Source organism: Peromyscus californicus, unplaced genomic scaffold, assembly GCF_007827085.1.
Source record: "Peromyscus californicus insignis strain IS unplaced genomic scaffold, ASM782708v3 Scaffold_2__1_contigs__length_46816999, whole genome shotgun sequence".
Classification (NCBI taxonomy): domain Eukaryota; kingdom Metazoa; phylum Chordata; class Mammalia; order Rodentia; family Cricetidae; genus Peromyscus; species Peromyscus californicus.
The window spans coordinates 355,239-497,667 of record NW_026294540.1 but is presented as its reverse complement, the minus strand read 5'-3'; the positions used below and the strand labels follow the sequence as shown (position 1 = coordinate 497,667).

Sequence of the window (142,429 nt, the reverse complement as noted above, 5' to 3'; positions counted from 1 at the left end):
GGTCCTTCCTTAGCAGGTGTCCCAGGACCTGCCCTTTCCCATACCTTCCTGCCTGAAGGGTTTTCCTGGATGTGTGTTTGTTTTGAAATAGTATCTCATGTGGCCCAGTTTATTTTGAACTCACTGTCCTTAAGGATGATCTTGAACTCCTGATCTCACTGCCTCCATTTTCCAAGGGCTGAGATTACAGGTATGTGCCCAACATTTGGTTTTGTATGTGCCAGGAATCAAATCCAGAGCTTCACTCAAGCGAGACAAGCACTGTGTCAACTGAGTTACACTGTCAGGTCCTGAAAGTCCTTTTTTTTTTTTTTTTTAGTTTTTCGAGACAGGGTTTCTCTGTGTAGCTTTGGTGCCTGTCCTGATCTCGCTCTGTATACCAGGCTGGCCTCGAACTCACAGAGATCTGCCTGGCTCTGCCTCCCAAGTGCTGGGATTAAAGGTGTGCACCACCACCGCCCAGCCTGAAAGTCCTTCTTAAGTCAAGACTTGCTCATCCTTTTTTATTTTATTTACTTACTTACTTATTTACCTACTTATTTTCAGGTTTCTCTGTGTAGCCCTGGCTGTCCTAGAACTCACTCTGTAGACCAGGCTGGCCTAGAACTCAGAGATCTGCCTGCTGCTGCCTCTTGAGTGCTGGAATTAAAGGCCTACACCACCACACCTGGCTTATTTTTTTAAGATTTACTTTTGCAGTGAGCCCACCCCCCTGACACTGCCTGGAGTGCCAGGACCCAGAGGCTGGATGGCCCAGAGACCTAGGATAGAACCAAACATGATTAGAGAAAAAAATGTCAACACTATGGTGCCTAACGATATTCAATATTCTGCTATACTCATAGACTGGTGACTACCCCAGTCGTCATTGGAGAGCCTTCATCCAGTAACTGATGGAAACAGATGCAGAGACCCACAGCCAAGCCTTGGTCTGAGCTCAAGGAATCCTGCTGAAGAGAGGGAGGATTGTACGAGCCAGGGAGGTCAAGGACATCACAAGAAAACCCACAGAAATAACTACCCTGGGACCACAGGGGCTCACAGAGTCTGGACCAACAGCCAGGGAGCCTGCAGAGGACCGACCTAGGCCCTCTAACATAACGTGTGACAGTTGTGTAGCTTGGTCTACCTGTGGGACTCCTAACAGAGGGAGCAGTGGCTGTCCCTACCATTTGACTGGCTCTTGGGAATGTATTCCTCATACTGAGTTGTCTTGCCCAGCCTTAATACAAGGGGAGGAGTTTAGTTCTACCTTAACTTGATATGCCATGCGTTGTTGACACCCATGGGAGGCCTGCCGCTTTCTGTTTCTCAGAAACAGAGGAGTGGATTGGGAGGGGAGTGGAGAGGAGGTGGAGGGAGGTAATGAGAAAAGAGGGAGGGGAAGCTGCAGTTGGGATGTAAAATACATGAATACATTTAATTAATTTTAAAAAAGATTTATTTTTGCCCAGCCTGGTGATGCATACCTTTAATCCCAGCATTCAGAAGGCTGAGTGAGACAGGTCGATCTGGGTTTGAGGCCAGCCTGAGTTTCAGGACAGCCAGGACTACACAGAGAAACTTTCTCTCTCTATGTAAACAAAGATTTTTATTTTCTATTATGTGTATATGTGCATGCTGTATGTGGGTAAGTGCACATCAGTACAGGTGCCCTCAGAGTCCAGAAGAAGACATCAGAACCCCTGGAGCTGAAGTTGCAGGCAACTGTGAACTTTCTGACATGGATGCTAGGAACCAAACTCTGGTCCTTTGCAAGAGCAGTGTGTGCTTTTAATTGCTAAGCTGTCTCTCCAGCACCTTGCCCTTCTTGGGAAGAAGAGAGAGCTCTCTGGGAGGATGTAACTGGTGTGTTGTCTCCATGGTCTTTACTGACCATCCATCCTAGGCCTGTGTGGAATGCAATGCAGGAAACAGGCAGTAGAGAAGGGTCAGGTGTGCTGGTCACTTATTGTGTGAGCCCATGTAAGCCTCATAAACTCTCTGTGCTCTGTAGCCTTCCTTGTACGTAGGCAAAGCAAAGACACAAATAACACATGAAAGCATCATTCCAGGGCCTTAGACACATCTAGGTTCTCAAGACCCTCACACCTGACCCTCCAGCCCCTTGCATCTGTCCTTCAACCCCTTAAATTTTTCCTTATGGCACTAGCTAAGGTAGGCTTAGGTAGAGGAGGAAGTTTGCTGTGGAAACAGCAGGACTCGGCCTGTATTGGCTTCACAATGGCAGGGACCCTACCTACAGAAATCACACTCTGATGAACCAACCTTTGCCAGGTACTGGGAAGGCGTGTATGTGCGTGGGGTGGCATGTTAACTCAGAAAGACAAGTAATCCACTGAGATGAAGGCCATGAGATTGACAATGGAATCCCTAGAACTCAGGAGCTGGGAGTGAGACCATGGACACATGCGCAGAGATGGACTCACCCCTGCCCACCAGCTGTTCTGGGAATGGAGAAACCTGTTTATCCACCTCATAACCCGTTACCATGGCAACTATCCCAGCCATAACAGGGCTGGTGTTGGGGAGGCAGACACACATACACACACACACACACACACACACACACACACACACACACACACACAAATAACAAACCTTTTTTTTTTTTTTTTTTTTTTTTTTTTTTTTTGGTTTTTCGAGACAGGGTTTCTCTGTGTAGCTTTGCGCCTGTCCTGGAACTCACTTGGTAGTCCAGGCTGGCCTCGAACTCACAGAGATCCGCCTGGCTCTGCCTCCCGGGTGCTGGGATTAAAGGCGTGCGCCACCACCGCCCGGCAACAAACCTTTTTAAAATACTAGAATAAACAAAAAAAAAATCTGGGGACCATAAACAAAAGAGTCTCAGAAGTTGTAGACATCTGTGACAGGGTTCCCTTTTTGAATTTTTATTATTATTATTATTATTATTATTATTATTATTTTATGTGTGTGTGTGTCATCCTAGCACTCTGGGAGGTAGATATCAGGAACAAGTAGCAACCAGCTAGTAGCAAGTTTGAGGCTGGTCCAGGCTATATGAGACCTAAAGAAAACAAACAAAAAACTTCCTCTGGGTGAGCATCCACAACCCAGTCTGCAAAGGACTGTGGGTCAAGTGACAGAGGAGAGCCAGGCCTACAGGGAAGTCACTATGCAGTGAGCAGGCCCACTGATGGTTCTGGTCGAGTGTGTCCTAGGGAACCCACCACATCTGTCTAGTTTAAAATGTTTCTAGTATCTCAGACAGAACCCTGTACTTTTATGTAATGAGCCGCCTTCCTCCTTATGGCCTAGGCACTCTGCAATCCCTACAAATACGTAGATTCTGGACATGTCTGGTGAAACAGATGTACCAAGTTTGCCCTTTTATGTCTGACTTACTTCACTTAAATTTGGAAGTAGAGATGAGTGGGGTTTCAATTGGAAGAGTGGACCTCCAGACAGGTAGAACAGACCTTTGCATAGGTAGGATCAGACCATGATAGGTGGGGCCATGAGGCCATTGTGGTCCTGGCACTCACAGCTTCAAGCTTAGGAACTACTCATTAGTAAAATTTCAGGTTCCAGGCATTTGGTTTGCTGTCTTTGCATCCATAAGCTCCTAGAAACTACATGTCATGAGCTCCCAAAGACTGAAGTCTGTATAAAACCCTGAAGGGGATAGAAGGTATTCCTGGAATTCTGCAGACCACAGTGGCCACTCTTCCCTCCTAGTTTCTGAGCCAGAATTAGGTCAAATACTCCTTTTCTAAGCAATCACCATGGAGGGACACACTGGCCATAATGTGACAGTTAAGTACAGTGCAGAATGGAAATCAGGGAGCCCAAGCAGGGCAGAAAGACGATAGTGGGATAGGACTGGGGAGGGGATCAGAGCAGGGAAAGATGTCCCAGGAAAGGTGAGGCACCACTGTTCCCTGTTCCCAAGGAACTGGTCTTCCAGTGTCCACCTGCGGCTGCTAAGGTCAGAAGGTGACCCTGACCAAACTCACCCACACCGATGGGAAGCAAGCAGGCATCAGACAGCAGCCAGGCTGGGTGGGAGGCTTGGGAAATACTGAGGGTTGGTAGCCACCCTCGGGGAGAAATCAGCTGCTCCTCACCAGTGTGTCCTTCACTCATGTGCTAATCTCTACCTAGGAACAAAAAGAGAAACAGATGTAGGGAGCTGCTTGAAGCAGATCAAGACATTATCAAAAAGAGATAACAAAGGCTCATCCTAACAAAGGGTGCTTATTTCATTCTAGGGATGTTTCAGAACCTTAGAGAGAACTGCATGGAGTTCCCACCTCCTGTGAACAGCCTTGTGAGATAGGAGCTGGGGGCGGCCACCTAGTGCCCAATTATAGACAACAACAGAAGAGAAGGGCAGGAGACACAATGTAGGAGGCACAGGATCAGGTGCCCGCGTCCCACAGGAGACACAGCCCTGAGCATGGTCTTGGACACTGGTGCCCAGCCCTCCTCATTACCCTTCCTGTTTCTGGTGGAGCTATATCATCCCTTCAAGGCCCAGTAGGCTAGTCTGCTCAGGACATGGCGGTCATCCCGACCCTCCCAACCAGTCCACCCACCAGTGAGGATTCCAAGTGGCTTCCATCAGTGCCACGGAGCTCAGCCTAACTCCAGATCCACACAGAATAAAAAGGACTGGTGGTCCAGCTTAGTGCCACCATGCATGAGATGGTTTGTACATCAGTAGCTAGCAACTGGACCACTTCTCAGCTAGCCCTCTCCAGCTTCTCCTTGGGCCACTGCTCTGTAATCTCTCATTCCCTCTCTTTCTCTCTTCTCCCCTCTCATCCATTTACTTCCATTCACTCATCAAGGCACAGTTCAGGGCTAGAAGTGGACAGTATATAGTATGAAACCCTGCTTTCACCTGACAGACTTCTAACCACAGTCTAGTCAGAAGAACATACTGGACAAAAAAAAACAGGACATCTTGCAAAATGCCTAAGTAACACCCCTCAAATGATTAGGTTCCTTAAGGCAGCTGGCTTTTTTTTTTTTTTTAAGATTTATTTATTATATATACAATGTTCTGTCTCCATGTATCCCTGCAGGCCAGAAGAGGGCACCAGATCTCATATCAGATGGTTGTGAGCCACCATGTGGTTGCTGGGAATTCAACTCAGGACCTCTGGAAGAGCAGTCAGTGCTCTTAATGGCTGAGCCATCTCTCCAGCCCATGGCAGCTGTCTTAACGAAACATGCAAGAAAACACCATGACCAAAAAGCTAGTTGGGAAGGAAACTATTTGGCTTACACTTCCAGATCATAGTCCATCATTGGAGGAAGTCAGAACAGGAACTTAAACAGGGCTGGAACCTGGAGACATCAGCTGATACAGAGGTCATGGAGGGATGCTGCTTACTGGCTTGCTTTCCCTGGCTTGCTCAGCCTGCTTCTTATAGAACCCAGGACGACCAGCCCAGGAAAGGCACCACCTACCATGGGCTGGGACCTCCCCCACTGATCACTAATTGAGAAAAATACCTTATAGCTGGATCTCATGGAAACATTTCCTCAACTGAGGCTTCTTCCTCTCTGATGGCCCTCCAAAGGAGATATGACTTTGTTAAAGTAGGTGTGGCCTTGTTGGAGGAAGTGTGTCACTGTAGAGGTGGGTTTTGAGGTCTCTTTTGCTCAAGCTTTGCTCAGTGTAACACTCAGTCCACTTCCTGTTGCCTTCTGATCAAGATGTAGCCAGCACCATGTTTGCCTGCACACCGCCATGCTCCCCACCATGATGATAATGGACCAAACCTCTTAACTGTAAGCTGCCACCTCAATTAAATGTTTACCTTTACAAGAGTTACTGTGGTTATGGTATCTTTTCACAGCAATAGAAACCCCCTAATTAAGATAGTGGTACACATCTGTAATTGTACTAGTGTTTAAAGTCATCCTCAGCTACATGAATTGGTGACTTGGTGATATATTGTGTACCCCAATAAAGCTTACCTGAGAGTCAGAGGACAGAGCCAGCCACTAAATTAGACATAGAGGTCAGGCAGTGGTGGCACACACCTTTAATCCTATCACTCAAGAGGCAGAGATCAGTCTGGATCTCTGTGAGTTCAAGGCCACACTGGACTATATGAGAGAAACAGAGCCAGGCAGTGACTTTAATCCCAGGAAGTAATATGGCATGGCAGAGAAAGGTATATAAGGTGTGAGGAAACAGGAATTCACTCTCTTTTAGAAGAGGTAAGAACTAGTGGCTGGCTGTTCTGCCTCTCTGATCTTTCAGCATTTACTCCAATATCAGGCTCTGGGCTTTTTATTTTAAAAAAATTTTAGAAATTTGTGCTACAATCCCCTTCTAATATCCTAACACCCAGGAAGCACTGTGAGCTCTCTCTCTCTGGTAGTCCCTAGGTACCCTGACAGCTGACCCTGTGTAACACATGTGTGGTGTTACCAGGTTCCATGCTCCTCATTTATGTATTCTGCACAGACTGAGCCCCATGGGCTTAGTCTCATTAAGGTTTTGTTTCATATGGCCACCCAGGTCCCAGAACGTTAAACCGAGGCAGGAAGGACCCCAACAGGCCCCAAACCTAGGGCCCTGATTCAAGGTCCTATGGCTGTAATTTGATTCCAGCATGCCCAAGAGGAGCCAGAAAATTTACTCCTGCAGTTTGCAGGGCTGAGCTGACCAGACAGACACTTTCAGGGCCTTGTTACCATCTAATGGGGATTTATTGACAGCTAGGGTGCTCTGCAGGTGGCCTGGCAGCTGGCTGCCCAGGGCTTTGCTCAAATTGATCTCTCTGGCCCCAGAAGGGCTTTGAGATGCTGGGGCTGGCACAAGACCAGCTGCCTATCACTAGCCTCCAGCTGGCACCTAGGATGAAGTAAGTGTCCAGTCCTGACCTTTCCCTCCAGGATGACCTCTGCATACATACTACCGGTGAAACAGTGGCCAAGGAGAGTGTGAAGGGAGTCATGGAAACTGCTCACCTGATGAGTGTTCCCCAAAGGCTGAGCAGGGTCACTCTTGCCCAGTGGGTGGAGCAGAAACAGCCTAGCAGTGGTTACCAAAGCAGCATGCGCTTGTTAATGCTTAATGGGGTCATAAGACAGCAGTGGGGCTGCCCCACTGACCCAAAGGCTCTTAAAGCTCCCCTGGGATCCTGGGCAAAAGGACAAGGTCTGGCTATATCTGTTTCCCTGCTTCCTGAGAAGAGGAATCTGGCCTGCTAGCTCCTCTGACATAGAGTCTGAAGCTGGCAGGTTGAAAGGGAATTGGGAATGCTGACTTGGCACTTTCTGTGTCCAAGCTGGCCAAGCCTGGATGATTGCTATTTTTTTTTTTTTAAGAAATGTTGTCATAAGAAAGACGAAACAAAGGAAGAATAAAAGGGGGATATAAAAGAGTACTGTCACTGTGTAGCCCTGGCTAGCTTCTAGCTCTCAGCAGTACTTCTGCCTCAGCTACAGATTTAGGACCACAGGCATGTACCAACACACCAAATTCAGCAATTTTCTTTAAAATGCATCTCAAGGTGCCAGGTAAGGGGGGCTGGATAAGCCAGGAGCCCTTAAATCTTATCTACTGAAATCCTTAAAATGTGGCCTCATTGGGAAAATCTCCGGCATTATTATGCAAGAGCTCCATAGGTGTGGTGGCACACACCTTTAATCCCAGCACTCAGGAGACCGAGGCAGTGGATCTACATAGTAAGTTCCCAAACGGCTAGGACTAGAGAGACCCTATCTCAAAACAAACAAAAAAGTATCCAAGTATTCGTAGATCAGCCAGGGTTAGGACAGGCCAGGGACCAGGGTCCAGTGCCTTTATCAGAGGAGATGGCCGGAGGCATACCAAAACCTTGAAGAGCAGGAGAGATAAGGCCACAAGCCCCGGAGCAATGAGGAAGTAAGAGGAGGGAGGATGATTTAGGAGTCATCCAAGGCCTGCAGCTTTCCTGGAGTTTGAAATCCTTTCATGATAAAATGTTATGGGAGGAGAAAGAATCATTTAAAATGCAAAACTCTATTTCCCCACCACCACCCACCCCTACTTGCTGACATCTGACTAGCAGTTGAAGGGGCATTGGCCAGGGGCCTGTGGTGGGCACCTGTCCCCAGCATTAGACATCCATCTACTGTTCATGCTCCCCAATCTCAATCCACCCAGTCCCAGGCCCAAGAGCCACAGGTCCGATTCCATTCTCAGCATAAAGGCTGAGGCAGGAACTCCTCTTTGCTTAGCTTTAACAGAAGGACCTATTTGTCTCCCATATGCCTGGGGCCCTTACCTGTGGGTCTTTGCTTAAGATAGGTGATCAAGCCGGGCGGTGGTGGCGCACGCCTTTAATCCCAGCACTCGGGAGGCAGAGCCAGGCGGATCTCTGTGAGTTCGAGGCCAGCCTGGACTACCAAGTGAGTTCCAGGAAAGGCGCAAAGCTACACAGAGAAACCCTGTCTCGAAAAACCAAAAAAAAAAAAAAAAAAAGATAGGTGATCAAGCCCTAAATGGTGCTATATTCCTGCAATTTAAGTGATAACTTGAGAGGTGAAGTAAGGAGCATCAGGGATTCAAGGTCATCTTCACCCCTGAGAAAGTTTAAGGCCAGCCTGAGATACATGAAATTTTGTCTCAAAAAACAAAAACAAGCCAGGCATTGTGGTGCATGCCTTTAGTCCCAGCATTCCTAAGGCAGAGAGGCAGGCAGGCGGATCTCTTGGAGTTCAAGGCCAGGCTGGTCTACAAAGCAAGTTCCAGGACAAAAGCAATATGTGCATGAGCACTCACATGGGCACACACACACCCCAAAACAAAACAAAATAAAACATGGGGGCTAGAGAGGTGGTTCAGGAGTTAAGAGCACTGTCTACTCTTCCAGAGGACCTGGGTTCAATTTTCAGCACCCACAATCCCCTGTAACTCTAGTCCCAGGGGATCTGACAGCTTCTTCTGGCCTCCACAGGCAATAGGCACACATATGGTACACAGACATATACAGACAGGCAAAACACCCACACATGCACATAGAATAAAATAAGTAAAAAAATCAAAACCTGCCTAGAGCAGGGCCAGATACACACTAGGTTCACAGTCCACATTTACTGTATGAAGGAGTGACTGTGGTGGACAAGTGGCCCTTCAGAGCCACAAAAGATTGTCATTTCCCAGAAGGTGTGCACACCACTCCCATTTCAACTTTGTTTACCCAAGAGTGTGTCAGCACCCTCCCCCATGGACTACCATTATGGGCCCTTCATGAGTCAGTAAAGCTGAAGGTGGTTAAGAACCATCCTACCCGGCACCAAGTCCTTTCCTTTCTCTCAGGCCTGCAGTCTGCAGTGACCCCATGATCTGGAAAGAAAGATGCTTCTCTGTAAGTGCAGTGGCTGCCCGGATGATTCCACATACCTGGTGTTCTGTGTGTGTGTGTGTGTGTGTGTGTGTGTGTGTGTGTGTGTGTGTGTGTGCCTGTGCACAAGCATGGTAAACCCTGTGCTGTGTGTACGCATGTGTGCCTGCGTGGCGCACGCACGTGTGTGTGTGTGTGTGTGTGTGTGTGTGTGTGTGTGTGTGTGTGTGTGTAAGCAAATGTCCATGCATATTCATCTGTGAGTACATGTGGGAAGTCTGTGTACATATGTGAACTGTGTGCATGTTCACATATGTATGCAGGGTGTGCACATGTGTTAACTTGTGGGTGCATGTGTGAGCCTCATCCTATGTGTTCACAGCTCAAGGACATCTCAGGAGGCTGTGCATGGCTGGATATGGCGTTAGGATTTCTAGTGGCCCAGCCTCCCCTCTCCCCGACTGTGGGAGAGTGGGAGTGGCAGGCACTGAGCTGGGTTTGGTCAAGGCAGTCACACTTCTCAGAGAGGACACTGCTGTCAGCTGCCTAAACCCTGCTAGCTCAAGGCACAGGAGAAGCAGGCCCCAGGCAGTCTGGCAGTTCTTTCTATAGGACTGGGGGAGGGGCACAGCAGGAGCCACAGAGGTCAGCAGGCAGTCTTGACCTTGGGCCATTTGGCTGAGCAGACCACACACGTCTTCATTCCATGAATATGTAAATATGCAACCAGCATTGGGAGGAGAAAGTCCCTGCTCTCTGGAAGCTTGTGTCCTCGTAAAAAGACAGAGATCCAGAAACTGGAGATGAGCTCATCAAGGGTGAGGCTGGCACCAAGCGGGAAGAGCCTTGTGGATGACCTTCAGTCATATTTTGCAGCCAGAATGTAGGGTTCCCTCCCCATATGGCACCTCTGTCTGTTCTCCAAGGCTCATTGACAGGCTCCATTGCTTTCCCCACACTCCCCCCTCCCTATGCAAACAAGCCTTCATTAAACTCTTAAAATTATCAACACTGAGGTGACCATCTGCTTCCTGCAAGGCTTGTGACTGACTCAGAATCTGTGTGACCAGATATTTCCAGAGGGGAGCTGCATGACCTCCTGGCTGATCCAGGGTGTTATAACCTCAGCCAAGACTCCTGTGTGTCTCTGGGGAAGGGAATACTATGTGGAGAGGGCTCTGAGTGCCAAGGGGAGCGTGTGGCAGAATCAAGACCTCCAGCCTGCACCAACTTGCTAATCAGTGAATGCACCAGATTGGAGTGGACCTCTGATCCCAGCCATGGCTTCCAACCAGCTGATAGAGTAACTGTGACCACTGGGCTATGCTATACCTCAGTATACCCACTAAAGCTGAGAGGTAACAGACCTGAGTCTTCCTGGTGTTGGATGATCCGTTATAGGTGCACTCATGGAAATAGATGCAGAGCCCAGTGGGAAGGGACCACACATGTCTTTTTCTTTTCTTTTTTCTTTCTTTCTTTCTTTCTTTTTTTTTTTTTGTTTGTTTGTTTTTCGAGACAGGGTTTCTCTGTGTAGCTTTGTGCCTTTCCTGGATCTCACTCTGTAGACCAGGCTGGCCTTGAATTCACAGAGATCCACCTGGCTCTGCCTCCTGAGTGCTGAGATTAAAGGCGTGCGCTACCACTGCCCGGCTGGGACCACACATCTCAGAAGTCCCAGGAACAGACATCCTACCCTCACACTGCCTCATCCTCACCTATGGCCATGCTGTCCTAGGTGACAGTGACTCCAGGTGTTCTGTTACCCCAGTATCCAAACTCCTGCAGGGTCATTAGTCACAATGGAAGCCTGGGGCTCAGGGGGAAAACATGACTGGCCAGTTCTCCTTACTCACATTTGGGTTCCTCCCTGCCCTTGCTTGCAGGAGCAGTTCCCTGAGCTATCCATCCACCACTCTGACTCCATATACCCATCACTCCCACACCTCATATAGCTGGTTCTTTGCTTGGTCCAGGCCTTGGCCTCAATCCTCTGCTAAGCTGACCCAAGCTGGCACCCCAGTCCCCAGAAAGCAGTCTGTAGGTACTCATGTGGAATAAATTGTGTTCTTCAAAAACATGTTGGAGGGCTGGGGGCATCGTTCGGTTGGGAGAGTGTTTGCCTAGCATGGTTTCCTATCTCCAGCGGCACATAAGCTAGGTCTGGTGGTACCTACCTATAATCCCATTACTTGAGAGGCAGAGGCCTGAAGATCAAAAGTTCGAGTTCATTCTCATATATAGTATGACTTCAACTAGGCTATAAGAAAGCTTGCCTTAAAAAACAAATTTTTTAAATGTGTTGGAGTCTTTAGCTTCTGCTCCTTGGAATATGATCTTTCTTTCTTTCTTTCTTTTTTTGGGGGAGGGTTTTCGAGACAGGGTTTCTCTATTGTAGCCTTTTCTGGATCTCACTCTGTAGACCAGGCTGGCCTCGAACTCAAAGATCCGCCTGCCTCTGCCTCCTGAGTGCTGGGATTAAAGGCATGCGCCACCACTGCCCGGCTGTGATCTTTCTTTTCAAATGTAGTTAAGATGTGAACACTGGACAAAGGTTGGCCCTACATCTAGGGGAGGTGTCCTTACAGGGAGAGGAGAAGCAGAGACACACCAGGAAACTCAAATGAGGACAAGACATAGGCTATGTGGAAAGCTATGTGACAGAGTTCCTAGCAGGAAGATCCCAAGTTGGGGCAACAGGAGGGAGTGCTTGTGGACTGCTTGGGTCAGGCTTCTGGCCCTAAGGGCAAGGACAGACTTGTCCCTGTGGTTTTAATGGGCCTCCTTCAGGGCCCTGTCAGGCAGCCCAGGGCACTTACGCAGGAGTTTTCTCTAGGATTCAGGGCAGGCACTGGGCTACAGTGGGCAGAGGACACCTGCTGGGCTCTAGCAAGCCTGTAGCACTGGAGGTGACTGTAACACAGGCAGCAGGGCAGAGAGAAGGACGATGATTGAACACTCGCTGCAACTCCAGAAGAAGGATCACGGGGACCCAGGACTAGATCCAGGATGACAAACCATTCGTGCCCACAGACACCCATCACATCCTTTCAGTGAGTTTGTTTCTGTTTTCATCCACTGCTTCCAGGAAGGCAGCAGAGCTCACAAGCCTGGCCCTGATCCCAGAGAATCAGAAAATGCACAAAACTCATGGCCACACTGAGTGGGTACACTTTGTTGGTATGAAGTGCTCAAGAGGGAGTTGAGGTTAGAGGAAGCTCCATGGGACCCAGGAGCTATGGATGGGGCAGCAAGTGTCTCCATGAGGAGGGGACACCATTGTCTTTAAGTCCCAAGTGGTGAGAAGCAGAGGGTGGATCCTCTTCCTATGGGCAGCCAGAGCCATTGTGGGTTTAGCTGGAGGCCCATCACAAGGAACAAAATGAGTCCTTGTGCATATCACCAGTGCTATTACTACCCTGCTCAAGGGTAGCTCTTGGTATGGGCCTGATGAGCAAGATGCAAAGCTATGGCCCTGGCTCAGCCCTCACAGCCCCTGTCCCAAGGAGCTACACTGAGGGGGGTATCTAGTCTCTTGAAGATCCTAGCAGGCCACTTTGATTGTCCCCAGCCATCACCTGGTTCTGTGCACACCCTGGGCCTGTGGGTTCCTCCCTAGGTATTCAAGGAGGTGTCCTGGGTTCCTAGGGAGTCCTAGGTGTCCTATCGGGGTTACTCCTGAAGAACAGGGCCCTGGTTGCCAAGGGAGCCAGTGTTGGTTATACGGCACGCTCCTGGCTGGCCTCAAACCTGTCTCCACCACGGGCGGCGGCCAGCCACGAGCAGCAGCGCCGTTTAACCAACAGCCAGATCTAGACTTCCTAGAGCTTATCTTGACCAAGGAACATCCAAGTCCAGAGACAAGACCCCAGGGCAGCAGGAAAAATGGGGACAAACATTTAAACTCTGGCCAGAGAGCAGCTAGCAGCCGTCATCCAGGAGAGCATATCACTTTAAAGGACAAGCAGGTCCTCTTGAGGGACAGTGAGCCTTTCACCACAACAGCCCCCACCACTGTGCCTCAGCCTTCATAGAACAGGCTTACGAGATCTGCCTGCTATCAGGTGGGAGCCACTGGGTAGATGGGAAAGTCAGCTCCTGCTGCATCAAGGTGAACTCAGAGTAGGTGCTGGGAGGAGGCCTTTTCCACGTGATACCAATCCCAGGATGTTCAGTTTTCACTGGAATTGAGAGCAAGCACTAACATCTGGGATCACTTCCTGGTTAAGCATGCTATTGATCACCTGGGCTAACGTATGGGATGGTGAGAGACCTAATAATGATGATGGTTCTCTAGAGAAGCAGAACCAATAGGCTGAATGATATTATAAAGGAGGTTTACTGAATTGATTTACACAGTTGGAGGCTGGGTAGCCCAGTAGTGAATATCTGCATACTAGAGAGTTGGAGGACTCAGTAGCTGCTCAGTCCAAAAAGCTGAGAGTCTCAGAACAAGGGAGACTAATGATGTGGCCTCAGTCCAAAGCTGAAGGCCTACAAGCTCCCTAGAGGGCCAATGGTGTGCGAATGTGTTGAAAAGATGAAGTTGGAGTTTGATGTCCACAGGCCGTGGCAGCAGCAATAAATGTACCCGTTCAGGAATAATGGGGCTTACACACCCTGGCTGGCTTTTTCCTCTTCTACTTTTATTCCATCCTAGTCCCCAGCCCAGTGGATAGAACTGCTCGTAATCAGGGTTTTTCTGCATCAATTGCTTTTCCACATGTCCATCTCTCAGTCCTGTCCAGTTGTGACCATCAAGATTACTCATTACAACCATGATTATTGTATCAGTGACGGTGACAGAATAATGAGTGGTAGAATAGTGGTGAAGATGGAAGGGTAGTGGTGGTACTGATGAAGATGATGATGGTGATGATGATGGAGGAGAGGATGAAGATGATGATGGTGATGATGATGGAGGAGAGGATGAAGATGATGATGGTGATGATGATAGAGGAGGAGAGGATGAAGATGATGATGGTAGTAAGGTGATGAAGATGACTTCAGTAATGATGACTAAGAGACTGAAAACATAAGGTAGAGAAAGGTGGGTCTTCAAAGAGCATTACTAGGAAAACTGGATGTCTACATGCAGAAGGATGGGCTCTGTATGCTTGTCTATCATTGCATATGGAAATCAACTCAGTGTGGATTAAAGACCTAATGGTAAGATCTAAAACTGTAAAACCACCAGAAGAAAACACAGAGAAAAACCTTCTGGACACTGGGCTGGCCATTGGTTTTTTTTTTTTTTCATACATCCCCATAAACACAGACAATGAAAGCAAATTTAGAACTAAAAATCATTTCCATGGCAAAGGAAATGGCCAATAGAGGCAACACATGAAAGGAGAGGAAATATTTACAAACCACAGATGGAGAACTAATGTCCAAAATATAGATGGAACTCAAACAACTCAATAGCAGGAAAACAAATACCCTAATTGAACACTGAGCAAAGTATTTAAGTCAACATTTCCTAAAAGAAAACATAAAAACATGCTATGGTGGCACATGCTTATAATCCCAGCAGTCCTAGAAAGAAGGGTGGCCGAAAGTTCAAAGCCAGCCTGGTCTATGCAGCAAGTTTCAGGTCCGACAAAGTTACATGGTAATGTGCTATCTAAGAACAAACATTTTTTTAAAAAGTACCAAGAAAAGGGAAGACAGGGAGAAAGAAAAAAGGAAGATCAAGGGGATTTGTATATAGTGGTGGGTGTGGCCTGGTGCATATATGTACCATCCTGCCTTTGGCCTATTGAGATGGATTATCTGAGAGATGGCCACATGAGCTGCTGCTTTATGTAGAGCAAGCAACTGAGGTAGGACAGGAGCAAGAGAGACCCAAGAGTTCTAGGGCCCTGACCCAGGGGTGAGAAATGATCCTGAGGCTGATGTATGACCTGGGATGGGAGATGATCTCAAGAGAGTGGAAGGATCCAGCCCAGTTGACAAGGGCAGGGAGGGCCATTTATCCCGTTAGCTGAACTATGGAAAGTCTTGCCACAAAGGCCCTAAGCAGGAGGCACAGGAGGCCTGCTGTATGAACCTTGGCAGTGAACCAACAGCCGTGAGGGTTCTTTTTTTTATTTTTTTATTCATTTTACATACCAACCACAGATCCCCTACTTATCCCTCCTCCCGCTGCCCTGCCCCTCGCCTTCCCCTCTGACCCACTCACCCCCTCCTCTAAAAGGGTAAGTCTTCCCATGGGGGCACAGCAAAGCCTGGTACATTCAGTTGAGGCACAACCCAGCCCCTCCTCCACCCTGCATCAAGGTTGAGCAAGATGTTTGATCATAGCTAATGGGCTTCAGAAAGCCAGCTCATGCACCAGGGATAGATCCTGATCACATTACCAGGGGCTCCCAAACAAACCCAGCTACACAACTGTCTCCCATATGCAGAGGGTCTAGTCTGGTCACATGCAGGGTCCACCACTATCGGTCTAAAGTTCCTGAGTTCCTATGAGCTTGGTTCAGTTGTCTCTGAAGACTTTCCCATCACGATCTTGACTCCTTTTGCTCATATAGTCCCTCTTCCCTCTCTTTGACTGGGCTCCCAGGGCTTAGCCTGGTGCTTGGTTGTGGATCTCTGCATCTGCTTCCATCAGTTACTGGATGAAGGCTCTATGATGACAGGGTATTCACCAATCTGATCACTGGGGTAAGCCAGTTCAGGTACTCTCTCCACTATTGCTAGTAGTCTAATCTGGGGTTGTCCTTGTGGGTTCCTGGGAATTTCCCTAACACCAGGTTACCTTACCCCATAATGTCTCTGTCTATCAAGATATCTCTTTCATTGCTCCCCCACTCCATCCCTCTCCAAGCTTGACCATTCTGTTCCCTCATGTTCTTATCCCCCATCCCCTTCCTTCTATTGCCCCCCATCCTCAGTTTACTCATGGAGATCTCCTCTGTTCTCCCTTCCCAAAGTGATCCCATGCGTACCTCTTAGGGTCCTCCGTGTTTCCTAGCTTCTCTGGAGTTGTGAGTTGTAGTCTGGTTATCCTTTGTTTTACATCTAGTGTCCACTTATGAGTGAGTACATACCACGTTTGTTTTTCTGAGTCTGGGTTACTTCACTCAGGATGATATTTTCTAGTTCCATCTATCTGTCTGCAAATTTCATGATGTCATTGTTTTTTACAGTTGAACAATACTCCATTGTGTATATGTATCACATTTTCTTTAGTCATTCTTCGGTTGAGGGGCATCTAGGTTATTTCCAGGTTCTGGCTATCACGAATAATGCTGTTATGAACAAATAGTTGAGTGAGTGTCCTTATGGTATGATTAAGCATCCCTTGGGTATATGCCCAAGAGTGGTATCCTTGGGTCTTGAGGTAGATTGACTGCTGGAAGGGTTCTTAAGGTCCATCTGGTGTCCTTAGGTGGAAGTGACATGATCAGATACCAAGACAGAAGAATGCTCTCTGTGATGGAGGCTGGCAAGCAGACAAGAGGAGTTGCAGGAAATCTCCATGGAGGGAAGAATGAATGAGTGTGACCACTCTGTGTGCGTGGCAAAATGAGAAACTGGACCAAGGTGGGGTGGGGTGCAGCCCCCGAGAGAGCAGCTCAGGCCAGTGACTCACCTGGAGATTCTCACCCAAGTCTGTGCCTGGGTGAGTTGGAAGATGTTAACATGAGCTGTTACAAATTCAGGGAGTGGAGACAATAGGACAGACAGCTGCTTACAGTCCTGCAGGTCATCTACTACACAAGAAGTCTCATCCCAGGGAAACTGGGCAGGAAGTCTACATATATTCCACTAAGATCTGCCTGGAGAGAGGAGAGCTTTTCTCTGACTTTTCCCTTAATCTTTAAAAAAGACTTACTTTTACTTATGTATATGCATGTGTGTATGCCACACAAATGCCTGCAGAGTCCAGAAGAGAACTTTGTCAGATGTCCTGGAACTGAGTTACAGGCAGTTGTGACTTGGGTGCTGGGAATTGAATTTAATTCCTCTGGATGAGCAGGAAACTCACTGGGTCATTTCTCTAGCTCCTTTCCCCTTAATTTACAGCAACTGACAGTATAGGGGGCAGATGCTCTGACCCAGGACCACCTCGGAGGGGTCTGGGGGCAGCCCATGCAAACATATTACATCAGCAAGGAAAGCTCTGCTGTCTTCTATAACAGGCAGCGCCCCCCCCCCCCCCCCCCCCCCATCTAGCCACTTGCATCAAAAGGTCACTCCTCACATTCCATGTCTTCTGTGGTCACCAGGGCTCTGAGCCATATCATCTTTGTCCCTGGAACCAAGCCATGGCTTGTCTCTTGTCAGAAGGAAGCAAGGACATGCTGTGAGTAGTTCTCAGCCATGGGGCCTGGTTGGTGGCTTATATACCATCAAATCTTCTTCTCTCAGCTACATCTATTGCCCCAGGGAGGGACAATCAATGTTAGGGAACAGTGGCATGGTCTCCCACACACAGCTGAGAGCACACACAGCAACAGAGAAAGAGAAGCAGCAGGATCGGAGCAGCTTGTCATAAAGCCTCAGCCACAGTTTACATCACAGCTATGCATGCACTAGAGAGAGCTGGAATCCTATTGTTTCAGGCATTCAAAACCAGGAAAGACTGAAGGATCTCAACGGTGGCTTACTGCTCTGGGTTTTAGTCACCAGCACTTGGTAGCTATTGTAATCCCCAGCTTCCAGGAGCAGTGAATATGAACATCAGCAGCAGGCAGTTTCTGCTAAAATTTTATCTCCTGAATAAGCCTGGAAATTGGGACCTTTAGTTCCTAAATCCAGTAGCTGATGATACAACACTTGGGCCTAGACTTTGGCCACTCTTGGCAGCTCCCTGGAACTCTTGTGAACACCTCTAGTTTCTCATAACCCTAACCCTGAGTTTCTTACCTCCAATACTGCACAGTTTTTTCTTTTTCTGTCTCCAACACCTCTGCTCCTGTCATTTCTTCTGGAACTCACAGAGATCAGACTGCCCCGGCCAACAGATGCTGGGATTAAAGGCATGGTGGTGTACATCTTTAATCCCAGCATGGGGCACAGAGGCAGAAGTATCTCTGTGAGTTGAGGCCAGCTCAGTTTATGTAGTAGCATCTTCCAGCACAGCCAGGACTACATAGAGACCCTGTCTCAACAAAGCAAAGCAAACAGAGTGTATGTACCACCATATCTGGTCCACCACACTCAACTTCATACAGTGCTAGGGAGCAAGTTCAGGGGCTTGTGAATGCCCACTAAGCACTCTATTAATTGACCTAGTTCCCTAGCCCCCAGTTTTCTTATTGTTTCTAATGTGTTAAATTGTCTAATGTGTTAAATTGTATTTGTATGGTTTTGTTGTTGTTGTTGTTGTTTGTTTTTGGTGAGGAACATGCTTTCTTCTGGCTCCTGGCCACTTTTATTTTGTGTCATACTGTAGTGTGGTGTCCCTATTCTGTCTGTCTGTCTTACAAAGCTACCTCCTTGGAGTAGTGGAACAGCACTCACCCCCATTGATTCCCTAAAGCTCCCAGCTCCAGAGAGTCCTCAGATTCATCCTAGCCGGTGTCCCACAACCACTTCCTGGCATTCCCTTCCATTGCTGAGGCTCTGAGGTGTCCATAAACTTCAGAGGTGTAGCTATAAGATACCCAGTCCTTTGGAATGGTGCCTGCAGATTGCAGCATCCAGTCTGCTGTAGACCCAAAGGAGTGGATGAGGAGCCATCCTTCACTGGGGAAGGAGAGGAGTTTGAAACAGAGTTCTATGTTGCCTAGCCTGGTCTCAAACTCTCAATTCTGCTTTATCACCCTAAGTTCTGGGAGTCCAGGTATATGCCAGGCTTATCCTTACAGAATCCTGTTTATTTTTATTTAATTCTTTAAAACTTTGGTGCTGAATTAAACTAAGTGCCTTGTGTGTGTGTTAGGCAAGTGCTCGATAACTGAGTTATCCTCCCAGGCCTTGCTTTTGGAAGACAATTATCTTCCTGTGCAGAGGAGGTTGGCCTTAAATCTTCCTCCCTCAGTCTCCCAAGAGCTAGGATTAAAAGTATATGTTAATACTCCTAACTGAGATTAGGATGGCCAGTCACTGCCTAGACCCAGGTGGCCGCCCAGCCTTCCTTTTAGTTCCCTTCTCTATCCACAGCTGCGGAAGAGTCACCCAAGGCAATGAAAAAATAACACAAAGTGGGACATAAACTCGGTTCTCATAGTTCCAGAGGCCCAAGTGTCTAGGGCTGGTCCCTGGAGTCACTCTCTGTGCCTTTCAGATGGCATCTCCCTTTGACCTCACATGGCCATGGGTATCTATGTTTTATTCTCTTCCTATAAAGTCACCAGCCCCACAGAATTACCGACTCTAGGGACCTTGTTTTATCTTGCTACCTTTTTAAATATGGCTTCTAATCAGGCAACTCTGTGTTCAGTGCTCAGGCCTGCAAGCTGACATCCTTCAACTTAAGGCCGCCTAAAAAGAAGTATCACCACCGCCAGCCTTGCACCTGCTCCCGTCACAGACAGCCCTGGGCTTCAGCTTTCATGGAGGTGGTGCTAACATTTCTCAAGGTTTCATGGACTGTGATCTGCTTAGGGTCAGCGCTTGGGGTGGCCCCGGCTTGTCACCCCCAGTCCGAATGCACTGGCTTCTCTGATACTCGTATAACTCTGAAGCTCCGTGGAGGCTCTTTCCAGGTCTCCTACAAAACTTCCTGTTACCAAGGTTTCTGTTTATAATCATCTGAATTATGGCTTTCAGAGAACGCCCCACCCCACCCTAGGAACCTTGATGGAAACCTCCTCATAGCAGGGGAGACTACCAATATGTATGCATCCTCAATCTTAGACCATCACAAGGTCCTCCCAAGTGGGTCTGGGAGTCAGGAGACATGAGAGAGATAGACTCTAGGCCATACTGGCCCTGAAGATGCAGGAGAATCAGAAATGTGTACCTCTTGAAGCCAGAGAAGAGGGCAGACCCCAGCCATACTTCAGAACTCTGGCCTGGCACTGTAAGGTTTGATTTATGCCCACTCCCACTCTGCTCTGGGTGCTTTATGGGAAGAGTGTGTACATCTACTGCTTCCTTAGAGATCTTCCTGCCCACAAGTGGTCTTCTAACCATGAGCCTGTTTCTTCCCACACCCCTGAGTTTCTGGCTCCCAGTACCTTCATTATACCTGGGATCCTTTGTTCTCATGGACCAAGGGTTCATTACACAGCAGTAACACTCTGGGCAGCAAGGATTTTGAGTTGAGAAAGCCTAGAAGAGAAAGAAACCCCAAAGCCATCCAGTGTCTGAATCCAGCCCTACTTGAAACCCAGGCAGATATCAAACTCTCAGTAATCATTTTTGGTTTTCTGTCAATTTTTTTTTCCAAGACAGGGTTTTCTGTGTAGCCCTGGCTGTCCTTGAACTCACTCTGTAGACCATGCTGAAGATCTGCCTGCCTCTGCCTCCTGAGTGCTGGAATTAAATGTGTGAGCCCCCAGGACTGGCCGGTTTTCTGTCATTTTTAAGTAATTCAGACCATTTTCCCCAGTCTGTCCTCATTCCTACAAGCTACGTACACAAGCCATACTCGCAGTTCAGGCTCTGGAAGCTTCACGGGGCTGCCTGCAGACAGTCTTGTTTTGTTTGTCATTCATGCACGCTCTGACATCTCCCACCTCTGCATCCAGAACTGGGCTCTTTCACAGAGCCAAGAGGTGTGGCACACATATTTATGAAGGTCTGCCCTCTGCTCTTAGTGAGCTTGGGTCTGGTGACAAGGGGAGGCAGTACTACTGGGAGAAGGGCCATGTGAATGATCTGGGAACTGACACCTGTTAGCCCATTAGAGGACTGAGGCAGGAACCACTTGAGCATCAGGATGGATAGGTACTGGGTTGTCCCTGCAAGTGGCTGCCTCTACTGGTATCCATTGGCAATAGCTAGTGGCTCAAGACAACATAGTATGCATCTGTCCTTACCTCTACCTACGGCAAAAGGAGGCCTACATGCTCCTAGCCCAGAAGTCAGATGTAGACATTGGGTCCTTGATGTGATTGTGATCAGATATAGCCACATGGGCCTCTTTGGGCTATAAAACTAACTGTTCCATTCCTCTTTCAGCTTTGCTGAGTACACACAAATTGTTCAGGTGCCTAACACTGATCTATGGCCACCAGGAATGTCTTTCCTGTTCAACCAGGCCAGTAGTCAGCCTCTGAGCAGCAGTGGTACTTTTGTGGGACTAGATGAAGAGGGAAGGCTTCATGCCAAGGAGCCACAAACCTGAACCTGGAAGGACATGCCTGGGTCCAGAAGAATCAGGTGGAAAAGCAGATCCTCTGCCTGAACAGGAGCCCACAAGCAGGGCCAATAAGGATGGCTGGACTGAGTTCTCCAAGAGGCTAGTTTCAAAGACAGGACAAATGACTAGCAGTCTGGAACTGACACACTGGAATCGTGTCCAGTACTGGACACGATTTGTAACATCACAACTTTGCAGGGGCCAAGCTGCCACCACCAGAGCACACGGCCTCCAGGAGTGCTGTCCCGTGTAAGGCTAAAAGCATAGGCTTAGCCGAGCTAAGCCCTCCCCTCCACTCTGTGTTCTTTGGGGGTGGGTGGGTGGGAGGAAGACTGTGGAATGGGCTTGCTCTATCTATCAATTAAAGCTCAGTCCCTCCAGGCAGCCTACAACCCTGTGAGCAAGAAAACAACAGCTGAAAGGCGGGTGTGGTAGCACATGCCTCTAATTCCAGCACTTAAGCTGAGGCAGGAGGATTGCCAAGAGTTTTAGGTCAGCCTGGGTTACACAGTTAGACCCCGTCTCAAAAACAAACAAACAAACAAACAAACAAACAAACAAACAACATCTGAGCTGGGTGTGGTAGCTCACTCCCATATTCCCAGCTCTACTTAGTATAGCCTGGCCTGTATAGTGCAGTGAGTTCTAGGCTACCCTGTCCCAAACAATGCAAAGTAACATCAACAGCTCGAGTGTCAACTCTCAGCCTCCAGGTTGTGTATTAGGCAGCATCAAGGGAGAACTGACTACATTTTCTGGTTGGGGAGAGTGGGACCTCTGAGTTGGCCATAGTGTTGACTGTCCATAGAAGCAAGCTACATGGAGCTGAGGAGGTGAACTGATGCTTGAGGGGTAATTGATACTGATCCATATTGATTGGCTTTTCAGAGTCCAGCACAAGAAGAGTGGGGCTCAAAAGCAAAGTCCACAGATGACTGATAAACTCAGCTGACGAACAGCCTGGAAACAACCAGTACCCACACTACCTATGTGTGGGAGGGAGGAAGGACACTGCCATAGGCAGTGGTGGCCAGGTACAGGCCTGGGCTGGGGCAGTGGTCAAGCACAGTCCTGCAGTCCTGGGCTGATAGAATAGGCAAGAGCCTGGGCTATTGTGGGTGAAGCCGGGTAGAAAGGCAAGGAGAATTAGGATTATGGGGATTTGGGTGAAAAAATGAGCCCCTTACTTCAGAGTCTGTTCAAAGCCTCTTGCCAGCTGAGAATCAAGAATTCTAATACAAAAAAGAAAGATCCCCAGGCGGTGGTGGTGCACGCCTTTAATCCCAGCACTCAGGAGGCAGAAGCAGGCGGATCTCTGTGAGTTCGAGGCCAGCCTGGTCTACACAGTGAGTTCCAGGAAAAGTACAAAACTACAGAGAAACTCTGTCTCAAAAAACCAAAAAAAAAAAAAAAAAAGAGAGAGAGAGAGAGAGAGAGAGATAAAGACAGAGAGATAAGCCGGGCGGTGGTGGTGCACGCCTTTAATCCCAGCACTCGGGAGGCAGAGCCAGGCGGATCTCTGTGAGTTCGAGGCCAGCCTGGGCTACCAAGTGAGTTCCAAAGCTACAAAGAGAAACCCTGTCTCGAAAAACCAAAAAAAAAAAAAGATAGAGAGATAGATTAGATTAGATAGATAGATAGATAGATAGATAGATAGATAGATAGATAGATAGATAGATAGATGCATTCTAGCACAATTATTTACCATGAGAGTTGTTGACATACTCAAACAGGCTTAAGGCCTGGGTGTACATGACCTTGAAGTACAACTTTATTCCTTTTCCAGATATTTTCTGGGAATCCCACAAACAACACTAAACCTTTGTTTACAGTAAAAGCATCTACCTTTCTCTGCAACCCTATGATTTATGCTTTTTCCTTAGAAGCTATGATTCTCAAACAATAGACATCAGGAAGCGGCTTCTGATCTCATTGAAGTGCTGAGACAGGATCTCTCTACGCGGAACAGGCTGGCCTTGAACTCAAAGATCTGTCCTACCTCTGGAGTGATGGGCTATTAAAGGCAGGCACCACCACACCCGGCCTTCAGGCAATCCTTCGGGAAGTGATTTCAAAAGTCACCTGAGACTCTCCCTTGAGAAACCACTAGGGTAGCCTTCGTCTTCCCACAAGCACCAAGTTTTCTACTAATTACCATGTTTAAATCTACATATAACTTGGGGCTGGAGAAATGACTAAGCAGTTAAGAGGGCTTACTGCTTTTGCAGAGGACTTGAGTTAGGTTTCCAGCACTTATGTGTTGGCTCAAAACCATCCGTAACTCCAGTTCCAGGGGTCCAATCTCCCCAGGCACTAGGCACATGTAGGCAAAACATGTGTACACGTAAAATTTAAAAATTTGTAAAAAATCAATGTGAAATTTTATCATGGGGTGGGTAATGTAGCCCAGGGTGGCCTTAATAGCCTTGAATTTATAATCTTCCTGCCTACAACTCCTCAATGCTGAGATTATAGACGTGTGTTAAGATGCCGAATTTATGTAGTGGTAGGGATGGAAGCTGGGGCCTGGTGCAACCTAGCCAAGAATTCTACCAACTGTGTCACATCCCCATTCCTTAAACTTTCTTTTTTCTTTTTAAAAAAGATGTATTATTTTATTTTATGTATATGAGTGTTTTGCCTGGATCTATGTATGTGCACCACATGTGTGCCTGGTGCCCTTGGAGGTCAGAAAAGGGTGTCCAGATCCTCTGGAACTGAAGTTACAGACATTCGTGAGTTACTACATTGATGCTGGGTGCAGAACCTAGGTCCTCTGCAAGAACAAGTATTCTTATAATTGCTGAGCCATCTCCCCAGCCCTGCTAAACTTTCTTTTTAATAAACTCCAACTGTGCTTCATTCTAGCTGGTCCCAAAATTACTTTCTGCAACAAAGTCAAGAATCTGGCTTTACCTTAGTGGAGGTCTCTAAAGGGAAAGAGAACTGCCCAAGCTGCTGATGGCAGTGCTAAGCTGTGTCTCCAGAAATATTGTTGCTGACAAGAAATGAGTCAGAGCTAAGACTAAGAGAGGATGAGGACAAGGACTTGAGGGAGTGTCAGGTAGCTACTTAGCCAGGCATCACCTGACTTGGTCCTCTGAAGATGGAACCTTTCCTATGGATGATCAGCTTTGGGCCCCAACTACCATTTCCCTAATAAGTTTAAGAAATGGAAAATGCATACCATATTTGTCTTTAAATCAAAGAAAACCAAGCTACAATCCACAGAACTACAGAGGTTAGGTATAGAGTAAGGGACTAGGGAGGACAGATAGATTTCCTTAGAAAAGGGGATAGTTATGCATAGATGGGGAAGGAGGCTGGAATTCGGGGATCAAGCAGGGAGGAGGAAGAGAGAAGGGGACAGGGAAGGGAATATGGGGAGAGATAGCTAAAATTAAGGGCCATTTGAGGGGTAGTATGAAAACAATACAGCAGAAGCTTCCTAAAATATATAATATATGAAGGCAACCTAAGGGAAATCTCCAAATAATGGGGGAGACAGAGTCCCAACTGGCCTGTCTTGTCACCAAATGAAGCAAATCCAGCCAGCCCTACAGAAAGCACTAGAAGGAAAAATCCAACCTAAGGAAATTAAACACACCCATGAAAACTCAGGCAATAGATAATCCCACACCAACAAATACAAAAGAAGGGAAAAACAACACTATCACCAAAAAATAACATGAATTAACAATCACTGGTCATTAATATCCATCAATACCAACAGTCTCAACTCACCTATAAAAAGACACAAGCTAACCGAATGGATGCGAAAACAGGATTCATCCTTCTGCTGCATACAAGAAACACATCTAAATTTCAAAGACAGACACTACCTCAGAGTAAAAGGCTGGAAAAAGGCTTTCCAATCAAATGGACTTAAGAAACAAGCTGGTGTAACTATCTTGATATCTAATAAAATAGACTTCAAACTAAAATCAATCGAAAGGGGCAGCGTTGCAGAGAGGCTGTGGCCTTCTCAGGAGCCAGATGATGTGCACCTGAGGTCCTGCCCAGGGGACCCTGTGTCTTCTTCCTGTCAGGGCTTCCACTGCTCAGAGGCAGGCATGGCTCAATGTCACTTCTCACTCAATGCCCAAGCCAAGCTGTGGCACCACCTGTTTCTTCATGCCAACAGTTTCCACTTATGAAAGAGTCACAAAGGTTCCCCAGAACAAGGTTTTTTGGGTAATTAATGTATGAATTAGTGTCCTGCTCCATGTGCACCAGGACACTCCCCCTGGGGACGTTGTTTCTGGCTGAACGAGGAAACCCACCATTTTGTCTAGCTTTGAACTTCCTAGCTGCCCATTCTCTATGTCTCCGGCAAGCAGCAGTCCCCAGGTCCTTGAACTAGCAAGGAGAGACAGGTCCCCAAGGGAAGCATGCTTGAGGCCAGAGGGCTTTGATTTTCAGCAGAAAGCCACCTAATTTAGCTTGGAGAACAGGGTGGGACTTCTGGATTTGAGGGCTTGCAAGTGGAGGACGACGACTTAGTTTGCCGGAGCCTGCTGTGGGTACAGAGACCCATCACCTCCCACGTGGAGGGCGGAAGAGGTGGCGCTGACCAACACAAAGTCGCTGCAGGTGGCCAGGCAGTCCTTGCAAGTGTGTGCTTGTTGACGAGTAGGCGTGGACAACAGGGCGGGGCATGAAAGGGCGGGATCTGACCTGGACTCGGCTCACCACACAGGTGAACAGGACCGGCAGGGAAAGGCGGGGCTTAAGGGACAGAGAGAGCTTGGACTAGAGAGGTGGAGCCGGGCGGAAAGGGGCGTGGTCTGACTGGGAGGGGCGGGATTCTGAAAAGACGTGCACAGATGGGTGTGGCCGGTTGCAGGGGTGGGGCAAAGGGGAAGCACCTCCTCCTCGGGGCGGGGCTTAGTGTGAAAGAGCAAGGGGTAGCTGAGCGCAGAGCCGCAGAGTCCGGAAGGGCGGGGTCAGGGCGGGGCCAGGGTGGGGCGGAGTCGGCGGGTCAGCCTCCCCCCAACTGCAACCGCTTCCTCTGGCACTCCGGCCCGGCGGAAGTGCGTCAGTTGTTATCCGCTCCGGTCGCTGCCACTACTGTTTCTGCCTCACGATCTCGGTGCTCCGAAGCTCTGCCACCCGCCGCCCTCACCCGCCCACCGCCGCTGCCCGCCGGTCGCCATGGGTTGCGTCTCTAGGGGTCCGGTCTAGGGCCGCTGAACGCCGGCTGCCCTCCGATGCGCCGGGCCCGGACCCGGGGTACCAGCCCGCGCGGCGCCCGGCGCTGAGCGCCCGCGCCCGGCATGCCCGCCCCGGCCCCGAGCCCGCCCCGGCCCCGAGCCCGCGCGGCGCCTTCCCACCCCGGCGGCGCGGCGTAGCAGGCGGCGCGGGGCGCCAAGGTCACAGCCGCGGCGCCGCCATGGAGGCCAAGGTCCGGCCGAGCCGGCGCTCGCGCGCGCAGCGAGACCGCGGCCGGCGTCGGGAAGCCGCCCGCGACGCCCGCGCGCAGAGCCCGTCGTCGGGTGACGAGCCGGAGCCCAGTCCTGGCAAGGAGAACGCGGGACTCCGCGGCGCGCCGCCTCAGCGCCCTACGCCCCTGCGCGCCGCGCGCCCCCCGCGGCGTCGTCGCCGCGAGTCCAGTTCGCAGGAGGAGGAGGTTATAGACGGCTTCGCTATAGCCAGCTTCAGCACCCTGGAGGCCCTGGAGGTAGGTGGGCGCGAAGGCCGGACCGGGGACCAAGGAAACCTACCCGCACGCCGCCTGCCAGGAAGAGGACCCGGAATGAGGGGTGTGTGGGAGGACTTAAACCACGCCGCCCAAGCCTGCTTTGCAGCGGTTGTTACTTGTTGCCAAGTTATCGCTGTTTCCAGGACCAGCTGGGGAATTGGGGGCAGTTTTGGGCCCTGGGAGGCGACGATGATAAGGTGGACACTTGGGATTCTTCCTGTTCAGTGCTCTTTTAAGGGTTGTTTGGAGGGGATAGGGAGTCAACTGGCAAACCCTTCTTAGTGATGACTGATGATTATTGCATGACTAGAGGTAATAGGTTTACTAAAAATACTACCTGTCTGACTGAGTTATTATGTACATTATTTGCTGAGCACATTAGCCTTTCTATCTGAACTCATGTTAGTAGAGAAGGAAGTGAGGCACTGTAAGAGAAATGGCCAGCCTGTGAGTGGGTGGGTGAGTGGGTAGCCACTGTGTCTCTGGAACTCAAGTAGCTGGAAATGCTGGTCAGGTCTTCAGGACACCAGCAGAACCTTCAAAGGCCGTATTGGCCCCTAGGAATGCAGAGATCTCCATCTAGGTGAGCACCTCGGGAACCACATCTCATCTGCTAGCCTGTGGTCCGAAGCATCACTCTGTAGCTCTTCTCACTTTTGCCCTGACTGATTCCCCAGTCTTTCAGGCAAAGCTTTGGGAAAGGGGAGTTTGTCATTGCAGGTCTCTAAAGGGAGTTCCCACCAAGTTCATATCCTAATTCTGAGGTCTACGGGGTCTGTCGAGAGCTGAGGGTCAGACAGTGAGTGACGGCTACTGTGAAGTAGCCCTGGGGTGGGTTTGTCTGAGACACCTGTGAATGAATGTAGGACCCAGTCATACCTTGTGCTCAGCTCAATGGTCTTCTGGGGAAACATGAGATGAGTTCTGGGCCCAAGTCAAGGATCTCAAACTAAGGTGATTTCATGGGGATTGTATTGTGTCTGGTGCTGATGTCCAGGATGGCCTGGGGGTTTCTGCCTCCGTGGTGAAGATGACGAAGTCAGACACTGCAGCCATGGTACCACATGCTCCAGATGTGTAATCTCTTCCACCTTGCCACACCTGTGTCTCCTGCCAGGCCCAGAAAGAACTCAAAAGAGCCTGCACATTTTATTTGCCACCCCCACCCTACCCCCATTTCTTCTCTAGCACATGGGCATCTTTTGGGTCTTAGGTTTTGCAGCCTCGCTCTAAGTGTGTGTACTGTTTGTGCTATTACAGCTTAGCCCGGCTGTCAGTGTAAGATCTCATCTGAAGTAGGGGGTATTTCTTTTCTTTTTCTTTTTCTTTTTTGGTTTTTTTTTGGAGACAGGGTTTCTCTGTGTAGTTTTGGAGCCTGTCCTGGATCTCGATCTGTAGACCAGGCTGCTCTTGAACTCACAGAGATTCACCTGGCTCTGCCTCCTGCATGCTGGGATTAAAGGCAAGAGCCAGCGCCACCACCACCCAGCATGATGTAGGAGATATTTCTTAACCTATGTTTGTCATCGACCCTTTTAGTCTCAGCTTTTCCCATACTGTGGAGGCTGATTGGTATCCCTGGGATTCTGCCCCTCAAACTTGTCAGTGGGAGGACTGTGCCTATGGGTTCCCAGTACCTAGAACAGAGCAACCAAGACTCAACACAGTGGGGAGTGTCTTGTACATGCTTGTGCAGTGAGGGAGGGAGTGAAGAGAGGAACGGCCTTTCAGGAACTCGAGAGTCACTGTCATGAGACCAGCCCATTTGTATCTAAGTGTTCTCCGGTGTTGGCTGCGGTTGTAGTCTCTGGCCTTCCCTGCCTCTTCTAGGCTCCTCAGCTTACCCCCAGATCACTAAGAGATTATCCTGCCTCTCCTCACACCTGTACAAAAACTTGGTACCCTCATGGCAGTCTCACTTCTGGCCTTGGGAAGTACTTGGTTTCTGGGTGGATCACAATGTCCAGAAGAGTTTTGCTAGGTCTTATTTACTGGCAGACTGCTAAATTTTCTGAGATCAGGTAATTTATAATCCCATCACATCATGATAATGATTAGTCCATTCTACCTACCAGTTGTCTTTACAGACATGAATTCATTTGTCCCTTCAAATGACCCTTTAAGTAGGTTTGGCCACTTCTACTTCACAGATGAGAAATCTGAGGCACAAGACTGGGGTCTGCACAGTCTGGAGTGTGTGTGGTCCCCCTGCTCTGCAGCCTCACATGTTGGGGGAGATGGCCAGCTACATTCTCAGGATTAACAGAACTCCAGCCCAGAGGCAGAACTTGTCTCAACAGTAACTTCCTTAGGATACCTACATGTCATGACACTGAGTGTCAGAGAAACCTGCATAATCCCAAAGGCAGTTCAGTGGATGTGAATGGATTGTGAGATGGATTGAACAATGCCCTATTACCTCATCTGAGGATGCCTGTGCAGGCTCCCTGTGCCAGAGCTGCCTCAGAGATCTGTCTGCACATCTTCCTTTGTCATTGTAGAGAATGTAGCCCTTGACTCCTTTCTGTCTGTGGGGACAGTAGTTGCTTCCCCAAATGTCATGGTAGTGGCTTTTGGCAAGAGAGTATACAGTGAAAGGGTGAGGAACTGTTGTAGCAGAAGCATCCCCACCCCCATCCCCCCAAGTACCTCAGGTAACTGAACAAGTTGTGCTGGTACCTGTATTAATAGGAGGCAGGCTGAGCCCTTCATCCAGCCTCGGGTAGACAAGCACTTTCTAGCCTTAGGGCTAAGACTCTGGGGCCAGAGAGCACTTTTACTACCATCTCCAAGCTGAAACCACTTGTGGTTTCATGCCATGTGATTTTATTAATTTGTTTCAAGCAGCAAGTTGATTGAGGTGATTGGAAAGTCAAGCTCTAAGAAGATGGGTGCTTCAGCTCCAATGCCACATTCCATGGGTGTCTGCTGTTTTCTGAAGCCTCTGACTGGGGAAATGGCCAGGAACAGATGTACCACTACACATGAAGGGAGGTGATGTTTACAATGGAGATACAAACAAGTAACAGCTGTGTCACCTGCACATAGAGGGTTCCTCATAGTGGCTGTAGAGAGCTGTGCTGTCTACACAGGGAAGGAGAATGCTCGTCACAGAAGACCCAAAACAGAGTGCGTAAGTGCCATCTACAGTGGGTGGGAATTGTTCCTCACAATGAAGATGCAGTTGCGTATACATATGGATGGCTATGCCATCTACAAAGGGAAGAGACACAGCTGGAGACCGGCTGTCACCTCCATGGAGTTAAGGGAGGTTCCTCACAGTGGAGACAGCTTGGTAGAACTATGCTGTCTACAAAGGAAGGGAGTATTATATTGTTCCTCACCCCTTGTGCATGTGAACTGTATGGGGGACAAAGGTGGAAAGGAAAATTCCCTCAAATGCTATGTGCTGTGGTGCCCATGACTTTTTTTCTTTTTTTTTTTTTTTTAAGATTTATTTATTTATTATGTATAGTGTTCTGTCTGCATGTATGTCTGCAGGCCAGAAGAGGGCATCAGATCTCATTATAGATGGTTGTGAGCCACCATGTGGTTGCTGGGAATTGAACTCAGGACCTTGGGAAGAACAGTTAATGCTCTTTAACCTCTAAGCCATCTCTCCAGCCCCGACTTCTTTTCTTTAACTCTTGTGTTTCTGCATTCTGTGACTTAGAATTCACAAAATATATTCATAAAACCACACTGTGTACAGACCTTTGCTTAAGAAACTGTCAACCTTGGCCGGGCGGTGGTGGCGCACGCCTTTAATCCCAGCACTCGGGAGGCAGAGCCAGGTGGATCTCTGTGAGTTCGAGGCCAGCCTGGACTACCAAGTGAGTTCCAGGAAAGGCACAAAGCTACACAGAGAAACCCTATCTCGAAAAACCAAAAAAAAAAAAAAAAACTGTCAACCACTGGGCATGGTGGTGCATGCCTTTAATCCCAGAATTCCAGGAGCAGAGGCAGGTTGATCTCTGTGAGTTCCAAGACAGCCAGGGCTATGTCGAGAGACTTCGTGTTAAAAAGAAAAACAAAACAGAAACCCAAAAACATTTGTCAGCTAGCTGACAGCCACCAGCCTGCACTGTGACTTTGGAGAATGGCTGAGCAGCAGGCTCGACCTATGGGCTTATCATGGGACACAGCTTGGGAAGGTGTTCACCCTGTCTGTGTTCTGGGGTGGGTGGTCCTTCTGTGAGCTGCTGGTGGACTGGGTTGGTAGTGCCCTACATGGTTTAGAGTCTGTATGCCCACGCCTTGCCATACCTATGTTTGTACATAGCTGTGGGAACTAAAAGCACAAAGGACCTCTAGGTGAGGAGAGAGGAGAGTTATGGCAGGAGGCATTTTCCATTCAGGAGTCTTAGCCTCTTGTCTAGAGTACCTCCTTGTAACTGCCTCCTGGTGTGAGGTCAGTGTGTGCATATGCTTTGTCCAAAGTCACAGGTTTGAACCTGGAACCTGTTCCTGGACTGTGTTGGGCATTCACAGGAGGTGTTGCTCCTACAGCTATGGGTGGAAAACTAGGCCCTCTTAGGTGATGAATGGACACAGCATATGAAAGTGAGGCTATCTCAGGCTCCTTGGCCCATATGAGTGCACAGTGCACCTTGGGCAGCCTGTCCAGTGCTAAGGCCTTGTTGGGAGCGAGCAGCTCTGTGGTCTGTTTTGCATGATACTTTTGATAGGCGACCCTTTCCCCTGACGATAATAGCTCTTGGAAGGGTCTCATTTATCTCCGTGGTACCTGGAAATTCCTTGCCTATGTCACGTGAAGCTCTTCTTTTCAGTTTATTGGACCTGTTAACCTCTTGGCTTGAGTTTCTATATCCATCTGGATCCTTATGGCCACATCTGCCTTGTTGGAGTCCCCATACACTCACTTCAAACCTGATCCTTCATATCCTGCTAGATGGGTTAGAACCTCTGCTCCCTGACATGTGCTTGGGTGTGGTTGTGGCTTCTAGCTCTGGATGAATAGCTCAGGATGGGGGTAGGAGGGATGTGATGGAGGCTTTGTTTGTGTAGGGTAGAGTAGAGGATATGAAACTAGGCAGAACATTACAGTGGAACGGCAGGTACCTGGCTGGCTCCCATCCACATACCAGCCTATTGGCCCCAGAACTCTGTTTTGCAGCCATCCATGAGGAATTTTACCCCTGGACCCCTTCTCTTGTGCTGCCCTTCCAGAGGTGCACAGTCTAAGCAAAGCAGAAGGCAGCTCTTGACTGTGGGTGGATGCTAAGCCTAAGGGTATGTGGAGTGGATCTACTTGACCCAGCAAGGAGAGCATGATGATTCTGACACTTTCACAGACTCAGATTGGCAAGACTCTAATAAGAGAAGTAGGGGAAGAATGATAGATACCATCTAGGTCCACTCCTCTTTACTAAGAGCCTGTTCCTCAGCCTCTACACTGCAGGTTAGAAAGGGTCCTTTTGTTCCAGTTTGCAGGACTGGAGGTCTGTAAGTATATAACCATTGAAGTCTTGGCATCCCATTAGACTTCATCAGGTCTGTGGCTGTAGGTCTGTCCCACAGCACATGAGCTGGCTTAGCCTGGGTGTTGGGGTGACCAGGGCTGACCTTTGCCAGTCCCAAAGGCCACCTATAAGGTCTGTCTATCACTGGTGAGTGTCAGGAGGGCATTGAGAGGGGTATTTATTGTTGGAGTCTGGGGGCTATGGAGAAAGAGGCACAGAATGGTGGGTTTGGGGTCCTCTTGGAGGGAACCAGCCAGAGTACAGCTGGAAGAGAAGAAGGGTGCTGCTGGCTTTTTGGGGAGGATGGTCATTGGGTGGCAGGTTAGCATTGTTCATGTTGGCAAGATAAGGAAGGTATAGAGGCTGAGGCAGGGGAGCTTCTTCAGTATCCATGAGGAATTTTACCCCTGGAACCCTTCTCTTGTGCTGCCCTTCCAGAGGTGCACAGTCTAAGCAAAGCAGAAGCCACCAAGGTGGCTTCTTCAGAAACCAATGTGAGATGATGTTTTGCAGACTCAGGGATAGTGCTCTAGGGCCATGCTCTACCTGAGTAGTTAAAAAAGGAAAGTGTACCAGTTAGGTACTAACTAGAGTTCCTCAGCATGGTGTGAGCTTTCCTGTGTGATTTCTATGGAGAGCTGGTCTGGAGAGCTCCTCGGTTTGTGGCTTCCTGCTGTGTGCAGAGCTTTCTACCCAGACAGATGTCCAGCGTGTGTGGGGCGTGCAGTTGTGTATTGGGTGATGGCCTGGCTAGGCAGCCCAGCTCTGATCCTGACTGGAAGCAGCCATCTCAGGAAGAACAGTGCCTTAGATTTCTCAGGATGCCTCGTCGGTGGTGCCTGCATTATCCTGTACCAGCCGGTCCCTCTGGCTGTAAGGAGCAGAGGCGCATGTGTCAACGTTTCTGTGGTATAGCTGTTCCTCGAAGCCCTGGCCTTAACCGATGCATTGTTGTTTAATGGCAGAAACAGGTCAATGCTGCACTGTCTCTAGGGTGCAGGTGTGGTGGAAGATTTTGTATACTGGGCTTTCCTTTCCAGTAGCCTCTAATGAGGCTGCAGTGTCCCACTCTCATGGAGAAACTGAGGCACAGAGTAAAGTGACAGTCACTAGTGAGATTCAGGCATAGATTCCTGGAGAGTGGCCAGCTCCCTCTGTTCCTACTTTGTTCCATTTTGCTAGTAGCTCTTGCCTTGGCATCTGACTGACCAGCCGACTCCTGGCTTCCATGTCTAGCTTTCTGTGTCCTGGCGGTCCTCACCCCTTCCTGCAGTTTGTTCTCCAGCCTGACAGCTTTCTCTTCTTCAAAAGGCCCAGGTTCCTCTCCTATAAAAGCCAGAGTTCTCACAGGGATCCTTCTGATCTACCCTGGCCACTCCACCCCCTCAGACCCTGGCTCTGGGGGTACTGCTCATACTGTAGGCCTTTAGTTGCCTATTGACTAGATTCTGTTCTGTATGACCTGCCCTTCCCTCATTCCATGATGTTGCCAATACACTTAGAACCGGGGACTGAATGACGTAGACCAGACAGGGAAGGAGTACAGTGACTGAGGGAGACCAGCTCCCTCTTTTTCCCCCAGGGTACTCTTGACGAGGGAGAAGTGAGAAATATGTAGACAGAAATTTAGAGGATAGAGACAGTTAGAAACATAGGATAGCCTCGGTAGGACCTGGGTCAAAGCCCACGGCTCCTTCTGTCTCTGCTAAAAGAATGCCAAGGGGTGGAGTGAAAGACCTCCTCAACACAGCCAAATGCAGACCTGCTGTATAAAGCAAGCTCACTCTCACTAGGAAACCTTTGTGGGCTCCCACAAGTGACTGCCCAGGGAGGAATGTGTCTTTGGTAACCCTAGCTCCTCCATCCGAGATAGGGGTTGATCAAGCAGAGTTGGGAGTAAACTTGCTTCTCAAGACTCCATCCTCAGGGGCTTCTGTCATTCAGGAATAGAACCCACATTTTCTTCTAGGGTCCTGTGAATACCGGTGAGTCTGTCTCAGGGCTTCTACACATTCTCCAGCAGTGCAGCCGTGGTCTCCTAGCTCCCAGGAAGAGGCCCTGGGCTTCCTCTGCCCTCGGCTTTGCCATCCAAGCATAGCAGGGAAGTCTGTAAATTGCTTGGGAAAACCTGCTTCCTGCTCTGAGCCATAGTTCCTTGTCTGCAGGAAAGGTAATGAGGCAACATGTGCTTGTTCACCCAGCCACCCACAGGACACAAGGATGAGAGTCCTGTGGTGAACGTGTGTAGGTCCCCATGTCTTCCTTTTAGACTCAGTTTACCCCAGGCAGACCCTGCTGGACTGACATCCAGAACTGGACCACTTGAATGGTCTCCAATGCAGAGAGGAAGAACAGGCTCAGTTTGGATGCTTGCCTGTTGCCCCTCCCCCACTTGTTTAAACTTAACCCAGATCCTTTTATGTCCCAGGCTTGTGGCATCAGAAATATCCAGGCTGGCTTCAGCTGCCCCTGTGTTGCAGAAGAGGCTTTGGGGGACACCCTGGATGACAGCTGAGCAGCAGCTGTGCTGAAGCTTGGAGGGGCCTAGAGTGTGGCAGAAATCAGACCTGAGATGTATCTTCCCAGGGCTTGGAGGAGAAAGTGCTGTTGTGGACAGATGGGTGGATTGTTGGCCTGCCTTGCTTTCTGGCTAAAGAGGATAGGCCAGGGAAAAAAATGGTTTAGGGTAGACTGTCCCTCTTAGGAGTACTGACTGGGAGTTTCTGACTGGGGCTTGAAGGCTACCACACCTAGGATAGTCTGGAGCGGGCATCATCAGCCATGTGCAGGGACTTTCTCCCCTTTCCTGCCTTAGCCACACAGGTTGAAGCTTGTCTCTGCTCTGAGACCACCTTGTTCATCTGGGTTCCCACCCCTTTTCACTGTCCTCACTCTCAAATCTAAATGATCTAATTTCTTGTCTTTTATGGCTGTGGGAAATTGTGTGTTCAAAGTACACAGAACCTACATCCTCACAAGAGTGGCCCCAGTCAGGCCATGGGGTCAGAATTGAAATCCCATAGGTCCCTCCTACATGCTTCTTTCTTCCTGGCAAACTGCTACCCTTAGGCCACCTCCCTCATTGGCCCTGTCCTAGGCCTCAGTCCTCACAGCAGTTTAGAGAAACCATGCCAAAACAAACAAACAAATAAGAGACATAGGATCAGAGAACAAGGCTGTCTGTCTGAATGGACCATGGCCTTTCAACAAATTGGAGCTGGAAGAAAGGATTGTGGAGACTGATGTCTGAACCATTGCTCAGGCCAGCAATGTGGATATGATGTAGTAGCTTGATGTAGACCCCAAGCAAGTGGCCTCCGTGCTCTTCTGTCTAGCTCCAGCTCCTTCCTAGATAGTACTGCTAATGTCAGCGTGTCATACCTCTACTACACCTTGTTTAGCCATAGAGTAAGGTCTGCTGTTGTCTCCAAGTGACCCTCTGCCCAGACGGTGTTGTGCATAGTGCAGCTGCTGGACTAAGATCTGAAAGGTTGAAGATTCTTTGCCAGAACCCTGGTGGATGGAATGCTCAAAACACTTTGCTCAGCAATTGCAGGGTGGGCTGTGGCCCTTGGATCCCTTGATGCTCTGGCCTCCCCAACTTTTTTTGAACCCCAGCACTGTAGCAGTAGTTCTGTTAGCAGCATGGCTGTATCTCTGCCTCCTTGTATCACGTGGCAGCCTGCACTGGTCACAGGACACTCAGGAGCCTTGGCCTATACACTGAAGCCTGCTGTCACTGGTTGCTGGCAGCTGGGTAGTGGGTATGAAGGTGACATCCATGAACTTGGAGATTTCAGAGATGGGGTGCAGTGGTTTAGAGCCTTCTGGAGCAGGTAAGAAGTCATGAGGGCCTGTGAAGATGGGCATTTCTCTTGGAAACGTGTGACACAGGTTCTATATGAATGAAAGTCACTAGCCAGTTGGGAGAGGTAAGCTGAAGAGAGGGAGATTTGGGTGGGAGAGCCCTGTTTCCACCTTAGCTTATTTCCAATTAAGATGCCATGGCAGCCCAGGCAGTGGTGGCGCACGCCTTTAATCTCAGCACTTGGGAGGCAAGGGCAGGCGGATCTCTGTGAGTTCGAGGCCAGCCTGGTCTACAGTGAGTTCCAGGACAGGCTCCAAAGCTACACAGAGAAACCCTGTCTTGAAAAAACCAAACCAAAACAACAAAAAGATGCCATGGCAGTAGGTTGGTGCTTACCCCCAGGGGTCAAAGACACTGCAGGGATGTAGTGGTTCATGGGAGTCCTGCCCGAGTGGAGACCTTGAAATGGGAAAAGACTGTAGCCCAGAGAACAAGTAAACAGGGTAGATTAAGCATGAGGGGAAGTATGAGGAGGGCTCCTGGGGTTTTTAAGTAGTTGGTAAGAAGGGAGCCTGGAGTGCTGGAGCAATGGTTACCTGTAAAGGTTCTGAAGCTCCAAACTCAGACTTCCAGGGGCAGTATTGTCACATGGGGTGGGAAGCTGGGAACAAGGCTTCAGACAGACTGTTCTTGCTTGGGCCAGGCCTTCTTGCTTTGCCAAAGGGAACAGTCTTAGGCTTGTTGCTAACAGGAATAAGAGTGAGCATGTACCTTCTTGACTAAAGGGGACGGGGTTGAGCAAGTCACCTTGTGGTTGGTTTAGTGAAGAGCAATTAGAAATTTTATTGGTATTGCATAGCAGTAACACAGTGGGTCATGTTAAGTCACCACTAGAAAATTGAATGGGAGGGGGACCTGGGCAGTGGTGGTTCACGCCTTTAATTCTATCACTTGAGAGGTAGAGATAGGTGGATCTCTGAGTTCAAGGCCAGTTTGGTCTATAGAGCAGAGTTCCGGGATTGCCAGGGCCACAGAGAGAAATATTGTCTCAAAGTCAGGAAGAAAGAAAGAAAGAAGAAGAAGAAGAAAGAAAAAGAAAATTGAATGGGCAGTTTTCTTTACTAGGCACTCAGCTTTAGTATTCTTTTTGAGGAGGGGAACACAGGTTTGAAGCCTGGCATGATTGTGGGACTGTTGCCACAAACAGCCTTGTGTGTGAGCTTGACTGGTGGCTAACCCTGATGCACATGATATAGTCAGATCTACTGTGTACTCTGTCTTGTAGCTACAGGTCCTAATAGGATGACTCCTTGGGCTCCCAGTGTTTGGCCTCTGCCATACTGCAGGAGCTGGCATTCCCCAGGGTGCTGGAGTAGGGTTGATTGCAAGGCTCTGGGGCACTAGAGATCAGGCTGTCTTTCTGGGTGGCTTCTCTGAGCCTCTGGTGTCTGCATTTGGTTTTAAGGTACTCAGTACTGGTTGTATGTGGATCTAGTGAGTGTCTAGCAGAATGCCCAAGGCAGGGCCTACACTGGGTCGTGAATATGGAACTTATTCTTTCTTCATCTGTAACTTATGTTTCACTTCTGCAATCTGTAAGTGTTTTGAGCCTTTCCTTGGTGTCCTGGCACCTTTGTAAGTGGTCAACACTTTCCCTGGAATTGCTTTGGTTCACTTGAAGACAGCTAGTCTAGACCCCTGCTTTCTCTAAGGGTTACCTGAACCTGGTGCAGACCCATGCTCCAGTGCTGACTGCCTGGGCCCTGGCTTATGGCTGCAAAACCTCTGAGCCTCAGTGCTTATCCAGTAGGGGGTGGTAGATTGTAGAGCAGCAACCATGGGACATTGCTAAAGGCAGCCCTGTGTTGTGTGTCATATCTATTCTGTGATCTGAGTATGGGTTAGGCTAGTGAAGTCCTTTCCCTCACTGGTGGTCTAAAGTCAGGGCTTTTAGAGATAGGTTCTACAGGGCAGTGCTGTGGCCAGGCTTAAGCTCCCAGAATGGCCAGCCAGACAGAATGACCCATTATTCTCCAGGTAGTCTAGGTGGTGCTTGAGCATTTTCTATGTTCTTCTAACATGAAAGGTGAAAAAGTTGGTTTACACCAAAAGTTTCAGAATTGAGGTTTGATGACAGTCCTGCTAGTGCCCCTGAGTGAGTCACCTTTGTTCTCTCAGGCGAATGTACACAAGATGTACTCATTAGGGAAATTTGAAGGTCTCGTCTCGGTAGGGGCTGGCTACTATCTCTCACTAGCCCTTCCTTCCCTAGGTTAAGTGGGGCAGATGACCAGGAAAACAGTCCCGTGTGCAGGATGAGGCCAGAAAGTGGACCAACAGAATGGGAGGAGCCAGTGGAATTTTTGATCTTTTAAAAAGCAAAGTATCAAATACATACAGAAGAAGGATAGTAAATTCAAACCCTCGGTAGGGGCCTGGGACTGGATCTGTACTCACTGGCTGTCAGTATCCCTGTCTGATTATTTCATAATAATCTCTTTCCTTCTGCCTTTCTGCTTTTGGGGAAGTCCAGGCTTGCCCCCTCCCATAACCCATTGGTGTCGTAGTCAGAGATTGTCATTGCTCAGTATCTATTAAAGTTGACCTCAGTTTATTTAGACTTTGGGTCTGAAACACCCTGCAGGCAGCCGCATCACAGTTATAACATCAGAGTTCCTGTAAATCTTTGCTCCTTTTGTACATCTCAGCCCTTAGCAGCAGGGCAGTCTGGATAGCCCAGGGCCCTTGTGGACAGGTGACTAGACAGTCTGCAGTATGGGGACAATGAAATGAGATCAGGACCTGCAAAATACTTGTGTACTGCAGAAGATCCTTATGCTCATCCCTGACCTGTCCAAGGTAGAAGGCAGGGTAGAAAACTCTGATCTTCTATCTCTGGGAGGGGGAAGCATGGTAGCTCTGCCTCTGAGGTCTTGTGATGATAAAGTGGCTTTGTGGTGGCCCTCCCTTGGCTTCCTAGTGGTGTTTCCTTACATATAGACTTTCTGTTTTCTGGGAGGTTTTGTCTTTCTGTAGACCTCTTCACTGGCCACTGCTTTGAGGGAGTCCAAGCTGCATGTGAGTGTTTATCTCATTTCTGTGCCATCATTGGTGATCAGTGCTGGTCATTGCTGCAGAAGTGGGGGCCCCAGAACATGGGGGCACAGATGGCCACTGACAGGGCTAGCTGACTGTAATGACCTAGAAGTTGGGCAACATGAAGGATAATTGGCAAGACTCTGGATATACGCAGTCTCCTGGATAGTGATGCTTCCTGTGGAATGAAGTATGTCACTGGGAAGAACTGAGGAATTGGGATCACCTGGGGGTACTTCCTTTGGGAAATTTGGTATCACCTGGGGCATTTCCTATTCTATATAGCATGTTACCAAGGGACATTTCCTATGTGTGTCACCTCAGAGTTCCCAGGTATACCATTCATGAAGATTCTACAATACTGTTTACTGGGCCCCTGGGAACTTTGGGGCCTTCCTACATCATTCAGCCATCACCTGTCCATTTCCCTTCAGACATGGCTTCCCAGGTTAGAGGCTCCTTCCCCTGAGGAGTCACCATAGCCTGAGAGCCTGCTCCATTTCCCTAGGGTATTCCCACAGATTGACAGGCATTTCCTTCTTCCTCTGCAGAAGGATATGGCTCTGAAGCCACATGAACGGAAGGAGAAATGGGATCAACGCCTCATCAAGAAGCCCCGAGAGTCAGAAAACTGCCCATCTGCTGAGCTGAGTGAGAACAGGCAGCCCCTGGAGGCGGGCAGTCCAGGGCAGGATGCAGAGCCCACTTGTGATGAAGGGACTAGGAAGGTCCCATTGCAGCCCTCCAAACAGGTGAGCATCCTGTGCCCTCCCTTACTCAAGACCTCTGCAGTGGTGGGATCTGCACCAGGACCATACATGCACCTGGACCCCACCCTTCGGCGTCTGGCCTGCCTGGCAATGCACTCCATCATTGCTGGGCTTGGGGTATGGGGTAGACAGGTAGGAGCCAGGCTGGTCACAGAGGTGCGGGGACCTGTCTGTCTGCCCAGCTGGAAAGGCCTGCCTGGCCAGTGCTATTGCTTCTCCCCAGGAGTTCAGGGGTGTGTGCTGGCCAGGATGGGTGACAGTGCCAAGCTGATAGGCCAGCCCCGTTTCCCACTGCGTCCGTCAGGTTCCGCCGACTAGGTGTCTGGAGACATCTAGAGTGTCTCTGTAAATGGATGTGGGGACCAGGCTCCTGCTAAGAGAGGGGAATGCTCAGCCAAAGGCTTCAGGTTGGTGGTCCAGCAGTGAGAGGAGAAACCAAGAAAAAGGATGGCCCCCGTGGAGGAGGAGTGTTCCTGGCCAGATGAGGTCTGTCAGAGTAGGTGGAAACTGGGCTGGGCTGCCTGGGTCTGTCCTGGGTCATGGCTTAGTGCTACGGCTGCATTCCTCCTGGGGACCCTAGGCCTGTGCTCTCTTTATAGAAAAGGGCTTTTCTCAGCAGTTAAGGCTCTGCTCTGAGTTCCCTTGGGAATTGGGCTCTGGAGAGGGAATAGCATGTCTTGGGCCTGGGCTGGATGGGGGGTCCGTGGGCGCACCTGCCCAGGTGGACACATACTCTTTCTTCCATGCAGGTGTGCTCCCCAGAAGGGGGGCCGCTCCCAGCCAGCCCCTGGCACCAGAACGGCCCGGCCCAGCACCAGCAGCTGCAACAGCCCAGCCAGTCCAGCCAGCCCCAGGGGCCCCTCCCAGCCCCGGGGCAGCCCTGCCAGCCCCAGCGGCCACCCCTGGGTCAGCGTGCTTGGCCCCATCGATCACTTCTAGGCTTGAGACAGCCTTGCCAGCCCCGGCGCCCACTTCTGGGCCCTGGTCAGCACCACCGGCCCCAGCATCTGCTTCCGGCCCCAGATCAGCTCAGCCAGACCAAGCGCCCACGCCTGGCTCAGCCCCGCAGGCCACTCTTGGCGCTTCCAGGCTCCAGGCAGCGCCTGCGGTCCATCCAGACTCCATGGCATCGCTACCCACTTCGGTCCCTGTTGACCTCGTGTCACCTCTGCCGGTCTCTACTGACCGTGTGGCACCGTTGCGGACCTTTGCAGTCAAGGACCACACTGTGTCTCTGTGACCAGCCCTGTAGGGCTGCCTCAGGACAGCGCTGCCAGCCCCCACAGTCACTGCTAGCTCAGTGCCAGCAGTGCCAGCCCCCTCGGACTCTCACCTTGCAACCAAGCCGTCGTCCCACCAGCTGCCTTTCAGGCCAGTGCTGCTGCCCCCCGCAGGCACTCTTGGCCCCACATCAGCAGAGCCAGCCCCATAGATCCCTCATGGGCCAGTCTAGCTGCCCCCAACAGTCACCGGTGGGCCCCAAGCAGCCCCAGCAATTAGTTAGCCCCAGCAATCAAGGCCCAGAGCAAAGTAGTCCTCCCAAGCCTGCCTTGCTGAGTCCTAGACAGTCACAACAGACATGCCCACATCTTAGCCCAGAGCAATCCCACCTACCCAAACAGCCCCTCATGGGCCCAAAGAAGCCCCTGAGGTCACTTCTGGGCCCAGACCAGCCTCGCAAACCCCAACCATTACTTCCCCTACCCGATCGCCCTTCACTTCTGGGGCAGCCAGGCCTGGCCCCCCAGCCTCTTCTGAGGCCCCTTTGTCAGCCAAGGCGGCAGTCCCTGCTGGATCTGGTGCCAGCCCCTCAGCCCCGGCCTTCAATCCTGGGCCATCCCTTCAGGCACATGAGGACACAGTGGACTCGACACTCTGCCCCAGGGGTGGCCCGCCAAGCCCCATCTGTGAGTCCTGGAGCCTGAGGCTTGTAGATAACTCCCTGGGTGAATTTGTCATGCTACATTGGGCTGCATTAGCAAGCCACACTAGTGAGAACCGTTACTCTTTAGTCCTAAAATGCTTTCCCAGCCTGCCCTGAGGTTGTTTATTGAGGCCAAGGCAAGAACCCCTGCTGTGCCGAGATCAGGCCCAGGCTCATCGCATCAGAAGGAGAGATGAACTCCGTATCATCCCATCATCCTACTGTCCCCTCCATGGGTGTCAGGCCTCTTGATGTTACTGTGCCCCTCACATGTGCTGCTTTATGTTGGACAACTTCTAGGAGAGGTTACACAGCCACCCTAAAGACTTGGAGCCTGTTGGGACCCTTCAGCATCTTTTGGTGCCTCTAATTGCCAACAATGTCTTTGCATATCTGAGTCTTCTCATGCATGTGTGCAGGTGTGAGTGGTGTGTGCAATGTGTATCTGTATGTGTTAGGCATGTGTGATGGAGTACCAGCCTAGGCCTCACTCTCCTGTCCCCCACTTCCCACCCACTGTATTCCCTGCCCTGAGCAGAATGGCTTAGGTGACTCAGGGCCATAGTGTGGATTTGGTTGGCCAGGTTTCAGGTCACACTTTCTTTTAGCTGTGGGATGATCTTAGTGTCTACTTGAAGATCCTCCGGCCGCATAGGAGATGTGAAGGGGTAGTGACTCAGTGGCTGCTTCTCCACCTCTCAGGGTTTTTTCTTTACCCCAGAGGCACTGGTAGAGCAGTTAGAAGCCTCTGTCTGGACTCTTCATCCCTGTTATAACAGTTCAGCCCTGATTTTGATGCCTCTTTCTACAGAGCCACCTTTGGGCCTGCACCTGTCCCATAGCCCACTACCTGTGATGAGGGGTTGTTCACCCCTGCCCTAGTCCCATCTCAGAGCAGCCAGCCCCACACTAGATCTGCTGGAGTCCCAGTGGCTAGATTGAGCCCCTAAAGGAAGGGGAGATGATGAGAGCAGAGAGACCCTGGGCTTGGAACCTCTGCTGGCTACCTGGGGTTCTCTGGACTGAGTAGGCCAGGGGGCCCAGTCTCTCTGCCTGGTATCTGTTCTCCTTAGTCCTGTTCACTCTGGATAGACCCCTTTCTGATGCTCAACCACAGCCTCTGAACTGAGAATTTGGGACTTATTTTTGTGATTATAAAAATAAAAAGTGCCATGCCATTTTTATAGCAGTATTAGTGTTTTATAATTTAAATAGATGACCTGTGTCACGTGATTTATTCCTTTGATAAACAAATATCTGGATTTGGTCTTCCATTCACTAAGTGCTAGACAGAGGAGACTGTCCTGGCCATGACCCTCATGGATGGAGAGTGCTGTGGTACCCAGGTATGAGCAGAGGTTTGAGGAGGGTATTGAGTTATTAAGGGTGGAACTCTTGAGGGTAGGATTCACACGCTGAACCAGACCCACCCATGCCAGTGTTTTGAGGAGAGTTGGTTGTATGGGGGTTGCCCAAGGAGAACCTAGGGCCTATTCTTAACCTTTGAGCCATATCTCCAGCCCTGGGAAATTCTATTCTTGGTGATGCACTACGTGCGCGCACGCGCGCGTACACACACACACACACACACACACACACACACACACACACACACGTCCTTCTGTCCGTTTGGGGCATTGTAAAATACTGTTATCCCCTACTGCCCTGCTTAGCCTATTCCAGGGTTGAAAGGCTGGCTGGTTCTTCCTGAGGGTATCTGTTGTACCACTCTGGGTGTCTCTTAGTTGTGTGTATAGTAGGGGCATACAGAACTGATGGTGGGCAGGGGGTTTCTAGGACTTGGCATTGTAACTAAGGAAGACTGCTTGAACCTAGTGGGCCAGAGAGATAGCTCAGCGGGTAGAGAGGTGCTTATGTCCAGGCCCCAATCCTCAGATGCCACAAGGTGGCAGGAGAGAACAGGCTCTGGAGAGTCATTCTTAGACTTCAGCACACAGGTGCTGCACTCACATATATACACAATTGAAAAAAAGACCACAGCCACCATGGGGAGGGCAGCATCACTAGGACCCTGGTGACTGGGTCACATGAGCCATGTTCTGGGACCTGTCTTGGGGAGCTGCTATTACAGTATACTTAGAAAAGTCAAGTTCTCACAGCAGACCTGTGGTGTTTCTGAACAACTAGAGAGCAGGTTCCTCTGGATTTGGCCGATTCTAGTGTTGCTGACCTATCTGACCAAAGAACACAGCTGTGTGAGCCTGCCAGGACAGGCAGCTGTGGGGAGCTGCCCTAGAAGGTGGCTTGGGTCCTGATGACTGTAGGGGCAGTGGGCTCATCTCAGTTGGGGTGGTATGATTTTGGGGTCCAGAAGACCCTTTGGAAATGGGGTCTGGGGACAGTGCCATCATTTGAATAGACCTCAGCATCTATTTACTGCTGCTAGGGCTTCGTGCTCTGTACCAGGTTCAGTGTAGCCCTCCTTACCATGGGCAAGGTACCGTAACCAAGAAGGGGAGGAGAGCCTGAAGAAGCCAGTGAAGTCCTCCACTGAATCTGTAACAGGAAAGTGAACCTTGTGAGTAGTTGGAGTGTCTGGGGTAAGTTCCCTGGGAAGCTGGGTAGCCCCTGTTGTTGTAGGGCCTGGAACTAGAATGATCCTTGGGTTCTGCCATGGCTGAGTCGGTATGTGAATTGGGGCAACCTAGGAGGGAGGAATCAAGCATAGGCTACCTTGAACACTAGCACCTCCCCAAGGCATTTGCACGTGTCACACTTGCTTCACCCTGCCTCGCATGACTGCAAAGGTATGTCTGGCTAGGTGTATGCTCATGGCATATCCCATCCTGCCCTACATGTTAACAACACAGCCTGTGAAATCAAGTTACCAGCCTTCCCAACCTGCTCACCAGGTTTCATCCAGACACTAGTCCCAGCTTGCTGACGTTCACCTCAGAGCCTCTTCTGGCCAAAGCTCCAACTGATAAATCTTCAGGGGCTGCACCCTAGCAGTCTTAGAAGAAAGGTATATGGCAGAGGAAACAGCTTATACCCTAGCTAAGGAAGTGAGGCCAGGCCAGAAATAGAGGGGCAAGGTCTCGCCTTTGGAGTAGCTTATCTGGGTGAGATCTGAGGTGTTTTGCCCCGTCCCCTGGGTATGGCATGTAGTATGGCCTCACCTGGTATCTCTGGCTGTCTGTCAACCCTTCGAGATGGGCCCAGTATCCCCGTGCAGTGTGGGCCTCCCCAGCTGCAGTGACTGGTGGATATCCCCCACAGTTGGCAAAGATGAAAGAAAAGTCAACTGGAGCTAGTTTCCTAGTCCCACTACAGGGCCTCCTTGGCAGTTTCTTGAGAAACAGGTATGGGTAGGTGCAGATAGGCCTGGACTTAGAGCAGCACTGTTGGTGGAAGTAACATGTGAGCCACAAGGACTTGAAGCCACACCAAAAGTAAACCATCAGAATGGATTTTTTTTTTTTAAGATTTATTTATTTATTATGTATACAGCATTCTGTCTGCATGTATGACTGCAGGCCAGAAGAGGGCACCAGATCTCATTACAGATGGTTGTAAGCCACCATGTGGTTGCTGGGAATTGAACTCAGGTTCTCTGAAAGAGCAGTCAGTGCTATTAACCTCTGAGCCATCTCTCCAGCCCCAGATTGAATTTTTTCTTGTTTTTGTTTTTTGAGACAGGGTTTCTCCATGTAGCCCTGGCTGTTCTGGTTCCATAGAACAGGCTGGCCTTGAATTTATAGAGATCCGCCTGCCTCTGTTTCCCATGTGCTGGGATTAACCATAGATATCATTTAAGTTTGTTTATTTAGTGTTATTATTTTAACATGCAATAAGTATGCGGTTAATCAGTAATGAGCTAGTGGTGCATACTTGTGATGCTAGTATTTGGGAGACTGAGGAAGGATTATGAGTTTGACGTTAGCCTAAATACTTAGACCTTGTCTTAAAAAATATCACTGAGATGGTGTGTGTGTTAGTGTGTGTGTGTGTGTGTGTGTGCGTGTGCGTGTGCGTGTGCGTGTGCGCACACTTGTGTTTGTGTCTATTATGTCTGTGTTTCTGCATTGAATGTTAGAAATCTAGCACAAGGGCCCAAGGAAACAGGAGACCCTCGTTGGGGGACATGAGAGAAGCTAGCACAACTCATGACACTTAAAGGGTCTCACATACTAAGTGACAGCAGCCATGGGGCTTCCTGGTAAATTTATGTGGCCTTCACTTGAAGACACAGTCCGTCATTGAGGGGAGTTGGGAGAGGAATTCAAGGCAAGAGTCTGGAGATAGGAACCATGGGAGAAGGCTGCTTGTGTTAATCCTGAGATTCGCAAGAGAAAAACCAGTTCCACAATTTTGAGCCAAATTGAGGCAAGCTTTAATTAAATACTGACCAGGATGGACTTTGGTCAGAATTACTCTCTGGAATTTCCAGTGAGTGGTAAGGAGACCCATGTTGTAGGGGCTATTTAATGACAAACCCAAATGGCCACCCCATTTCCCATAGGGCTTTGCATAACTCCCAGCATTCCAGGAAGTGACCTGGTCCTGGGGCAGGTGGGGCTCACAGGTTAACTTTGAGTCTTACACTTGTTGACTTGCTCTCTTTCTTATACAGCCCAGCACCACCTGCCTGTGGGTGGCATGGTCCACAGTGGGCTGGAGATGTCCACAGCTTACTCAAGGCAGTTTTTCCATTGAGGGCCCTTCTTCCTAGGAGATTCTACGTTGTGCCTAGAAACTAACTAGGAAAGGTAATAAAGCTGCAAAATTCCTTGCTAAATTAACCAAGGAAAAACAACACAGGCTGCCAACTTTTAGGTGTCATAGACAAGGAATAGATGATCAGGAATGATTTTATTCCAACTAGATCAACTGGGTGGGATGGATAAATTCCTCAAAAAATGTAGTCACAAAGACTGATAAAAAGCTGGGTATGGTGGCACACACTTACGATCCTCAACAGTTGGGGGACTGAGGCAGGAGGTTCTGCAGTCCACCTTCCCAGCAGGTTCCAGGACCTGTGGCTGCCCTGTTTCTCAGTGATCTGGAAATGGCTGTGCTCCTGAGGCCTGAATGACACCTACCACTCCCTTGTGTGTGCATGTACATATGTGTGTAGGAGAGAATTTTTTTTAACTTAAGCATTCTTTAATGAAAGTTATATATGAGACACCTCTACTTCTACATCTTCTCAGTTGTTTTCCTTGTGTTTGCCTTTCTCCTTTCCTAGTTGTCGAGACTTGGCTTCCCTTTCCAGGATTTTTTGCAGTCTTTGTCCAGCTTTAGCCTGGTGATAACCACCTTGCTGGGGTGGATGCCCACATGGACAGTTACCCTTTGCTCGCTGCACTCGTGCGATGTAGATGACGTGTTTCTTTCTGTACACTTGGACCACTGCCAATCTGCTGGCCCCTGCAGTGTCCTCGAACAACCTGAACTTCATCATCCTTTTGATGGGCATAGATGGAACATTGTACTTCTGCCTCAGCTCTTTGGAAAGGGAAAGACATGAGCTTCCTCTAAATGTGAGAAGGTGCTTTGGAATGCTGTTTGTGGCTCTTGCTTTGGCCAGAAGTCACAAAGGGATTGAACTTCATTTTGGCGGCTGTGGTCCAGCAATGGCCGTGCCAGAGACTTAATTTTTAATATTTTTTATTTTTTACTTCATATATGTATACAACATGTTTTGATCACATCCCCTGTACTGCCTTTTCTAGCTTGGCAGCCTTGTTAAGTAGCATCCCTTTTCTGGGACTTTGTCTCTATCCCTGTAAAGTAAGAGAGTTCATAATAGCACATATGTCTTCACGGTATGGAAATGAGAGGTAAAGAGTAAGTTAGGGTGTACTGACTGTACTTCACCTGCATACAAAATTCAAGGCCACCCTTGGCTGCTTGAGATCCTGCCTCCAAAAAACATAAAAAGCGTCTAGCAGACTTGAAGTTGTGGCTACTGTTTCTATGGTGGTTCCTACTCTCACTGTGAATTTGGTCATTTCCTCCTCTCATAGCACTTGGCTGGTCTGAGACCCAGACCCTGGAGGCTCATCTTTGTCCTCATCTGCAGGCCCAGTCCGCTTCTGTAACACTGCTGTGGCCAGGCTACAGCCAGGGCCTGGAGACATTTGAATGGCTTTGATTATTGAGCCTGACTGACCTTCACAGGAAACAGGGCTGGGCCTCTAGTATTGAAACCACTAGTAGTCCACCATAGCCCATGTACATTGGATCCCTGCCCTCCAGGGATGGAGGACCTGAGGGCTGGTAGGATTCTAGTCAACTGGGGAACCTTGTTCCCTACAGCCTTGGACCAACTGTGTTGGGCAATCATGGTAATCCTACACCCTCAGCCCTTGTCCCAGCCTCTCTACGATCCTCAGCCCCTGCTTCAGGTCCTGGGGTTCAGCAAGGAACAAGAAGAATGACTGTCCTTTCTGTATGAAGTTCAGTTCTGTCTGGAAGACACAGTAGAGCAGTAGTTCTCAACATGTGGGCCATGACCCCTTTGGGGGTTCTCATATCAGATATTAACATTATGATTTATAACAGCAAAATTAAAACTATAAAGTAGCAACAAAACTAATTTTATGGTTGGGGGTCACTACAACATGAGGGCTATCACAGCGTTAGGAAGATTGAGAACTACTGCAGTACAGTAGAGCAAAAAGAGACAGTTTTGAGTGTGACAGCTACATAGAGAAGCGCCTTTGGGTTGGGGTCAGGGAGCAGCATGCAGGACCCAGAGTGCAGGCTGGTGGGAGGCGGTGAAGTTCCACTGGGTTCCTATAGCTCCCTGCAGATCCCTATGAAAATGGAATGGGACCATGCTGTGGTTTAGATCGGGTCATCCCTCAAGGACCATGTGCTAAAGGTGTCAGCCTCTGGCACTGCTGGGATGCAGTGGAAGTCCTAGAAAGTAGGGAAGTCAGATTGTTGGAGGCATGCTCCTGAAGGGTATTGTGGGTCCCTGGAATCCTGCTAGTCTCTTGTCTCGTTTCCCCCACCTCATGCCCTGGCCATGTGCTGCCTTACCACAGAACTATCTGAATCCTCGAAGGATGAAAAGAAGCTTGATGCCCTTAACCCTTAACCTGAGCCATCTCCCAACCCTCCACTGGAAACAGTAGTAAACAACAATGACATCTTGGCCTTAAGTACGATGGGGAAAGAAGCAAATGGGTCCCCTCCTGGTCAGGTGACATGAAAGCTCAGTTCTGAAGGGGACTGTATGGAGTACCCAGGTCTGAAGCCACAGTTGCTTACCTGTGGAGGGAAGTGTGGGGTGGAGTCCACAACGGTCAGTGAGTGTTGTGATCAGGGTTAGGGAACCATCAGGCCTGGGGACAGCCAAACAGAAAAGGTGAGTTTCATTGCTGTGCTGGCTGAGGTTCTTCGCTGTATCAGCACCTGTTCTAGGTCTCAGAAGACATGGGAAGCCAGGGCCCAGACCTGACAATGAGTAGGGGCTATGGGTTGGGGAGCAGAGAGCATCAGAGAGATTCACAGCTTGGTCTCTTTCAGCATGATCTTGCTCTGCTGAAGTGAATCAGGGTGACTGTGGCTGTGGACTCCTGGCCAGCTCACTGCAGGAGGGCATCATTTACTTGGGTTACTTGGGCCAGTGCCAAGCTTGGACCCAAGATGTGGGAGCAGGAGTCAATCCCCTAAGAAGAGTAAGCATAGAGTGGCTGCCAGAGCTTGGATACAACACACATATGGAATGCACTGTACACACCATGCACATATAGTATATTCTGCCTATAGAATGCATTGTATACACAGGGTATCTTATGCTCATGGAATGCCATGTATTCAAGATGTACATATGGCATACAGCAAGTATGCCATACTTACAGGGCGTAGTGTGTACATTTGACATTCTGTGTATGTAGGACATATTGCATGTATAGGATGGCAGTACTGCAGGAGTGTCTTCCATTTAATTTTCACATTGGGGTAAGGAGAGCATAACCACTCTTCCACCTCTGGCCTATTCTGGGTCTGGGATGCCTGAGGGAGCTGCTGCCCCTTGTAAGGATTTCCAGGACTTACAGCAGAAAGCAGCCAGGCAGCCTTACTCTTTATCCTCAATCCAGAAAGTGAACTGTCCCACCCTTGTCTCCATCTTGCCAGTGCAGAGGTTAGGTGGAGTGTGGGGACCACAAGTTAAGCATTTGTCCGAGTATGAAACCGTTTGAAGTGGTGTACATGTTTCTCTGGGAATATTCATTCCAGCTTGTGTGTGACTCATCAGACTTTCATGAACACCATCCAGGTCATGCCCTGCACTTAATCAGGGTAGCTGTTCCCACTGTCTTGTGTGTGTATTCTCAGTCTTAATAATAGGATTCTGGGGTCCAGTGGGCCTTGGTGCCCCTTTGAAGTGCTCCAGAACATGAAGGTGTGTGGGGAGCAGGTGAAGTATGTACACTTGGTAGTACGTTTCATAGACAACCTGGGACATATACATGGTGGCATGTGTGTCCATGTGTGCTTCTTTCTGGGTCTGAGTCCTGGTAGACTTTTTAACTTCTGCAAGTGAGAGGGGATGCTTCTGGGCCCTTTATCTTCAGCAGCAGATGGCTCAGGGCCCAAACCTTGGACAGGCTAGCTCTGTGCCCCAAACCCAGTGTATGTGAGCAGCAGAGCAAAGCACATGTTTCCTGCCTGGGACAGCAGTGCACTTGGCCACCAGCCCTGGAAACAATCACTTCCATGTACAGCCTGCAGCTGAGTGGGGGAAGGAGGCACCTCATTGCTAGATCTACCATGTCTTGGCTACTGGAGCTCTTTACCAGCCTGCTGGTCTGGTTGCCCTGTTTAGAGGAACACCAGCTTGCAGAAGCTGATTGCTAAGTGTTCAGAAAATTCACAAGCTGTTAAATTGTTGGTAGCTTCAAGCAGACCTTGGTGTGAGCATTTACTCTGGAAATTGGCAGACATTCCCAGGGGCCTCTCCCTCCTGTAAAGCTGGCTTGCCACACAACACTGGCTTTGCTTTGGTCTTGCTAATTGGAGTGAGTCAGCGTTCCTTCCACCATGCCCTTCTGTCTGCCCAAGGAGTATCAACTGTAGCCCTGCTTGGGTATCAGTGACCATGTGTATTCCAGCATTTGGCAGGCACTGGTACCTGAGGAGTGTACCACGCAAGCTCTCATTTATCACATGTGGTACCTGCAGAAGTCCATACATTGCACTGTGCCTCAGTTTCTCTGCCCAGTCAGTGGCATGTTCACATAAATAGCTTTGAACAGGTCTGGGTGCAAGTTCCTTCAGCTTCTTGTGGTTTTTAATGTTCCATGTCCTGCCAGGGCTCACACTCACAACGAAGTAGGGAGTGTTTCACTAGCACATACTGACAGAGGCTGCTGGGTGGTGGGAAGCAACCTGGCTTATAGTCTGTCCCACCCACTTTATGGACCTTGGGACATGCTGGGCTGCAAGGTCAGTGCAGAGAGGATACAAATTAGCATTATAGGCTTGGGATATAGCATGAATCTTAAATAGTCTTATTAATAAAATCAAACCTGGAGCCAGGCATGGGGGTGAATGCTGGAAGATCAGAGAAGCAGAACATGCCACAGCCACCTCACCTTGCCAGTTCCTCAGCTGATCCTGTTTCCTCAGACTGGAAGCCTCTGAGTCTTCATCTGAATGAATCTCAGCTGAACTGCTTCTCGAAAGCCTGAAAGCTTAACCAGCCCTAGTTCCTGATCCTCACACCTTATATACCTTTCTGCTTTCTGCTGTCACTTCCTGGGATTAAAGGCTCACTTCCTGGGATTAAAGGCGTGAGTCACTGTTTCCAGTGTGGCTTTAAACTCACAGAGATCCGGATAGATCTCTGCCTCCCAAGTGATAGGATTAAAGGCGTATGTGCCACCATTTTCTGGCCTCTATATCTAGTGGCTGTTCTGTTCTCTGACCCCCAGATAAGTTTATTAGGGTGCACAATATTTTGGGGAACACAATACCTCCACATTGGGAGCCCAGTAGGACAGTATTGGCATTTCTCTGAGATCTTGTGAACTCCATATATCTGGATCCCTAATCGTTGCCCCACCTCCCTCGTTGTCTTTTCCTGGTACTTTCTTTCTCCCTTGGCTGGGAGCCTTCTTTCTCCTTGCAACTCCTCCACAGACCTGCACAGCCCAGAGCCAAGGGCTGAATCCCTCCAAGACTAAACTCCATGAAAGTTCTAGCCCCAAGGCTGCCAGTTTAGCTTCTAAACCTACTTCTTGGAGCTGCCAGTGACACCAGGCCTGTGAGCCCTCAGGTGCTGTCCAGAGATGCCTTGGGCTCATGTTACTGTCTGGCAAGTACATGGTTAAAAACAATTAAAACCTGAGACAAGAGAGGTGGCTCAGTGGTAAGAGCGGTGGATGGTGGATGCTCTTCCAGAGGACCTGGATTTAATTCCCAGTACTCAGATGGTTGTTCCCAAAATCTGTGATTCCATTTCCCGATCTGATGACCTCTTCTGGTCTCTGTGGGCACTCATACACATGGTACACAGACATATATGCAGGCAAAACACCTATAAACAAAATAAAAGCCTGACAACCTGTGTTCAAATTTCCCGGACCCACTTGGTGAAAGAAAAGAAGTGATCCCCACAAGTTGTCCTCTCACTTCTACATGTGCACTGTACCATGCATACACACACATACATACACAAGATAATGTATACATTAAGTTCCTATATGAGGCTGGATGAAAGACCAGACATGGGGCCCACCTCAGCCCACAAGACTGATAAAAGAATTGTGGTCTCAGAGGTGACCTCAGAAACCCACAAGGGGCCATAAGGAAGAGATAGAGACTGAATGTGGCTGTGCCCACCTGGGGTGACTGTGCAGTTGCATAGACTTCATATTGAGAGAGTTCCTGCTCCACACCCAGCTGATCAGAAGTATCAGCCTGTGGCTATATAAGGGAGCTGTGTGAGAAAGTATAGTAATTGTGGTTCTACTTGGGGCTTGGCCTTCATCCATTCCCTGTAGACCTCTTGGGCTGCTGAGGTTATACAGGAGCCTGCAGGCCATAGTCACCCGGACATGTTGCAGGAGCAAACTTTAAATGATTGGACCAGCTTTGATGTTTGTTGCTTGTCTGGAGCCTCCCAAACTGGAGCATACAAACTAGCCCAACTCTGGCCAAAGTGGTTGTGTCACAGAACAAATGAAGCACTGCCCAGCACAGGCAGTGGGCCTGCCTGCCTGCCTGTGGCATAGAACAGCCCTCTCTGGAAGGTCTCCCACCTTCTCTGCAGTTTGCCTCCTTAGCACCTGCTGCTGTCTTCAGGCTGTTTTTTCTTACAATTATTGGGAGCCACGTGATTTTGAAGGCTCCGTGAGAGGAGGGGGTATGTGTCTGCATGTCCGTTGTTCAAATGAGCCCAATGTTTAAGAACTCACCCAGGGGGCTGGAGAGATGGCTCAGAGGTTAAGAGCACTGCTTGCTCTTCCAAAGGTCCTGAGTTCAATTCCCAGCAACCACATGGTGGCTCACAACCATCTGTAATGAGATCTGGCGCCCTCTTCTGGCCTGCAGGGATATGTGCAGACAGAACACTGTATACATAATAAATAAATAAATCTTTAAAAAAAAAAAAAAAAAAAAGAACTCACCCAGGGCCAGCCTTGATTAATGCTGGCTTATTGGTTGGTTGACTGTCTAATTGGTTTGTTGGTTGGCTAGCTGGCTGATTAGCTGAATAGTTGGACAGATTGAGGGATGGATGATTGTGGCTGGCTACTTAGGTGGATGAGTGAACTAGTGGATAAGTGGATGGACTGGTGGCTTGTCTACAAAGTCCAAAGGTGAGTGTAAGTACAGATACTCTCATCTGACCACCTGGAGCAAGCAGGCTACCTTCTGGCTCCAGGTAGGCACAGAGGTCCAGGTATACTGATCTCATCCTTCCACACAAAGATGGAGATGGAAGCTTGGCATATCTCAGCCTCTGGCATAGCTAATAGGAAACTTTCTCAAAGTGGGTAAGAAGCAGGAAAGACCAAAGGGCAAGCAGGTTGGGCTGTTTTGGATCCACTTGGTTACAGAAGTAGGTGACAACTGTCCCATGTGTCTGTGACTGCAGTGGTTTCCAGAATATAGGACTTAGTCAGCTCTACAAAACTGCAGGAAATGGGGCTTTCAACCCTGAAGACAGCTATTTAAGAAAGGATGACAGACACCAGCCCAGCCCACCTACAGGGTTCTATCGTGGAATCATAGGGTCGGACTCCAGTGTCTGGCCCAGAAGAGATGACTTCTGTGTGTCAAGCAGAAAGCATGCCCTGTGTACTCATAGTTCAACTACATAGGCATGTATTTCAGCCCTCTGAGTTGGCAGTGAGTCTCTGTCCACTGTAGGTCAGAAGAGAGAATGCCTTGATAGCAGTCAGCCAGTGACTGTGATCACCTTCAGCTCCTGGGCTAGCCTGATTCATCTGCACCCTACCTAGACCCTGCCCTAAAGACACAGGCCTTCACTTCTCTGGGGCCTTACACATTCGTCTGGGTGTAGGGCCCCCATTTAGCCACCTGGATATGAACTAACATCCAGTCATTGTCTTGGCCTTGGTACTCTGTTAGCTCTGTTAGCTCTGAGGGAAGCGGGGGGTGTTGATTTCTGGAAGTCTGGGGCTGGTGGTAAGTTGGCAGATTTGGAGGCTGAAGCCAGTTCCAGGCCCTAAACTGGATCCAGGGCTGGTTTATGGTGAAATGACTAGCTGAATTCTAAGGACTTTAACCAGTGACTCTGGGACATGAGACCAGGGCAGGTAGAAGAGGACAAATGTTCATGTGCATTCACATAGCCCCTCAGCATCCCATGCTGGCTGAACACTGCACCCAGTTTGTTCATGAGAAGACCAAGCTCATCCATTGCAAGATGTGGGAATGTTCCCTGTTAAACAGGCCACAGACCTATACCAGGCAGAAGTGTGAGCTCATCATGCCTGGACAATTGTGTTCCTGTCTGGGGCCAGAAGGTGGCCTTTGCAAGTAGTCCCATGATGTGATGAGCCTCGCTATGTAGCTGAGTGTTCCTGCTGGTACTGGTGTCTAATGCCAAGGCCAGTGATATGCCTGGGCCTGTTTGCTTTTCCTGAGCTGAGAGTGAAATGGGTTGTCCTAAGGGCTGTTCCAAACAGCCAACAGTCTCAGAATGTGCAAAGCACTGAGGAGAGCCAGTGTCAGCTGGTCCTGGGATGTTTGTGTGCCAACAGCAGCTCTTTCTTGCGAATGGCAAACCGAGGCCAGGAGCTCAAGAAGTGGCTCAAGGTCACATACCTGAGGAGCTGCTGTGCTTACTGAAGGAGGCACTGTGGGTGCCTGGGTGTGATGTCTCGACGTGGTCAGGAAGGGCGGCCCAGCCCAGGCATGGCCTCAGCAGGAGATCAGGCTCTGGGCAGGGAGAGCAGGCCAGGTTAGTAGCCTCTCCGTTCCCTGGGGCATCCTCAAAGTCAGTGACTGGAAGAATTGAGAACAGAGCTGGTGATGGTGTGGCTTCTTGGGGCATTCCTTTCCTGTCCTGTCTAGTGATGAATTTGCAAGCAGTCAGCCAGGTGGCTTTCTGGCCCTGAATCCCTCTGTTCTTTCTGTTGTCTCTCCCAACAGACCCGTGTCCTCAAGTTAAGGGGAAATGTATTCCTGCCCCACTTGGCACTTCAGCCCTGGAGTGATCCTAGTTCCAGTGGCTTTTTTTTTTTTTTTTTTTCTTCTCGTTTTTCGAGACAGGGTTTCTCTGTGTAGCTTTGCGCCTTTCCTGGAACTCACTTGGTAGCCCAGGCTGGCCTCGAACTCACAGAGATCCGCCTGCCTCTGCCTCCCGAGTGCTGGGATTAAAGGCATGCGCCACCACCGCCCGGCTTCCAGTGGCTTTTGTGGGGAGGGTATCTGTCATAAAGTCTCACTGGTCAGTGCACATTTGCCTGAGACTTTTTCTCTCTATCCCCAGATGAAGGTCACCATGGCCAGAGGGGGTGACCGGAACAGTGACGACGACAGCGTCCTTGAAGCTTCCAGCTCTCAGCATAGCAGCTCCCGGGACCAGCTGAGCGACGTGAGTACCCATCGATGACATCCTGGTGACCTCCTGCAGGAGTCGCAGGGCTTTGACCAGGCCTGGCAGTTTACATGGAGGCTGCTCATGAGCAATTAGCAGTTTGCCTTCTCCAAAGCTGTTTTTCACAAATTAGGACCTCACCAGTAGGAGGGTTTTAAATGAAGGACAGCAGTTAGGCGCTGGCAGGAACCCATCTGGAATATTAAGTATCTCATAGCGCATATTGTAGCAGCCTGAGAACTGGCCCTGGAGCCCTAAGGTGGGCTTCCTTGTGCCCTAGAGCAGATGCTATACCTGCATCCTGCAGTGATGTCTGGGTAGAAATGACTCCACAAATGTCTCTGAATCCATAGATGTTAGGCCATGTTTGAAACGGGCTAACCTTGCCCAAAGCAGAGTGGACAGCTGCACATCTTGGCATGGGTCCTGAGGTACCTGGGGCTGGTGGTGCAGGGTAGGGGTGCACATGCAGTGATCTGAATTGGGGATATATCAGTGTCCCTGAGAAAGGCCCCTGGGTACCAGGTTTCTGAGATAGTCAGCCACAAAGCCAGGTGGGAGGGGTCTGGAGCCTGTCACAGGGCTGGCCTAGTGGGTGAGTCAAAATGAGGCATAGGGGCTACCCACTGAGTTGGTGACTGAGGAGATGGCCGCTGACACCAACCCTGCCCAGCTCCTGAAGTGGCCTCAGGGTGGTACATTTTTTTGAAGGACTAAATTGAATGAGTCGTGTCTCATTATCATTTAAATAGGGGATTGGGGGTGCAGCCTGCTGCCGCAGAGGGAGGCATAATTGCCAGGCTCCTGATCTTGTTGCCGCAAGATGGGAAAATAGGCTGGTAATTGTCTGGGGCCGCAGGGCTGCCCTAGTTAGCACTCTAATTGCAGCCCAGGATGAATGAAGCTGCATTCTGAACACAGCTCGACATGAAGCTGAGAACTCACCAATTATGCCCCACCCCCACCCCATCAGCTGCCTGTGGCTGGCAGGTGGGATCCAACCAGGGGTAGGATTGGGTGAGCTCCACCCTCCAAGCAGTGACCCTAGGCCTAGCCCTGTCAGTAGTCTGTAGGAAAGGATGTCAGGGATTGCTCTGAACGAAGGGAGGATTGCAGCTTGGCCTGCTAGCTTCCATTTCCCTTGGCTGACTCTCCTTTGTGCCCTCCACTCTCTGTTCCCCATCTTATTGTCCTAAGTCCTCACGTGGTCCCCCTGCCATGCAGCCCCCACTGTGCGCTTTGCTGTACACTCGCACTCTGTTTGCACCCCTTCCTGCCACAGCTTCTGCTGCATGTGCACACACACGTGGCTGAACCTGGTACACGGCCCATCTTTGGGGCTGTGGAATCCCTGGCAACTTGAGATGCAGCTGGCTTTGTTCTGGTGGTTCTTAAGCCAGATGGAAAGAACCGTTCCAGTGCTCCTGGGTTCTCATGCCAATCTCCACCATGGTTGTTGGCTAACCCTAACCCTCAAGCCACCTGGCCTGTGGGGCCCATGCTATCACCCTCCTCCAGAAGGGTCTTCCTGCTGCACTTTGGGGAACAGCTTTAGCATCCTAGTCCTGAATGAGCTGTGGATAGTTTAAGAGCATCTCTGTGGGGCCACCTCTATTAGGTCGGACCCATCTCCTGGGCTAGCCCAGAGCTGTTGCAGTAACTGCTGGCCTGGCTAACCCAGAAGGGAGACCACTGCTTCAAAGAAGGCTCCAGAAGCTCTCTGGTGCAGAAACTATGCTCAGCCCTGTTCTCCCCTTTCCAGTGAGGGCCTACTGCCCCTAGGGTCTGCTGGCCTGTCTGCTGGGGGCAGTTGGCTGTGACCTAGCCTGTCACTGACTGTCTTCCTACTTTTTCCCACAGAGCTCTGCACAGGCGGTTTCCGGGAGAGGCTACTCAGTAAGTCTCCAGCCCCTCCTTCCCTGCTGTCTTTGTCCTTGCCTCAGGGCCGTCCCTCAGCCTCAGCTGCCTCACAGCTCCAGTGCCTAGAGGGCCCCAACACCCTGGAATCTTCCCCTGCAGAATCCTGGTTGGTTCTGACCTCAACACAGCTGGGCAGGCACAGGGTGGACTTGCTGCTGGGCTGCGATTCATGGGGAGTTTGATGCTCAGTGACACACATAAGACAGGGTCTCCAGGACTTTGGCCAGGAATCTGAGGTGGGTCCCTGTGTAGGTGAGCAGGGTGCCAGGAAGTAGGGAGCCAGGCTGCTGCTAATGAGTTGAGCAGGCTGCTGCCTCTGGGGTCTGGTTAGGGAACTGGAGTCTTTGGTGTCAAAGATGCCTGTGGTGTGAGCAGCCATACTCCAGCACCTAGCCCGATCTATCTGCTGAAGGGGCTTGGCCTTCGACTGGACACTGAGAAGTCCAGAGCTACTCCTGTGTGGAGAGATTGTGGGGATGAATGTGTGCCCAAATGGTGGGCTCTTGGCCCATGGAGAGCCCCATTGCGGCAGGATGGCATTCAGTAAACTCATGCTGTGTAAATCCCTGGGTGGGCAGGTATACCCAAGTCAACTGGGGGGACTTGACCCCCACTTGTTGAAATCTATTAGGGGCATGACCTCAGGTGCGGGCAATTCCCTCATCTACCTGAGTTTGTGGAGTGGCCTCGCACCAACCAGAGCAGCCCTGGCACCTCCTCGTGACTTACTTCATTTTTCTTTAAGTATCAGGAGAAACATTAATGACATCATAAAACCCAGAGCTTCATAAAAGCCATTTCTACAGATTTACTGCCGTTTTGGCTCATTGGAGGGCTGGGGCTGGGACTCCACCTGCCTCATCCCTGCAGCCCTGATTTACTGCCAGTGGGCTGCCTGGCTCACTCTCTAAATCACAGTGGCTTTTTATGGGGTGTGTAATTAACCCATTAGTTACCCTGTGGGGCCTACAGGAGCAGCTCCTTCCACCCTGGTATCTACACTGGGATTCCCGGGACTGGAAAGAAAGTGAGGAGGGAATTGGGATGGGTCAGCAGCTCAGTGGACCTCTCAGAGGCCAGAGCAAGGGTGGAGTACCTGCCTTGGCTGGAGGAGGGGCATAATGTCTTCTCTATCTGCACTGTCACTCTCCTAACCCCACCTCTTCCATGTGTACCTGAGGATAGAGAAGGCCAAGGCTCATCAGACTTGCTCCATTTTCAGCTTGGGTTTGGCTGAAAAAGTCCAGTATTTGAGCCTTTGATCTCAGGGTCTGTGGTACCTAAGGGGACATTTTATAGGGAGACTTAAACCCTTCTTTGCAGGGTGTAACCTTGGGCAGCCTTGTTAACATCTGAGCACTGAGAAGAGCAGCCCTTGAGAGTGGCTGTAGATGCCCAGGTATGATGGTCCTGCCTTCTCTGTTACCCTCCCCTATACAATGACCTGATGCTCCTGAGAATGGCACTGTGCCCAGGGCTGTGTTGGACACTAAGGAGTAAGCTGCTAAGAACTCAGACCAAAGCCTACTTTGTAGAGGGCTCTAGTAGCCACAGCAGATCCTGCTGGCAGTACTAGAAACTGGGAGCTGAAACAGCCAGAACTGGAGTCAAGCTATCCATATCTGGGCCAGCACCTGGGCAGAGGGATAAATTCGAGTCCCATCTCTGTCATCTAAATTTCCAGAGGTCCGAAGCATCCCATGGGTAGGAAGACTACTACGTCTTGGAGCAGACTCCTGTGGCCCTGTGTTACACTAAAGTATTAGGCAGAGGTTCTACAACTAATCCAAGTTAGAAAACAGGTAATCTCTGGACTGCTTGTGGTAAAACAGACAGACCTGAGATCCCTGGAGTATCTGGGGCATCACTACTCTGAGCTACCAGGCTACTTTTGTGCTTCTAAGTCCACAATCATCATGCAAGCATTCTCCCCAGACCTTGCTTTTTTAATGTTTTCTTAAAAAGCCTACAATTAACTTGCCAGATGCTTGTAGCTTAGTCCCCTGTGGCAGCTGCATTGGAGTGACAGATGGTGGCAGGAAGGGAACCAACTGGTCCACAGTATGGCTGGCTGTAGGGTTCTCATCTGAGCAACAGATCCAGGAGGGCTTTGGAGCCTGTACATAGAGCCTAGACCTGCACAGACAGGCCCTAGCGTGTGCAGGTATATTAGACCTGACTTGCATTGACAGATCTCTAGGGTCCTCCTGTGTAGAATTTCCTGCTCCAGAGTGCCATTGTGCATCCTGATACCTACAAGCTATCTCCACAGGGGACTTCATGTCCATTTGTCCTATGGGTTCAGGTGGGAACTGAGCTCCAGGCAAATAGCAAAAGACAATCAATGCCCAGTCTTTTCAGCAGGTGTGTATGTTTGGATGTCTGTTGCATGTGTCTGTGGATATGGGTGGTATATGAATGGGGCTGTATGCCTTATCTAGATCACGTGGCTCTCTCTGGCTTTCGTGTATAGTGGGGTATTGGTGAAATTATTAAGGCCACTCCACATAGTTAAAAGGGAGGTTTATTTTGTGGGGTAACTCACAAGTGAAGGGATAGGTAACAGGGTCTGGGAAAGGTGTGGCACAGTCCGGTGGTGTTCTCTGGAGAACTCTGCTTGGTCTACCTCCAGTGTCCAGGGTCCAGGAACCAAGAGAGCCGGCGCATCCGGATCTCGGGTCTTCAGAGTCCTCTCTCGGCCCGCCTTGTAGGTGTGACAGTTACCGAAGCCTCAATGGGGGTTGGAACTTCTAGATCAAAGCTGGAATGTCTACCCACTACATCTCCCCCTTTTGTCTAAATAAGAAGGTTCTAACCTAATACAAGACTATATACAAAGGAATGGTTATCAAATATTGTCCAGGAGTAATGAGGGATAATGACCTAGATAAGATGGAACTACAACCAATGCGAACAATATCAAACAAGAAACACATACTAAAATCCAGAGAAGTCTAGAGCGTAGGTAAATGGGATGTTACAAAGATCATTCCAAAAGGTGTCCTATCCTAAAGAATCTGAATCTAATACTTAATATGTTCTATCTAAGATATTTTATATATATATATATATAAAGTTGTAACTATAACTGCTAGTCTTCAATCCCATCAAAGACCTGAGAAGGAATAATGTAATGGTACCTGAGAAATGGAAGATGGATGCAAGCAACTTTCGGGAATCTTGCAAGAGTAGACAGAGACAGCTGGCAGCCTGGATAGTCACCTAATGTTTCTCAGCATTGTTGGTACATTCAAATTGGCTACAGGCCTAGAGTATCTGACACACCATTTTCAGAAGCAGGAATTCTGAAAGACCATCTTACTCTGTCTTGGCAGAGTTCAGAAGTCACTTTTCCTTGTGTCACGCTTGTCCAGAAGGACAGCACTCATATTGTCAGCAGTTGAGTCAAGGGCAGTTCTTTGCCCAATAGGCCATTTTGTGCCAAGAAGACAACTTCCAAATGGAAATGTCTTAGAAGCCCAATGTTCTTTCGGGATCAAATTGGTGCTGCCAGGAGCAATTGTGTCTCACGTCAACAGAATTCTAAGTTATTTAAATGCCATATTCTCTAAGTCTGTGAAGTGTTTGAAGATTACCTGTCCATCCGACCTATGTATCTGTATATCTGGATAACCTAACTAACATAACTATAGAGATGACAAGCATAGGTGACTATAAATCTATAAGTCTTATCTACCTAAATAACCTAAGGACTAAGGCTTCATGTAAACAAGGTAAACAGTCTATAAGCAAATGTACGGTAAAGGATGATGACTTCAAAATTGTGACAATACACAAGATATTTATAACAGGTAGGAATGTATAGTGCGATACGCAATATGACAATAATCTTAAATATATATCAATATACAGAATATCCTAAACAGAAGTAGAACATACATACAGTATGACAGATATAAATTTACATTTGTATCAATATACAAATATTTCAAATAAGAGTAGAAATATATGTACATTATAACAAATATAGTTCTGTATTTGTATCAATATACAAATTAAACAGGAATATAAAAATAGTTTACGTTTGTATCAACAGTGGGGTACTGTACCTGTTGTTTTTCCTTGGCCTATGTATCTATCTTTATATTGTGTGGTTTATGCATTCATGAATATCTGTAGACATTACTCATGTGACCTCTGGCTTCTCAGGGGATCCTGAGTGCTCACTGCATTTGTGTGCACCTCTGGCTTTGCTGCACTGGTGTGTGTGTGTGTGTGTGTGTGTCTATGTGTGTCTGTGTATGTATGAATGCTCTCTCCCTCAACCTGTCCTCTCCTTGCCCCACAGCATCATCATGCTGAATGACATCAGTATGTATCTCCAATCCAGCTTTGTAGGCTGTTTTGTTTTGAGATAAGGTCTCACTATATAGCCCTCACTGTCCTGGAACCCAGTTAAGTAGACTAGCCTTGAATTTACAGAGATTCACCTGCTTCCCTGGTGCTAAGATTAAAGGCATGCTCCACCATATCCAGTTGTAGCAGGCTTTCTTGGACCACCAGCCCCCAAATCATGATACAGAGACTTACTATTAATTATGACTGCTCTGCCTTAGCTTAGGCTTGTTTTTAGCCAGTTTTTTTAAAATTTAAATTAACCCACTGTATTAATCTATATGCTGCCCCAAGGCTCATTTACCTCATCTACATACTGTCCATCCTGCTTTTCTCCTTCCTCCTGCTTTCCTGCTTCCTTGATGTCTTGCTTGCTGGTCCCCTGCTAGCTAACCAGCTCCCCCTTTCTCTCTGCCCACCAGCCCCGCCTATCCTTCTTCTGCCTACCTATTGGCCATTCAGCTTTTTATTAGACAAATCAGGTGCCTTATGCAGGCAAGGTGAAATAGCAACACATCTTTACATAGTTATTCTGCAACACAAACAAGCAGTCAAACATTCTGTTCTACAACACCCAACTTCAGACTGTACTTTTTAAAAAATTAATTAATTTGTAGTACTAGGAATTAAATTCAGGGCGTTGTACTTGCTAGGCAAGCATTCCTCTACTAAACTACATCTCCAGCCTGCAAACTGTATTTTAAAGTAGGTTAATTTTGCTAAGATTTATCCTCAGAAAATTTCCCAGTTATTGCTCATCATCCTTAATAGCTTTCATCCAAAAAGCTAGGCACCGCCTTCCCACTATGCCATCAGATGTTTGTTAATGTCATAAAATTAGTCAGAAAGTGATTTTCTTAATTTGGTTGCTCACAGCCAAGTGTGTGATGATATGTCTCCTGCAAAGCTGGACTTAGGGGCTTCCTTTATGAAAAAGAAATGAGAACAATTTCTATATGTAAAAATGCCAGTCGGCCTCCTTATACCCAGTACTAAGAATGTTTTGGAAATGCCTATGCCCAGCAAGTGTAGGCATTGTCTAGGACCAGGAACAGAGGAGGTTGCAGTAGCCACAGTGGAGCTGAGCGGACCAGTGCTGGTGTGATGCAGACTGGAGACCTAGCTAGTCTGTAAGGTGGAGTTGAACTTCTGATATTACCCCTGTTCTCCAGCTGAGGTCTCAAGGCTCAGAGAAGCTACAGAACCTACCTGCCAGGCTCTGGCTTCAGGGAGAGTAGGCTGGTCCAAGACCTTCATGTGTCCCCCCCCCCATCCCCCAAACACACACATCCCAGGGTCCTCCACAGGGCAGTTTGGTCCAAAGTTCCCTAAGTATCTTGTTAATGTTAGGAGCTGTTGTCAGCCAGGTGGTGTGCACGCCTTTAATCCCAGCACTCGGGAGGCAGAGACAGGTGGATCTCTGTGAGTTTGAGGCCAACCTGGTCTACGGAGCGAGTTCCAGGACAGCCAGGATGACACAGAGAAACCCTGTCTTGAAAAACAAAAAACAAAAAAACAAAAGAAGAAGAAGAAGGAGGAGGAGGAGGAGAAGGAGGAGGAGGAGGAGGAGGAGGAGGAGGAGGAGAGAAGAAGAAGAAGAAGAAGAAGAAGAAGAAGAAGAAGAAGAAGAAGAAGAAGAAGAAGACAGCCTTCCATGTGGTCTCCCTATTGTCCTGCAGACTTTCCCATTGTAGGAACCCAGCTACAGATATGAGAAAGGAATTATTCATTTCTTTACTCCTCCTCCTTCAGCAACTGTTCAGTGAGTATCTCCTGTATCACTCACAGTAGCACACAGCCCAGAGTCCTACTGACAACAGATGCATGGCCGCCCTAACAGCTCTCACCTCACAGGCTAGATAAGCCTCCAGCCCCCACCACACTGGTCCTGTCAGCTCAGGTGCATTCCTGCTTCTGGTGCTAGGCAGCTTTCACATCTGCTAGGCATGGGTACTTCAGAACGTTCTGAGTACTGTGTGTGGAGAGACCTCATTATGGGTAGTGAGTGAGAGGAGAAGCAGAAGGGCTAGGCAGGTGTAGTCTTGTTTACATCGTGTGGCAGGGTAGGCATATGTAAACTCTGCCTAAGAGTGGCCATAGGAAGGCCCTGGAGTAGAAGCCTAAGTATGCTTGAGGAGCCATAGGCAAGTGAAGGGTCTGATGAAGAAACTGTAGAGGTGAGGTTACCCCTACAGTGGAACCAGGGAGGATCTGGCTGTGATGTGGTATAAGAGAGTCGTTGAGCATTTACAGGAGACTAGGATGTAATGAGGAGAAAACAGCACTGTCTTCTTCCCAGTCATGACAGCTAGAGTAGGTGAGGATGCTTTTGTGGGAGAGCAGGCCTCGAGGTCAGGTACAGAAAGACTCAGGATCCCACCAGAAAACAGTACCTGCCAGAAAAGTCCCCTTGGCACCTTGCACAGGGTGTATAGCTGATTATTATGATGATTGTCTTTGAGCAATCTTTAAAGGTTTTTATTTTTATTCTTCTTAAAAATTTTTATTTATTTATTTGTGTGTGTGTGTGTGTGTGTGTGTGTGTGTGTGTGTGTGTGTACATGTCCATGTATGGCTGTATATGAGTATATGTGTACCATGTGCTTCTAGGTGCCTGCAGAGGCCAGAAGAGGGCTTTGGATCCACTAGAGATGGAGTTACAGGTGGTTATGAGCCATACAATGTGGGTCTATGAACCAAACCCAGGTCCTCTGCAAGAGCAGGAAGTGCTGCTCTTAACTGCTGAGCCATCCCTCCAGTACCTCAAAAAGTTAACTTCAAATTGTTGGCTTATAAACCACTAATATCTCAATGAGCTACTTCCTTCTCAGCACATCCCACCAATACTCTCACATCCCAAGGAGTCACTGAGGGCTGCTGAACCTGGGGTGCATTTCTCACTGCCCCCTACATTTCAAATTGGGAAATGTGCGGGAGAGTGCTGATAGGGCTGAGGCACCTCAGCCTTTAGCCAGGATGCCAGTCTCTTCAGACTCCGAGGTTGTAGAAACCCTACCTCATTACAGGAACAGTCAAAGGAAGGGCTGCAGTTTGAGGAAAGAGTGGCAGGGCTCTTCCAGACACCAGGCAGGCCACCACTAGCCCCTGTACCCATCCTGTGTGGCTGAGGCCCTCAGGTCTGGCCTGGGTGTCACTGAGTCCCTGGGTTATGCTCAAGCACTCCAGAGCCAGACAGTGGAATCAGAGCAGTCAAGGCTGCTCCGCCTTGGAGGGAAGATAGACTTGAATCTCTTTGAGCACAGGGTCACATCGTCACTTCCCCGGAAGCAGGGATTACCTGTGCTTAAAGCTAGATGTAGCATTTGGTCAGGTGGCTGAGGCATCAGAATGGGTAGCATTTGCCACAGATTTGCTGTCGCCCCTTCTTGAAGTCCTGAGCGGGACACAGCCACTCTGACTTACCCATTCTACTTTGTGCTTTCCAATGACAAAATGAGCCCCACTTGAGGCTGCTGCCAGTGCCCCTGTCCTGGTCAGAGTCACGTGTTTGCCTCAGCCTTGCCACCCTGCAGTGTAGGCTCTGTCTTCTTGAGGCAGGTTTACAACATCCATTGTGCTGCTCCTAGGGCTCCTTCCAAGTGATGTAATTTGAACAAAAGCAGTAAAATCTGTCAGCTTCTCCCTGGAGGGGTGGGGCACCTCCTCCTCCTGATCTCAGCACAGGAGTCTTTAAAGCTGGAGTGGGGTCTGAACCTGTGCCTCCCATTCATCAACCTCTCGGAATAACTATTGAGTCTGAGGGCAACGACTTGGGCACAGCTAGTTGTGTTCTGCTGGTCCCTCCCCAGGGGAACTGAGGCTATGGCTACCAGTTCAGAGGGAGCCCTGGTAGAACTGCTCCTGCAGGGACACCTTACACAAAGACAGGCAAGTGAAGCTGGCAGTGGTGGCGCACACCTTTAATCCTAGCACTTGGGAGGCAGAGGCTGGTGAATCTCTGAGTTCAAGTCCAGCCTGGTCTACAGGGTAAGTTCTAGGACAGCAAGGGCTATAATTAAAACCTTGTCTCAACCCCTGCCCCCCCCCAAAAAAAAGACAGGTGAGTGACTTTAGGGTAACTGTTTGGAAGAAAGTGAAGTGCACTGGGTTATTCTGGAGAGATGGCCACCTTAGTGATCAGGGATGGGGCTCAGGGAAGAAGTGGCAAGCTGTTTGGTGAGGACTCACACAGTGGTAGTTTGGTGTGTTCAGAGAACTGGAAGGAGGTGAGTTGCCAGATGAGGAGCCCAGAGAAGTGGACTGTGGAGATGAGGGACTGTGAGGCAGTGTATCTGTCCTTATCTGCCCATACTGGGTTAGATGGTAAGGAGATGAGACCCCCATGTCTGGGGGTGGGATGTCAGGTGAGGACTGTTTCAGTGGCTCAGACTTAACTGCAGTTGGGTCATGTCTGGAGAAGTCTCCCTGATGAGCTTGGAGGCACTATCAGCCAGTGCGTAGGTAATTCTTACAGGATCTGGGAGATGACCTACCAACCTGGAACCATAGACCACATGTGTTGCTGAGGCCGGGACATTACATATGACATATGGTCATGCAGTTCTGCTTGGAGGTGGTGTGGGTGCAGCATGAACCATAGCATTTGTGAAGACTCCTCTTCTCCACAGCATTCCCCTTCACCTCTGAAAGTTCCTCATGTTATTTACTTCAGAGTAGCAATTGTCTCTTGAAAGAGGCATAGCTCAACTTAGGGATTCTGAAACAGGCACACTTCAAATCCCCTGTATAAACACTGTATAGGGAAGTAGTGGTCCCCTCAAGGGCCATGTCTGGATAGGGACAGTGGGCATGGTCCTTCCCTGTCCCTATTTTGCCCCTAGAGATAGGACATGACTCTGCAGAAACTACCTCAAGCCCCTACTCACACTGACCTCTGATGTGAGGGATTCTGTCACTATTTCTATCTCATGATTTATGTATCTCAGCCATCAAATGACTTCTACTCTCAGGTGGCAGTGAATGGTGATGTAAGCTGGTGGCTGGACTGAATCAGAGGCCATCATGACCATGTCTGCTTACCTGGTCCTGGGCACCCTGGGCCTTCGCAGGGTCTGCCCAGTGGGGAGTCATAGCTTCAGGGTGCTGGAGACTGGAGCCAGTTGTAGCTAAGTCAGCCTAAGCCTAGGCCCAAGTAGCACCAGTGACACTGCTCTAGGCTCAGGGGATAGACCCAGTCCTACAAGGATGCCATTTCCCCCTAGGGACTTACCTAGCTTTCCCTGTGCCCCACCTGCAGCCTTTTCAGGGGTTAGTTCCTTTCTTGTCTATAGCTCTGAGATGATCCCCCTTAACTTATGTGCCTGGGCCAGTGGGCTTTGCTATAAGAAGTGGAAGCAGCTCAGGGCTAGAAGCTCCACTTTCCTGCCCAACTTCCCCAGTGTTGGACAGTGGAGCTGCAGGGCTTGGCTGTTTTGGCACACTGGGCACTGGACTTTCAGCCAGCACAATGTACCATGTGTACCATGGTGGAACATAAGGAGGGTCTGTGGGGCCACCATACTCTCCCTGGGCCAGAAACCTATCAGGTCCTGCTCTTCAGGCTGGACTATGCCCTGGACTGGAGTGACTAGGCCCTTTGAGGCTGACACAGTATAGGAGCTGCATCCTACTCCATGGCCTCAGGTACCCGCAGATAGGTCAGTGGGTCATCAAGGAGATGGGGTATTCCTCCCAGCAGTTCTGACTCAGAAGTGCTGTGGTCTGGTGCCCCCATTCATTCATTGTCCCTCCTGGGGCTATCAATGGCTTCCTGTCATCGCAGGTAGCCAGTTCCATGTGTTCAGTCCTACCCTGAGCCATATCAGGTCTCAGGCAGTCTGGACTCTGGATTTCTTGCCTTACCTTTCCATACCCTTTACACCTCCCAGCAATCTGTGCTAAAAGACTCCTGTTCAGGGTAGGTAACCAACTATGGTTGAAAGCTGGAGAAGGCCCCTCTGTCTCAGAAGCCACAGCTGGCTACCAGGAGGAAAACTAGGATAGCACTCGATGGTAGTCCTCTGGAGGATGAGCCAGAGCTTAGTGTGTCTGTCAAAGCCAAAAATTCAATTATTGAGAATAAACTGAGCTGCTGTGACAGGTTAGGGATTAATGTTAACAGGGGTTCTGCTTAAGAGTTTGTTGATAAATAATTCATGAGATAGTTAGCACTCTGAGTCTGACAACATGAGAATATATTAATACAGTGGACTCTGAGAAAGGTCAGTAGTGTTCTAGGCCTGGTCATCTTTTATTCATCCCCTGACACTGACCAGAGCTTTACTAGGGCAGTGTCGGGGATGGGTGGAACCAGAGCAGGGGTGACAGCACCTGGCCTGGGCATAGCCACCATCAGTAGTTCCTGGGGCTGTGGCCAAAGCTAAAGGGTCAGGAATCTGGCAAGCCCAGCTGGGGCAGGGGTGCATCTAAGGAAGGGATGCTATGGGCAAGGGAAGTGGAACAGGGCATGTGTTAGAGTGACACAAAGTGAGCAGCTGGAGGATGCCTGTGCCCTCCCCTATTGTTGTAGGGATCCCCAGGTGATTATACATAGAGCATTGGGGAGGGGATGATCTAGGAGCTACCTGTACTCTTCCAAGTGTATGCCTGTGACCGTATCTGTGTATGATTGTAATTACCTGTTGGTACAACTATAGTCACAGAGGCCAGGAGGAGCCAGGAAGGTAATCCAGTGTCCTAGATAGCTCCAAGCAGAGTGGGTAGACAGCTGCGGAATGGAGGGATGTCCAGGTGTGTGTGGAGTGGGGTGGACCTTAAGCAACATGTCACAGTTTGTGCAATATCCTTCACTGTAGATTGGGAACACAAAGATCATGAAATCAACAACACAATTAAAATGAGAGTGTGTAACCTTGAAAAATGAATGGAAAACAGGAAGGAAGCTCCAAGCAAAGTCACACAGAATTCCTTGTGTGGTGAATGCCAGGCTGAGTCTGAAAGGCAGAACTAGCATGTCCCCCAGACATACGATCCTAGGGAGCAGGCAGATGAGAAGTGTCTGTGATACAGTTCTAAGCAGTGCTCTATGCTTCCCCAGAGGGTGACCCCACAGAGAATAGATAGGAAACACTTGTCTAGCTTTCCTTGCTGCTATGTAATACAATCTGAGAAAGCTAGCAATACTTTTCAGAATAGAGTTAGGTTCAAGCATATATTGGGCCTAAGCAGGTTTTCATCTCTGTGAAAATTGTTGGAACATTCCAGAATGATGTAAGGTGCTAGGCAAAAATCCTTTCTAGGACTGCTGCCCCCCCCCCCCCCCCCCCCCCCCCCGCAAGCCCCTGTGCAGAGCAAGGAAGAACACCCTCCAGGACAGTCACCCTGCAGACAAATGTATGGGGCTCAAGACATCATACTCTGGCTAGTTCACCTTGTTAGACTGACCTCAAGATAGAATTGTCTCAATGAGAGGCTGATGACATTATTGCTGAGCCTCCTGAGCCATGAGCATTTGCTGAGTGAACTGGGGCCTAGATCTCACAGCTGTGGAAGGGGCTCACACTGCTGAGCCTGGTTGGAGAAGGGGGCAGACTGGTAGGGAGCCACTTGCTCTGGATCCCTAGTTCAGGGATGGGACTGAGGGAGAGTAGAGGTTACCAGGTTCTCTCTGTGTTGACTTAGACAATCCTCCTCCCCAGGCTGTCCTTCACAGATACTGCTCTATGTCTCACTGACATGCCAACTGATAGTCAAGGCTCCTGAACAGGCTGACTGAAGGCTGCACCTTAAGGTTTGGCAAGAGGCAGGATACCAGTGTGGGTGGCCATTGTCCCCATTGCCCTCCTGTACTGAAGGCTCAGGCTACAGAGGAAACTGGCAGGGGGTTGGGGTGCATACCCAGAGACCATAGCTGCATGAGTGGTCAAATGGTCCCATGGTGGGTTTGCCTATATGGGCTATTAGGCTGTAACTTAATTGACTGTTAATTGTGTAATTAGTGCTTTGTTTGGTTTTAAAGCCTAAACACTCAAAAAGTGAATTAGCTGAGTAGACAGGAATGGAGTTTTCATGCCTACCAAATACTACATAATTAATCAGGTATGATTTTGATGGCCTCATGCAGAGGGTTGACTAGGCAGAGGACCCAACCTAAACCCAGGACTCAACTACCCTTAGTTGTGCCTGGGGATTGGCCCTAACCCTCTGGACCTCAGTTTCCCCATTAGTGACCAGGTATGTGATGGGACCTGCATGAGGCATGTCACCCCCATCTGGGTTGTATCAGTGACTGCCAGAGACTCAGCTAGGGAAGGAAGGAAAAATGAGGATCAGGTAGATGGTAGATTCTAACTTGGGGCAGAAGTCCTGATGGCCCAACCCTGTGGTTCTGTTCTGTCCTGTCCCAGCCAACCCCATCTGAGAAGTTGACTGCATATAGACATATAGACTATATATAGCTCTCTTTCCATCCACTCCCTAGCTACTGGGCCCTGCTGTGTCCACGTCCCTCACATGTCTACATCTAGTCTGTCAAGCAATGTTGGTCCATCTCAAAGTACACCATGTCAGCCTGGATCCAGCAGAGCCACCTTGATCCTCAGCTCAGTCTATTACTTGTGGCTCCATCATACCCAATATTATCACCACGCCTCTCACTTTCATGCCATCTCTATCTGTGGCCTCCCCAGGCCTTTCCCTTTCCCTGTCTCGTCTCTTTTCAATAGTACATGCTCAGTCTCCCATGACTGACCTTCCCTCTGAGGTTTGGTCTGTTGTACCCATCACCTTCCACTGCAGTCACTGAATGGAGGCCTAAGAGACGGGTGTCTATAGTCTGGAGAGCAGGGAGATCATATTTGGGCAGGGTTCTGCCTGACACCTCTTGGTCTCTGATTGGCTATCATCTTGGCTTTAGCATGTGAGAACTGGATAGCAATGCTTGAATTGCCTGGCTTCACCCTAAACTAACTGTCACCAGCCCTGTATGTGCTTCTACTAGATAGAACCTAGAACCTGGTTCTGGGCCCTAACCTAAGTTCCCAGCCTGTGCTGGCTGACTTGCCACAGCAGGTCCTTTACCCTCTAAGTCTCTAGTTCATCTCTGAAATGGACAAGTAAGCATGGAGTGTTTGGCTACAGTTCCTACCTCACATCCTAGCACCCACACTCTGTACCCTGTCCTCAAAGATCCATCAGCTCCAAGGGCTCCAAGACACAAGTGGGAAAGAAGTGTATGGAGCCAGCCATAAAGTTGTGGGTGCCTGGTCCCTAAGAATACCAGGCAGCCATGGGGAGGACCCAGGTGGATCTGGCTGCATGGGGTAGACACACTGGCCTACCAACTCACTTCATCTAGGTGGGGATGGGAAAAAGTTTCACTGATTTACTCTCAGAGGTGAGCATAAAAGTGAACAGTGACCTCATCAACATGACCCCACATATTAATCCCAATCTGGTCATCAGAACTTTTCAGTGTTGAGCTCAACATGTGACCTCCTCACTAGCCACCTATAGTCCCATAAGGGCACCCCAAATTGACTCATGGCTCTTTATTTTAGCTGAATTGCTAATTAGAACATGCACAGATGGCAGTGAGCCTCTTCCCACTCCATACCTGCAAAGGCAATGCATCTCCTGGGCTGGGCTGTGTAGTCCTCACTCCCTTTCCTGGATTCTTCTTAGGCAGCTCCTACCAAGCCACAGGTTCCAGAGAGGAGTTGAGGAGAAAAGCAGGATGCCAAGAATTGTGTGTGAGGTCTGGCTTCAGCATATTCTGCGGGACATTCAGGCACACAGTACTCATGTAAGATACATGTGCACACATTCAAGGGCTCGTGCCTGCCATAAAGTTGCCACATGCACTAAATATACAAGGTCTGTGTGTCAGCAGGAGCCAGTGGAGCACCTGTATGCTATGCTACCGTTGCATGCCTCAGGCAACCTGTACACAGCCCAGTGGCACCTTTGGTACTCAATGCCCTTGTAGCTGAGACCCTACCCCATTCTTGGGCCAGGCTCAGTAGAATATCCTGAGACTTTCTTGTGCATACCATGGCCATTAAACCTGCATCTTCTGATGTTCTGGTTCCTTTATTCTGTCTAGTTTGTATCTCCTTGGGCCTCTGCAGGTGGCAGTGCCATTGGGGCATCTTTCAGCTGGTCAGGAGAGCCAGGCCTCCTTGTCCCAAATAGCCCTGAAGTAATATCTCACAGCAGCTGCACAGCTCGTGCATGGTAACTGGGCAGAAACCCAACCTACACTTGGCATTGTCTGATCCTCCTGCAGCCCTGCTGTGGCCCAGGTATGGTGACCTGTGGGAATCTGGGGAGGCCTGCCTCCTGTTCCTCTCTGTCCTCCCTCCTTGCTCCACATGGTGGGCTTTAGGTTATCACTGGAGTAACTCTGGCTACAAGGTCTTTCCTCATGAATTTTGTTTGAGTGGTGAGAAACAGTGGTGCTCCTCTGTATACTGCTGTAAGCTGTAATTACTGTTGACACAGAGATGAAAGGACAGTGTTGCTCCTGCCTTAACCATGCTGACTTGTGTCTCTGTAGGAGTGATAAGTAGTTCCCACCCCAGCAGGCAGCTGACCAGGTTTCTAGAAGGAGTGTAGGAAAAGCTGGGTGATGGGGGAACTGTCAAGTCAGAGTGGTCCATGTGAGGGGTGGCTGCAAAGGTGGACAGGTGACAGGAAGGAATGGGGTAGCTTCAGTGGGTAGAAGCAGTGATTACTTTTCTAGTTGTTGTGACAAGATACCTGGCCCATTCACTTAAGGAAGGGTTTATTTCGCCGTGAGTGGTAGTGCACACCTTTAATCCCAGTGCGTAGGAGGCCGAGGCAAGTGGATCTCTGTGATTTTGAGGCCAAGGCAGCGGCAAGGAGATCTTTGAGTTTGAGGCTAGCCTGGTCTACATAGTGAGTTACAGGACACCCAGGGCTATGTAGAGAGACCCTGTCTTAAAAAACAAAAAACAAAAAAGGCCAGGCAGTGATTGTGTATACCTTTAATTCCAATACTCAGGAGGCAGAGGCAGGTGGATCTCTGTGAGTTCAAGGCCAGGCTGGTCTATAGTTTCTGGTCTAGTTCCAAGACAGCTAAGGCTACACAAAGAAACCCTGTCTCGAGAAACCTAAATGAATAAACAAACAAATAAATAAATAAATAAATAAAATAATGGGATTGTGCTGCTCACATTCAGGGAGGGAAACACATCCTAAAGTATATCTCTTAGGCAATTCTAAACCCTGTCAGGTTAACCTTAATTATCACGCTCCCACTCCATATGAACTTGAAATCCAAACACATCATTCTACTCCTGGTCCCTAAAGTGTCATGTTCATCCAATGTAAAATGCATATAGTCCATCTCAAAAGCTGCTCAAGGCTCATTGATTAGGCTAGGCTGCTCCTCCATATCCCCAGGGCTGGTTACAAGCACATGCCACCACACCTGGCTTTTTACTCAAACTTAGGTCTTTATGTGTGTGTGGCAAGTAATTTACTGGCTTCACCATCTTCCCATTAAGGAGGCGTCTCCTTAATGACACTAGTTTCTTAAAGAATGATAGCTGCTTCTCAATGCTTCTGCACCTGCAACTTTAAATGGTTCAAACACCCTCCGAGCCAGACTGTACGTTCTCCCTCCACTCCACTGTCTGTTGTCTGTCACTGCAGACCTGAGTGAGGGCAGTGAGCAGGAGCCATGCCGCAGCTTGAATGCTGTGCTGTCTTGGAATTAACTCCACCAAGTGAATCCTGTGTTTCAATCAGCCTCACTGAAGTCCTCAAGACATGGGCAAAATGCAAACAGAATCTTTGCCAAAATGTTACAAATGGTTGCTATCCCAGTTTCTAGCAGAGGCCTGCTCTTCTCCGAAACTTAATGCTCTTAGCTTCCACAGTTTGTATTTCTTTTGGTATTCTAGTCTTCCAGACTCCTATCAGAATGGCCCATTAAGTTCTGCTTAAATCGCCAGGCAGTGGTGGCGCATGCCTTTAATCCCAGCACTCAGGAGGCAGAGCCAGGCGGATCTCTGTAAGTTTGAGGCCAGCCTGGTCCACAGAGTGAGATCCAGGACAGGCACCAAAGCTACACAGAAAAACCCTGTCTGAAAAAAAAAAAAAGTTCTGCTTAAACCATTCTATGGCTTTTCTATCCTACAGCGTCAGACTCTTAGACATACCTCCTACAAACCAGTTCTAAGGGCCTAGGAACCATATGGTTGGGTATATCACAGCAATGGTTCCTCTTCTTGGTTCCAGTTTTCTTAGTTATTTTGTTGTTGCTATGACAGCATACTTGGCAAAAGCAAATTGCAGAATTTATTTGAGCTCACAATTAGAGGATACAGTCCATCATGGTTCAGAAAGCGTGGCAGCAGGATCAGGAGTCAACATATTTACATGTATATGCTCAAGAAGCAGAGAGGGGAATGCTAGTGTTTAGCTCAGGTTTTCCTTTTCTCTTAGTTTAGGACCCTAGACAATGGGAAGGTGCTACCTGTATTTAGGGTGAGCCTTACCACCTTGATGAAACCTTTTCGGAAATGTCCTCAGAGGCATGCTTAGAAGTATATCTCCTAGGTGATTCCAAATCCTGTCAAGGTCACAAGATGAAGCATCAGAGTGGTGATGGGGATGGGAAAAGTGATAATGATGGTGATGGTATTTTGGTTTTTGAGATAGGATTTCTCTGTGTAGCTTTGGTGCCTGTCCTGGATCTCACTCTATATTCCAGGCTGGCCTTGAACTCACAGAGATTGGCCTGCCTCTGCCTCCTGAGTGCTGAGATTAAAGGCATGTGCCACCACTGCCTGGCCTCACACATGTCTTATACTAGGTATCCAGCACTGTCCTAGTGTTGTGTGTGTGTATATAAGTCACAATACATTCCTGTAAATGACTCATCATCCATCCCTGTTTTACTGGAAGCATAAACTGAGGCACAAGGAGGTAAATTGGGGCACAGCATCACAGGTAATACAGCAGTAAAGCAGGTATCTTTAGAGCCCATGTCTTGATCTCTGGGTATATACACCTGAAATTTCTCCTTACACAAGAGGCCTGTCCATGCCAACACTGGGGCCAGGCTCTCCATGGTCACTGAACATTGCTCAGGCTGCTTTCAGAAGGTAGATGTGTCTTTTTTTTCCCCTATCTTGCCCTGATTAATTGCCTCACTCAATTCTAACTCCATTGCAGTTAAATGTTAAGTCAGTAGTACTTAATCACATGACTGTGTTTATGGTCCTGTCTACATATTGCTGATGATGTAGCACTGTCTGACAATATAAGATCTGGGCAGCCTCTCCTGTACCTTCTGGAGGGTTCTCTCACTTGGCAGATACCATAAACTGCTCTTCCTCAGGTTCTAACTGCTCAGCCCTGCTGGTCTGGCTTCAGACCTAAAACCATGGGACAGTCTGTGACCAGTCTAGGTCTGTGAATTGCTGTTCTGGCCATAGGATCTGGTGCAGGTGGGCTCTGGGTCTGAAGAAGGAACAGGACAGTGCTTGCAGGAGACCCAGTTGTCCTCAGGCTGCCCCTGACAGACATGCCGCGCAGGGGTCTGACCCTGCTGCGCTGACAGTTTAATGAGGTTTGATGGTAAGAGGCCTGATCATGGGTCCTGGCAGTCCAGACAGCAAGGTAAGAGGGAGGGACTGTTAGTCCCCACCCCCAAGCCACCGTCTCCACTCTACCTGCATACATCTGTCTCAGTGACCTGACAAAAGACTCCCTTGAGGGCCTACTCATGCCACTGACACTGTCCCATTCCAGAGGCACTAGAATATCCTGGTGTATTTGGCTCCACTCACCTCCATGGCTTCATCTCCTATTTCCCTCGAAGGTCGCATGAGCTCTGTCATCCCTCCCTCCCCTACACTCATGTCCTCATTTGCAAACTCTCCTTCAATAACACAGAGGCCCTGTTATGTGCTTCTCACCAGATCTTGTCTACCTCACAGTGGGAGGGGGCCATGGTTTTGAAGGATCCAAGCCTAGTCCTTACTGGATCTTGGGAGGGGCCTGGCTGTGTGCACAGCCGAAGAGCCACATGTGTCTTCCTTACTCAAGGACAGTGTGGTTGACATATCAGGTATCCTGCATATCAGTTATTTACATTACAGTTCATAACAGTAGCAAAATCACAGCGATGAAGTAGCAATGAAATAATTTTATGGTTGGGAGTCACCACAACATGAGGAACTGTATTAAAGGGTCGAAGCTTTAGGAAGTTTGAGAACCACTGGTCTAGGAAATGATGCCTACCCATGAGCTTAGCATCCAGAGTCTTGGTGCCTTCTCACCCAGGCCATGGTCCATACTACATGACTGGACGGAGAGGTCCATGAGCTGCAGATCTGAAGCTCACCAGCCTCAGGAAACCTCCACATGTCCGTCCTGGCTGCCTGGCATGTTGTCCTTGGGCTAGAAGAGAGCTTCAGTTTAAGTGAGCGGCTGGTGAACACATTTCTATCTAACTCTGAACTTTGTCATTGAAGACATTGCAGTTGCTAGCAAGTTTTCCCCCTTTTTATTTTAGAGGAAACTGCATTGTTCTCTAGCAGTGTGTCCTGTTCAAATCTGCTTACTGAAAATGGGAAGCAAAGATTTGTTTTCTTGATTATGAGCATCTTGAGTTAACCAGCTGTCCTCACAAATGGGTCTCTTACAATCTGACTACCCTGAGCTCCACCCTGAGTATCCCAGGCGAGTCCAAACTGAAGGCCTATGTCCTCTGCTTCTTACACTCACACTGAGAGGAGCTGTTGCCCCTGCTTTACAGAAGCATGGATTGAGGCACTGAGAGGTCAAGGGACTTGTCAAGGCTACACAGCGGAAGTGTGATCTTTTCCGAGGCCAGAGCCGCTGGATGGGTGCTTGACATCTCCAGTTAAAGTCCTGGTTCAGACCAGGAGAAGGAGCATGAACTGGGTGTCACTTGTCTACTGGCTCACTGGCCTTTGTGATCCCGCCTGTCTCCTCTGTACCCATCTCATCTGGATGTAAAACAGCTGTTGTGTACAGCTGCTGCCTGGCCTGGCAGTGAGTCTCCTGTGTGGTGGTGGCCTCCTTCAACCTGGGCCCTCACAAAAACTCTCCATGGGGAGAGGCCTATGGGTTTTCCTGGGATAGTTGAGTTCATCTGGACTGGGTAAAACCCCTGCCCATTTCCCAACATCATCGGTCATTCGGAAGCTCCAGGGTGTGGCCTGGTCCTAGGGGATTGGAATCTACCTACCCTGAGACAAGCCAGCCCTATTACTTTCCATCTGTCCCTGTTCCTTTCCATTGTTCCTCCTGTCTGAGATGTGGCTAGGAATATCCACCTGTCCCTATAGTCTTGTGACCCTGGTAGTATGAAAGGCACTGACTTACTTCTCTCTCTCTGACCCACAGTGCGACAGTGAAAGTGGCGTGGATGACAAGGTGAGCCTGGCTTTTCCTCCCTTCCTTGTGGACTGACCTGGGATACCCACTCCACCAACCCTCACTAGAGCAGGGCAGGCCCTGAAAGCTAGGAAGAGCCAGTGTCTGGGAGTTCTCTCTATTAGACAGGCAGTATAAGAAGCTTCTCCCTAGCTGGGTGTGCCTGCCATGATAGTGGCATGGGCATCCCATCAGTAAACCTCAGATAGGCAACCATTGTTGAAACACTGATGGAGGTCACCCTAGGCCCTGGCTGGCCTCGAGGAGGATAGCAGGGCTTTTGCTGAGCAGCTGCAGGTAGCTCCAGGGAGGTGAGGTGGGGACTGTTGGTCACTATTGCCTTCTACTGTTCAAAACAAAATATCCCCATTAATCCAGGGTTTGTGCTGCTCAGTGCTTAGTATTGGAGTAACATGCTACCATTGCAACCTCTCAGCAGGGTCCTTCTGGGTTCTTGAGCCCTCCAGGTAGCACTTTATTACAAATGGTTGAGGAATCTAAGGTCAGGAGGGAAGGGACTTAGCAGAGGTCACACTTATCAAGTGGGTTGGGGCTACCAGATGCAGGGTCCTGTCTTACTGACCTTGGCCTCTGAGCAAATAAAGGCCTAGCCAAGAGAACTGGAGTGCAGGTAGCCTGGGTTGGATATGGCAATTCCAAAAGTTAGACTTGGGCTCTGGTTTGAGGCAAGTTTTTGTGAAAAGGGTTTTGTATGTGTTGATCTTCAGGGTGCATTAAGGGTGTTTGGTGTCTGCTCATGCATACTTTATTTGGAGTGCACGGCTCCATGGAGCCATGTCTGGCCTCTTGGTAGGCTTTGGGTGGGTTCAGTTTAACTAGCCCCAGATTGTCAAAGGTACATTAATAATAGGACCCAGGGCCAAGCCATTCTGGCTCTGGTGGCCACATGCCAGTATTGTCAGATTTCAAGTCCCTGTGCTGCCTCCACTGTTTCCCTCTGTGGTGCAGGCTCTCCTTATAGGTCCCTTGAACAGAACATGTCTGGGAAAAAAAGCCCTGGAGATCAATATGTCCAGAAGGAACCACTGGGGCTCAGGGTGGTAGACCTGTGGGAAAGGTGGAGTTGTGCCCTTCCCTGTCTGGAGCTGCTGCCTCCGCTGACAGAAGCGTTATACAGATGTAACATTTAAATAAGCACCTGGGGAAGTGCTGAGCCTGCAGGTCCCTTGGTGCCACCTTTAGTATAAAGCTAACTTCTCTCTGTAGCCCAGAGCTGCTCAGAGCATACGGCTGGGAGGGAGATGGGAAGGGGTTTTGAGCTCCTGCTCCTTTATCCTGTCTTCTAGAGGAAACAAATCCATCACCCACCTGAGAGCAGGTGGCCAGAATGGCTAACTAGTCCCTGTCATTTCCCCCAACTACTGTCAGCAGCCAGAGTTGACCCTGAGCCTCCAGGATGCCTGGTCTGCTATCTAGTGTTGTGCCCAAGGCTATACCCAGGCCTCTTGGGTGGGGTCCCAGAAGGACAGTACTGTAGAGTCTTCAGAGAGGTCTACACTGGAGGGGCTAAGTGGGACCCTAAGGAGGGGTAGCAGCCAAGGAGGATGGGAGAACACACCTGTCACCTTCACTCACCTCCCTCTGAAGGTGAATAAGCCAGGGTCTCAAGGGTAGCCAAGGTGGCACCTGTCCTGTTCCACGGTCTCTGTTTTGTCATTGTAGTGGTGGTCTTAGTGAGTCTAAACTGGCAAATACAAGGGGCACAGAGCAGCCAGCAGAGTGAGTGACCTGCTGCTCTGGGGATTTCCCTTCCCATGAGCATCTGGGGTCTCTCTGTGATGGCTACATTGGTCTGTCCTGGTGCCGTCTACAGAAGAGAGCCACGGGAAGAAAGGCCCAGAGGTATGACAGTGATATATCTCATCCCTCAGGTGGAGGCCAGAGAGGAGAACTTCATCCCTGGCAGTAATTTGGGGCCCAAGAGCCACTGGAGTGGGAGAGTACAGGCCAGGAAATGAGTGACTGCTGGAGAAACCTGGGGTCTATGGGAAGGCAAGACCCCGACCTGAGGTTCCCTTCTAGGGACCTTGTCTACTCACACATCTAAATTACAGGGAAGTTATCATCCTGTAGCAATCATGATCGTCATTTCTTGTCACTCCTGAGGCTACCATCCCGATGGATCAGTATATAGCAAAGGGTTTTGTGTGGGAGCTGCATCCTCCCAAGTACCCCCAACACCACGGGTACAGATCATAGCTCAGACCTCTCAACTCCTGCTAAAAGAGGGATGCTGACTTCCTGGATTCTGGGATCCTGAGTTTGGGGGCTGTGAATCAGAGTCCAGATCTGTGCTTCCCTCCTCACAATGCTGGATCCTAGGTGGCCAGATCCTGTCTCCTTCTTGGGCATAGCTTTGCCAAGGCCAGGTTTCCTACTGAGAAGCCTGATATATATAATCAATTTATTAAGAGGTTCTATGGGGAAAACAGACTCACTGATACAAAATAAAGGAATTGCCTCTTTGTCTCCCAGGGAAAGATGGGGAAAGCTCCAGACCAGGTCTCATTCCACATCCTTCCACATCCTTCCACATCCAAGAGAGAGCTCACAATCCCCTCCTCCTTCCCTTTTAAGAGGTCACATAGGCAGGCAAGAAGCACCACCTCTATCAGGCCAGATAGCCCAAGGTCATGGGCAGCGGGAATTCCCACTGCACACTGCCCTGTTTCTGAGGTAGTGATATCCCTATCTTTTCAGCACAGCAAGAACTTGGGAGGGAGAGGCCTTTCAGCAGTCCGTATTCACTGGGGATCCCGGAACTTGTTCTTTAATTTTCACAGTACTGTCTCACATTCCCTGATACACGTGGCTTGGAAGCAGTGAACGGGGTCGCTGACCCTCCGTAGGGCAGAGGCAGACAGATCTGTTAGTTTGAACCCATCCCGGTCTGGTCTACATAGTGTGTTCCAGGACAGCCAGGGTCATAGAGAAACCCTGGAGTGAGGTGGGGGTGGAGAGAGAAAAAACAGTAAGTTCATTGTATAGGAGCCTTGGCACTGACTCAGATAGGCTTAGCCCTATAGTACCAGGAAGGGGAGACTGGACATGCTGGTGGAACTGGACAATTCACCCAGATAGGATGATCCTTCTGTACTCTGAGCATCTTTCTTCCAAAGCTGACAGAATCCAAATTTAGTACTCTAGTACTCTATGTCCCTCCCCCAGGGATAAGCCTGGAGCTCTGCTGCAGGTCAGGATGCAGTCACTCTGGGCAAATTCTTTCAAGTTGACTTTTTACCTCTGTTTCCTGAATCTCAGCAGCCCACAAGCTCCACTGGCCCTTCACAGGACAGCTATGCACCTCCACCCACCAGGGCTACACTCTACTGAGGCAGCTGGCTGTAGCTCAGGAGTGGGCAGACAGATGGCTCCTCCTCAGGGCTGTGGCTGGTGTCTAGCTGCTTTTTTTATTAGAAAAATATGGGTGAAAAATTGTGTGGGGGCTCATTAGGCAGCCCATTAGGTCCCGGCTGGCCGCCAGCTCTGCCCAAGTGGCCCTAGCTGCCAGCCATCTGGCCAGGACTTCTCCCAGATACATGTGGCCTCAGCCCTGGGGCCAGCCAGCCTCTGGGACTAGTCTGCAGGCCACTTGTGAATGTCCACTAGGAGATGCTCCTTATACCCTGGCCATCAAGAAGGCCCTTCCAGGGGTAAGTAGACCCCATATGGGTCATCTTGTAAGGGAAAGTGTAGGTTAGGTACAGTAGTGGAGACTGCTTCACTCCTGGGGTGACATCCCTTCTAAAGTGACTTCAAGGGTATGATGTGACTGAAGCCTGCTGACCTCTGCTACACTGTGTATGTCTTAGGTTTCTATTGCTATGATAAAATATTATTTAGCTTAGAGGTCATAATCCATCTGTTATCATAGGATGCCAAGGCAGGAACTCAGGGTAATCATCTAGGGGCAGAAACTGAAGCAGAGAGCATGGAGGAGTGCTGTTCACTGGCTTGTTAACCATGGCTTTCAGCCTGCTTTCTAATACAACTCTGTGCCATTTTCCCAGGAATGGCCCCACCCACAATGGGTGGGGCCCTCCCACATCAATCATTAATCAAGAAAATGTCCCATAGGCCAATTTGATGGAAGCATTTTCTCAGTTAAGGTTTCCTCTTCCCAGACAACCCTGGCTTGTATCAAGTTGGCAGAAAAACCATCCAGCACAGTATACCTTGGGCTTTGGTGATTAGTCCCTGAATTGGGCACCTCTGGGTTCCAGCTGTCTGGCACCCTGTTCACTTCTGCATGGCTACTGTTATTGGACTTGGTATCCAGGAGTCCCACTAGGCAGGGGTCAAGGGGTCCAAGGATGCGGGGGCATCTACCACTATGTGGCAGGTACTTCTTGGACCCTAGACAATCCCAAAATATCTCTTTCTTGCCAGCTTTGTTAGTAGGCAAGGCCTCCAAAGGTCAGAAACTTCCTGTTGTGAGTAGGGCCTAGTGAGGAGATATGATTAGCAGGGAGGTGAGGGAGGTCAAGGGCGCTGGGTTGGAGGTGGCAGGTGACAGTTCAGGTGGGCTAAATGGCAGGAAGTCTGTAGAAAGGGAATGTGGGCATTTCTGTTCTGGGTGCCTGGTCCCCACCTCAGAGCTTAGCAACAGAGCCAGTATGGAGTAAGGGTGTCTTGCAAAGGGCACAGGCACAATTTCTGGATCACAAAAGTATTACAGGATCCCATTGTGCACCTCCTATGTACAGCAGGAGGCTGTGGTCCAGAGTCACTACCACTCATGTAGAATTGGCTATTTGGCTCCTAGCTTGGACAGGCTAGAGAAGAAATGGCTGTCCCTGATGGATGTCCCAATGAATGGCAGCTTTGTGTCCTCTTTCAAAGCTTGCTGGGCAAATGTTGGTTGCAAGGCTGAGTAGCCTCTATGGCCACCCTTACCCCGCCAGGCAGGTTCCTATTATCTAATGGTGTCTTGGGCAGGATCTACTTCCCCTCTGTACATGGAGAACCACTACTGGCCGCAGACACTCACAGATCCTCTGCCTGCTGACTTTAGGGTCTCTCTAGGTGGGAACACCTGGATGGAGGCCTATAGGGTGGTCCCTACCTCAGGGCAGGAGAGAAGTGAGTGCAGCCAGCCTCAGGTAGGATCTCCAGGCTACAGGGCAGACGGGGGTTGGGCAGAAGCTTCAGAACCAAATAATGAGACCTCAAGGCTCAGCCCTGGGTTGGATAGATAGAGCTGGTCACTGGATCCAAGCAATATTGCCCTGAAGGCTATGGCCTTGTATATGAGGCTACAAGATACATTACAAGAATTCCATGATGGGGAAAGAAGATCTGGAATGGGCTCAGAGCCCACGGCTACTTCAGGGTACCCTAGGGTGCCCACAGGCAGTAGCCTGGCATTTGCTGGGTTCTCTTGGTGCTGACTATCACCAGTTTTGGGAAGTGCTCTGGCTGCTCTTTTGTGGGGTCACTGAGAAAGGAGAGTTGTGGGTGGTAGGGCTTCCCCACATAGGCACACGTAGGCATGCTTATACATTTTCAATTCCTGATACGAGGAGGCATCTTGATTCCCCTCAGGAGCTGCAATAAACACCTTTATAATCTGACATGTCACAGGACTCTTCGCAGGGTTCCACCCCAGAGAGGTGAGAAATGCTGGCAGGGGTGGGTATCAGAAATTGGCAGGGTAAAGCCAGGCATGTGGCATATACTTATAATCTCAGCATTTGTGTGGCTGAGGCAAAAGAACTATAGGCCAACTTGGGCTATATAGTAATGTCCTGTCTAAAAAAATAAGGGCCAGGTGGTGTTGGCACATGCCTTTAGTCCCAGCACTCAGAAGGCAGAGGCAGATGGATTTCTGTGAGTTCAAGGGCAGCCTGGTCTATGGAGCAGGTTTCAGGACAGCTTAGGTTGTTATACAGAGAAACCCTGTTTCAAAAAAACCAAAAAAAAAAAAAAAAAAAGAAAGAAAGAAAAAAGAAAAGAAATATTGTCAGGGCAAACCCAAGTAGGACAGAACAGGTGAGAGGCATGTATATGCATATACAAGGTAGCTTGCATATGGCCATATGAGTGCAGTTTAACTGGGTGCAGCCAGAGTCAGAAGCTAAGTGTTCTGCAGTAGTTTTCTTTCCTGTATGTACCCACCCCCACCCCAGACCAAACTGTGGTTTTTGCCTTCAGCCCCCACCAGGGGTGACCACAGGCCACAGGGACCTCAGGCTTCCAGGGACTCTCCAAACCTGTTTCCTTGCCTAAAAAATGGAAATAATGGCCCAGCTGTGAGGCGAGAGCTGCACTGACTGTGGCTTCTGAGAGGCTGGCTAGGAAGGGTGGCTCTCCTGTGGCTGATACTTAGCGACCACTAACAAACATGCATCTGTATTTAGCTCTCTCAAAGAAGCAAGTGGCTCACTTTTGGTAAGAGGGTCATATTTTTTTTTTTCCTAACAAATCAGTGTGGGACTGTATGGCTGGTCTAAACACTGACCCCATGCTGAGCACTGAACTCAGCAGCTGATGCTCTCCCTGTACAGGAACCCAGCAGCCCAAAGTCAAGGTGCTGTCAGGCCTGTCCATCTGCAGGCCCTGAGCTTACTTAACCCCTGCCTTGCCCAGCTCCAGGCAGCTTCAGGATATCTCTGAGATGTGGCTGCCTCCCCTGTGTCTCTGACCACCTTCTCTTAAGAACACAAGTCCTTATAGTGTCTCTGCTACAATAATTTTCAAAGCGTAGCCTGTAGGCCACAAATGCCAAGTGGTATCGGGGCCACTTGTTAATGGACATTTTTAGGCAGTACTTTTTGGCACTTGATACCCTGGTAAACACCACTCTCCTACCCTTAGCCCAAGAAGCCACCACCATCCTCAGATATTCATGTCAGAGCTACAAGACATAACCAACAGCTCTCCAGATCCCAATACCACCACACTGGCCCATGCTCCCTGCTGGAGGACACCACTGTTATGTAGCCACACCTCACAGTTCTTTGCCCTGTGGCCTCAGACTCACCTGATGGCTTGCTTCCACAGACAATAGGAGCAGCTCTTGCTTAGTGTGTGATCCTACAGTGCTAGACCCTCAAGGAGGCCCAGCTACTCCCTATAGTCAAGTAGTGGTTGGGATACCCCGGAAGTGTCAGAGACATGACCCCAGTTACTTCCAGCATCCCTGGTTCCAGGTGGAGCCCCTCACTGACAACATCTTCCCCTAGAGACGCAGAATGATGATGGATGAAGTTATAATGCGAATTGTTGAACCATGGGTTTTAGATAAATGTGCCTCAGTACCACCATTAAGCCCCAGTGGGGTATAGATATTTGGTTTGGAAGCCTGATATTTTATATCAGTGTTATCTCTGGTGGCTGCCTTTATTTCCCATGATAATCTATTCCCACTCCTTCCCAATTTCTAACCTCATTAAACCTCTCAGATCATAGCTACTTTCCTTCCTAAATAAAATTAGACAGGTCTGCCCCAAGTTCTGATTTACTTCTAGACCAGGGTGGGATTTTAAGCCCATTGGTTGGATTACACCCTCTTCAAGAGCTCTTCTGCCCAACGTAGCCTCAGGAGTGACAAGAAATGACGATCATGATTGCTACAGGATGATAACTTCCCTGTAATTTAGATGTGTGAGTAGACAAGGTCCCTAGAAGGGAACCTCAGGTCAGGGGTCTTGCCTTCCCATAGACCCCAGGTTTCTCCAGCAGTCACTCATTTCCTGGCCTGTACTCTCCCACTCCAGTGGCTCTTGGGCCCCAAATTACTGCCAGGGATGAAGTTCTCCTCTCTGGCCTCCACCTGAGGGAGGGATGAGATATATCACTGTCATACCTCTGGGCCTTTCTTCCCGTAACTCTCTTCTGTAGATGGCACCAGGACAGTGAACCTTTCCTGGCTAAGTGTGTACCACACAGACCACTCTACTATAAACTCAGTTGAAAACCGAGACAAAGCAACTCCCATGGCAATGATACTTGGCAGAAACTACACCAGGGGCTTGGTGGGTGGCGCAGTCCAGTACTGGCCTCCCCTGGGCACTGGAGGCCCAGAGTCCAAAGGTCCAGCTAGCCAAGTCAGCCACTCACTTAGTACAGAGTGAAGTACCAGAAGCAAGTCATAGCTGGAGGGCCCTGCCCTGGGCCAGGCATCCAGAAAGAGTCAAAATCAGCACAGGATACATGTATCCCCTTTCCCACACATTCCCTGCTGACCTTTCTGTAGACCTCACCATGGTGTGTGTGTGTGTCCACGCCAGGTGACCATGTTCTGTCACCCCACAGCTCTACCCTCCTGGAGCCTGTTTTGCTTGTATTTCTCCCAGGTCCCTGACATCTCACAACAGAGCCCAGACTCCCTCCCACCCCAGGAGAAACTTGACCTACAGATCTCCGGGCCTTGGAGCCAGACCCTTAACCAGGCCTGGCTCTGCCATGCTCTAGCTGTTTGATAAGGCCGTCAGTCTCCTTGTCTCAGTTTCTTTGCTGGTGACTTGATGCTCGGGAGACTGCGGCTCCATGACTCTGTGGCTGTCAGCATCTAGCACCGTGTTTTTTTGTTTTGTCAAAGGAAATATCAGGATTTGGTGGTAGTCTTGCTTTTGATAATTTTTTTTCTATAATGAAGGGGCTGAAGATACTGCTTGAGGCCAGCACTTCTGACAGATCTCCAGTGTCACTGGATTTCCAAGTGCTGTGTTTGTGTATTCATTTGAAAAGGTAATTGCTGGCCTAGCCTGTCAATTCCACCTCTAATGCACACCATGGAGCTGGCTCCCACAGTCCTAGGAATGGCTGTGTTCCCACAAAGTGGATGCCCATTCTGGATCAGGCCCCTGAAGCCCAAGTGGGGCCTGTTTCTTCCACCTCAAGCTTCGTGGGTCCCTGGATTCCAAGGGTGGTTGCATTGGGTTGCATGGGATTGTTCTGAGTTCTTTTTTTTCACCTGTGTATCCACTGGGCTTGGAGGGCTCATCATTGTGCTAAGGTCTGTGTGGTAGGCAGGCAAACTAAGCTTCCTTGTGGACCCAGGTCAGCTCCCCAGACCTCACCAAAACAAACAAACAAACAAACAAACAAACAAAAAAAAAACAGATGCTTTGCATCTCTAACCTTCTGTAAAGTCATTGGGGTGCATAGGGGTATCTCTAGCTGCACGGCCCTTTTCAGCATGGCAGTGTCTTGGAGTCTTATCAGGATTCACAGGAAAAACAGGGTTGGTTGGAACATTTGCCATTGGCTCTCAGGATCCTGTCAGCCCTTCATGCCCCAGCTCCTGGACTTGCCAGCGGTCACGCTTCTTTCTGGCTCTTTTTCCCTAATGTAAGCGGAGTATTAGTTGAATGTAACTTGTTTTTAAGATGATTATGGAATCAAGCCCACGGGCATTTGTGGTTGATGCGCACAGAGCCTGGGGTACTAGGTCAGATCAAACAGACAGGATGAAGCCAGCGGCCCGGCACGGGCAGATCCACGCCTCAGGGTTGGATTAGTTGGGCCTGCCCGTTCCCCGCCCACACAGAGCCCCGCCTGCCCGCGCCACCGCCACCCCGCCTGCCCGACGGCTCCTGGCCGCTGTTCCCAGAGCGCCCGCAGCGCTCCGAGAAGGCGCGGGGACTTGTGCGCCCCGCGCGCCCCCGGCCCCGGCTCTGGCTGAGCAGGGCATGCAGAAAGAGGCTACCTGGGTGGCAGGCCCGCGGGAGTTTCTCTGCCACCCTCGCCAGTGCAGCGCCTAGGGCTCAGACCTTCGACGAACACTGCGGATCGCGCGGGATCTGGGTGCCCGCGAGGTCAGTGTGCGTTGTGGGCTCCGAAGAGCAAAGCGGGACTTCGGGCGTCGCGGGTGGGGAAGCACTGACCCCATTGAGGAATGGGCAAGAGGACGACCCTGGGAGCCCCGCTCATGCATCCTCTGCTGGAGCAGGTCCCTCAGAGTCCCCGTGTTCTCGAAGCTGCACCCGGGACGCACGTGGTGGCAAGCGGCAGGGGTGTTGTTTAGCGAGGGTCCCAGGCCCGTCGGGCGCGCTGCGTAGGCAGGCGGGACATGGTAGGGCGCGCGCCTTTGTCTGCACCCCAGTGCGCAGTCCGCCACCGGGTGCGTGGAGCTTTGCTCACCTGCCTGGAGTTGGTTCTTTGTCTGGGGCGGGGTGCGGCCAGCAGAGGCTGCGCTTCCTGTCTGATCTGAGACTGCCCCTAGGGTCCGGTAGTCTCAAACAAAGCACGGGGTGGCCCTAGCCCCGGGCCAGATTGATGCCCCTTTGAGGATTAGTAGTTTCTTCCTACCAGACATGCCTTTTGCGTGGACCCAAAAGCCTGCAACCTGGGGGTTTCCCACATGCATTTTGGTATGAAGTGACCGTATTCTTTTATTCTGAACTCTGGCTGCACACCAAGATTGGGAGGACTGCATGCCTGAGTCACATCCCTGTATCTAATGCCCAGAAAGTTATTAACCCAGGTCTGGCGGCCCGGTGGGACGTCCACCCGTTCTGGCCCAACTAGTCAGCTCTGAAGTTTGGCAGGAAAGAAAAGACTCAAAGGACATCTCTGTGCTTGCAGATGAAACTTGTGCCGCTGACACCACTGGTTTCCCCAGAGGTCCTGGAACTGGGGTCTTCTAGGTCAGAGCTTTCCGGAACAGGGATAACCAGCCTGGCCATGTGTTTGAAAACCCTGCAAAGCATTAGGATTCCTGCCTGCATTCATGGTCTTCCTGAGCAGATTTGCCTGTGGAGGGAGGGAACTGGCTGTGGCCATGCCAGTTACTGTTCTGTGATGGGGAAAATATGCCACCCCTGCTTTTCCCCACTCTGCTCCCCACCCCCACACTACTCCCCTTGGCTCTCCTGGAGTCTAAGGTGTGGATCTGAGTCCACAAGCATGTTTGGGTTTCACATCTACCTTTGGAGGGAGCAGTTCCCTCTGGGACCCCCCCCCCCCCCCCCAGCAGATTGAGGGCCAAGGAGTATGACTCTAGGACAGAACATTCCTAAGAGGTACCTTAAGGAATCATTAGGTCTCAATTAGACGCAGACAGAACAGGGGTCACCCTGCTCTCACTCTTCCCCACCCAAACTCAGGTCCTTTCATTTTCTGCTTACTATTTGTGCCAAGGAACAAGGTCTTACATCTTGGGGTTTGGAAGTTGCCTTTTGGGTTGGATGTAGGATTGCAGATCTTGATCTTGATGGCTTGTTTCATTTTCCTGCCTGGGAGGTCAGGGTTCTTCCTTTCTGGCTTATAGGTGGTAGCTTGGGTCCCAAGCTCACTTGAAGGCTGCATGTAGAGCAGAGGTTCAAGATGGGTTTGCTGAAATTCCTGCATGGCAAGGGCCTGTCGATAGGGTTTTATTAATGGTGAAGACCCTAGGATAGCCTCAGAGGGAGGCTGGCTTCCATCCCCTGGTGACTTGTGGGCTAGTTATGTAGCGGGGCACCAACACTTGGGGTTCCCAGAGCTGCTATATAGGAGGCTGTAGACACAGGACAGATGCTGGCAGACAGGACTCCAGAGGGGCCTCATGAGATGCCAAAAGAGATTAGCAGGGACCGTGGCAGTGCTGGGTGCAGAAGAATGGGACAGGAAGGGTCAGAGAATCTACAGAATTCCACCATAGCCATAGAGAAGTTTGAGCTCTGGTCTGGGGTGAGCCTAAGATCTTCTCCGATGGGGGCCACTTGTTCTTATTTGGTTTGCTGTAAAGAACTTTGTAAAAATTAAGCTAGCCCGAGTGGTCCTTGATTATAGGAATTGATGACCAAGTGGCCTGCCTTAGCTCTGATAGGGTGATGATAGAATCTCCTGGGATCCTGGGTGTCCTGGTAGACAGGGCAAGGCAATAAGGGGCAATGCTTGGCCAGGGACCCAGTCATCTCCAGGACCCTGTGTTCCTGTCTGCAGACAGCAGTGATAAGTTCTTCCTTACCTGCTCAGCAGGTTCATGACTTTTCCTATCCACTGACTGACTCACTGGTCCTTGTGATTCTGAGCCCTGTGTAGGGCAGACCCCACAGTGGTCACTCTTCCCAGCACCCCAGAAGCAGGATTAGGAAGAACAGTTCCGACCTTTAGGAACCTTGGTTTGCCCTGTCTTCTCCTCTGCCAAACTAGCTGTGGTGGCTATAGGAAGGGCAGAGAGAGTCAGGGTTGGGAAAGCCCCAGCTACACAGTATGGCATGGGGCAAAAGGACTGAGCTGGGCAGTGTTCTCAGCATTTCGGTCATTTGGGGGGTCCTGGGCCTCACTGGCATTAGTTGTAAAGGCCTCTGATTGGGCCTGGGCTGTGCGCTCACCTGTGTGTGAAGCTCCTTGCTCCACCTCCAAGGACTAAAAACCACACATACCACATTTGGAGCTACAGGTTGGGTTGTAGCTTCTCTTCCTACCCACCCCTGGCAGGTAGACCCTTCACCTCCAGGGAATTGGGAACACCACTGGTTCCATATCATGTGTGTGACATAGCACAGAGGCTTATAGACTATAGAAGCTCACGGCTCACTGTTGAAACTGGAAGTCCAAGATCGGAACACTGAAAACTCTGCTGTGTGAGGTGAGGTGGCCTGCCCTATGCTTCAAAACTGTGGTTACTCAGCTTGTATTGAGTATCCCAGCATGGAAGACAGGAGCCTGCCACCAGGAGAGAACAAAGTTGAGTGTTCAGAGTGGCCCATGGATAGGGCCCTGTCTCCTTGGTCACTACGTCTCTGTCCAGTGCCCTGTGGGTTCTGCCTCTCATTGTTCTGGGGTATTCTTTTTTAGCTAGAAAAGAAAAGAAGAAGCTGGGCATGGTGGTGCACACCTTTAATCTCAGCACCCAGAAGGCAAAGGCAGGCAGGCATATCTCTGAGTTCGAGGTCAACCTGGTATACACAGTGAGTTCCACAGCCAGGGCTACAAAATGTGACCCTGTCTCAAACAAACAAAAAATTAATTAATATATGCATGGGTGCTTTGCCTGATGTATGCACAACATGGCTAGAAGGTCCCTTGGGACTGGAGTTACAGATGATTGTGAACCACCATATCGGTGCTGGGAATTGAACCCTGGTCTTCTGGAAAAATAGCCAGTGCTCTTAAACACTGAGCCATCTCTGCATAGCTCCAGGGTTCTGGGTTTTTTCTTGACCTTACCAATCAGAAAGAAGGGAGTGGACCCCTGTTTAAGCATGTTCATGGTCAGTGCAATCCAGGGTGGTTTCCTGTCCTGACCTTTACTAGAGCCCTTGGGTACAGGTAGGGATGTCAAAGGCTTGGATCTATTCTGTGGCATGAGCTCTGGAGGTGTGGGTAGGAAAGGCCCTATTTTATTTTTATTTGTTTTGGGGTTTTTTGTTTGTTTGTTTTTTTGAGACAGGGTTTCTCTGTGTGGTTTTGGTCCCTGTCCTGGACCTCACCCTGTAGACCAGACTGGCCTCGAACTTACAGAGATCCACCTGCCTCTGCCTCCCGAGTGCTGGGATTAAAGGCGTACGCCACCACCGTCCGGCCATGACCCTATTTTCATACCCATGATGGCTTTGTACTGTTCCAGTCTTTCTTACATTCCTGTCTGAGGTCTGTCTGGGTTATTTTGACATAGAAAATAGTGAGATCTAGCTCTCTGCTCTCCCATAGACATGCTTGGATGTCCCCCTAAGCCTGTTCAAGTTTTTTTTTTTTTTTTTTTTTTTTTGTTGCCTGTTCAAGCTTTAACACTACATCTTTTGGTTGATTTTGGGATTGGTAGTTTATGTCCAATAAGATGCACCTAAACAAACCAATTTGCTGCATTCTGACAGCACCCACCAAGTCACAGCACCCTCTGGCTGCATTTCACTTTCTTGAATGTGCAGATGGCATCTTACAGGATGTGCTCTTTGGGCAGTTGAGGTTCATCATATTGTCTGTGTCCACAGCTCTCCTGGTTGTGCTGAGGTAGGCAGACTGGATACTATGTCCACCCCTTTGCCTGTTGATTGACCCTGTGGTGTCCTCACCCCAGGCCTTGGGCTGGGCCACTTAGAGGTTCTGTGGACAGTAAGGGCGCAACAGCCCAAGCATCCTGACGTTGTTGGATTGAGCTGGGGAAGTTGCAGTTAGAGCTACCCTGTGGTGTGTTAAGTGTCCTCCATGTATGGCCTCCTTGGCTCGAGTCCACTCTCCTGAGCTGTTTCTCCCGTGAACTCCCTTGGGGCAAGCCTGTCCTCTTTCTCTGCAGAAGCTGTGCACCATCACATTCAGTGGTAACTGAATTCCTTCTTTCTAAAGTCATAAAGTAGGAGAGTTTGAGCCCGGTCCATGGCCCCAGATCCACCAAACTCCACCACTCTCCAGTGGGCACACTTCTTCCAAACCTTCCTAAGGCCTTACTGGCACAATCACATACACATACACTCATTGTGTATGCCAGTATAGATAAACATGTACAGTAATGTGTCTACCCATATACTTGCTTACATACCATCAGCCTTATGCCTATACAGTACAGGCTCCCAAAATTCATGCACATACATGAACTGACATCTAGGCATGTGCATATACCTGTACAGTGCCCATGCATATAAAACACATGTACAGTGCACATACACAGGCACCTTGCGTATCCATGTCTGTGCCGATGCATGACATCTCATAATTGCTCCCTTTTTGAAGCAGTGTCTGGGGCCTTCAAGAGGCACACCACACTAGGTAGGTACAGTGGTCTTCACAAACCCCATGCAGCATGACAGCATTTGCATGCAGGTGCAGAACAGGGAGAGCCAGAGACAGTCTTGGGGCTTCAGGTGAAAACTAGAAACCCAAGGCTTCCTTTTTGTTGATGAAAGGTTCTTTGCTTGGTTGTGGGGGAAACTACCACTCCATGGAGGTTTTCCCACGACCCACCCACCCCATGTGTGTGACTTAGCACAGAGGCTTATAGACAGCAGAAGCTCGCAGCTCACTGCTGAGACTGGCAGTCTACAGTAAGGAGGGCACAGGATAATCTGATATCTGGTGTGTGATGCTTTCAGATCATAGAGCACACACAGTGTCCTGTCATGGTGGAGTGTCAGGGAGTCCTCCAGGGCTCCCATCATAAGGGCACACTGGTCCCATTCACCAGAGCTTCATACATTTCTTTGCTGCCCACAGATCAACTTGCCTGTTGTATTATCACATTAAGAGTTTCAGTGTAATTTTTTGAGGACATATTCAGGAAGTGATCTAAGAAGACAGAAAGATCTATCCAGGGTCACTTTTACCAAGTGTCCTCAAACCGCAAAGTCCTTCAGAGTATGGGCCCTCTGTTCATTTTCCATGGCTACATTCTCATCCTAACTACTCACATAGTTCTGAATGCCTGCCCAGTTCAACATACACATTTCTCTAGGAGAAATGGAAAAGAGAGAACAGCAGATACCCTCGGAGTGGTCACACTCTTGGGCTACACGAGTCCTAACTTGGCCAGTCATAGACATTGAGAATGGTGTTGTACCACAGCATGTGAATGGGCACATCTCCTACCTGGTACGTGAATGTAGCCTGGCACATTTGTAGATGACAAGGTCAAGCCAAATGTCACAGGGTTGCACATCTGTGAATGGGTGGTTCCTTTTCCCTCTCTAACTCTAAGCAGTGGCACTGTGCCCTGGGCTGGACAGGAGAGGTATGCAGTAAGGACTCTTCTCCTTTCTCTGCCTTCAGCCTGTGACCGAGACCCAGCAGAGCCCTGAGCACAGAGATGGGCTACCTGCCAGTCTGGTGCTCAGCTCATTCCACCACAAGGCCACCATGCATGCCCCATTTTTGAGGAAGTCCATTGCTCTAAGTGGAGAGGAGCCTTATGAACATTGTAAACAAGTGTGCACACTGCCAAGTCCAGGACTGTGTCTCCCTCAGAAGTGTGTAGTACACCAGGGATTGGGTTCTTCTGGGGTGATGGGTAATAGTCACTCAGCTCCAGCCTGTTAGCCTCTTCTCTCTCCTCAGGCATCTGTAGGCTCTGAGAAGCTCTTTGCCCCGGCACCTGACAAAGGTGAGTGCATCCCCAGCCCAGCTCCTGGGTCTCAAGTTGTAGAGACTCAAGAGCAGTAGGAGCCTTGGGAGGGTCTGTTTATCTCATTGGGTAGGGATGGTGGTCAAGAAACAGTGGGGCAAAGAGAGCAGCCTTAATGTGAGGGACAGCTTCTACTGACAACTCCAGGCATCAGAAAGAGGTGGGCATCAGTGCATGCATATGTGACTGCATGAATGCATGTTAATGCATGCTGCAGCCAAGGGAGTAAGTAGTCAAGTCAGGTGGACAAGTGTCAACCCTGGGGCAAGTCCTTGTAGAACCTTAATCTTGTCTACAAAATGGGGTCATGAGAGCTGTGCCTTGTGGCACAGGCCTCTCTTCCCAGCTACTTGGGAGGCTGAGGTAGGAGGATTAAAATTTGAGGCCCATTGTGGGCTACAGAGTGAGTTCACGACCATATGGGTGACTTAAAGCAACCCTGTCTCAAAATAAAAAGTCAAAGAGGGTTAAAGAGATAGCTCAGTGGTAGAGCACTTGCTTAGCATGTTCAAGACTTAGCTCCCAACACCAAAAGCAAGAGCTAGTGAGAGGGCTCAGTGGTCGGTGCTGCAGCCTGAAGACCTGAGTCCACGTGACAGAGGAGAGAACTGACCCCCACAAGTTGTCCTGAGCTCCACATGTCACCACAGCATGTGCACACATGAGCTCATGCATACAATGTGAAGGAAAATATTTAAAGAAAAACAAGGGAGCTGGACAGAGTAGCAAATGCCTTTAGTTCTAGCACTTGGGAGACAGGTGTGGGAGATATCTTGTGTTGAGGCCAGCGTGGTCTACAGAGCAAGCTCCAGGACTATATAGAGAGACCCTGTCTCAAGAAAGAGAGGGAGAGAGGGAAGAAAATGGGGAGAAGAGAGAGAAAGAGACAAGGAGCTGGAGAAATGGCTCAGTGGTTAGGAAATTATACTGCTCTATCAGAGGACTGGAGTCTGGGTTCCAACACCCACATCAGGCAGTTCACAAATGCCTGTAACTCCAGCTCTGAGGGATCCATTGCCTCTTCTCTCCCTCAGACACTTGCACTCACATATGTCCATACAAAGACACATACCTTAAAAGCACATAATTTAAAAAAATACTTATTTTTTTATTTTTTATTTTTTCTTAAAAAGAAGGGGCTAGAGAGATTAAGAGCACTGATTGCTCTTCCAAAGGACTAGGTTCGATTCTTTTTTTTTTTTTTGGTTTTTTTTTTCGAGACAGGGTTTCTCTGTGTAGCTTTGCGCCTGTCCTGGAACTCACTTGGTAGCCCAGGCTGGCCTTGAACTCACAGAGATCCGCCTGGCTCTGCCTCCCGAGTGCTGGGATTAAAGGCGTGCGCCACCACCGCCCGGCTAGGTTCGATTCTTAACACCCACATGGTGGCTCCCAACCATTTGTAGCTCTAGTTCCAGGTGATCTGTTGCCCACTTGTGGCCTCCACGGGCAATCTGGTGGTGTACAGGTATACATGCAGCCAAACACTCACTCACATAAAATAAAGATAAGGAAGAAAAACAAACCTCACAACAACTTTAAAAATGGGGTTATTATAGCCTTATACCATGACCTTACTTTGGGGCCTAGAATTCTGGAGTTATGAAAAGGACCTGGGGCTGGGCACCTGGGAGGAGGACGCCACACATCTGAGCTCACCTGTGTGACCTCAGGTAATGAATATGCATGACTTATTTCTGTTCATGGTTCCCCATCGAATGTAGGGGTCATCACAGGACCTTTAGCACTGTGGCAGGTGGTGCTTGGGCACATAAGACCAGGTCTAACAACACACCTACCCTTTCTCTGCAGGCTCTGGAAGAGGTGAGAAGTCAGAGGCCAAGGCGGGGGCAGTGCCCAAGGTGTCAGGCCTGGAGCGCAGCCGTGAGCTCAGCACTGAGTCTTTCCTGCCTGCCACAGCACCGGCGCCCTCAGGACCTCTGCCAGGAGCTCGGGCCAGCCCCCTGGTGAAGAGGGAAGCCCCCATAGTACCTCACCACGTCCCGCAGCCACCGCTCACCCCGCAGCATCGCGGCTCACTCCCAACACACGTGCCTCTGTCCTTGGGCGCCTTTGTGGGCCCTGGCTCTGGCCAGGTGGCACCCAACAGCCTGCACCTGCACAGCCTCAGGTGGGGAGTGGGTGAGACTGTCCTGGGGTGGGGCTGTGACTTCTACCCACCTCAGGACCGAGGGAGGCACCGCTGGCCCTGGAAAGGGGGTGTGGCTACGGGACATCAGGTTCTGAGAGAAAGGATGTCACTGAGTCCTGTGTCCCGCAGCAGGAGCAGCAGCACGGTCAGCGGCACCCCTCTGGGCCTGGCGAAGCACGTGACACTGTCGCCACACGGCCCTGGCCCCCACCTGTCTACCTCACACCTGGCGCTCAGGTCCCAGGCGCAGCACCAGCACCACGCCGCAGCAATGTTCGCTGCCCCCGCAACACTGCCCCCGCCCCCGGCATTGCCTGCCAGCAGCCTGGTCATCCCAGGACACCCCGCCGGTAGGTATTACGCCCAGGGGTGCATGCTTAACCTTGATGGGGCCCTGGGACAAGACGGAAGAGGTGAAGATCTCAGGAGGTTCGTGGGCTGACCATTTCCCGGGGGTTGGGTCTTAGCGGACTCACAGGTCATGTGCAGGGAGCCCCGACCATGCCTTTGCTGCTCCCGACTTCCAGAAGACCCCGAGTGGGGCACAAGTGCCTACCTTTACCTCTGGCTGGAACTTTAACTAATTTTTTAATCTCTGGAGGATTTCCGAATGGAGTCAGCCAGCCATCCTGCAGGGGACAGGAACTCTGCCTGAGGGCAGGTATCCCAGCCCTGACCATGGGCCACATGGGACAGGGCTCACCAACTTCTCTCCTTGCCTCTAGATGCCAGCCTGTTGATCTCATTCAACCAGCCAATCATGTATTGCCAGCCTCATTCGGGGATTCTGATTGGTACTTGGTCACAGGCTCCTCTCTTACCTCCACCCCTGGGCCCGCACGTAGTGAGCGGCCACCACGGCTTGGCCTGCCGACCCCGGGAGTGCCAGGTGACTATCCGCCTCGCCCCACTGGGAGCCCGCGGCCGACGTGCCTCTCCGTCTCTCTCTCTTTTTCTCTTGTAGATCACGAACTGCTCAGGCAAGAGCTGAACACGCGGTTTCTGGTGCAGAACGCCGAGCGGCCTAGCGCCTCCCTGGGCCCGGGGGCTCTGCTGCGGGCCGAGTTCCACCAGCACACGCACCAGCACACGCACCAGCACACACACCAGCACACACACCAGCACCAACACACATTTGCTCCCTTCGCGGGGCTGCCCCCGACGCCGCTCATGCCGCCCACCGCACCCTCGCCGGTGCGTAGGCCTGAGTGCTGGCTGCTGGCGGGGCGGGCTGGGTGGGACAGGCAGCTGCACACACAGACACACACTCACTCTCACGCACATAGGCCCTGAGCAGGCAGTCCCGGTGTCTCCTGCCTGTGTATGTGTAGACCCCACTGCCATGCTGGGTCTTAGACCTGACACCAGGTCTGGAGCCTAGACGGGACTGGCTGCAAGGACCAGTCTGTTGCAGCTCTCTGTGTGTCCCGTAGTCCATTTCCACCTCGTAGAGTGCAGCCATTTCCTCTTTGTCAGCAGCCTGGGTTGTTTACAGCTTTCCCACCCTACCTCCGCAGCCCCGGGCTTCATGCCTCCTTCTCTACCTAGAGCCTCAGCTGGACACACACAAACTTCTCTGAACCAGGAGCCTGGGCCCCAGCGGGCCCGAGGCCAGTGCTCAAGGAGCCACCTGAGAGCATGCCAGCTGCGGGTGGATTCTGGGCCAATGGAGGGCACTAGGCCTATACTGGAAGTCTCACCCGTGCTTTCTTCCCTTGCAGTTTGACAAGTTCTCACCCAAGCTGGATAGCCCCTACTTCCGACATTCCAACGTGAGTCCCTGTGCGCAGGTCCAGCTCCTGTCTGCTTGGGGTGTGGGAAGCTGCAGGTTTTTTGGTGCTCCCTTCTGGATGCTGAGGGAGGGAGAAGCAGTGCTCAAGGGCCCTCCACCATGGGGCCCACAGCCCAGAACTCTGTCTCTCTCTTGCAGCTCTTCCCGCCCTTCCCTCCCACAGGCCCTGGGCTTCCCACCCTGCTTGCACACCCTGGCCCCTTTGGGTCCCTGCAGGGCGCTTTTCAGCCCAAGGTACAGCTGTTCCTGGCAGGGAGGTGACTGGCAGGTGGGTGGGTCTAGGGCATGGGGCAGGGCTACAGAGTAGCTCCAGTTTTTATTGCAACCTGGCCTTAGATTAATGAGCGACCCCTGCTGGTTGGGGGCCTGTTTGCAGTCAGCCTGCGCCTGAGCAGTGCTGGAGTTGCCCACTTGATACGGTATCCAAACCCATCATCTTACCCAGAAGGGAAGAGCTGGGAGCTGAGCAGAGAGGTTCCATGGCCTCTCCCTCCAAACAGGGAACGTGGGCCCCATCTCACTTAAGCTCACCTGTGTCCGTGCAGCAGCTCCCCAAGTCTCCAGGGTTGAGGACCAGGTTACGGCCTTCCCCTAAGTACTGTCTTATCCATGGTGTGTAGGTGCCACATTCTCACAGTGAGGCAGTCGCTATCCCCAGTGGTGTCATAAGCCAGTCTTTCTGCCTTGGCAAACCCTTTTGAATAAAGGAGAGGTGGTCCTATGATGAGACTGAGGTAACAGTGTCCAGGGTCCCACCAGCAGACCGAAGCACGGTCCATCCCAGAACTTGGGACTCCCAAGAGGCCTCCTGTGTCCTTCCTCCTCAGCATATGGGTTGCTCATGCTCTTTCTCCCTCTCCCCCTGCGCCTTCAGACTTCAAACTCAATCGAGATAACGGGCCGGGCCAGTGCGGTTCACACTTTCCTGCAGAAAGCCCCTGGGGTAGGTGTTGACATTCACCCATGTAGTTGGCAGCATACACTCAGGTGCTGTCTCTCCCAACCCTGAGCCTGTGCTCCCAAAGAGCCTGGACATGACCCAGCTCTCCTGTTCATCACAGGTGTCTGATCCATACCGGACAGCAGTCAGGGTGAGTGAGTGCATGTTGGGAAGAGGAGTTGGAAGCACACCCAGGGCTGTGGCTGGGAAGGACTCCTATTCTCTCCTGGGTGGCCTTGGGGTGGTCCTGATGGTAGGAATCTGGGGAAGATGAGGCCTGGGAAGAGGTGCTGGGCTCTCTGAGCACATCCCGGTCCTGCCACAGAAACCAGGGAAGTGGTGTGCGGTACACGTGCAGATCGCCTGGCAGATCTACCACCAGCAGCAGAAGATGAAGGTGAGGCCGGGCCAGGCGGGTGCACTGCTGGGGCCTCCCTGGTGGGGCCATTTGGGAGGACTCTAGGGTGTGTGATAAGAGGCTCTGGCCAGCTCCAAGGTTGCAATGAGGAGGACTCATGGAACTGCCGGGGAGGAACCTGGGTTGGGAAGACAATGCAAAGGCCAGGGATGAGGCCCACATGCATGTGCACAGGTGTCTGATGGGCAGATGATAGGTGGGGCTGGGAGTAGGAGAAGGTCTTTACAATCAGGACAGTAGTCTGCAATACAGATGTTACCCATGATGCACTGGACCTTTGTGTGCAGTTGTAAAAATCATTATCTCCTAAAAGACCTTAAAGAAGTCAACAGGAAGGGACTCGTGAGAGAGTGCTGTTTATATTCCAGTGCACATGCTTAGGTGGAGGTGGACAGGTGCTTGCAGTGTGGATTTTCAGGACAGGAGTGGTAAAATTTAGGGTGTGCCCACAGTGATCCCTGAGCAATCCCTGGTGATACCTTGGGGGATAAGGGCTTGGTTCTCACTCAGCTAAGATTAATTTGTGACCCTGGTTGGATTGGCAGCTATAGACATAATAAGGTCTACACACCTTGCACTTGTCCCCACCTAGCACAGAGCACTCCACATGGTGATGTGCAAACACCACCCTCACACACACTCAGTAACATACTTTAGAAAGTGGGAGAAACGTGAGCCCCCAAATGCTAGCCATAGCAAGGTGTGACAGGACAGGTCATACAGGCAAGGGTAGGACAGTGACCTTGTCCTTGTGGTCTTCAGAGTCACAGTCAGTGCAGTCTCTGGCCACAGAGCCCTCAAGGGATGGCCAACACAAAGGAGGAAAGGCACCTCAGGTCTATATAATTTTAATAGGGTCATGGTATGTGTGTGTGTGTGTGTGTGTGTGTGTGTGTGTGTGTGTGTGTGTGTGTGCATCTGCACATGTAATGCATGTGTGCCATGGCATGCATGTGACGGTCAGAGGACAACTTGTAGGAGTTGGATTTCTCTTTCTACCATGCGGGTCCTAAGGTTTGAACTCAGGTCCTCAGGCTTGGTGGCAGGAACCTTTACCTGCTAAGCCATCTTACTGCTATAGATTCCTGTTTGGAAAACAATCATATTTGAAACAACTTAGGTCTGTGGAAATGCTTTTCCAACTGAATTTTGTGACTCTAAATGAAGATATTTTTCTGTGAAATGATACATGCAAATATGCTATATAAAGAGGATACCCGATTGAAAGCTATGATATAAAAGTGGAGCATGTCATTGTGACTCATGTCATTGTGACTCCATGCATTGCATACTATACTACAGTAAGGTTTTGGTTTTTCTGTCCCAGATGAAACCCACTAAATCTGCCTTTCCTTCCCCTTACCTGGGGCTGCCAGAACATGGACAGTTCCTCAGGAGGCGCCTCCAGTGAAGTCCCTGCATAGTTCAGGCCACCAGTTGAGGCTTTACCTGGAGCAATGGCCAAGCCCCTGCACACAGCCCTGGCACACACTCTGTCCCCCTGCAGATGCAGCTGGACCCCCACAAGCTGGAGGTTGGCACAAAGCTGGACCTGTTCAGCCGGCCTCCTGCCCCAGGCATGTTCTCTGGGTTCCACTACCCACAGGACCTGGCCCGGCCCCTCTTCTCCAGCACAGGTGAGACCAAGGGTAGCTGGCATCAGGGGTCTGAGTGGGGTCAAAACATCCATCTTATCCTGTGTTGGGAGTAAGAAAACTCTCCAGGGCCCTTGCTCAGTGTTCTTTGTATCTTCTGCTGGTCCCAAGCCCAAGTCCCTAAACTTCCCAAAGCCAGCCCATGTACCCTGGCACCCTGGTGCTAGTTCATAGAGGCCCTAACCGGTGTGTATCACCTGGGCCTCTACCCCACATTACTGGATGCTTGGTGACCTGGTCCCTCCTCATCTTGGCATCCCTCATCATTGGGGCCTTATCTTCTCTAAGCTCAACACACTCAGGACAGTATCTTGTTTGTCTCCACATGCAGGGAGCTGTTCCCAACAGCCTGTGTCCCAGCCTTCCCTAAGTGCATGGCAGTGTAGAGTTCTGTGCTTTCAGCCCTGGGAGCTCTTTGCAACAAGACTCGATGCCCAGGGTTTATTGGGGACATCTGCCTGACATATATTCAAACCCCAGGTCTCCAGAAAAAAAAGAGACTCAGCATGATAAAGTCTGGACACAGTGTGTGCTGCATTTCAGTTATGGGCATAAAAGGAACTTCTCAAACTCAGAGTCCGAGCCCAGATATTGGTAGACAAGTTGAGGGCCAGCATCAATTTCAGGCCTCTCTGAGAATGTTATTTCAGCCTGTGTGTATGCACACGTGTGCCTTCTGAGTTCTGGGATTAAAGGCATGCGCCACCACCGCCCGGCTAAGTTCTCCATTTCTTAAACCTGCCTAGTGTCCACTAGACATTTGATATTTTTTTTACTGAGACTGAGTTGAAACTACAGGAAAGGAAATTTATTCCTTTCTGGTATTATCTTCTAACCCATCAACAGGGTATTTAAGAGTTATATGCCTGTAATCCTATCACTCGGGAGGCAGAGGCAGGTGGATCTCTGTGAGTTCGAGGCCAGCCTGGTCTACAGAGCTAGTCCAGGACAGGCTCCAAAGCTACAGAGAAACCCTGTCTCGAAAAACAAAAAAAAAAATAAAAATAAAATAAGAGTTATAGAAGCATTCATGGGTGTTTTGTTTCTTAATCATTACTCATTTTAAAATTCCATTTAGCTAGAAAATAGAAATTGGGGCTGGAGAGATGGCTCAGAGGTTAAGAGCACTGACTGTTCTTCCAGAGGTCCTGAGTTCAATTCCCAGCAACCACATGGTGGCTCACAACCATCGGTAATGAGATCTGGTGCCCTCTTCTGGCCTGCAGGAATACATGCAGGCAGAATACTGTATAAAAAATAAATAAATAAATCTTTAAAAAAAAAAATAGAAATTGTACCCAAAACTATGGACCCGAGACTACCTGCCTCCCTTGGGTTAAGCCAGGATCATTTTAAACCTTGGGGTAGCTACCTTGGGGATCAGTCCCATTGTGGCTCACTTACTTGGGCCTTCCCTCTCCATTTTTATCCACATCTTGGCTTCTTTCTCTGGGGAGCTCTGCTACAGTCAGTACTACTGCCCCTGACCACCTTGCGGCCCCAGATCTGGAGAGCCGACTAAATTCCAACCTCATGATATAACCATACACCTGTAGAGTGATGTAGAAGTGAGAGGATGGGAGATGGAGGCTCCCAAAGTAAACTGGCTCCACCTGTGACCCACCACTAGCAGCAGGCGGTCCCAGGTCTGGGGGCTCTTGTCAACCTGGCTACCCTCCATCTAGGTGCCGCTCATCCAACCACCAACCCGTTTGGACCCTCAGCTCATCATGGCAGCTTCCTGCCCACTGGTCATCTGACAGGTACGTGACCGAGAAGCCTAGATGCATCTTCCACAGACCTCAAGGAGGGATGTGAATGGGTGGGAAGGAGGTCTCACGACCTCTCAGATCAATATGGGTGGCACCTGCCCAGACTAAGAAGCTCCTCCTGGGCCACCCTTTCAGTCTGGGGCAGGGTGGAAGCCTTACAGATTCCTGACCCCTTGTTGCTTTCCCCTCACCCCCTGCAGACCCCTTCAGCAGATCCAGCACCTTTGGAGGCCTGGGGAGCCTGGGCAGCCACGCTTTTGGAGGTCTGGGCAGCCACGCACTGAGTGAGTGACCGGCCACATCCATTCCACTGCCCCTTACCCTCCTGTCTTGCACACTGACCTCCCTCTAGGTTAAGGCTTCTCACAGCCTGTTAGGGTTGGGCAATGTGCAGTGTTGAGGGGCATCTTGTCCAGCTCACACTCCTGGCCCTCTGTCCTCATTTCCCACTTCAGCACCAGGGAGTAGCATCTTTGCCCCCAAGGAGGGCACAGCTTTGCTTGGCCTGCCCAGCCCCCATGACGCCTGGAACCGGCTGCACCGGGCACCACCTTCCTTTCCTACCCCGCCCCCATGGCCCAAGCCAATGGATACAGAGCGCTTCTCAGCCCTGACCAACCACGACCGAGAGCCTGACAAGGGCCAGGAAGAGCATGAGCGGTGAGTTCATCTGGCCCTGAGACTCTCTACCTGGTTTGGTTTCTTACCTGTCTAGTCTGTTAGATCGGGATTGATCAAAGAAATGACATGAAAATAAAGGAGACTGACTTCTATAGAAGCAGATTGTCCATTGGAGTGGAGACTGCACACAGGCAGAAAAGGGAACTTTTGGGGTAGAAGATTCCATCTGCAGATAGATTCTCTTTCATTCTTAAAGTTGTAAATACCAACAGAGGTTGATATGAGGACCTTGTCAGGAGCTCCCAGCTCTATACTGCCTGCGGATGTTCTCAGCTTACCTGTCCAGAGTTTCTCAGCTCACCCGAGGCTTTTAGGTCCATTTACCCTTCACTCCAGACCCCAAGAACAAATACGGGGTGGGGTGGGGTAGAGGGGTGGACAACATATCCTCTTTAATTTTGGCAGCCAAAGAAACGAGTTGGTCCTGAAGGATATTAAGCTGATCTGAAATTTCTTTAAGGTTTTATGAGAGTTGGCCAGACAGAAGTTAATGCAGTCCAGCTATTGTTCTGAGTTCTAAAAGAAAAAATGCCCAGAATGGCAAGAAGGATGAGTTGGATGATCCATCAGTCCCTTTTTAGAAATCATCTGACTGCTGTTAGGGGTTTGGTACACAGACCACCTAACTGCCTTATAGCTGGCAAAGGGGGCCTGTAAAAGACAGCAGCAAAGAGTGCCTCCGAGAAGGGTCAGTCTAAGGAGCTACATAAAACTCAGCAGGTGGCAAAGGTCCAGAACATAAGACAGATGTTTGGTGACAGCATGCATCCTTGGACTGTGGTATATGAGTGAGGTAGCATTTGTAACAAAAAAGTGAGGCTGCTAGTACTATTTAGTTCTTACTGAGAGTATAGTTAAATAGTTGAGCAGTTTTGCCCTTATTAGAAGAAGTGAACAGGCAAGAAAACCATCTCAAGGACCTTTGGCGGGCTTTATCAGAGGCGTTAGCAAGATCAATGGTTTTTGTCACTAGTCAATTACAGGATGTAAGGCCACTGGTTTGATGGGAAACTTCACACATTTGTCATTGGCCAGCATAATTTCAGAATCAGCCATCAGATCTCCTTTTTTACAACCTTGTGGGAAACATTAAGAGACAAAGTTAGCCAGGCGGTGATGATGCATGCCTCCTCCCAGCACTCAGGAGGCAGAGGCAGGCAGATCTGTGTGAGTTTGAGGCCAGCCAGGTCTACAAAGAGTTCCAGGACAGCTGGAGCTGTTACACAGAGAAACCCTGTCCTGAAAGACAAAAACAAAACAAACAAACAACAGAAAGAGAGAGAGAAAGTTAATGAGGAAAGTTTTTTAATGTAGTTTTGTTTGGTAGGGTGAAATATAATTGTACAACTGTCTGAACCATGCACCAGAGCCCTGTAGCAGGATAACTGTGACCAGCTGTTTATTGCATCAGACTCCTACATAAAGAACAAGAGAAGTCAGTCAAAGTCAGCATTTAACTGACAATTTAAAAGAGATGTTGAATCTTCCTGGGTCCTTTTTTTCTAGGATTGTCTGCCAATGTCCCTAGGACACCACTTGAGCATCCTGAATAATTTTCCAAGCCTGTAAATTTGATGACAGAGTACCTGGTAGCCTCCTTAACTCAGGGTGGGTAGGGTCCAGAAAGACACGTCACAGCTGTGAGAAGAGATAGCGTTCCATAGTTGGTAAAGACAAACTTTAGGTTTGACGTCAGTATTTAAGGTGATAGGCCTGTTTGCTCAGCTGTAGATAGACACTGCTGTGCTGAAGGACGCCAAGGGAGGTCTTATCCTATCAGAAAGAGAACTGTTAGTGAGAAATAGTATCCAAATAACATTTCATGTGTTTAAGTGTAATCGCTGAGGACTGCAATCCCTTAAACTGTTAAACACACTGATCATTTTAATTCTGGCTACACTTTCCTGCTGGATGTTTAACACCATGTCAGTAGCCAAAATTAATTTTTTAAAAAATTGAATTTAATTATTTTTTTTAATGTATGAGTGCTCTGTCTGCATATATGCCTGAATGCCAGAAGAGGGCATCAGGTCCCATTATAGATGGTTGTGAGCCACCATGTGGTTGCTGGGAATTGAACTCGGGACCTCTGGAAGAGCAGCCAGTGTCCTTAACTGATGAGCAATCTCTCCAGCCCCTAATCTTTGTTTTTGTACTGTCAGGGCTAATTGAGGATCCTGTCCTAAGGGGCCGTCTGGGTGCAGAAGGAACCTCCTGGCTCCTCTAGTCTCTAGTCCATCTACGTCAAAGGCCTTTCCTGACCATTGTTTACTTGGAAGTAAGGAGGAAAGTTTTCCTCTGTGTTGACCTTCCTCTTTGTAGACTGGACACTGGTTAGAATATACCAGATGGGGTCTCCATGGTTTCTCTGAACAAGAAAGCAGGTGACTTCCTATGGTTACAGAACATTTCAAGGGATGTTCCACAGTACCCCAGGACCTAGTTATCCTTGAAAGGCAAGGGGGAGAATATTCTCCGTTTTAGTCCCTCTGGCTATATTAATATGTGCCTCCAAATACTTTTTTTTTGTTTTGTTTTTTTTTGGTTTTTCAGGACAGGATTTCTTTGTGTAGTAGTCCTGGCATCTTGGAACTGGCCTTGTAGACCAGGCTGGCCTTCAACTCACAGAGATCTGCCTGCCTCTTCCTCTTGAGTGCTAGGATTACAGGCGTGCACCACCACCACCCAGCCCAAATATAGTTATTGAATACCCAGATCACATATATCAATCTGGTACTTTTAACTACTATGAAATATTTTTAAAAGTCTGACATTTTCAATAAACTTTGATTAGACATACATTTTAATTAGTCCTTGTAATTGTTGATCTTTAACCTTAGAAATGTTAATATCATATATTTTATCTATAAATCTCATCCTTTGTATACCCTAAATACCACACTGAGAACTTCATAACTTTCAAAAACTTTCTAGTTTTCTTTTCCATTCTGGAGACATCCAGCCATCTTAGCTTTTATATATATAATAATTAAAACACTTTCATCTTTATATCCTTTTAATACCATGAGACATAATGGCATTAACAAATGAATTTCCTATGTGTTATGAGATTTCCCCCCCTTCCCTCCTTTAGAGGGAAACTAAGCAATGTCTATCTCTTCCTTATAAGTTCCTAATGACAAACTAAAGTTCAATTTCATTAACGTTCACCCTGAAGAAACCAGTGAGTTTTTTGAGGTTACTTACAGAGAATTGGTAAGGGCTTGCTGATGCGTGACTCAGAAGCAGTCACTGAAAAGTCTTTACTCGGTATGTGTGAGGGCTCTTTTTACAGGCACATAGATGGATCCTCTGCCCTTTGTGTACATAAAATTGGCTGGGATAGTGTCTTAGTTACTGTTTTATTGCTGTGATGAAACACCGTGACCAATGCAACTTATAAAAGAAAGGATTTAATTGGGGCTTGCTTAAAGTTTCAGAGGATTAGTCCATTATCATCATGGCAGGGAGCATGGCCGCAGGTAGGCCTGGTGCTGGAGCAGTAGCTGAGAACTGCATCTGATTAGCAAGTAGCAGGAAGTGAGAGAGAGTCCAAGACTGGGCCTGGTGAGGGCTTTGAAGCCCCCAAACACCCTCCCAGTGACATACCTCCTCCAACAAGGCCATACCTCCTAGACCTTCCCAGACAGTTCTACCAACTGGGAATCAAGCATTTGAATATATTTGGATATATGGGGGCCATTCTCATTTCAACCACCACACATGGCCTGTTTATCTCCTCTTTTTGTGAAGGAGTATTGACATTTAAGAAGTCCCACTATGGGCCAGGCCGTGGTGGCGCACACCTTTACTCCCAGCACTTGGGAGGCAGAGCCAGGCGGATCTCTGTGAGTTCGAGGCCAGCCTGGTCTACAAGCAAGATCCAGGATAGACACCAAAACAACACAGAGAAACCCTGTCTTGGAAAACCAAAAAAAAAAAAAAGAATAGAAAAAGAAGTCTCACTATGATTATTTTAGGTCAGCAGGGCAAAAGGGATGAAGACGGCAGTGATTTAACATAGAAGATAGGTCAGAAACCCTATATTCTAAGAAATAGATACTAGGGGTTTTTTGTTGTTGTTTGTTTTTCAAGACAGCGTTTCTCTGTGTAGCCCAGGCTGTCCTGGAACTCACTCTATAGACCAGGCTAGCCTCAAACTCAGATATCTACCTGTCTCTGCCTCCTGAGTGATGGGATTAAAGACGTGGGCTACCACTGCCCGGCCGTTTGTTTTTAAAAAGGTAGTAGTAGTCAAAAGTATACTTTAAATGTTTTCATTTCTATATACATTCATTCATATACAAAATGTATTCAAAAGCATAGATATGAGTTACTCTTATGTAAAGGGAGGGCAATTGTCTAATAGGAAGATACATCCTGAAGTAAGAGTAATCATCTCTTGAAACATTAAATTGTTAAATTATTTTCAATTATGTGTATGGGTTTGTCTGTGGGTAGGTATGCACATGTGAGTGTAGGTGCCCTTAGAGGGCTGAGGTGTCAGATACCTCTGGAACTGGAGTTGTGGGCCACCTGATATGGATGCTAGGAATCGAACTCTGGTCCTCTTAAAGAATAGTATGTGCTCTTAATCTCTGAGCCACCTCTCCAGCAAGGTGTTATTTATCTCTTAGTTATTTATATCCTCAATAGGGCCATGTTATAGAACCAGAATTAAGATAAGGATTAAGGAGATAATATCTTGACTATATCTTTTTTTTTTTTTTTTTTTGGTTTTTGGTTTTTTGAGACAGGGTTTCTCTGTGTAGCTTTGCCCCTTTCCTGGGACTCACTCTGTAGCCCAGGCTGGCCTCGAACTCACAGAGATCCGCCTGGCTCTGCCTCCCGAGTGCTGGAATTAAAGGCGTGCGCCACCACCGCCCCGCTCTTGACTATATCTTATCCTTAAAAGCAGATTTTAAATTTAAAAATTCATGTTAATTGCCCAAAGAAAGACTCAGGGTCATTAGGTATCTCTATTTGTTTTACCTATGTGATCACATTGATTAAATATATTTTTGTCTTTTATCGTTATTTTTTTTTTTTTCTTTTTTTGATTTTTCGAGACAGGGTTTCTCTGTGTAGTTTTGGTGCCTGTCCTGATCTCACTCTGTAGACCAGGCTGGCCTCGAACTCACAGAGATCCACCTGCCTCTGCCTCCCAAGTGCTGGGATTAAAGGCTTGCGCCACCACTGCCCAGCCATTATTTTGTTTCTTAACATTTCAGTCTTATTATGAACAAAATGAAGTTGGGTCAAGTTTGACAACTTTAGTTTACATGAGTGCTTACATATAAGTCAGTTTGTACTAAGTACATGATATAAAAAACAAATAATAATCATGTAGACAGAGAGTCTATGGATTCATAATCACACATAAGTGTAGCTGAGGTTTTCCTGTGTCCTGGGCTGCCGGCAGTCAGGGCAAATCTCTCCCACTAGCGTCCCCCAAGTAAACACACAGAGACTTATATTACTTATAAAACTGTATGGCCATGGCAGGCTGTTTGCTATCTGTTCTTATATCTTAAATTAACCCATTTCTGTAAATCTATACCTTGCCACATGGCTCGTGACTTACCGGTATCTTACATCATGCTTCTCCTCGTGGTGGCTGGCAGCGTCTTCTGACTCAGCCTTCTTCTCCCCAACATTCTCCTCTTTCTTGTCCCACCTACACTATACTTCCTGCCTGGCTACTGGCCAATCAGTGTTTTATTTATCAATCAATCATAGTAACATATATTCACAGCATACAGGACATCCCACAACACATAAGATATATTTTAATAAATCCAAATTTTTGAATCTTATTGTTCATTGGGATTGTTTTTTATAATCCTTTTTGTGAAAGGGAAACTTAGCATAGAGATCTCGAGTAAACGTATTGTTGGTTCAGGCAGAAACAAAAGCAGATACTTGTGGAACAAAAGAGTATTGGAGGGGGAGAAGAAACATGTTCTCTCAGAGGAAAACAGGCCTGGACATACCAGGCAGAAATAGCAGGCATTGAGACCCAGCAGAGCCTGCCATAGGCCATGGGTCTCTGTTGGGATCTGTGCTTTAACAATGTTTAGCTCTGGGTCTCCATGAATCTCAAAAGTGTTAGCTACCTTTGTTAGTATGCCAGTGTTGGAGGAACATAGCTGGGAAAATGCTCAGGCTCTTAGAAGCCAGTAAATGTATCGTGTAAAGACCATGTCTTAGTCACTGTTCTATTGCTGTGAAGAGACACCATGACCATGGCAACTCTTAGAAAGCATTTAATGGGGGCTTGCTTACAGTTTCAGAGGGTCAGTCCATTATCATCATGGCAGCAAGCATGGTACTAGAACAGTAGCTGAGAGCTACATCCTGATCTGCAAGTGGAAGGTGGGAGGGACTAGATTTTGAAACCTCAAAGCTCACCCCCAACTGACAGACTTCCTCCAACAAGGCCACACCTGTGAGCCTTGGGTTTTTACTCAAACGCCATATTGTACTCCCTGGCCCCCACAGGCTTGTAGCCGTATCATAATGAAAAAAATGCTTTCAGTCCAACTCCAAAAGTCTCCATAGTCTATAACAACTCAACCCTGTTTAAAAGTCCAAAGTCTCTTCTGAGACTTAAGGCAATCCCTTAACTATAACACCTTGTAAAATCAAAATAACAAAAGCAGATCACATACTTCTAACATACAATGGCAGAGAAAATACATTACCACTCCAGAAGGAAGGGAGGGAGCATAGTAAGGAAATATGGCACCAAAGCAAGACCAAAAGCCAGTAGGACAAACTCTAGATTCTGCATCTCCATGTCTGATGTCAAAGCTCTTCAGATCTCCAGCTCCTTCCAGCTTTGTTCACTACAACACACTTGTCTCTCTTGGGCTGGTTCCATACCCAGTCTGCAGCTCTCCTTGTCAGGTATCCCACAACTGGCATCTCTAACATCTTAAGGTCTCCAATGCAATTCAGGCATCACCTTCATAGCTTCATCCAATGGCCTCTCTGGGTCTGCAGGCAGGGACACCCCTGACATGTGCCTAGCCTCAGCAGCTTAGCCATGGAGGGAGATTCTACAACCCCTTCTTGTATCCTTGACTCTAAAGCCAGAACCACGACGTGGCCAAAACTGCCAGGTTCTGCTGTTGGCTTGAGCTGGAACATGGCTCCCTTGTTCAGTTACATCTGCATTAGATTTCTGTTTTTAGTGGTTTCCCTCACTGCTTAAGGGTTCCTTTAATTCCTTTTCACAAATTGGAAACTTAGCTGGGTGGGTCTTTCTGTGAGATCACAGCTGCCTTTATTTCACTTAGCATCAGGTTTTTCTTTAAACTTGTTATCTCCTTGAGCCCTGGACTTAGCTCTGTTACACTTCCTATTTGCTCCTTTTCTCGTCAAACTGTAGATTTCTGTATTTCTCTTTGTCCAGCTTGCATAAAATCTGCACAAGAGTGACAACTAATAACCACATGACAGTTAATACTAGGCTGTCTTGAAATCTCCTCTGCCAGCACCATTAATTAAAAACTCTTCAATTTAGCCTCAGGCAAATTTTTAGAACAGGGGCAAAAAGCAGCCTCATCTTTGCCAAAATATCACAGAATGGTCTCTAGGCCACTTGTGAATATTCTTCCCTTCTGAAATTTCCTGAACTGAGCCATCACAGTTCATATCACCCTCAGCACCATTGTCCATGCTCCTACCAGGATGGCCCAGTAAGTCCCGCTTAGAGCATTCAATCACTTTTCTAATCTAAAATCCCAAAGTCTTTCATATTCCTCCAACAAACAGCATGGTCGGGCCTGTCACAGCAATACCCATTCCTTGTACCAACTTCTGTCTTAGTCACTGTTCTATTGATATGAAGAGACACCATGACCACAATTCTTATACAAGAAAGCATTTAATTGAGGGCTTGTTTACAGTTTCAGAGGATTAGCCCATTATCATCATGGTACAGAGCATGGCACTGGAGCAGTAGCTGAGGGCTACATCCTGATCCGAAAGTACAGAGAAGAGAGTGAGAGCCTGGGCCTGGCATGGGATTTTGAAACCTCAAAGCCCACCCTAATGACAATTTCTCCAACAAAGTCACACCTATATGAGCAAATGGGGGTCATTCTTATTCAGATCACCACATTGTCAAAATAAAGACAACATTAAAATGTATATATATATATATATGTATGTATGTATGTATGTATGTATACACACACATATCTATATATAGATGTATATGCCTCCTTAGACATCTGATGTTACTGGATTGTTTTGTTTGTTTGTTTGAGTTTTCCAAGACAGGGTTTCTCTGTGTAGCCTTGGCTGTCCTGGAACTCGCTCTGTAGACCAGACTGGCTTTGAACTCAGAGATCCACCTGCCTCTGCCTCCCAATGCTGGCTGGCATTAAGGGAGTGGGCCACCATCACCCAGCCCAAAGAATTAATTAAAGCAAGCTTTTTTTATTCATCTACACAGGCTATCTCCCCGCTAAGGCGGGTTTTAGAGGTCAGCACTGGACATGGGCAAGATAAGGATTTTTATAGCTCAGAGGAAGGGGGTTTCCAAATGAGGGATTTGGTAGGCAGAGGCAGGGTTACAGGAGCAGAACATAACAAGGTGGTCATTAATAACCTTTTGAAACAAAGACATGGTTGCTGTTTCCTGGAGCAGGCAGTACAGAACCATTTGTAGTTAGGTTAGAGATTAGGCATAGCCCAATCTTTGAGAAACAGATTTGATCATAAACAGGAAGGAACCTAGTTTTTCTTAATTTATTTTTTATTGTATCTCCCTTTGATATTTTGTTTGTTTTTACATCCTGACTGAAGTTTCCCCTCCCAGTCCCTCTCTTCTACCTCCCCGCCTCCATCCATTCCTTCTCCATTTCTCTTCAGAAAAGGGCAGACCTTCCATGAATATCAACCAGCCATGGTATATCAAGTTGCAGTGAGACTAGGCACCTCCTCTTCTGTTAAGGCTGGACGAGGCAATCCGGTAGGGGAAAGGGTCCCAAAAGCAGACAGGTAAGAGTCAGAGACAGCCCCTGCTCCCACTGTTAGGAGTCCCACAAGAAGACCAAGCTACACAACTGTACCATATATGCAGAGAGCCTATGCCAGTCCCATGCGGGCTCCCTGGCTGTCAGTTCATTCTCTGTGAACCCCTAGGAACCCAGTTTAGTTGATTCTGTGGGTTTTCTTGTGATGTCCTTGACCCCTCTGGCTCCTACAATCCTTCCTCCTCCTCCTTCCACAGAATTCTCCAAGCTCTGCCTAATACTTGGTTGTGGGTCTTTGCATCTGTTTCCATCTGTTGCTGGGTGAAGCCTCTCGGATGACCATTGGGCTAGGCAACAATCTATGAGTATAGCAGAATATCATTAGGGATCATTTCATTGACTTTTTTTTTTTTTTTTTTTTTTTTTTTTTGGTTTTTCGAGACAGGGTTTCTCTGTGTAGTTTTGCGCCTTTCCTGGAACTCACTTGGTAGTCCAGGCTGGCCTCGAACTCACAGAGATCCGCCTGTCTCTGCCTCCCGAGTGCTGGGATTGAAGGCGTGCGCCACCACCGCCCGGCTGACTTTTTTTTTTTAAAGATGGCTTTCAAGCCCAAGATGGAAGCAGGCTGGTTCATCAATTACCTCTATAATTTAACATAAAAGGGCTGCAGTGATCCCCAGAGGACTTAGAAGTACCAGGGAGTTTTATGGATGCTTCTATTTTTGTTGATGCCATGTGATTACATTAACCAAGATGGCAACAAGGTCACATGACATTTGCCTACTTTATGATATCATTAGCAAAGATGGTGGCCAACTCACACAGTTGCTTCCATCTTAATGAGGTCACCAGCTGGATGGCGGCAAACCACATGATTCCTTTCTGTTCAAGGTGAGCCCATCCCCCACCAGAGCACAAGTCCCAGTGGGATCCACCATCTCTCAGTTCGTGTGTATTGTTACACCCTTTTCTTTAAGAAGACACTTTAGTTAATGTGGATGGATACAGGAGGAGATGGTACCTGTGGCATAAGAGCCTAAAATAGCAAAATGAACAGGAAAGAATGTCATAGTCTTGGCTTGAGGAAGCAGGGTCCATAGGTAGCTGATAGAGTAGCAGGTGTAGTAGATGGATCACAGCATTTCTCCCTCAGAGTTGCAGAATAGACAGGAGAAGGAAAAAGAGATAAAGATGCTTGTTGTTGTTTTTTTTTAAATGTTTATCTCCAGGTGAAGAGTAACTTCTGAATCTCCCTAAGGAATGTTACCAGCCCAATTTCAGGATGGGGGGTGGGCAGGGTACCAGCAATTCCTGTTTGGCACCAAAGCAGATAAGATTCTGTTGTGGCACAACTGGGATAATTTAAAACCTTCAACAATCCTTTGGACCAGAACTGAACCGGGCAGGATTTATGGGGTCCCTTGGGGGGAAGAGGTCCCAGATCTTAATTGGACCTTTTGTGTCAAAGAAAAGAGATCTGTGTTTCACAGATCATCCCTGTGACACAGAGGCAGAATGGGAGAAAAGTTTGATAGGGAGGGGCCTCATCAGTCAGATTAGCGTCTGAGAAAGAGTTTCGGGAATTAGGTGTGATGGGCTACGAATGCTTTTAATCCCAGCACTCAGGAGGTAGAGGCAGGCAGATCTCTGAGATCTGAGGACAGCCTGGTCTACAGAGAGAGTTCCAGGCCAGCCAGGGCTACACACAGAGAAACCTGATATGCAGGAATGGAGGGAGGCAAGAGACTTGCAGAACTGTTGCCCCTCCATCTTACGAAGTTTTCTGAGTCGGGGAGACTTTGAAAGCCAAAAGTAGTATCCAATTTGTGTTGGGTCCAGACCTCAGTCAACAGGCTTACTAATGTCTAAAGGTTTAAGGCAAGCCAAAAGTGCCTAGAATGGATATTGTATACCCTACTTTAGGCCAGGTAAGTTGAAGCTTGTTTCTGGTTATAAGTGGTCACCTACAACCAGAGAGGGACTGGAAACAATTGACCCCAATGACAGTGACCTGGCAGGCAAAGCCAGAGGCAGGAAGCTGGAGGACCTCTGAGATGTCAGTTGAGGGCGCTTGTAAACTCAACCTGGATTTTACCTTAATGTGTGGATGTTGGATGCCCTGGTGTGGGGAATGGCAAAAGGCCTTTGCTCTAGAGGTCGGTAGATGGCGAGAGGGGGTGGGCAGATCAGGAAGAGTCAAACTGAGTTTATATGGCACACCACTAAAACCTCAGAACGTGGCTTGCACTGCATATGAAGACAAAGGCCACAAAGACCCAAGGTTTCAGGTAGTATGCCAGGTAAGCAGCCCTGGGTGAGACTGGTGTCAGAGAAGGTAGGGAGATGGCTAAGGGGCAGGAGGAAAGGTTACTCAGAGGAAGGGGTGTAGGACCCCCAAGCCCCCTGGGTTTCGGCACCAAATGTTAGCTCTAGATTGAGCAAGGCAACATAAAAGTGAGGAGACTGACTTCTACAGAAGCAGATGCCTTCAGTCAGAACATGGAGAGCAGCACTCTCTGTGGGAGTGGAGACTGGGTGCCCAGGCTCAGGAGCTTGGGGGTTTATAAGGTAGAAAACGGAGCTTTTAGGGTGGAAGGTCCCAGTGCAGGTTGTTTCTATCAGACACTTCCTGGATCAACATGCCAGCCTTCCTGTCTGGAGTTTCTCAGTTTTTAGGTCCTTAACCCCTCAGGTCTACATTGTTCCTGACTCTGCCCGCCCCTTCTCCTCCCACTTTTTCCATATACACCCACACCCACCCAGTCCTTACTCCACCCCACCCTATTCCTTGCACCAGCCCTTCCCTTCACCTGTCCTAATGCCTCCAATGTTGGCATTGTGCAGAGCTGTGGTTCCTGGGTAAGTCAGTACCCCACAATTTCTTAACCAGACTCCAGGGTACTGACCTGGCAGAGGAACCATGGCTAGACTCCCCTGAGGGCTCTGAGGGAGCTGTGTGTAAAGACCTACTTTACAAAAATAAAGACCTCCCTGGCTTAAATACTAGCAGAGAGGAAAGGCCTCCAGGTGGAGGCAAACTGAGAGCTTCAGGGTTCCTTTCTCCATAGATGTCCCCAATACAAGGCTCTTGTTGATAGGGGTGCACTTCGGCTGTGCGTTATATCTGGGAAAGGTATAGGCTACTAAAATCAATATAATGGGTGTTTTTAACAGGCATCCCTGGGTCAAAACCTGCTTGGTTGATGCTCCTAGGAGTTGCCCGAGGCAGTATGTCCCAAAGCCCAATAAACCCTAAGCAGTGTACCTTTTGGGTGTCTACTTCTTCTGCATTAAGGATGGGGATATTTCATGGGAATAACAAGTGAACTTTCTTTTCTTTTTCTTTTTCTTTTCTTTTTTTTTGAGATGGGGAGACTTGTAGACATAGTGAGTTCCAGCTCCCTATACAATCTCCCCATGTGATCCTCGAACTCACAGAAATCCTTCTGCCTCTGCCTCCCTAGTGCTAGGACTAAAGTCCACACCCAGTGACGTCTGGGAGACTGCTGATCTGAAGTCAGGTCAAAGTCAGGTACTGGGAGTCCTGGGAGTCTGTGGGGTGAGGGCTACCCCACAGACTGCTTTCCGTAGTAGCAGAAGTCGGTTGGAAAGAAGAGCTTACATGGGAGTAAAGGTGCCAAGCAGATGTGTGGGTCAGAGTACCCAGAACTTAGGGTGGCCTCAGGCCTATACATGTGCTGCAGCCCACTGTCAGCACTGAGGACGTAACTGAAGGTGGGGCGGAAGATCAGGGGCCTCTCCATGGGAGGTAAAGCCTACTCTGATCCATGCAGTTCCTGCAGCAGGCACAGTCCTCCTTAGGGTGCTCTCTGAGGTCAGGCTCTGGGGCTCAGGGTCCTTTGCCTGGTGAGAGCAGAGCTGGCCAGTGTGACAGACTAAACTCGGTGAGAACAGCCCGGGGCCTGCCCCAGACTTCTATACTAGGAGCAAATGTGGGAGAAGAGCCTGCTGTAGGCACAGCTGGGGACCGTACCAGAAAAACTGGTGTAGAGGAGTGTTTTCAGGACCCTCAAATGACCAGAAAGCAACTGCACACCCCTAAGCCTGAGAATGCTTACTTTTGAGCAGGGAATTCCAGGATTGGGGTAGCCATGTTGCCTTGCCTCCCCTAGCCCCCACCCCAGGGAAGAGATGTCAGAGCTTCCTATTATCAACAGTGTGTTCACAGCTGGGGTACTTGTAACACTGGACAAGCCCTGGAGCCCAGGATGCAGAGGCTCCACACAGCAGGAACCTGACAAACAGCTTTCTAGGAGCTATAGCTGCTCTAGGTGATGGCTCTATCCTGTCGTCCCCAGGGACCTCCTGGAGAAGACACGCCTGCTGAGCCATGGCTCGCCTGCAGCACCAGTGGGCCACCCCATCAGCAGCCTCCTGCAGCGGGGCCCTGGTGAGCTGGGCCGCCCTGGGATCCTCACAGACCGCGAGGCTGAGCCTCGGGTCAAGGAGAGCCACTCACCTGGCAAAGAGGATGGCGCCAAACTGGCTGCACGACCTCCATCGCCCTACTGCAAGGCAGCCCTGGGTGACTGCCTGCGCCTGGCAGGCCTGTTGGGTCGGGAGTCCGGGAAGCAGACGCCTGAGCGGCCCCAGGGCGACGTGAAGGTAAAGGAGGAGCGCAGGGAAGACCAAACACCAGAGCTCACGGGCGTCAGCGTGCACTCCACAGCCACACATCTGGGCCTGGGCACGCCGGGCTTCGTGTGGGACCCGCCGCGCGACACCTACCGGGGCCTAGAACTTCCGCGCCGCACCTTTCCCGCCCCGCCGTCCGCTGTGGGCTCCGCTCCCTTTGAGCTCTCTGAGCGCGCCTACCGCGACCGCGAGCCTCACGACTACAGCCCCGACCGCCTGCGGGACGTGCGCCGGGAGGAGCTGGAGCGCGCACGCGCCCCCGACCCAGACGCCTCGCTCCTGCCTGCGATGCACTACCCGCGCCTGACTCCTGGCGCGCTGCACGGCGTACTCCTGGCCCGGACCCCGCCGGCTGCCGCCGCACTCGGTGCGCCTCCTCCCCTGGTGGCTGCAGGCGGGGTGTCCACGCCACCCGCGCGCCCCAGGACGACGCCGCTGGCGCTCGGGCCTGGCGAGGCGCGCGACTACTCTCCCGCGGCGTGCAACCCACCTGAAGTGGAGGCGCGGTAGTTCCAGCGGAGTGGACTGGCTCACTTAAATTCCTGGGACCTGAGCACAGTTCCCCGAGTCCAGGAGCAGCGCAGCTCGCTCCACGCTGCGGCTTGCTTGTGTAGTCGAGGACCTTACGCTTTTCTGGGGGTGACTTCATTTTCCGAGCTTGCGATTAGGTCACTGGGAAAAATTTAGCTTTGTACCTCCCCACCTCTCCCCCAGGTGACAAGCATTTTTAATGGTTTTGTATTTTTCTTAATTTTGTGCTCTAACGACATTTTAAAGAACCAAAAAAAAAAGAATTTTTAGTTGGGATTTACAGTTTCACTTCTCAGATCCCATTTGAGCCCCAGAGTTTGTCTTATTTATGGAAAGAAACGGTCTTTCTGTCCAGCGCACTGTGAGGCTCCGCACTCAGGCCCGGCTCTGGCCTTCCCTTGGTACTTGGAACCGAAGTTACAGATATATATTAACATAATAATTAATAATAATGTACAAAACTTTGGGTTTTCTGCCTTATTCTATTATGCATAGGTGTAAGAAGATTTCTTTGGTTTGTTTTTTAGAAAAAAATGTAAATATTCTGTTGATATAATTATAAAACTTATTAAATTCTTAACCTGGACAGTCTATAACAAGTTTCTAGAAACCCCTCTGGTTATTTGTGTACGTGGTCACAAAAACCCACTCGGGCTGTCAGTTGTGAACTCTCTCAGCAGAGTAACTGCCGCGACTACCCTTCAACTATGCAAGCCTCAGAGGCAAGACAGGATGTGTAGGGGAGACAGCGTCTGAGCTTCCTGTAGGGTGGTTGGACCTCCCAGAGAGCCACACTTCTGGGCATCTGCTTAGACTGAAGCAGACTTCAGGAATTTCTCTAGTTATGAGGACAGACCTGCGCCCATGTGCTAACCTTAGTGCAGTGTTCTTTGGATCTGTGTAAGCCAGACAGAATCTTAGAAGTTGGTTCCGAGAAAAAGATTGGTTTTCTTCCTCCTGTACCCCAGCATCTGTCTGAGGGCTGCCCTCCCTCCCGGTCCCCACTCCCACCACTAGGCCTGTAGTAGCTCCTTTGGCTTTGGTTTTGCATTCAGACCCTCTCAAGCTTTTTCCATGTGTTGTCAGCTGTCCTTTTTGGTTTCCTGACCACCACTTTTGTGCTGAATCAACATACAGCAGCCCTGTCTGCTTTGTTCGGTCCCTTCCTGCTGGCCTTGTGTTTCCACCGTGGACTCTGGTTATTTAAACAGTCTGTTTTCATGTCAATCAACAGTGATAAATACAGCCTTGATTTGGATGAAGTGTGGTCCAGTGTCTTGTGTGGCTCTGAGGCAGGTATCTATCTCACTGTCTGTATCCCTCCCTGGGGTAGGAGGCTCTGGGCTTCAAAGTGCCTCAGGGACATCCTGAGACAGTGTGGGGCTGCTCACCGTCCCCCTTGTTTCCCTTGGGGCTGTGTTTTTGTGGGTGGCACCTCTGCTGCACACACACACCCCCATCTGCGTGGAACTCTGCTGACCTTACAACTTGGCCCAGGTGACACATGAACCCTCACCATTCTGGCCATAGCAGCCCATATTACCAGAGTTTGCCAGGTTTTCTGCATGGAACCCACCCTTCAAGTTCTCACTTTTTGTGCATGAGGCTTGCAGCTCCTGGGAACATGTTACCACATGTAGTTATATCTGATCCCGACTGTTTAGCACCATGCAGAACCAGGTTAACCCTTTGTCCATTAAATGAAACTTAGAATGCTTGGGGTTAGAGGTAGTCAGTGGCCTTCTTCCACATTTGTGCAGGATCCTGCCACCTGCACATGCAGATGAAGCTCAGGACCCACCTGTACATCTGACTTGGTGTTATTGTCACTGTGGCCTGGGTTTGGAAGTGAAGTCTTTTTTTTTTTTTTCAAAGATTTATTTATTTATTACATATACAGTGTTCTGTCTGCACGTATCCCTGCAGGCCAGAAGAGGGTGCCAGATCTCATTACAGATGGTTGTGAGCCACCATGTGGTTGCTGGGAATTGAACTCAGGACCTTTGGAAGAGCAAGCAGTGTTCTTAACCTCTGAGCCATCTCTCCAGCCCAGAAGTGAAGTCTTAATCAGGTCACCTTGCTGAATGTCAGGCCTGGGTGATAGGACTCCAATGACAAACCAAAATAGGGTTCCACCAGAGTCCTTGGGCTTTCTTACAGAATAAGGGGTGCCTTAAAGTGGCTGCATCACCAGAAAATCCTAACATGAATGAGAACTCAAAAGAACAACTTAGAGCTGCATAGATGGGCTGCCCTGTGGTTGATCTTCCCAGCTTTTATACCCCAGCACCTTCCTAAACCACTAGGCCATGCTCAGTTAGGGCAAATTACATAGAAATGGTGAAGAGGCGCAAGAGTGAGCACCTAGAACGGGAGGGCAGTGACCCTCCTTGTCCCCTTCCTTCTGTGAGGAAATATCAGCAATCAACAACCCAGATGTTGGAGGTCTCTTGCAAATAGTCATGGCTGCTCTGCTGACAATAACTGTTAGTGCTCTACAACCACATGCTACCCAAGCCCCAGAATGAAAGCGTCATGAACACAGTGATGCTACGGATTGGGTAGCAGAGGGGAACGTTCCCTGTATCCCAGAAAGTCATGGTTCAGATTGATCTTTCAGCTATGTGCTTCCTCCCAGGGTCCCCTGGATCAGATGAGACTGCACTTGCCCTTCCTCATCTTTTGTTTCTTGAGACTGGGTCTCTCTTTGTAGACCAGGCTGTCCTGGAACTTGATACGTAGACCAGGCTGGCCTCAAACAGAGATTCATCTGCTTTCCTTATCTGCTTCATCAGAGTGATTCCAACATCTGGGCATCAAGAATACTTGGTGAGACAGCCAGAGGCCTGCCCTCTGTGCCACTACGATGAGCAAGTATGTGGTGGAGAGATGAGAGAAAAAGATAAGTGGGGCAGTTCTTGTGTTGCAGAGAGAGGCAGAACTGGAGATTCAACAGTGGTGAGGAACAGGCTGATGTGAGAGACCTGTGCTGCCTGAGGCCATGGTGATATCCAGGACCTGTGCTGCCACTGAGGGCCATGTCTGGGTCCATGCCTTACTGCCCCCAGGGTCTATGTTGATGTCCGTGGCCTCTGTTGCCACCGAGGGCCATGCGGATGTCTGTGGTCTGGGCTGTCACCTGAAGCCATGATGAGGGCCATGCTGAGCTGGCCCTGCCTCTCAATGACCACAGCAAGGAGAAAGTACCAGCAGGGGAGAGCTGGTGGGGCGAGGCAGAGGGTAGAGAGTAGGCTGACCAACTCAGCTACCACCCAGGCCCAGATCCAGGCCTTTGAGTTGGCCCACCCCAACACCTACCCCCTCTATGAGTTGCTGAAGTGTGTGAAGGGGTCCGTCCTGCAGAACCATAGCCTCAGGATCACCATGACTCTGAGCAACAGCAAAATACCCGAGAAGAGTTTCAGTGAGAGTCCAGTGTTGATGGTGTAGCAGAAGCCAGAGACCTTGAACCAGACCAATGACTCATTGCAATAAACATTTGCAAGTAAAGCTGTTTGGGCAAAAGGGTTTACTGAGTGACACATCACAGCTTCCAATGCCACTACGACAATAATTATGTGATGGAGAGGCAGGAAAGACAGTTCTGCGTAGCGGAACTGGAGACGGACAGCTGTGATGGGTGTGAGAGGAGGTGCAGTAGATAAAGGAGCAGGTCACTGCCCAGAGGTGTCAGCAAGATGTTGTTGTTAGTTTTAATTTTAATTTTTTATTTTCTTTTGGGGAAAGTTGCGAGGGTGGAGGGTGGGTGTGGAAGGACTGGGAAATGAGTGGGATTTAAAAAAAGAAAGGAAAAAAATATTTTGTTGACCAGGTGTGATCACATATTCCTTTGATCTCAGTAGAGGCAGAGGAAGGTGGATTCCAAGCCAGCCAGGGCTCCACAGTGACGCCCTGTCTTTTTTTTTTATTTTTAATTTTTTTTAAGGATTTTTTTTGTTTGTTTGTTTGGGGGCTGCTCATAGGGCCCTGTTCAAATGCCACAGGACTGCCAGGGCCTTGCAGAACCACTTCAAGAGGCCACAGAACTCACCATTAGGTGTGAGCAACCAGTCAAGGGTGTCCTATAGCTAAGATCATCCATATGTCTAAGGGGGTCATGTGGACAGACAGCCAAGAGACACATTTCCTCAAGGGCTGAGCAAGGGAAGAGTGGCCCCAAGCTCAAACAGGATCCTCACGGATCCTTACCGAGTACTGGCACCTCATTAGTGTGGTGTTGACTCTCAGGTAGGACACTCCTTTCTGGATGATTGCCTTGGATGGACAAGAATCACATTACTTTCTGCTGTTTGGGCATCTCTGTGAAAACCTGGGCCCAGTGAGTATCCTTGCAATGAGGACACAACACAGCTGGTGATGACCCTTGGCAAAGAATGCATCAACTAAGTCACTGGAATTAGGGATTTTACAACAGAACTATAATTCAAGGCAAGTCTGGACGTGCCCAGTCAGCCTCAGGAGAAACAGGGAAACAGAACTGGCCCATTAGACTCCACAGCTGCCCATGCCGTGTGTGACTCTCCCCTCCCACTGACCTGCCTGCAGCTGGCCTTCTGCCAACAGCCTCCTCAGCAGCTACTTCTGTGGAGACAAAGGAGCTGTGGGGCTGGGCTAGGACACGATGAAATGTCACTGGGAGGGGATAGACATTGTCTTGGATCCAGTGGGTAGCAGCAAAGGCAAGAGACCTCTGAAACAAACTGCAGTCTGTATGAAGTAGCTGATGCTGCGGCAGAAACCTGCTCTCTTAGAAGTGGAGGGGTGATCAGTACTCCTCCAGCTGCTGCGACTGCATGAAGTCACCCCCAAACAACACCCACTTTATTCGTAGGTGCTGAGAGTGAAGACTGGAGGTCCCCCCATCTGTGCCCCAGCTATAAAACTCCCCAAGTCTGGCCGGGCGGTGGTGGCGCACACCTTTAATCCCAGCACTCGGGAGGCAGAGCCAGGCGGATCGCTGTGAGTTCGAGGCCAGCCTGGGCTACCAAGTGAGTTCCAGGAAAGGCGCAAAGCTACACAGAGAAACCCTGTCTCGAAAAACCAAAAAAAAAAAAAAAAAAAAAAAAAAAAACTCCCCAAGTCTGAGTGCTCTGCAGTGGACTGGGGCTACCAGACTCTACTTACCCCTAAGAGGCTATCAAAGCTCTGAGTAACTTCCCAGGTTGCCTTTAAGCAACTCCTACCTCAAGCGTCTACCTCATGGTATCTGATAAACTCACATGCTCTTTTTCATTGCTGCCTGGGGTCTTTCCTCACTCATCTAGTCAACAAGTAGATTTTTCAGTTCCACCTTCACACTAAGCTCTAAACTTGCAAGAGGGGCCCCTGGGTGCCTCCCAGAACCAGTCCTCTTCCTGCAGCAGCCTCACCAGCCTTGCCTTCTTGTGACCTGGCAGCTTGGGCTCTTGTGGTAACCCCACAGGACAAACCAGTGGCCCTGCTAAGCTGTGATGCTAATTGTAGACTTCAGTCTTTCCTGACATGAATAAAACATGTGCTGAGCAACAGCCACCCCCATTTTCCACCACCATATTATTAAAACCATAAAGCACTTCTGAGGTACAATTGCCCTGGGCAGGCTCTCCAGGGATCAGCATCATCACCCAGCCTGCTGCATCTTGAAACAGCCCACCAGTTTTCACTTTCCATGGACCAATCGTCTGTCTCAACCCTCACCCTGACCTCTGACTGCAGAGATACAATGCCTGTGGCGACTTTGTCCTCAGAGGCTTCCAGCCTGGGGTTCCGCAGAGCTATGGCCCCCTTCTTCCTTGTGTTTGTTTTACAACCCACTTGGCTCGAGCTGAAGCTATTCAGCAGGAAAAACAAGTGTTATGGGGCAGATCTTCACAGAGAAGCTTGGGCACAAGGGGAGTCTGCTCTGCCGCTGCCTGTGTTTTATTTTTTCTCAGATGCCTTCCTGCCAAGGTATTTCTGCTCTGCAAAGGCCACAGCACCATCTCGTGGCTGTGTGTGGAACAGCAAGGGTCTTGAACTGGTTAAAACTCACTAGAGGTAATTTCTAAAGCAAACATCGAAAGCCTATGGCTCAGGGTGCCTTCTTGCTTTACTCCTGTGTCTTCTACACTTTCAGGTCACGGTTTTCATCCTGTAGTCCTGTGACTTTGCTTTAAAAAAAAATAAAACTAGGCCGGGGGGCGGTGCATGCCTTTAACTATAGCACTGAGGAGGCAGAGGCAGGAGGATCTCTGTGAGTTCCAAGGGCAGCCTTGTCTACAGAGTGAGTTCCAGGACAGCCAGGGCTACACAGAGAAACCCTGTCTCAAAAACAAAACAAAAAACAAACTCCTCAAACCAGGTATTAACCATCAAATTGACCCACAGGCTGTCTTGCCCTTAAGAGGACACCATTACCAACCGATTACCAACCAGTCAGCACCAGAACCCTAACCTGCTGACAGATTCTTTTGCATATTGGCCCTGACTGATCCTCACATGATAATCCATAAGGACCTGAAAAGAACTTGAGGCTACAGTAGCCTCCCTTTTGGGTTGCTAGCACCCCTATCAAAGCCTGCTCTTTTTCCTAACATTCATCTGTGGGGCACTGGTTTGTTGTTGTTTTGAGACAGGGTCTCGTTTATCCAAAGCTGGTTTTGAACTTACTATGTACCCAAGGCTGGCCATAAGTATCCTCTTCTGTCACTCTGCCCATGTATTTTGGCTATTCTGGCAGGCAGCAAGCCCCAGTGATCCTCCAGCCTCTGCTCCACACAGCATTAGGTTACAGAAATGCACAAGTCGGGGCTGGAGAGATGACTCAGAGGTTAAGAGCACTGTCTGTTCTTCCAGAGGTCCTGAGTTCAATTCCCAGCAACCACATGGTGGCTCACAACCATCTATAATGAGATCTGGTGCCCTCTTCTGGCTTACAGGAATGCATACAAGCAGAACACTGTAAACATAATAAATAAACAACATAATAAATAAATAAATATTAAAAAAAAAGAAATGCACAAGTCTTCACCTGGTTCTTTATGGGTATTGGCGTTTGAATTAGGGACTGTATTAGTCAGTGTTCTCTAGAAGAACAGAAGATACATGCATGTATACACACACACACACACACACACACACACACACACACAGAGAGAGAGAGAGAGAGAGAGAGAGAGAGAGAGAGAGAGAGAGAGAGAGAGAGAGAGAGAGAGGTGGAGGTATTTTTTAGAGTGGTTTACAAGCTGTGGTCCAGCTAGTCCAACAATGGCTGTGTACCAACAAAATGTCCAAGAATCCAGTAATTGTTTAGTCCATGAGGCTGGATGCCTTAGCAGCCTTCAGGATACACCAGCATTCCTAAGAAGTAGACTCTAATGTCAGTGAAGGAATGCACTTGCTAGCAAGACCGAGAGCAAGCTGACAAAGAGAACAAGCTTCCATCTTCCATGTCCTTTGTATATGTTGCCAGCAGAAGGTGTGGTCCAGATTAAAGGTGGATCTTCCCACCTCAAAGATCCAGATTAGAAGTGGGTCTTCCCACTTCAAATTATTTAATTAGGAAAAAAATCTCTTGGGCCAGGCATGGTGGTGCATACTTTTAATCCCAGCACTTGGGAGGCAGAGGTAGGTGGATCTCTGTGAGTTCAAGGCCAGCCTGGTCTACAGATAGAGTTCTAGGACAGCCAGGGCTACACAGAGAAACCCTTTCTTAAAAAACCAAAACCAACCAACCAAACAAATAAAACCTCTCACAGGTGTGCCTAGTCGTTTGGGTCTTAATTGATTCCTCATGTTGTCGAGTTGACAACCAAGAACAGCCATCACAGGGTCCTCAGGGTTGTTCCAGTAACGTTAACCACTGAGTCCCAAGTTACATATGTTGAGAAACATTCATCCGAGAGCGAGGTAACCTCAGTCTATTCAGTGGAAAGACTAAGCTAATGTTCTTTTCTCTCATTAGAAGACATCACAAAATGATATTTTATTCATTTAGTCTTGCATTATTTCACTGGGAGGAAGGCATCCCTTACCCCCGTGTGCCCGTGTGCCCGTGTGCCCGTGTGCCCGTGTGCCCGTGTGTGTGTGTGTGTGTGTGTGTGTGTGTGTGTGTGTGTGTGTGTGTGAGAGAGAGAGAGAGAGAGAGAGAGAGAGAGAGAGAGAGAGAGAGAGAGAGAGTATGTATGTGTAGATTGTGGATCCTAAGGATAGAACTCAAGTTGTCAGCCTTGGCAGAAAGTGCCTTTACTCACCGAGCCATCTTGTTGGCCCAAAAATGCTATTTTGTAAGTATGGTTAAAGATGATGAAGCCAAAAAGTTGGAAATAAAATGTCCTAGAGCCGGGGGGGGGGGGTGGGGGGGCGGCGGCGGCGGAGGAGGCGCACGCCTTTAATTCCAGCACTGGGGAGGCAGAGGCAGGCAGATCTCTGTGAGTTCAAGGCCAGCCTGGGCTACAGAGTGAGTTCCAGGAAAGGCGCAAAGCTACACAGAGAAACCCTGTCTCAAAAAATCAATCAATCAATCAGTCAATCAATCAATCAATAAAATGTCCTAGAAATGTCAGCAAGTATTAAAAATTGTATATTACCACTTTGAAATTATACATTTATATAGTTTGTCTTATAGTTGATGTAATAAATATATTAATATTAAGCTAATAACCAAAAGTCATCTTCTTTTGTGGTACTGGGGTTTGAACTTAAGCCTTGAGCAGGCCAGGCTGGGCCACATCCTGTGTTTGAACCATTTTCTTGAAGAAGGACATCAACATCTCAAACTCTTTTGGTGATCCCAACAGCAGCCTTGTTCATATTATCATCTCCACATTCCTCAGCAATGCGCAGGAAAAGTCAGAGATGGGCACAAGACACTAAGGACCAGACAGTACAGGAAGACCAGAGACTGGGATAGTCCCCTCAAAAACCCAGCAGCCAAAGTGAAACATGGCAGAGGTCCAGGGCACTAGATATGAGAGGTCTAGGAAAATATCAAGCAGGTGTTGGACTCATGAGCCAAAGGGAACTGAAGGACCCCCTTCCACAGAGGGCTCATCAGGAAGAGAGGAAGAAGGAAGGGGCACACAGGCACAGCCAGCTCAGCATGGACAAGTGTGGGCAGCAAAGGTAAACCTGGGTCAGGGTTGGAGGGCAAGGAGGACCTCAGCAGCTCACATTGGAGAAGCTGCCAAATAAAGACAGCCTATATGGAAACAGGTCTGGTGCTCTGGAAAGTCCAGCATGGGTGACCCTGGGGCCGGGACTAGCTTGTGTTATACAGTATAGCCATATATACATACAGGCAGTTTGTTCAAGGCAAATTTTTCCTTTGGGATGGCCAACTTATGTTTACCTCCAGTGACAAAATGCATGATCACAGCTTTGTCATGGAGACTGCTGCAGGATGGCAGGGGCTGGTGCAGTGGCCATCCTGAAAGTTCTGCCTCAGTCTCACTCTCCACAGGTAATAATGCTATAGAGCTGAGCAGACCCAAATGGGTCTTCAGTGTTTCTAAAGATTTTCATGCTTTTATTATTGAAAAAACATTGGCTGGACAAGGTACTTCCTCATCAATCAGTAGTTTTTATTTATGTGCAGTAATTTTGCAGCAATCCCATGATTTGTTCCCAGAAGCTTCATGCTGTAGGACTCAAGTCCATATTAGCGATAAGCAACAGACATCTCTAATTCCTACAGATTTCCAGAACCCAAAGAACGGAACAGTATGGATGCGAGCAGAGCACTCTCTGTTCTCTGAAGTCCAGGTTTAGTTCTGTGTCGCACAAGCTCATGTTCATTCACTAAAGGACAGCAAAGATCAGAGAGAAAAATCTCATGGGCTTGATCCTAAGCACTAACCACAGCACCCTTGTCTAGGCACAGACACTGTGGATGAGACTACCTGACTCTTTCCTTCATTTAAACTGTGCCAGGATGTCCCACGTGGTAATCAAGGTAAAGCAGACCCAACAGGCAGGGCTTTCCTGGCAGGTGCCATATTCTTAACCTTAGGAGCCATAGACCCCTGTGCACCAACAGTATTATGATGTCTAAGAGCAAAATATGTACTTAACTCCACATGGCACCCATGGTACACGCAGCCCATGCACACAGTCATGCTGCTGACTCCCACAAGCCCCCAGTCTCCATGGCCATTGTTCTGTGAGCTTTTGTCCTCTGGCTCCGCTAAGGGCCAGTAGAAAGTAGAAGAGAAGGAGAGAAGTCAGGAGACCTTTTCTGCTTGGCAGTTGTAATGGTTCCCTTACTTGATAGACACCACAGACAGACAGACTGACAGAGAGAGAGACAGAGAGACAGACAGAGAGACAGAGAGAGAGAGGCAGGCAGAGACAGAGCTATGAGGCAGAGACAGACAGACAGAGCAGACAAATAGACAAATACAACGCATATGCACAGTTACAGACACACACTCTTGTAGGTCTGAAGACTGGTTCTGTCTGCTCCAGCTCTTGGCAGTTCCAACACCAGCTGCTTCCTGGCTTGCAAATGTCTGGTCCCTCCAGGTGGGATCAACAGGCCTTTATCATTGTGTATCTTCACACCCAGAGGGCTCAGTGCCTGGTCCAGGAACCGTGGCCCCCCTCTCCCCCAGTCTGCTCCAGCTGTCTCCTCCACTTTATGGAGGATATGGACACTAACTACAGGCAGCCACTCTGCCCTCTGTTGGTGGGATTTGGTTTTACACACAACCCTCCACCCCCTCCTCCCCTCCTACAGCTTCAGTAGGTGGGGTTGGGATGGCAACTTACCACTGGCAGGCACAAGGCCAGCAGGCCAGTTCTCTTTGTGCAGCGGGGAGGGCTGTTCTCGCTCAGCGGGAGGCAGCACAGGCTCCAGCACTCCGAGTGGCTTTTGCATTCGTCCCCTTCTTGCTGGAGAGAGACGGTCAGATATCATCTAGCCCCAGTGAGGCTGTCCCTCTCACCAGGGACCCCGCCCCCATGGAGTGGCCCCTCACCTGTCCCCTTGCTCCATGCTCACCTTGCGCCAAGATACACACTGCAAGAAGATGGACTTGGCTGAGCAGAACTTGTTTGGCCTGTAGCTGGTCCTGATACAGCACTTGCTGCGGCACTCTGAGTGTTCTTCACAGAGGTGCCCATTTGTCTGTGAGGGAGCAGGGGACCAGCATTCTCTGCTGCCAGGGACCCCCTTCCCTCTACCTCCCCTGGGGATCCCCTATTCCCCGCCCCCAGGGGCCACTTCCTCTAGCTCATCCAAAAGCAGGTAGGAGTGGCCAGAAGGCGTCCCCTGCTGGTTTCTCTCCCTCCCTAGGTGCCACTAGGGGCCCCAGTCACCTTCCTCCAGGGCACACATTGCAAGAACACGGTCTAGGGGGTGCAGAATTTCTATGGGTTCAAGCTGTTGTGACACAGCAGTCGCTCTGACACTTGGAATTGTGTTCACACATCTTTCTGATCCCCTGAAACTTCCAGATTCTGTTTACCTACGCCAGGGCAGTTGGGCAGACCCAGGCCCCAGAACTGATTCTCCATTCAGACTGCCTCCACCCACTCTGGCTTCCTTGAATCAACTACCCTTCAACTCAAGACATGTTGTCTGACCTGGAAAAGGGGAAGACAGAAAAGGTAGATGGTACCAGGGAAGGATGAGGAGTAGGGAGAGAGAGCAAGAGAGCGTGAGTCCAGCAGTAGTGGTGCACACTTTCGATCCTAGCACTCAGGAGGCAGAGGCAGGCAAATCTCTGAGTTCAAGGTCAGTCTTGGTCTACAGAGTACATTCCAGCACAGCAAGGACTACACAGAGAAACCTGGTCTCAAAAAAAAAAAAAAAATATATATATATATATATATATATATATATATATATATCCCCCAAAAAAGCATCTGTTATAGGCCAGGTGCACAGAAGGTAAACTGAGGCACAGAAGAGCGACCAAGTGGCAGAGCAATAGGGCATAGGCGGAAGGACTGAACACAAACCCTGCATGGTCTGGCTCACCTCTGATGCCAGATGAAGAAACTGATTCTCAGAGACAATCACTTTCCCAGGGTCACACAGTTAGCTCATCAGGAGCTAGCAGAGGAAGACCAGGGGCATTCCACCCAGATCCCTTTTGTCTTGCTTTTTAAAACAAAAACCCAGCATATTGGCTGTAGGTTAAAGGCAGGGTAACTGCTAAGTTGACTGCAGCCAGAGGTCAGTGAGGAGCCACACCAGGGCACACAGGAGAGAAGGCAGAGGAGAAGAGAATCACAGATCAACAGGAAATAGCGTTGTGTGATTTGGGGGTGTGCACAAAGGCAACCAGGGATATCACATTGCCCAGAAAGGAGTCGTGGGAGATCCTAGGAGAGTCCCTGCACCCTGCCTTCAGGAGCATTCTCCCAGTCTGCTGTGTCCTTGGGGCTGCACTGATACATGGGGTTGCATGAGGGTCAGATGCAGCAGTGGGGTGTAGATCTTCAGATATCTTTATGATTGTGCAACTCATGGTCTGTGTTCTCAAGTCCCTCCCCACTGGGCCTGCCCAGATGATCCAGGCCCCTGTCACCTCTGCTTCATTGAGGCCCTGGCTTCCCCACCCTGCCACAGGCCTGTGCGAACTAGATCCCAGCCTTCTATCTAATAAGCATGTAGTGGGAAGGCATGGCCTGAGCTCACCTGGTGGGCTACAGTCATCTTTGTCTTCCTGTTCTGGAATGTGGGTCCGTCCCAGAGCAGCAGCAGCAGCAGCAGCAGTTTCCACACCGCGGTGGCCATCACACATAGGCCTGCCAGGGTTGTATGGAGTAGGCCCTGCCCTTGGCACCTAGCAAAATACCCACTTCCCTCCAGTACTTTCTCTTATGAAATAGATTTTATAAATAATTAAATGTATTTTTATGAGCAGTTTTGGGTTTACAGAAAAAAAAAATGTGCATAAGGCCTGGGACTGTGTTTCAGTCAGTGGACTGATAGTCTAGCATATACAATGCCCTCAGTTTGATCCCCAGCAGTGCATAAACATGGCATGACAGTGCATGACTGTACTCCCAGCACGGGGAAGTATAGGCACAAGGATCAGAAGTTCAGGATTATTATTATTTTTTTTAACCCACATAGCAACTTTGAGGCCAACTTGGACTATGTGAGACTCTCTCTCTCTCTCTCTCTCTCTCTCTCCAAACAAACAAGTAAAAAAACTGTATGCCACACATCTTTAATCCCACCACTTGGGAGGCGGCAGTAGGAGGATCTCTGTGAGTTTCAGACCAGCCAGAGCTACATAGTGAGACTCTGCCCCAAAATAAATAATAAATAAATAAACAAATGGCTAGAGAGATGGCTTGGTGGTTAAGAGTACTTGTTGCTCTTGCAGAAGACCCAGGTTCAATTCCCAGCACCTCCATGGTCGCTCACCATCATTTGTAAATCCATTTCCAGTGGATCCAACACTCTTTACTCACTTCCTCAGGTACCAACACACACATGACATACATATTTGCATTCTGCAATAAATATTTTTTTCTCTTAAATTTTATTTTATTTGCAGTGGGGGGGGGTTGCAAGGGCAGAAGGTGGATATGAAGGGATGGGGAAATGAATACAGTTGAGATGTATGATGTGAAAGACACAAAGAATAAATAAAAAAAGTTTAAAAAAAAAGAAGAAAATGCCTCCATAAGATCTAGCTATAGGCAAGCCCATTGGGCATAAATATTTTTTAAAGAGGCATAAATATTTTTTAAAGAGGCCAATTCCAAATGGATAAGACTAACTCTGAAAGGCAAAGACAGGAAGGAAAGAGGCCAAATGAAGGAGTGTATAATCAGAAGAGTACCATCCCCTTCCCTTCCTGGCCTCCTCATAGGCACTGAGAGCTTCACAGCTCCTGAAGTGTGATCCTAATTAGTCTTATCAATAAAAACCAGGAGTCAAATATAGGGGTAATAACCTGAAAGATTAGAGGAGCATAGGAGCATCCACCAATGACTTCTTACTTCTCTGGATCCTCAGACCGAAAGGGAACCTCTGATCTCCAGGCAAGCTTTATTTGTCAGAATACAAACAAAATATCATACAACACTCTCCTGAACTGTTTCTGCTCAGTCCGTTCTTGTTGTAGGTCATGGCTCCTGCTTTTTTGTGTGTTTTTATTTTGGTGTGCCCTAAACCTTGAATGGTGTGCTGTGGATGGCCTGAATTCCTTTGTCTCCAAGAACAGTGTCTATTCATCTCAACAAGCCTGGACTGGTCCAAGTCTGATTCTGTGTGTATGGCATAAGTAGGGAACTGATAAGTGCAAAGGTTACCAGGTATTCTGGCAGAGTCTGTGTCCAGAATTTTGGAACTTTGGGACATGCCTCTTCCCCTTCCCTGCCCCTCTCACATCTGGCTACTGTGGCCTTGAGAAGTATAACATGTGGCAGACGCCATTCTCTCAGGCAACAAGACACAGTGCTTTCCTTTCTGCCCACAGGTAGCTCTTTCCTCTTCACTTCTGAATCTTCAGAGTCACTTCCCAGTTTCTGTGCTGTTATCACTGCTATCTATGAGAGGGTTGTTCTCATGCCAGAGGCTGCTCTGAGTTGACAAAGCGTGGTGTGCTGGTGGGACAAGCCATAGAACATCTTTCCTATCTTCCCAATGATGTGAGCAGAATGGAATAATTCCGCCCTCATTGCAATCTAATAGAAGATAAGAAATATGCCCAGTGTGACTATTTGCAATATCACTTGTGGGAGCCCACAGAGGTTTCCTAGTGAGATCTGAGCTTGCTTTACCAGCAGGACTGCATAAAAGGATGACTGGACCATGGGCCCGGGGACCAGGTGTTTGGAAGGGTCTACACTTGGTTGTATCTGCAAGGGGGAGGCCTTTTGCCTCGCCCCTTGGCACTGTTATGAAAAGCCCTCTTGAATAAACTTCTGGGCCAGTGGATAAGGATCCAGACTCTCCTGAGGCTATCCTGTGTTTCTATCTGTCTCTCTCCCCTCTATCCTTCTATCTAAATCTCTCATCCCTCACTCTTCAAGAGTACCCCGGAGGAAAAGGTGGGTGCTGGTCCCCCACAGTCATACTATGAACATTCAGAGGAAGAGCCTCCCTGAAGGTCTCATTTTGTACCCAGGCCAGAGGGCTGTCCTTTGAGCAGTATTTGTGAGCAACCCTCCAGGTCATGTCATGCCAAAGTGATGTGTGACTGCTTATGGAAGGGGCAAATTGGAATCCATTTTTCTCTCAGGCCACATTCTCAAATGATAAGAGTCGCAGCACAATGTGAACCATTTAAAACACATAGCTTCATGGGTCTTGAACTTAGCATGGACACCACCTATGGTAGGTCTAAAGCACCGACCATGCCAGAGGAAACCCCACTGTGGAGCTGGAGCCAGGCTTCCCCATGTTTGATGTCCTATGGCTCAAAGCGCTGTTGAAGCCGGGCGGTGGTGGCGCATGCCTTTAATCCCAGCACTCGGGAGGCAGAGGCAGGCGGATCTCTGTGAGTTAGAGGCCGGCCTGGTCTACAAAGCAAGTTCTAGGAAAGGCGCAAAGCTACACAGAGAAACCCTGTCTTGAAAAAAAAAGCTCTGTTGGGAGATTCCTTGGGCCTCTGGCTCCAATATAGACAAGACTCTCTAAACACTACAGTGTAGTAATGCGAACCCCCCAAAGCCCTGGTGTGCCCAAGCCCAGCCTGTACAATCAATCAGGTGAGTCCTTAAAGCTGTTCCTCATGCTCTGTCACCTCTAAACTGACCTCCAGCCCAACCCTCATTTCACCTGGAAACCGCCCCCACACACACACATAATCTAAAATCTCATGGACACCAGTTTTCACTTCATCCTTTCTAGGCATGCAAGCCTTGGGGGTTGACTACACTTAGCCATGGATAGGACACAACACTATCTGGGCTCCAATCCAGTCTTAGCCATCAGGGACTTTCAGGAAATCAATGAGCCTTTTGTGGAGTTGGTCATCTCCCTTGTGAAGTCAGTTGTGCTGTTTAGTTTTTGTCAATTTGATACAAACTAGAAACTCCTGGCAAGAAGGAACCCCAATTGAGGAACTGCCTCCATTAGGTTGGCCTTCAGGCATGTCTACAGGGCATTGTCTGGATTGACAATTGACATGGGAAGGCCCAGCCCACTGTATGAAGTGCCACCCTTGGGCAGTGGTTCTGAGTGCTATAAGAAAGTTGGTTGAGTTATGAGTTGGGGAAAGGAAGAGCAAGCCAGTGAGCATCCGTTTTTGTAATCCCTGCTTCAGTTCCTGCCTCCGGGTTCCTACTTACGTTCCTGCCCTGACTTCCCTCAGTGATGAACTGTGATGTGGAAGTGTAAGCCAAATAAACCCTTTCTTTCCATGTTGGTATTTTGTCATGGCAGCTGAAGGCAAACTAGAATACAAGTTCCTGATTCATGCTCCACCAGAGCCTCTGGTTTTCAGAGGATTTCCAGTGGTGTCTTATATGTTTTCCTGTGTTCTTCATGGGGAATCTGTGTTGCAAAGTAGAGTTGGATTTTTGGTTTGTTTGTGTGTGTGTGTGTGTGTGTGTGTGTGTGTGTGTGTGTGTGTGTGTGTGTGCAGTGGTGGTGGTGGTTTTGTTCTTGTTTTTATTTTTACTTCCCAGACTGCTTGAAGGCACAAGGAATCCTGTTGGAATAAGAAGTTGAAGTTTAGATATTGTTCTCTAGCTAGCATCCCCCATTCTGCTGCTTGTTCTGGACTGGCCCTGATGGTGTGCTGGGACTACAGAATGGAAGACCTGAGCCCAGAAACAGACACAGATTGGAGCATCAGGAGGACAGGGAACCCATTCTCTGAGGCTCATGAAGAAGTGGGAATTTCCCTACACAGTTAGGCTAGCTCTGGGGCATTCTCTCCTTCCTCTTTGACTCCTAAACTGGGGACAGGAAGAGAGACTAGGGACACTGGGAAACGGAGCAGGACTGGGGAGGTACAGGGGCTCTGGTTTCTTCCAGCACTCTGTTCCATGCCACAAGCTTGGCATTTCCACTGAGCACCTGCTGTACAAATTGTATAAAATCTACTCTGCCCAAATGATATCCAAAAATCACCTTTCTGCCCACCGAGTGCTTCTCTGAGGACGAAGCCAACCAGAAAAGCATCTCAGCAAAGAGTTTCCTCAACAAATCAGCGGGACACATGGTTTGAGTTTGGGGTTCCTTAACGTCAGTTATAGGTATCTACAATAAACCACAGCTCACTGCATTGGAACATTTCATTCAAGAGTCTGGTTCAAGCCGGGTGGTTGTGGTGCACGCCTTTAATCCCAGCACTCAGAAGGCAGAGGCAGGTGGATCTCTGTGAGTTTGAGACCAGCCTGGGCTACAGAGTGAGTTCCAGGAAAGATGCAAAGCTACACAGAGAAACCCTGTCTTGGGGGGAAAAAAGAGTCTGGTTCACTGGTTTTGGAAGAGAGAATCGCAGTCTAAAGGCAGAGTCCTGTTTTGATCTGCACTAAAAAAGAAAGAGGAAGAAGAAGAAAGGGGAAGGAGATGAAGGAGAAAGAAAAAAAGGAAGAAAAAAGACAAGGACCCAGTGAAAGAAAGGCTTACTAAAAGGACTGACCACTTCCTCTTCTAAAATCCATTTTTAAAAGAGTACATCACTTTGCTTTGTGTGTGACAGAAGTTTGAAACGCTTCCCGCTCCCCACCCCAAAAGCCCAGCAGTTAAGTGAACCTGTATTTATTTACAAGCCTCACATTGCCTACTTCCCAACCATCATCCTTCATGGTTCTGCATGCTATTCAACCCTGAGTCTCTTTTTGCTCCAATAAACTCTGCCATGTTCATTTTTCTCAAGGTTCTCTCTTTGGGGGTGAGCGTTAGGACAGAGTCTCTCTATGTATGACTGTTACGGAACTCTCTACGTAGACCAGGCTGGCTTTAAACTCAGCTTCTCCCTAACAAGTGTTGGGATTAAAGGCATGTACCACCATGCCCAGCCTCAAAGTTCTCTTTTGATATGAGGTTGCCAAGTATCTTCACATTGGACACCAAGAAACACTTTTCATTTTTGGCTTGGAACAACAGGATTTACTCTCTGACAGTTCTGGAGCCAGAAGCCCATATGCAATCGAGGCATCAGCAGGGCTGGTTCCTTCCAGAAGCTCTGGGGGTTGTTCCTTCCAGCTGTGGCTCATGGTCAGCATCCTGTGGTCTTATTTCAGTAGTAGACCCTCTGTCAAAGATACTCAGACAGGCTGGGCGTCATGGCGTATACCTTTAATCCTAGCACTCTAGAGGCAGAAGCAGGCAGATCTCTGTGACTTTGAGACTAGCCTGGTCTACATAGTCTAGATAGGGAGTTCCAAGACATCCATGGCTACCTAGTAATAATCTATCTCCAAAACAGAAACCAAAACGCAAAACAATAAAGACCCTCCAAAAAACACTGGCATTATTTGGAATGGACAGCACTACACTGGGAATACACGTGTCCTAATAAACTGTGGGTATACTCCTGGAGGTCCAAGTGCATGGAAATTTATTTATTTGTTGTGTGTATTTTATATATGTGGAGGTCAGAGGGTAATTTTTGTGAAGTCAGTTCTCTCCTTCCACCATGTGGGTTACAGGGATCAAACTCAGGTTTGTGCCCCCCATTCCCCCCATTGAGCCATCTCTCCAGCCACGTGTGGAAGATTTTAAAGACAAAACTGAGGAGGATTATATCAGACATGTTGAAACAATGAGTCCCCTCTCCCTAACAATGACTTTTTTATAGTTTTTTTTTTTTTTTTTTGAGACAAGTTCTCACTGTGCAACCCTGGCTGGCCTGGAACTTGATATGTAGACCAGGTTAACCTTGAACTAACAAAGATATGATTGCCTCTGCCTCCTATCTAGTACTAGGATTAGAGATTTGCACCACCATTCCCAGCTCTGGAACAGTCACTACATGTTCTCTGACTACATGACTAACAACCTTCCTCCATGGTTCAGGCCTGTGTATGAGTCTGTAGGAACCTCTAGGCAAGCTGGTGGTCCTGGTGGAGGCTTTGGAGATGACTGCCACCAGGCAGTGTGAAAGAGAGCCCTTTCTTCACCACGTCCTGGCTTTATCTTGTTAGGGTTCACAGAGTAACTACTGATTCCACAATGTTTCATATCTCCTCCAAGAAGCTTTCTGGTCCTGTGAAACAAGCTCTACAGGCCAGCCTGTGTATAAAAACAATCGTGGGGCTGGAGAGATGGTCGGCAGGGAAGAGTGCTGGCTGCTTTTGCAGAGGACCCAAGTTCGGTTCCCAGCACCCACATCAGGCAGTTCACAACCACCTAGAACTCCAGATGAGATCCAATACCTTCTTCTGAGCCTCTTGGATACTTACACTCATATGAACACATACACAGATACAGTTAAGTATACACAATCAAAAATAAAATAAAAAATTTGAAAAAGCAGCAGTGCTATGAGACTGGGAAGATGGCTCTCTCCACAAAGAGCTTGTGCTGCTTACGAAGACCTCAGTTAAATCCCTAGACTTGATGTGAAAAAGCCAGGTGAGGGCTGGTGAAGCGGCTCGGCAGGTGAAGTGTGGTGATATATTGTGTACCCTAATAAAATTTGCCTGAAGACCAGAGAACAGAGCCAGCCACTAGATTAAACATAGAGACCAGGCAGTGGTGGCACACACCTTTAATCCTAGCATTTGGGAGGCAGAGATCTGTCTGGATCTCTGTGAGTTCAAAGCCACCCTGGACTACATGAGATTGACTCAGTCTAGGAGACAAAACAGAGCCAGGCGGTGGTGGCACACACCTTTAATCCCTGCATAGGAAAGTTGAGACAAGAAATGATATGACTGGGCAGAGAAAGGCATCTAAGGTGTGAGGAGACAGGAACTAGAGGCTTTTCAGGCTGAGGAGTCCTAGAGGTAAGATGTGGTAGTGGCTTGTTCCTTTGTCTTTCTGATCTTCCAGCATTTACCCCAATATCTGGCTCTGGGTTTTTATTATGAGACCTTTAGAAATTCGAGCAACAGTGAAGGTTCTTGCCTCCAAGCCCATGACCTGAGTTTGATCCCCAGGACCCACATGGTGGGAGAGGAGAACTGATTCCCACATGTTGTCCTCTGATTTCCACACAAGCCCCCCACCACACATAGGTACACAGAATAAATAAAATACATTTTTTTTAAAAAAAAGGGGGTGCTGGAGGTATGGCTCAGTAGTTAAGAGCATGTGCTGCTCTTTCATGTGTTCAGTTCCCAGCACCCATATAGTGGCTCACAACCATCTGTAACTCCAGTTTCAGGGGATCCTCTGCCCACTCTGGCCTCCGCAGGCAACAGGCATACACATGGTACACATTCATACATGCAATAGAAACATCCACACACACAAATATATATTTAATTATACATATTTAAAATAAATATAAAAATAAAGCAAGGGGCAGTGGTGGGGAGGATCCTTAGAGCCTGCTGGCTAGCCAGACTAGCCTAATTGATGAGTGCTAGACTAATGAGAGACTATCTCAAAGCAGTGGAAGACACACGCAAAGTTATCCTCTGGCTTCCACAGGCATGCACACACATGAACATACACACATATGTACAAATCAACAACAACCCAACACAACGCAAAGCTGTGACCACAGCCTGAGGCACCCTGGGGGAGCGAGCCAACCACAGCCTCTCACCATCCATTCCAGAAGGCCAATTCTCCATCAGATCTCAGCTTCCATGTTTTTGTTTTTAAAGATCGATTTATTTTTACGTGTTTTGTTTTGCCTGCATGCATGTATGCAGAGAAAGCATAAGATCCCTGGAACTGGAATTATGAATGATTGTGAGCCACCATGTAGGTGCTGGGAACTAAACCTGGGTTTTCTGGAAGAGCAATAAGTGCTCTTAACTGCTGAGCCAACTCTCCAGCTCCAGCTCCCATAGTTTTTATTTACTCTTCCAATTCAAGACCAATTGTACTTCTTGTTAGTCATGTGACACCCCCATGCTGACCACTGGCTCTCTTCTTCCCTGTCCCCTGTCACTGCCTATGGTTGAATCTGCCAGCCACAGGAGTGGAACTGACTGCTGGCTGTGGTCTCCTTCCAATTCCCAGACTTGATCCTGTTTTGAGTGCCTGAGTTGAAGAACTTATAGAAGGGTGGAAAGGGCCTGAATTCACTCTTGCTTTCTTCATAGCAAGTCAAGAGTCCCAGATGCCCCTTGTCACCAGGTACTTGGGGGCACTAGCATTTCCCCAGCCAAGGTTCAAATTCAGCAAGCATTCATTCCATATAGCTTAATAGCCTTCATATATTATAAACTGAGCCACACAAAACTGAATACCTTTGAATTTCCAACTTGCTATGTTCATTTCATGCTTGAAACCAGGAAAAGATTTTTGTTTTTAAGCCTCAAACTTTCTTATAAGTCCTGACAAGTTCACAGGCCCAGTTTCCAAGTTGGGCAGGATATACCTCACATGGCCCGAGAACATTCTGTTATTGTCATGAGAAGCCTGGTATAAAGGTCACAGATCACCACTGTTCACAACACTGATCACAACGGACTACTGATAGATACAAGGATAAATGAGGCTGGGCAGTGGTGGCACACACCTTTAATCCCAGCACTCAGGAGGCAGAGCAGGTGAATCTCTGTGAGTTCGAGGCCAGCCTGGTCTACAAAGCAAGATCCAGGACAGACCAAAGTTACACAGAGAAATCTTGTCTCAAAAAAAAAATGGATGTGTTCTATCCATACACACCACAACAGGAAAGCCTTGAGGACACCATGCTGAATAAATCAGGTAGTCACAGAAGGGCGAATACTGTATGACCCCACTTATGTGAGGGCCCTGGAGTCATCAACTCCATCAAGACAGATGGTAGAGTGGTGCCAGGGCCTAGAAAGGTGGTGTTTAATGGGAAGAGATGCTCTGTGGGGGATGGAGAGCTTTCCAGGGACCTTTGAGATCAGGCTACACCCTACTCTAAGTTATTCCATATTGTACAAAACGGGTTTTTCAGGCTGTGCATTGCCCTAGAAGAAGCCATTATACAATTAACTTTTCACTCTGTTTTGAGGGAAAAGAGATGATTGCAACCGCTGGGTAGACCAGAAACTATACTATCTCTCTTTCCTGTCAGGTTCCACCCATCCAGGACAGACTAATATGACTTTTTCCTGGGGAAAGAGAGGAGTCTTTGGTAGTGCTGAGTACCCAGTGGTCCTACCTCCTTGCCTCGGATCCACTTGCTCCTCTGTGCAGAGCGAGACCAGCCAAACTGCAGTTTCCAGAACAGACGTCAGCCTTGAAGCAGAGGTTATAGGTTATCCAAGGAAACAGCCCTCCAGTCTCTGAGCGGTAGCTCCACTTGCCTCTGCTTCCAGCTTCCTGCCCCACCCTCAGCACAGGACATCTATGCATGGACCTGGCCTACCACCACAACTTCCCTGCTGTTTGCCTCTGTTCCAGGACTAGCCACGCTCCTAGTAGGTATGTAGGACACTGGCTCTTTGATGGCCACCCCTCCCAAGGGCAACTCTGTAGGCACCTAGAGTCTTCCTTTCTCAGCTCCCAGGATTCCACTGTCAGGCACCTGTGTCTGGTGCTGACTCCACCTCTGAATAATAGTCTCGTGTTGTTCTCATTTATCAATGCTTCTGTCTGTTCTAGAATGTGTGGGCTGTTCATTCACTTGAAATTTTTTGCATTTGTGTGTGTGTGTGTGTGTGTGTGTGTGTGTGTCTCAGGGGACAGGGTTGGAGACCGAACCCAGGGGCTCACAAACATGTGGCAAGTGCTCCACCACTAAGATACCCTGAGGTATAGCTCCAGCATTCCTTGTTACTTCTTTATGACTGACTATGTATCAGGTACTTACTATCCTTCTGTCTCAGTCTCCCAAGTGGTGGGATTCCTGGTTTTGCACCACCGTGCTTAGCTTTAGGCAAATTAAATCAGGCTTTAGCTGAGAAAGGATGACTCGCAAATCATGGCACCAAGATCAGTGGAGGTCCTTGGTAGAAAACAGGAGGGTGTATTCAGCTTGATGATTTCAGCTTGAATTAATGGTCTGAGATAGACTAAGACCCAGCCTTTTGTTACAAAACATTCTCTAAAATTATGCATTCAGCTGTTTGTTCTAAATTAGATTGCCTTTGCTAATCAGGCACTGGTCAGATTTAATCAAACAGTTCAAATATGCACATGCTTCCGCAACTGTGCTATTAACAACAACAAAGAGATGGCCCAGGTCTTCCAATAGGATGGAATTATTTCTGGCCTCACCCTGAAGTACTAGCACATGATAAAGTTAGCACATGTTGTATGTCACAGAAAAATCCTGAGACATGAGAGTTTAGGATGGGGAACAGGAATAGCTGCTTCAAGGGTAGAGGTTTTATTTTTGGGGTGGAGAACATGTTTTGTGTTGTCCAGTGAAGGGAACTGCACAACATTCAGCATGGACTACACCCACTGGATTGTTTATATGCTAAGTGCATCTTATTTCCATAAAAGAAGACGGCTTAAAATCATCTCTCTGTGACATACTAAGATGTCTGGTATTGCTTCAAATAACCTGGGCTCAGGGGAGACCTAATCAGTTACCAAGAAACAATTTTGGTTTGGGGGTGGGAAAAGGAATTACAGCACAGTGCTACGCCGTCAGCCCCCCTTCCCCTGTGGCTCCTGTCCTGAGCCTCAAATGTGGAGCTAGCAAGACAGGGCTGCACTCTCCCAATGTGGCGCTCTTCCTGGAGCTCTCTAGGCGCCTACCCCGGCCTCTCTTGGCTGGCCTGGCCTCTCCGCCCTCCTTGGCATCAAGTTGGACTTGCGACCCACCAACCACCAGAATGCATTCTAAGCCGCACCCGACTGCACCTGCAGCTTTCAGGGAGACGGGTATACATAACTCCATCAGCTTTGAAAAAGGACTAGACTGCTACTGTCACAATGGGCGGGGCGCGAGGCCACACCCCCCGGCTTGCCCAGGAGAGCAGCGGGTGCGAGGCCCTCAGGCAGCTCTGGTGGACTGAGCTGCTTGGGCCATGGCCGCTGCACAGCCCCGGCTTCCCGCAGGGGCCGCCATGGTCCGGCGCTTGGCCCGGGGTTGCTGGTCCGCGTTCTGGGACTACGAGACGCCCAAGGTGATCGTGGTGCGGAACCGGCGCCTGGGGTTCGTGCACCGCATGGTGCAGTTGCTCATCCTGCTTTACTTCGTGTGGTGCGCGGGCCGGGGCACGGTGGGCAATCGGGCGGAAGGGGATCCTTAGCTGGGGGCATGCGCGGGAGCCCTTAGGGCCCCAGGAGAGGGACGCCCTGCTCTCTCCAGGGTTGCCTCCGGAGCCGGCACCGCCCTGTCCCGCAGGTACGTGTTCATCGTGCAGAAAAGCTACCAGGACAGCGAGACAGGTCCGGAGAGCTCCATCATCACCAAAGTCAAGGGGATCACCATATCGGAGCACAAAGTGTGGGACGTTGAGGAATACGTAAAGCCCCCGGAGGTGCGGCGCTTCCTGCCCCAGGCCCGAAGCTCCTCAGTGGTGTGACTAGTCTGAGTGAGCTGACCCGCCCACCGCGCTTTTATTTCTGCACCCAGGGGGGCAGTGTGGTCAGCATCATCACCAGGATCGAGGTCACCCCTTCCCAGACCCTGGGAACATGCCCAGAGGTGAGGCGGGTCGAGGGTGGCCTGGGAAACCCTTGGCCAGTTACAGAGTCTGCCCTCTGACCTGTAGTCTCAACTCTAGAGCATGAAGGTGCACAGTTCCACCTGCCATTCAGATGACGACTGCATCGCCGGGCAGCTGGACATGCAAGGCAATGGTCAGTGT

At 49.2% G+C, this 142,429-nt stretch overlaps 3 protein-coding genes and 1 pseudogene across 21 annotated transcripts in view; 2 read left to right on the top strand and 2 right to left on the bottom strand.

Annotated features, from left to right (window-relative positions):
* The first annotated feature begins 26,953 nt into the window (after positions 1-26,953).
* Fbrsl1 (fibrosin like 1) lies at positions 26,954-118,929 on the top strand. Of its 17 annotated transcripts, none has more exons than XM_052754861.1 (21): positions 26,954-27,256; positions 40,216-40,416; positions 56,301-56,405; positions 58,269-58,304; positions 78,051-78,080; positions 94,020-94,065; positions 95,896-96,214; positions 96,368-96,585; positions 96,961-97,029; positions 97,200-97,429; positions 97,957-98,007; positions 98,166-98,261; positions 98,902-98,970; positions 99,089-99,118; positions 99,293-99,364; positions 100,893-101,022; positions 102,726-102,803; positions 103,013-103,096; positions 103,268-103,472; positions 112,377-112,505; positions 116,800-118,929. In XM_052754861.1, exons 1-21 carry the CDS (start codon positions 26,969-26,971, stop codon positions 117,644-117,646), a joined length of 3,333 nt encoding a protein of 1,110 aa, XP_052610821.1. In that variant the 5' UTR covers positions 26,954-26,968; the 3' UTR covers positions 117,647-118,929. The 17 variants fall into 17 exon arrangements, with proteins under 17 accessions (XP_052610821.1, XP_052610820.1, XP_052610823.1 ...); XM_052754860.1 differs by having other exon boundaries at positions 96,365-96,585; XM_052754863.1 differs by lacking the exon at positions 58,269-58,304 and having other exon boundaries at positions 96,365-96,585.
* On the bottom strand, positions 43,662-53,745 carry LOC128120695 (60S ribosomal protein L26-like; annotated as a pseudogene).
* A 9,454-nt stretch (positions 118,930-128,383) lies between the features above and the next one.
* Lrcol1 (leucine rich colipase like 1) lies at positions 128,384-130,388 on the bottom strand. The gene is given in 5 exon segments (XM_052754925.1): positions 128,384-128,536; positions 128,646-128,771; positions 128,963-129,033; positions 129,036-129,087; positions 130,290-130,388. Coding segments are annotated over 5 exon segments (501 nt in total).
* A 10,969-nt stretch (positions 130,389-141,357) lies between these two features.
* P2rx2 (purinergic receptor P2X 2) overlaps positions 141,358-142,429 on the top strand; it is a 3,924-nt gene continuing 2,852 nt past the window's right edge. The window contains exons 1-4 of one of the 3 annotated variants that reach the window (XM_052754738.1): positions 141,358-141,819; positions 141,964-142,099; positions 142,195-142,266; positions 142,346-142,421. In XM_052754738.1, coding sequence (XP_052610698.1) covers positions 141,644-141,819; positions 141,964-142,099; positions 142,195-142,266; positions 142,346-142,421 — 460 coding nt within the window. In that variant the 5' untranslated portion in view covers positions 141,358-141,643. Of the gene's footprint in view, positions 141,820-141,927; positions 142,100-142,194; positions 142,267-142,345; positions 142,422-142,429 lie in introns of all 3 variants that reach the window. The other 2 variants (XM_052754739.1, XM_052754737.1) reach the window with 2 other exon arrangements.

Coding starts and splice junctions, on each gene's coding strand:
- Fbrsl1 (XM_052754860.1), top strand. CDS start 26,969: ATGGAGGCCAAGGTCCGGCCGAGCCGGCGCTCGCGCGCGCAGCGAGAC. Junction 94,066..95,895: donor TGCCCCGGCACCTGACAAAG/GTGAGTGCATCC, acceptor CTTTCTCTGCAG/GCTCTGGAAGAGGTGAGAAG. Junction 98,008..98,165: donor CCTACTTCCGACATTCCAAC/GTGAGTCCCTGT, acceptor TCTCTCTTGCAG/CTCTTCCCGCCCTTCCCTCC.